At 36.8% G+C, this 144179-nt stretch overlaps 6 protein-coding genes and 3 long non-coding RNA genes across 10 annotated transcripts; 6 read left to right on the top strand and 3 right to left on the bottom strand.

Annotated features, from left to right (window-relative positions):
- Positions 1 to 11689: 11689 nt before the first annotated feature.
- On the top strand, positions 11690 to 12673 carry LOC121247370. The gene has a single exon (XM_041145733.1). It carries the CDS (start codon positions 11690 to 11692, stop codon positions 12671 to 12673), a length of 984 nt encoding a protein of 327 aa, XP_041001667.1.
- Positions 12674 to 19658: 6985 nt separating this feature from the next.
- LOC121246831 (FCS-Like Zinc finger 15-like) lies at positions 19659 to 20586 on the top strand. 2 transcript variants are annotated; one of them, XM_041145126.1, is made up of 2 exons: positions 19659 to 20038; positions 20193 to 20586. In XM_041145126.1, exons 1-2 carry the CDS (start codon positions 19809 to 19811, stop codon positions 20383 to 20385), a joined length of 423 nt encoding a protein of 140 aa, XP_041001060.1. In that variant the 5' UTR covers positions 19659 to 19808; the 3' UTR covers positions 20386 to 20586. The 2 variants fall into 2 exon arrangements, with proteins under 2 accessions (XP_041001060.1, XP_041001059.1); XM_041145125.1 differs by having other exon boundaries at positions 19659 to 20044; positions 20193 to 20585.
- A 2617-nt stretch (positions 20587 to 23203) lies between these two features.
- Positions 23204 to 26161, bottom strand: LOC121246832 (dynein light chain 1, cytoplasmic-like). Its single transcript, XM_041145127.1, has 3 exons — positions 25850 to 26161; positions 25625 to 25730; positions 23204 to 23666 (listed from the first exon to the last, which is right to left on the bottom strand). The coding sequence occupies exons 1-3, from the start codon at positions 26024 to 26026 to the stop codon at positions 23584 to 23586; spliced, it is 366 nt and encodes a 121-aa protein (XP_041001061.1). The 5' UTR covers positions 26027 to 26161; the 3' UTR covers positions 23204 to 23583.
- A 2193-nt stretch (positions 26162 to 28354) lies between these two features.
- LOC121246830 (Fanconi anemia group I protein) lies at positions 28355 to 34601 on the bottom strand. Its single transcript, XM_041145124.1, is given in 14 exon segments — positions 28355 to 28919; positions 29029 to 29219; positions 29319 to 29820; positions 29947 to 30875; positions 31040 to 31121; positions 31201 to 31389; positions 31512 to 31628; positions 31727 to 31972; positions 32206 to 32365; positions 32445 to 32509; positions 32580 to 32771; positions 32881 to 32962; positions 33530 to 34328; positions 34331 to 34601. Coding segments are annotated over 14 exon segments (4152 nt in total). The 5' UTR covers positions 34563 to 34601; the 3' UTR covers positions 28355 to 28553.
- Positions 34602 to 34688: 87 nt separating this feature from the next.
- On the top strand, positions 34689 to 42467 carry LOC121246833. Its single transcript, XR_005937170.1, has 6 exons — positions 34689 to 34831; positions 34939 to 35005; positions 36005 to 36188; positions 36769 to 37094; positions 38314 to 38355; positions 42413 to 42467. It is a non-coding gene; the product is annotated as an uncharacterized LOC121246833 (long non-coding RNA).
- Positions 42468 to 52731: 10264 nt separating this feature from the next.
- Positions 52732 to 53924, bottom strand: LOC121245820. The gene is made up of 3 exons (XR_005937007.1): positions 53763 to 53924; positions 53590 to 53662; positions 52732 to 52774 (listed from the first exon to the last, which is right to left on the bottom strand). It is a non-coding gene; the product is annotated as an uncharacterized LOC121245820 (long non-coding RNA).
- Positions 53925 to 58040: 4116 nt separating this feature from the next.
- Positions 58041 to 79169, top strand: LOC121245805 (glyoxysomal fatty acid beta-oxidation multifunctional protein MFP-a-like). The gene is made up of 19 exons (XM_041143676.1): positions 58041 to 58056; positions 66216 to 66302; positions 67720 to 67791; positions 67925 to 67990; positions 68121 to 68180; positions 68333 to 68400; positions 68601 to 68682; positions 69117 to 69172; positions 69620 to 69911; positions 70006 to 70103; positions 76228 to 76402; positions 76495 to 76616; positions 76714 to 76877; positions 76955 to 77209; positions 77325 to 77446; positions 77580 to 77701; positions 77920 to 78068; positions 78150 to 78288; positions 78785 to 79169. The coding sequence occupies exons 1-19, from the start codon at positions 58041 to 58043 to the stop codon at positions 78821 to 78823; spliced, it is 2184 nt and encodes a 727-aa protein (XP_040999610.1). The 3' UTR covers positions 78824 to 79169.
- Positions 79170 to 92980: 13811 nt separating this feature from the next.
- LOC121244578 lies at positions 92981 to 95704 on the top strand. Its single transcript, XR_005936458.1, has 3 exons — positions 92981 to 93119; positions 94663 to 95100; positions 95693 to 95704. It is a non-coding gene; the product is annotated as an uncharacterized LOC121244578 (long non-coding RNA).
- A 9040-nt stretch (positions 95705 to 104744) lies between these two features.
- LOC121247509 (glyoxysomal fatty acid beta-oxidation multifunctional protein MFP-a-like) lies at positions 104745 to 113309 on the top strand. The gene is made up of 18 exons (XM_041145849.1): positions 104745 to 104975; positions 106849 to 106920; positions 107002 to 107067; positions 107148 to 107207; positions 107314 to 107381; positions 107629 to 107710; positions 108913 to 108968; positions 109075 to 109377; positions 109463 to 109549; positions 110354 to 110528; positions 110769 to 110890; positions 110989 to 111152; positions 111233 to 111487; positions 111623 to 111744; positions 111865 to 111986; positions 112126 to 112274; positions 112356 to 112494; positions 113079 to 113309. The coding sequence occupies exons 1-18, from the start codon at positions 104873 to 104875 to the stop codon at positions 113112 to 113114; spliced, it is 2181 nt and encodes a 726-aa protein (XP_041001783.1). The 5' UTR covers positions 104745 to 104872; the 3' UTR covers positions 113115 to 113309.
- The last annotated feature ends 30870 nt before the right edge of the window (positions 113310 to 144179 follow it).

The raw sequence follows: 144179 nt of genomic DNA on the forward strand, positions 1-144179 counted from the left end.
TGTACTCACCTGGACTCACTGGATGGAAGAAAGAAAAGAAAACGTAACGTTGTTTCGTCTTTCCAGCTGCTTTCTGCATGCACTACTATTTAACCTTCCTTCTGATCACCCTCATCACATCGTCATCATCTACGGCCTGTACCTATCTTTCTTTTTCATCTCTTCCACCTTCAACTTTCCATTTTTCGAAAGAAATTAAAAAGAAAAAACTACTAATTGCCTCGTCTACCCCAAACAATACACACTTGCGGCCACCTTTGTTAATTAATTATTAAAGTATCCGTCTCTTCTTGGACCTACGTACATGGTATTCTTGTACTGGTGTGCGTGGCTTTTTCCAGTATATTAATTATACAAAGGGTTTAAGCTGGTTAAAACAAAAAACAAAAGCAAGTTAAATACGATCGAGGTATCACTCGATCGTTTAAATATGAGCTATTTTTCAGTTTTTTATTTTCAAATTTTATCAGTTTAAATCGATCACTAATTACTAATATAACGCATTATAATTAATTTTATATATTAATGATTTAAAACATATTACATTAACAAGTCATGTAAATAAAATCATAAGAATTTAAGATAAAAACAACGTCATAATTCGTTAACGAGTTTTAACGTTGTAATTATAATTATCACAATCCAAAAGATTTTTAACGTAGAAAGAATTTTTTGAAAAGCTTTAAGAAGGCTCATGATATTTCTCTCAAGACAAGTACTACTTATATTAAATTACTGTATCCATTTTTCTTTATAATTTTGGAATTAATTGTAAAATTAATACTTGAGTTTTCAATTTTCACTATATAAATACTTAACCAATTAATAATATCTCAATCAATTTTTTGTAAAAAGTTTTAACCAAAGCAATGCCTAATATATATATATATATAGTGAGACTGAAATATAGTACTAGGACTGCTCTGATCAAATAATTAAGATAGAGATCAGAATCCCAAATTATGCATTTTGAGATAAAAAAAATAATAATAATAATTGATGCGTCACATATATATAGACTAATTAATTGACTTTTTATTTAAATAATCTATATATATATATATATATAATCACTTAGAATAACGTTTAATACAGTACTACTTTCGAATAATGATCCATAATAGTATGCTTAATATTTTGATTTCAAATTGTACTTATTAATGGACCGGCAGTCTTGGGTTTCATGTATGTGTAACGTTATATATCTTCCATATGATCTTCAAATTTATAATATGGTTTGATTTTCACATGACCAACAAGCTGATCACAATCATGCGGTACTTGTATATACACTACAACATATACTGTTTTTTGCGGCGCACGTAAGTTGCCGCCAGAACTCAAAAAACTGTGGCTATTGCGCTAAAGCCAAGGTTTTTTCCTCACAGGTCGCACACCAGAAATTAGGCGTGACACTAGATGGGTTTTTCGCCGCAATGGCACCGTCGAATAATTGACCTCGATTACTGTCGATTTACACGCCGTGAAAGATGCCCTCGGTTGCTGCCGCAGATATGGACCTCGAAATCGTGATCTTCGCTGCAAAATCATCAATGGCTACGACGATTTATTGTTCATCGCAAAACCCCACTTCCTATCGGCGTGTTGTGATCCGCCGGTGAAGTTAGCTGCAGTTTTTGCGTTGCTGGTAAAACTTAGAGGTATGTGATGCAATAACCCATTTATAGCATTTAAAGAAATCGTAGCAACGAAATCTCTTTTTTAAGGGTATTGATTGGGTTTTCCCCCTTTTTGACAATTCAATTTTGCGGCATTTTTTTCCCCTTCGCAGCTAATTTCGCCCTCATTCATCAAATTTGAGAAACCAATTTAATAGAGTTAAAGCTGGATGGAATCTTATAAATCAATTTGGCATGCACCATAAAGATGCAAGGTTTGTCACTTTGTTGAACTAATTGGTCCCTATTTCTCACTTTTTAATCTATGATCCATTAAATGTAAAATATTATTGAACAATTAAATCATGGTTTTGTATGACTGCATCCGGTTTTGCACATGATCATACAGTTTTCACACACAAATCAATTAACGTCATGTATATCTATATACAATACTCACATATACCATATATATATATATATATATATATATCTATATATATTATGATTCCACACAATGCCAAATTTTGTGGGTGTAATATTAATGATGAAAAATATCCTGATGCAATTGAAGACTTTACACACTATATATAAATTGAAAGCAGTATTTGTCATTGAAGGCTGCCAGATATGGCTCTTTCAAATATGAGTTTATAACTTAGTTTAACAATCCCACAAATTTAGTAAATACTTGGATTTCCAAAATGCCAACAGTCCTACGTTCTGAGCTACATGTACATGTACGTACTTGCACAGAGAAAATCTTGTCCATTTTAATGGGAGTTTTTTGGGGTCTTGGCTAGCACAACCAAATCAGTACTGCCCTTAGATTCTGAATTGACCTGTTGCAATACACAAGAATGGCATAAAATCAAACCATAGCATGCATGATCATGATGGGCATAAGGACCAACATAGAATATAATCAAAATAAGTTATGAAAGTCAAATTTCATTGCATCCTACATCATGAAGTACAAAAAATGGCCTAACAATTACAGAAATAATTACATTTCTCCTTCACCCTAAAAAAGGCTACAAAAATATTTTTGTAGGAACTTTAAAAAACTACATGGCTCATTTTTCCTGTTTTAGCTGGTGGGATTTATTTGTGGTTTATATTCAAATTCTTAGACCAATTGATTTACTGCATGTGTTAATATAAAAGCTAAAAGTTTTGTACCATGGTAATCCATATTGTGTATCTAATTTGACTCCTCATGTTTTTGTACCTTACTGTTCATTGGGCAACTAACAACATCTCCAGTACCACCTCCCATGGAATTCCACTTCAGTTCCATATATGGAACTGAATTGGAATTATGTTCCTAGCAGATATAGCAATAACACTGTAATTATTTGTATACATCTGTATTTTGAATTGGAACAGAAATATATCTATATCCCAACACTTTACAATAACTCTAAGGATATAGCAGCCGTAAACTTGGAATTATTTCAACTATATTGTCGTAAAATTAGCCATTACAGATATTCCATACGTTTTGCTCTACAACTCTATATTCTAATTTGATAAAACCCTTGTTAGCAAATCATATCATTTAAGCAAAACAACCAACTGTGCACTTAAACTCAAATTATCGCTGCCCAATTTAGCTACAACACATAGACACAAATATTCCTTATATAAACTGATATGAGTAATATTTAATAGCATGTCATTTCATGGTAAACCCAAAATCTAAATTCATTCAAGATATGTCTCACTTCTTTAATAGATTGAAGTAGGTAAACCCAAAAATGTTTGATGATAGGGTATATATATCAACCATCAATCTCTGACCATACTTTGTTTTAGATGCAAGACTTATTTCCAAAGTACTTAAGCCCAAATACTTGATGATTCTATTGCAACTAATGTCCAATTGTTTTACTAACTCATATATTTCAAACAACGTATTAATTTCCACAAAGAATTAATGCTTTTATTAATCCAAGGCATTAGCTAGAAATTCTCTAGGCAACTCTCAATAAGCTAGCTACCTGGTTTAACTTCTTCAAGTACTATCTATATCATCTATATACTATAGGTATCTCAGTTTGTATAACTTGTTATCCTCCTACTACTGCATATATCTATCTATCGAAAAATGCCAGGCATACAAATCAATTTCAGATTCATGTCTCTGTTGTTGAAGAGATCAAGAGTGCTCCAAAAATATCAAGCACTTTTTACTAACTCATATAATGCAAACAAAGCATTAAATTTTGCTGTCATTTCTACTACTATTTCAATCATCAATATAATTTCAGTATCCCTCCCTTCATCACCTTATAAAATATGGCCCATTATGAGATGAACTTTGTAAAAGTAGTAAACAATTGCACTCTAGTTAATATATCAGAATTTATGTAAGAGTAAGAAACCCATTTACCTTCAGGCCCTTCAACCTCTCCAGCAAGAACAGAATTCCCACATATAATTGACCAAAAGTATTACTAGTAAATCACTCCCCGTGACTAATATATCAAAAGTGTAGCAAAAGTTTTGAAGCCAAAAAATAAAAGTAGTCACTACTGGCATGTTGCTGGCTATGGAATTCTGGTTTCAGTCTCTCTTTGAGACTCTAATTCTGTCTCCACTTCTGAAATTTGAATGTTTACACGTCCCTCAAACTCCTGCATATGGTCCCTCATATGCATGAAACCACCATCAATCTCTTCAAGCCGATTTTGGTAATATTCTGCATTTTTTCTATTTTGTGCATTTTCGTTGGCAAGACGTTCATACTCCTCATCTGATACTCTAAGTAGTTTAGCAGATTCAGCCATAACAAAGTGTCCCAGCCCTCTAGAATACCCTGACCTATGTCCCAAAACCTCCCTGAATATGGTTGTTGCTGCTTCATCTGTGCGACCCTCTGGCTCTTTGGCATTCATCCTTTCAACCATCTGATTCTGTGGCATGAGCAACTTTCCCTATTACGATCATATTGAGTAGTAACTCATCTTTTACCTAATTTGGGTAATCTCTACTAACATATTTTAAGAGAAATCCTAAAATGGGATCTACAAATGTATATGAATGTCACCAATGGAGATATAAACAACAGCTTTTTTTAACTTTAATATATAAATTTTTTTTTTTCTTGAATTTATAAGTAGAACTTTAATAAGCCTTTCTAATGCAATCTCATTGTTTTTTTTTCTTTTATAAGTAAAATGCAATCTCATTGCTTATCACTAGACATTTGCAAAAAACCAACTACAACAACATGGGTCTTAAAAAACAACCATTTTTGACATTCTAACAACATTCTTGCATTGGTTTTACTTCTTAATCTTTGGATCAGGAAAACAAAATAGAAATGTTGTTTCTAAAGTTTATCTTATGTACTATTTCCATCATTAATTGCATAATTATATTTATTCGACCAACTTTTGATTGTGACAGTCAAAGGCTGAGATCCCTTATGTCCTTCAAGAGCTAGCCCTTAATTTTAAGTTGTCTTGACAAAACTGATAGCAGTAATGGTATCACAAAAGCCCAACAAGCCTTTTGTCCAAGGAAGGATATGCCTTCTCCTTTTCCCATTTATATGTAAATCTATCATTTATTGTTCAAAACAAAGAGTCAGCAGGGCGTGAGAGATTTGAGAATTTCCAAATCTCTAGATATAATTCTCAAAGTTTCTCCTAACTTTGCTCTTCAATATCACTTAAACACAACATTCAACATTTTCAAACCACCCTTTATATAATTGTTCACATCTTCGTTACCTACTCATTATTCAAACATAAATTATCAATGCAAATATTACAAACTTCAAAAGATGCTAATTCTAATTTGAAGCTTATTTTGGGCATAAACCCAACCATTGTGTTAACTAATAAATGACCATGGTTGGAGAATATTCTTTTGCCATACACTAAACATTTCCTATTTATGTAAGTGCTAGATAATAATATATAAACAATGGAAACTCACATAATTATCTTCTGTAGTTGGTGTGATAAATCTTCCCCTTTTATTCGACCAATGTACATCTTTGTAGAAATCAATAAGATTATTGTCCTTCTACATGAACATTGCCAAACCATTCACATTACCCATCTAGTTGCATTGAAGAATAATATATATAACTTAAGTTTGACAACATCTTATGTTATGAAAACAATGTCAATACCTTCCTTTACATTAGTACAACAAACGACGTCCTTCTGCTTGTGTGGTTGATCCTTTGTTTATGCCTATTTTCTTTGTTTTGGGTGGACAATTTCTGCAATATAACATAAAAATATAAATTCTAAATACCCTGAACAATTGCAAACAGCAGACTGGTTTAACTTAATGACTTTAGTTGTACAATGAATCTGAGCAGAAAATTGTGAACCTTACCTCAAATTCATCACTGTCCCACCGATTGCATAGCCATTCCCAAATAGGTTTCTCTACCAATGTGCCTCCATTAACCAGTGTCTCCTCATGTGTTGCATAATTCATGTATTTACGGTGTAGCATGTAATGAAACGCATTATAAACATGAAGAGTTGACTTGTGACTGTCCGACGATGATTTTTCTTCATCCAGTCCAACTCGAAGTCAGCCTATTAATGGAATTTTGTTAAAAACCCATGACATCCATCTGGTCTGTTATTTGCCACAATTGTTAATAACTCATATACTATATATGAGTTATATGGTCCTATAGTCCGTTATAAACCCATTCTACCATATAAATATGAAGCAGCTTCTGTGTTTAAGGATTGCTTCTAAGCCATAAAAATGCATATTTATAATTGCTAACTCTATCTTAAAACCACATGGTCCTTTATAGCCTCCCCATGAAATATCCAATGTGTATAACTTGGATCAATACCAATCTTAAATAGATGATCTTCGACTTCATTGATTGACAAGAAAATGTTATTATGGCATCTCCGACGTGGACACCTGAAGGTAGTTCTTCCAGGTGCATGGGATTTTGCCATTGTGAGGAGTTTAGCAATCCCTTCATTGTATTCACGTGACGTGAACCTGTTAGGCACATGCATCCAACTCCTGTCCATTTCAACCTCAATCGATAATACGATATTTCAACCTTAAGGAAGACAATTATATAATTAAGGTATATGGTAACAACGATTAATGAACGAAGATCAAAGTAAGGAAACGGTAGTTTTATCTACTGTTGATAGAACTACATTGTAGTTAGGAGATTTGGTTGTCTTGACGAGTAAAGTTTCAGATTCGTTAGTAATGATTTAGTTAGGTACATTCACTAGATGTACATAATGAAAATACGTGGATATATGTCATCCAAGAATGCAATATGCATAGTTCGGCATACAAGGAAGTAAACGTTGAAAATGTCATTCACTATTTAGAAAATATTCATAGAAAGTAGAAAAGACTATAACTGTGCACTAACTAGAGAATCGTACCCCAAGTTTATATATTGTTACAATAGGGAAAAAGAGTATAAAAACCGCTCAAAAATAAAACATAGTATAATTATTGCACCCTTTATATAACCTATACGTATGACGACTCTATGGGCAATAAACAGATGCACATAGTGCACCCAAATGGCAAACTTAATGTGTTGAGGCAAAATTGGTTAAAATTGTCGAATAAGGCCAATATTGATAATTGATCGTACGGTCAACTAAATGTACATTATACTTTCTTGTTTTACTTGAATATGAGATCCAATAAGCATGGTTATATTAGATAGCAGTCTATACGAGTCTTACATGCCAGAAAGTAATACTTTGTGGCATGTCACATTCATGTCACTTTACAATAATAAGAAGCATAGAATCTGAAAATTCCAAAAAACAAATGTTATAATACACTTTACTGGAGGAGTATATAAAGATGAGTAATTGTTTTGAATTAATTTTGCACATTCCAAGTCTTGAAATACATAGTTGGATTTGGGATTTGGGTGCTTTTCAAAAGGTTGGGAATGCAATATGCACAGTTGGCCATACCACATTACAAGCAGAGGTTGGTTAACCCATCAACCTCTGTTTCAATGTGAATCAACTTCCTTTTACAACAACTCAACAAATTTTTTATTCAAAATAAGTTGCGGGTATTGTTCACAGTTTCAAGAACAACAACGCAATATCAGCCCCCTGTTTATTAATTTAAGCGGAAAAATAAGAAATTAAAAATATATTGAGAATAAGTGATTGTTAGTTCAAAACAATCACAGTTGAAATGTTTTGAAGATGGCATGTTGAATGCAAAAATTGTACACCTGCCCCAAGATAGCTTGAATCCTTTACATGTAAACTCAAGTTTACTCCTTAATCAAGTATGTGGTTGGAAACTCAAGAACATGCAAGCTGGATTTTCATGAGAGAGCAGATCTCTCCAAGATGGATTTAGATGCCTTTAATGAAAATTCATCCATACTTCACATTAATAAGATGAAGTCATTGCAAGAGTATAAATTTCTACTAACAATTAGTATGCTTTTAACAAAAATTATGCTTTCACGTGGTCTAAAGTATCTCAAATAATCAGTCAATATGTGGAGAACTAAAGGAGCTTAAAAATATATATGTTACAAAACACTCAATGTATAAACCAGGCAATTAGCTGGACAGATTGCTTGGAATCAATTGATACCAAACATCTAGTATCAATTGATACTAGATGTTTCTAAATTAAGGCCTGATATATAGCTACTTATAAAGACTGTTTTGCTGTGAAATCAGTTGAAAAAAAATGAAATTGGATAGTTCAATCGCCTGGGTACATATTGAACAGCAACTCAACTTTCACAAAGTGGGTCTATACGCTTATATATATATATATATTTATATATATATACCATTTCAAGACTATGGAAAAGATAGTAGTATATATAGATCAAGGAGAGAGCTTACCGCATGAGGAGGTGGCGCACTGCGAAGGGTTGGTACGGCTACACGGTGGGGCAGCTTAATGACAGAGGGAGAGAGAGAGAGGGGGGTCGGAGTGAGAGTTACAGAGAGATAGAAGGAGAGAGAGACAGATCAGATGGTCAGATGGAGGAGAGATAGAATAACTCCGTTATCGGCAATGATGCAACAGCGCGACAATAGAATCACGGTGAGAGGAGCGGCAGCAAGAATCGAACAACGAAATGTTCGGAGCGAGAGAGTGATGAGTTAGCCAAATAGAAATTGGGAAAAAAATTATACGGGGAAAGAGGCTCTGTAATATATATGTCTTATAATGGCAGAATTAGTCGCTATTTTAACATAAATCCCATGAACTCTACGGGTTTCAACACTTATTGCAGCAAAACCATATCGCCACAATTAGTATGATCCCACGATAAAATTATTGCCGCAATTGCATCATGTCACCGATAAAACTTGTTGTGACGACTATATAGTGCTGCAATTGGAAATAATTGTGGCATGTACACAAACAGACGTATCTAATGCCACTTGTTTAGCCGCATACTTTTTCCTGCTAATTGTACTCACCACAAAAAATATATACACGACAAGTTAAAATGCTGCCGACAAGTGACTTTCACTATGCCACTTGTTGCAATGACTCACTATCGCTGCAATTGGGATTAATACTGGCGTGCACGCAAGCGTAGTATTTGAGTCATTTTATTTGGCATTTTCTTTTTGCGGCGAAAGTTACTCGCCGAAAAAACTATAAATCCTCTGCGAATGGATTGGTCGCCGAGGAACATGGATTTGTCAGGTGTAAAAATGGGTTCTTGCGACCAAGATTGATCGCCGAAAGTGCATAGCACCGCAAAAGCAAGTATATGTTGTAGTGATAATATAACCACCATGAAGTGGATATCCCATGAATTAAATAAAAATAAATAAATAAAATATGGAATATTGGGGGTACTAGATCACTTTAATTATAATGGACCCCCTGACGAACTAGCTAGCTAGATACATGGGGAAGATGCAGATAAGATACATCAATGATCAGGAAATGTTTGTAAAACATGAAAGTGATCAAAGCATCCCCTACATATATACATATATATCATCATATATATTAATCCGATCTATATATATATATATATAAAAGAGAATAATCACTAGTAGAAGATTGTTCTTTGATCTATAATATTATTAAACATTTTGTTAGAACTCCTCTAATATCACTAATATAATTAGTGATTATTTGAATAATTTAAGATGCCGTCAGATGTCTGATTACCGCTGGTACCGCTACAACAAATATATTTAGAGACGACAGTTATAAGTTTTACTGGAAAGAAAAGTTTATTGATGGTGCTGGAACCATAGTAGAACAACTTTCTACTAGTGTTGGAACTAAATATATATGTATATATATTTAGTTTCTAGTAGGTGCTTTCTTGTGGTCAAAGAACTTATCATCATGAAAGTAAATGCATCATGTACAGATGTTAATATATATAGTTATATACACGGGTTAGGCCCAGTCACGATACCAATTAAGTGCAAAAATAAAACCTATATATATATATATATAATATGTGAGCCTCCAATGAAGAATATAGCCATGCATGTGTTACTCTGCATATGGTTAACATCTCAGATTAGGTTAGGTGTAACGTTAAGATTACACGCAGTAAGGATCATAACAGCAAAAGGTAGGTATAAGGTACCGTAAATGTGTAGTGTATCAGACTGGTAAACCTATTTTTAGTGTAAAACAGATCTATGCATGAACTACTGCAGTTGTTGTGTTTAAGAAAGGAACATATATGATGCATATCTACTATATATACATACATTATTATAAAAGGCTGTCATCATGCATGTGGGCTTGCCTCTGAATTTCAGTTCCCTGTAAACTCATGACGACAAGTCCTGCATGCATGCATGAAGTGCAGTACATCATGTTGTGTTTTTCAGTTTTACAAGAGATCGAATGTGTTAAGAAACACAAAGACTGTAACGCCCCGACCCCGAGGGTCCGGAGAGTTAACTCATAAAACCTGATAATTAGCTCTAACAAGGCTAGAGTACTTCCAAATTCAAGAATATATCTATTTTTCAAACCTCAGCACTCCATCTTCAGAAACATTAAACTCAGGTCTATCACCTTTTTCTACCTCTTCAAATAATCTCGCCAACTTAGAATCTTCTTTTGGGCGAGTTTGATTCTGTCTATCAAAGCTGGTTGAACTATTAAAGTGGCTATTAATGCTTGCTGATCACCCACAACTACTTCAATAGTGGCTCTCTCCAAGTCCATTAATAAGCGGGGTTGGGTGGTAAGAGTTGCGATTACCGGTCCCACTGGCTTCCTGCTAAGTGCATCAGCTACAACATTAGCTTTGCCTGGGTGATAGTTAATGTTGCAGCTGATGCACTTAGCAGGAAGCCAGTGGGACCGGTAATCGCAACTCTTACCACCCAACCCCGCTTATTAATGGACTTGGAGAGAGCCACTATTGAAGTAGTTATGGGTGATCAGCAAGCATTAATAGCCAGTTTAATAGTTCAACCAGTTTTGATAGACAGAATCAAACTCGCCCAAAAAGAAGATTCTAAGTTGGCGAGATTATTTGAAGAGGTAGAAAAAGGGGATAGACCTGAGTTTAATGTTTCTGAAGATGGAGTGCTGAGGTTTGAAAAATAGATATATTCTTGAATTTGGAAGTACTCTAGCCTTGTTAGAGCTGATTATCAGGTTTTATGAGTTAACTCTCCGGACCCTCGGGGTCGGGGCGTTACAGTTGGTATCAGAGCCAGGTTTGAATTCTGCATACTGTAGACCTTGGAGGTTTAGATATCTGTGGGTTCATAAGATGTGGGAATTTCAAAATAGGAATCGGAGGATTATAAGGATAGTCATGGGGGTATTTAAGTATGAGTTTCAAGGACATTAAGACTGTTCTTGATGGGATTTGAGGTTTAGATTTGGCTGATGATAGTAGTTGAGTTTGGGAACCTTGAGCATTCTAGTGATATATGTGTGTAATAAGTGATGCCAGATTGGCATAGTTATCTGATATATATATATATGTGTATATGTGTTTATATACATATTTTATTTACCCTCTTATATATTTCTATTCATTTGGTATTTTCGTTTTCTTTTATTTTAGAACGTTTCACCGAGTTTAGACTTTCAGGATGGCTGCTCGTCGTAGAGTTCGAACTCTTGAAGATTTGAATGAAGACTACAATGGTGGGGGTTGCACGTTCGAACAATTTAATCTAACACATCCTCCCACCTTTGATGGAAGAGGTAATGCGAACGCTGCGGAAGATTGGATACAAGACATTGAAGAAATATTTGGTGTTTTGGATTGTACCGATCAGCAAAAAGTCAAGTTCGCAGCATTCAAACTATCTGGAGAAGCAAAGAGATGGTGGAATTCTGAGAAAGTTATCAGGGAAGCTGAGGGGATTGGAGTAATTGTTTGGGCTCAATTCAAGCAGAGTTTCTTCGATCGATTTTTCCCTAAGGCAGATAGGGATGCAAGAGCTCGAGAGTTCGCCAATTTGGTGCAAGGGACCATGACTGTGCGCCAATATGCTGCAAGGTTTGCAGAATTATCACGTTTTGCTGCATACTTGATTCCCGATGAGGAGAAAAAGACTAGGAAGTTTGAAGAAGGTTTGAACTACAGGATCTATGAGCGGGTGATGGTCTTACAGATTCAGAATTTTTCAGAATTAGTGCACAAAGCGACACTAGTTGAACAGAATCTTAAGAGGGGTGCTGAATTGCAAGAACAGAGGAAGAGAGCTACTCCACAAGGTTTTCCTAGTTCGGATCAAGGGCAATGGAAAAAGAGAAATGAGGGGAGCAGTTCGAGTCAGAGACAGATGCAGGGAAATCTTACACCTAACCCCTGTAAGTTCTGTAACCGCATACACCGTGGGGAGTGCAGGAAGGAAGTGGGATCATGTTTCAAATGCGGTAAAGATGGGCATTTCATTAGAGAATGTCCATTGCTTGCGGAGAACAACAGAAGGCCAAACCCACCCCAAAACTTCAGGCCGAATAGTCAAGGCAATAATCAGCGGAGGACGGTACCTGCTCGGGTGTTTGCTTTGACACCGGGAGAAGCTGAGGACAAGGAGGATGTCATCACAGGTATAATTCTCTAACCATCTCCTCAAATGTTCGTTGTTGAGAATTAAGGATTATTTATCTTATTATCTCTATGGGTTGTATGACGTAACCAGGAATTATTACCTTATTTCTCAATAAGGCTACTGTTTTATTTGACTCGGGGGCTACCCACTCCTTTATTTCAAGGGATTTTGTTAAATTGTGTCCCATTGATGCTGATGAGATGGACTACAATTTGAGGGTCTCTACCCCAACTGGTGATATAGTGACTTGTAACAAGATTTTACTCAAGTGTCCTATAACGATTAGTGGGAAGGAAATGCCAGCTAACCTGATAGTCTTTCCTATAACTGGGTTTGATGTGATTTTGGGGATGGATTGGTTAGCTTCCAGTTATGCTAGTATTGACTGTTTTAGAAGAGAAGTAGTGTTCAAGTTTCCGGAAGATGAGGAACTTCGATTTATGGGTTCCAAGGTGCGTATCCCTCCATCAGTTATTTCTGCTTTTCAGGTTGATAAGTTAATACGTGACGGGTGTCAGGGGTATTTGGCTTTTGTGGTGGTTGAACCAAAGGAAGAATTGAATCTAGAAGAGATTCCTATTGTGAGGGAATATCCAGAAGTTTTTCCGGAAGATTTGTCTGGATTACCGCCTGATCGGGAGGTAGAATTTGCTATTGAATTAGCCCCAGGCACGGCGCCCCTCTCCAAAGCCCCTTATCGAATGGCGCCATCAGAGTTAGCCGAGCTCAGAGAACAGTTGCAAGACTTGTTAGACAAAGGTTTCATTAGGCCTAGTGTGTCACCTTGGGGAGCTCCAGTCTTGTTTGTGAAGAAGAAGGATGGGACAATGAGGATGTGTATAGACTACAGGGAACTGAATCGGGTGACCATAAAGAATAAATATCCATTGCCCCGCATCGATGATTTATTTGATCAGTTGCAAGGTGCACAGGTGTTCTCTAAAATTGATCTCAGATCGGGTTATCATCAATTAAAAATCAAGGCGGAGGATGTGCCTAAAACAGCTTTCAGGACCAGGTATGGCCACTATGAATTTTTAGTCATGCCTTTTGGTTTAACCAACGCCCCAGCAGTATTTATGGACCTGATGAATCGAGTATTTCATGAGTTTCTGGATAAATTTGTAGTGGTGTTTATTGATGATATATTAATCTACTCCAAGAGCAAAACCGAACATGAAGACCATCTGAGGCATGTTCTAGGGACACTCAGGGATAAGAAATTATTTGCTAAGTTAAAGAAGTGTGAATTTTGGCTTGAGTCTATCGCATTTTTGGGACATGTGGTCTCAAGGGATGGCATTTCTGTAGACCCCGGGAAGATTGAAGCAATAGTTAACTGGACTCAACCAACCAATGTGCACGAAGTTAGGAGTTTCTTGGGTTTGGCTGGTTATTACCGTCGGTTCATAGACAATTTCTCAAAAATAGCGGTTCCCCTTACCGCCCTTACTAGGAAGAACAACAAGTATGTTTGGACTGAAAAATGTGAAGAAAGCTTCCAGGAATTGAAGAAGAGATTGGTGACGGCCCCAGTTCTAACAGTCCCTAGCGAAAGAGGTGGATTTGTGGTTTATAGTGACGCTTCACGTTTGGGTTTGGGGTGTGTTTTGATGCAGCATGGAAAGGTAATAGCTTATGCTTCTCGGCAATTGAAGACCTATGAACAAAACTACCCCACACATGATTTAGAGTTGGCCGCCGTTGTCTTTGCACTTAAAATCTGGAGGCATTATTTATATGGTGAAAGGTGCGAAATCTACACGGATCACAAGAGTTTGAAATACTTCTTCACGCAGAAAGAACTGAATATGAGACAGAGGAGATGGCTCGAACTAGTCAAGGACTATGACTGCAACATTAACTATCACCCAGGCAAAGCTAATGTTGTAGCTGATGCACTTAGCAGGAAGCCAGTGGGACCGGTAATCGCAACTCTTACCACCCAACCCCGCTTATTAATGGACTTGGAGAGAGCCACTATTGAAGTAGTTGTGGGTGATCAGCAAGCATTAATAGCCAGTTTAATAGTTCAACCAACTTTGATAGACAGAATCAAACTTGCCCAAAAAGAAGATTCTAAGTTGGCGAGATTATTTGAAGAGGTAGAAAAAGGGGATAGACTTGAGTTTAATGTTTCTGAAGATGGAGTGCTAAGGTTTGGAAACAGATGTTGTGTGCCGGACAGTGTGGTAATAAAAAGACTTATCCTTGAAGAAGCGCACCGATCCCCTTACACAGTTCACCCGGGTAGTACAAAAATGTATAGAGATTTGAAAGAGTCTTTTTGGTGGGAAGGCATGAAGAGAGAGATTGCTCAATTTGTGGCTCAGTGCTTAACATGCCAGCAGGTGAAAGTAGAACACCAGCGACCAGCAGGGTTATTACAACCACTTCAGATTCCAGAATGGAAATGGGAGCATATCTCTATGGATTTTGTTACAGGCCTTCCACGGGCACCGACCGGACAAGATGCAATTTGGGTGATCATAGACCGTTTGACGAAGACAGCTCATTTTGTACCTATCAAAGTTTCTTATAAGTTGGAGAAACTAGCCGAGCTTTATATACAGGAAATAGTGAGGTTGCATGGGGTACCTGTGTCCATTGTGTCAGATAGGGATCCGCGTTTCACTTCAAATTTTTGGCGAAGCTTACAAGAGGCCATGGGCACTAAGTTAAATTTCAGCACAGCATTTCACCCACAGACAGATGGTCAGTCGGAAAGAACCATTCAAATTTTGGAAGACATGTTGAGAGCTTGTATGCTGGATTTTAAGGGGACTTGGATTCGACACTTGCCTTTGGTCGAGTTTGCTTATAATAACAGCTACCAGGCTAGTATTGAGATGGCACCTTATGAAGCACTTTATGGTAGGAAGTGTAGATCCCCTTTATATTGGGACGAAGTGGGGGAAATTTCTGGGTCAGGAAATCATTCAGAAGACAACAGAGAAGATTGAGACCATCCGAGCTAGAATGAGAGCAGCTCAGAGTCGACAGAAAAGCTATGCAGATAACCGGCGTCGTCAATTAGAATTTGAAGTTGGGGACAAGGTATTCTTGAGGATTGCACCCATGAGGGGAGTTATGAGGTTTGGAAGGAAGGGTAAGTTGAGCCCTAGGTATATCGGACCATTTGAAATTCTTGATCGGATTGGACCAGTGGCTTACAGGGTTGCACTACCACCCGCACTCTCAGGAGTACACAATGTATTTCATGTATCTATGTTAAGGAAGTATGTACCTGACCCCACCCACATTATCGACTACGAGCCTCTTCATTTTCAGGAAGATTTGACTTATACAGAAGAGCCGGTGCAGATTGTAGAAAGGAAAGAACAAGTGTTACGTAATCGGACTATTCCATTGGTTAAAGTGGTATGGAATAATCATGCTATCAGTGAAGCCTCTTGGGAATTAGAAGAGAATATGCAAGCCAAGTACCCACAGTTGTTCGACGATGATCCTAATTGCTTGTAGCAAATTCCGGGGATGGAATTTTTTTAAGGGGGGAGAATGTGATAACCGGGCTTTAGGCCCAGCCCCTTTGCAGCTAAGATGAAGCCCGGCCCACGAGCAGCTTGAGGGGGAAGGACGGCGTCGTTTTGGGGGAGGGATTAATTCCCTTTCTGCCGTGTACTGTTCTTCTTCCTCATTCCGAAAACAGCATTTCGGTTGCCAATCCGTGAATCTCTCCCTTCCCGTGCAACTGCTTCCCACGCCCCACGATTTCTCTTGCTGTTTCCGCGCATGAAGAGCCTTCCTCACCACTTTTGCAAACCACTCAGACTCTCTCTCGCGTGGACTGGTGTTCCTTTCTTGGCATGCACTTTTGGCTCCGTGGGTTTCGATTTTCTGGTTCTTCGAAGGTGAGCCATCGCTCTCTCTCTTCCCTTCCTCTGTTTTATCGGTGCCTCTTAGATAATTTTGTGAATTTTTCTTCCTTTGGGTTTCGGCAATGTGCAGCGTCTTCGTGGGTCTCAAGGTTTTGTGCTGTTGTCGAGTTCGCCCTCTGGAAACTTCTCTCTCAGTAATCATCCCTCCTATTCACTAATCTCACTTCTAAATTTTGTTCTATACTCTGTAATTTCACACACACAGCCCTCTCTCATTATATATTTTTTTGGTTGTGTTTCACGCGCACACACTCAAACTTCTCAAGCCTTCCTTGCGCAGGTCACTTCCTCTTTCACTAGAGATTGCTATAAATTTTCTGGGCGTAGACTACAGTGGGTTGTGTTGGGTTGAAGTGGTTTGAAGTGTTCGTGACTCTGTTGGGTAAGATTTTTTTGCACTACTGCTGTGACTTTTGGCAATCTGTTACGAGTATAAATTTTATATTGTGTTGAAGCTTTATATGTTGGATTGTGGTGGAGTGTGATGGAATTTTTGAAGTTGAGGAGTATGATTTTTGGATGGCATTGTGAGATTGTTTTGGGCTATTAATTGAGACTATTTGGTGGAAATTTATGAGTATTTTGAGCTAGCGGTATTGGATATTTTTTTATACAAGTCTTGAATTGTTGAATGTCTAAAACATTGATGTTGGCACTAAAAATTTTTATTTGAAGGTTGGAAGTGAAGTATGGTTTGGGTTATGTTTTAATCATTGGAGTAGCTGTTATTGGTTTTGGAAATATCTATGGTTGGTTTGGTGTTAAAAAAAAGGTGGCTGTTTTGGGTTTTAAATGCGAATGGTTTGAGGAGAGAGCTGTTCGGGTTTAATTGTCATGATAGTTATTGAGTTAAGAAGGGACTGTTTTGACTTATTACTCAATAAATAGTAGCTTACTAGATTGGTTATTAAATGTTGGGTATATGTTTTGTTTAGGTGGTGTTACTACTAGAGTTCTGACTCAAGGTGTTGATAATACGAAGAAGTCAGGTAAGCGGGGTTTATATACTAGTTTTGCATAAAATAAATAAAAGGAGGTTGACTTTGAGAATAAATGTGTTTATTTTCTTTTGAAAGAGATGATCTGAAAACAACCTCAGATGTTTATTCTGCATATGCATAAATTCTATATAAGAGAAAGTATTTTTCTGTCATGACTAGTGTAGACATGAGCTAGTTTTGTGTACTGTACTTCTGAACTATGTAAAAGAGCGAATAAGGAATTCTAAAAGTTTTGTTATGAACAAATGAGAATACTTTGTTTATGTTTATCTCGAACATGTGAAATGATCTGAAGCTTTTAGTTATTTGTTTTGATATGATGTGCCATTTGAAAATCTTGGCATGGAGTCTGACTTGGTATATGTGTGTAACCGGATTTTCGATGAAATCCGTTCTGTTTCTGTTAAGGCCCAGCCACGGGTATAATGGTGGTTTATAACCCTACCACGGGGGTGAAACATGGTATACGGCCCAGCCACGGGTATAATGGTGGTTTATAACCCTACCACGGGGGTGAAACATGGGAAATGGCCCAGCCACGGGTATAATGGTGGTTTATAACCCTACCACGGGGGTTAAACATGGTATTGTCCCGAAGTGATGCTAAGAGATGATTTAATTATAATATTTCAGTTTGGAAATGCCAACGGATGTTCTTTTTGGAATAAGTTTATTTTTCTGAAAATTTCACTCTAAAGTTTTTGTACAAGTTTTGTTTGTTTTTTTTTTTTTTTTTTTTGCATTCTGAAAGTAAATGTTTTGTTCGGCTTATTAAATGTTATAAATGCTCATGTTTACATGCTAGTATATGCTCTCTGCTTGCTGAGTTGTTGATAACTCACCCCCCTTATCTCCATAATATTTCAGATGACATTGAAGGTTCAGCTGGAGATCAGTATTAGAGTCTATGGAGAAGATTAGCATTGATTTGTTGTTGGGTATCTCATGATATTAGTGTTGGTGTTGGATATTAATTATCTTTCTTAAGTTTACTTCAATGGATTTAGACGATTTGTGGAGACTATGTTAATGTTTTATTATTTCTAATTGTTATTTGAGACATGAAGAAGAGTTGATTTTATTTGGGTTATTGGATTGAATATTGGATAAATGAGTTTATTTGATTTATTTAATTGAAGTTTTACGTTCGATTTGAGGTTTGAAAAATAGATATATTCTTAAATTTGGAAGTACTCTAGCCTTGTTAGAGCTGATTATCAGGTTTTATGAGTTAACTCTCCGGACCCTCGGGGTCGGGGCGTTACAAAGACCAAACCAGAACAATTAAAGAAGCTGTCTTTGCTACTACATTAATGTGTAATCAGCTTATAATATGTATATGTGGTATCTATTGGCTCATATATATCTACTAAAAAATGACAGCAATTTGGTGTGTTTTCAGGACACTTGGATTTACAGGAACTGAAAACCAAATATACAAAACCCAAGAACAGATTTTTTGGCTTTGGGAAGGAGACATGCAAATATTGTTTGCCCCTTTCGCCTTCAAAATCAAAACATGATGAATCGCAGCGCACATGCAACCTATTCAAACAGTCCAAGAAAAAGCTCGCACGACAGCTCTCCTGCGACTGGGCATGATTCTTCTCCCGCCCCCTATATTATAAGAATAATTCTATTTATTATCATCGTACACTATATTTATTTTAATCTTATTTATATTTTTTAAAAATAAATATGTGATGTATGAATGATAAATAGAACAATTCAATTGATTTTATAAAAATAAAATAAAAAATAATAATAATTATAATAGAAAAGATTTAAAAAAATCTCCGATTAAATTGAAATGTAACCACAAACGAAATAACTCCAAAAATTAAAAAAAAAATTATTCATCATTTTTACATCACAAATCATAAATAATTTTTTTATTAAGTATGTAATATATAAACGGCAAGTAGAATAATTTCTTTAATTTAAGAAAAATATAAAAAACATAAAAAAAAAATATGGTCTGTAAAAAATAAAGAAAAATAAGAAAACGAAACGAAAGAGAGACGTGACAGTTAATCAGCAAAAGCAGTCAAATCGTTCGCTACGCTAATTGTCCTTTATTACTGCTCCATTGCTATAGGGGTCCCACTATCGCCCCCCTCTCTCTCTCTCTCTCTCTCTCTCGCTTCTATTTAATTTTCTGGAGTTTCGTCAACCAAATCCTCTCTTTCCACCACCACCGTCGCCGGAACTCTGGGCTCTACAGAGAGAGAGATCAGAGAATGAGATATGGTGGGTCTGAGTGTAGTACTGGAAGCCCAAAATGGTGGTGTTAGCAAGAAAACCACACAGGTTATCAACAAGACCGCCATGTTGCTTATCAACAAGTCCTCATCTCCTTCTGATCTCTCCTCCTCTTCCTGTAAAAACCTCCATTCGCTAATTCCTCCAGGACCCACTTTCCTTGACCAGTGTTTTCTCTGCTACGAAAAGCTCTTGCCTGGAAAAGACATCTACATGTACAAGTAAACCCCCCCCCCCCCTTCCAACCAAATCTGTCTGTCTGTCTGTCTGTCTCTCATGTTCTTCTTTGTGGCTTTCTTGGGTTTATTTGTTTTGTGTTAATGTTTTAATTTTTGTTGTAATATATTTTGGTGTATATGCCTTATGCAGAGGGGACAGGGCATTTTGTAGCGTGGAGTGCAGGTGCAGACAGATTTTTATGGACGAGGAAGAGAGTCTTAGCAAAAACCACTGTTCATTGGCTGCCATGAAACCAACTTCTTCGTCGTCGTCTTCTTCTTCCTCCACGGCTCGTCGTCAACGCAAAGGGGCAAAAAACCGAGCAGGCGGGTTTGCTTACTGACTACTGAGAGAGAGTGAGAGAGTATCATGAAACTGAGAAAATGGATTTTTTTTTTCTTTGGAACTGTGATCCAGTGTTAACCTGATCCGTTGATTTTGTAATGACATTGATATCTTTTCTATTTTTATTTTCTTCTTGTATCAAGCCATAGAAGTCATGTGATTCATTACCCCCAACCCCCAAACACATCTCTGAGGTCATTAATGGTATTTACTATATATGAGCCGGTTTAGTTAGTATTCGTCATCTTTATATTACGCATCATATTTTATTTTTTTATTTTATTTTTTATTCTTGCTAAATTAAAGAAATTTTTCTCATTCATGCACAACATATTTAATAAAGAAAAAAAATCACTTGTGGTGTGTAGAACGGAGATATGAGTAGAATTTCCTATATATAAAGAGAATAAATCTTCTCATCAACTGAACTCTACACCCCACACCTTACATTTGAACTGAGTTCACTAACAAGTGAATTAGTTACTCATTTTCCCCTCCTCGTTGAAGAGAGAGAACTGGATGAGAAAGAACTTAAGAAGAGAGAGCTGGATGAGAGAGCTAGGGTGTTTGATGAGAGAGAGCATGAGGAGAGAGAGGGGGTTTGTTGAGAGAGATTGAGGAGAGAGAGCTAGAAGAGAGAGAAAGTTGGATGAGAGAGCTAGGGATTTGATGAGAGAGAGAGCTTGAGGAGAGAGTGGGGGTTCGATGAGAAAGAGCTTGAGAAGAGAAAAAGGTCAAAGAGAGAGAGCTTGAGGAGAGAGTGGGGGTTCGATGAGAAAGAGCTTGAGGAGAGAGAGGTCGAAGAGAGTGATAGAGTTTGAGGAGAGAGAGATTGAAATTAGAATGATGGGTCTGTGATGAGTCTAACATAAAATTTAAAAAAAAAAAAAAAAAACTGCATCAAGTGCGAGGTGAACCGTAGCTGATAAATAATATATCTCATATAAACATGGTGCTCTTTAGGACGAGAATGTGTGGTTTTTTATTCTTTGTAGAAAAATGAGAATGCAAAGCCATTAATATTGTGTCCTCGGATGCTGGTCTTTATCACAATTTGTGAGGGTGAATGTGTAGCTAAGGTACCTACAAGCAGAACAGTGCTTTAATGGAGGTTGGGAAGATGGTCCGTAATTAAGGAGAAATATGCTATATAAAAAGAATAATTATGCTTATTATCTCTATCCACACCACACTTATTTTATTTTATTTTTTCATTTTTTCTATAACAAGTGTATGGTGTATAGATGATAAGTAGAACAACTCAATTAGTTTAACAAAAATAAAATAAAATAAAAAATAATAATTTTAAAATTTGTAAAGTGTATGGTGTGGGATGATGAATAACATTCCTCGTATAAAAGAGAAATGATAGTTGCAGTCGTGAGTGCACAAACGCCGTGAATCACTTTGAAAAAAGTAAAAAAATATAGAACCCGCATGAAAATAAATTAATTTTTTAATAATAGACTCCATTCTTTTTTCAAAACTACTGCATGACATTTGCGCATTTCACGACTGTGTAGCATTACTCTTAGATTAAAATTAAGGTGCTTATAAAGCAAGTAGAACTCTATTGATATCCCAGAATATTTTCCTAAACGTATAGCATTTTCAAAAAGAACAAAAAACATAAATATCTTATATTAGTGTAGCGGTTACCACCACCTCTTCAACAATGTGTCACGCAAATGCCATTCTTGAAGTTCTGGAATTAAAACATGGTGCTTGATTTGATTGGAACATGTCCATCACCAGGAGTGTTCTCTCCCTCTCTCTCTCTCAAATGGTGTGATTTATAATAGAACTTAGGCATGTTTGAATACAATAAACGTTTCATTTCATCTCTTTATTATAACTTTTTCAAATTTTCATACAAAATATAATAAACAATTCAATTTTTTCAAATCTTAAAATAATAATAATATTAAAAAATAATATTTTAATAATATTTTATTCAACTTTTAACTTTCATTTCATCTCAACTCACTATCCAAACCGCATAATACGGACATGACCCTGAGTTCAGGAAGTTGGTTAGATTTACCTGGCATCAACATGTACAGATTCCCGAACTGGTTAGAGTACAAGATAGGATACCCATCTGCTTAATTTATGCTATGCATTGAGTAGAACTTGCAAATATACAAATTGGAGAGTGCAAACAAAATCTGTTAATTATGGTATGGCTATCCTCTACATGTCCAGGAAAATGGATTCAAAACAAACACACTTGGGGTTTTCTGTTCTCACCCCCACAACTTCACAAGGTGGGCCTGAAATAGACGTTCAAAGCATAGAATATAATTGGGGAACAGAAATTTGAAGTTTTGGACCATAGAATCTATACTCTCCGATGTGGGCATGCAGTACCTTAAAGTTGGAACATGGAACCCTAGAAAGAGTACCATAAGAGGGGGGGGGGGGGGGGGGGGGGGGGGGGGGGGGAGAGAGAGAGAGAGAGAGAGGGGGGAGGTGTACTAAAGGACTAAGGAGGGGTTTGCAATTTGTTTGTCTTTATGCTCTATCACAAGTCCATATTACATTAGTGGAAAAGGACAGAGGCAGTTGTTTGTCTCGCAAGGTGAAAATGCCTTTTCATTTCACTTTTGAGAGGTGGAGAATGCTTTGGTTCTGTCAGTGTGAGAACTCATTCATTGTGCCACCTTGTAAAAGGAGGATACGTTCTTCTTAAGCCACACCAAATCAGATTTACCTAAAACGGAATTAGATTTACTCTCATCTACCCCATTGCCTCATTCAGCTTTTTGGAACCACTTATAATATACACAACATCAATCAAGATCAAGGCGCACTAGGTACAGTTATAAGCTTGAATATCCAGTATATCTAGGAATACAAAAGCCATCAAAATAAGGTTTACATTTCAGGCTAATTAGCAATTCTCTAGACTGGAATATGGCTGAAAAAGCTTTCATCGAGGTATCCTACTGGGTTGGCCTCAATGTTCTTTATATTTTTAGACCTGGGGATACTTTTGCCACAACTATAAGCAGCAAAGATGGAATAAGTCAGGCTATTCATCCAACCTGAATGCATATTAACTTTAAATTGGACAACAACAGTTAGGTTTGCATGCTAGTGTTTTCAATTAAAACAAACAGGTTCTAATTACAGTGTCCTAATCACGGATTTTTCATGATCGTTATCACCATCATCATGAACGTCATGATGACAATCATCCAGACTTGAATAGCAAAACAGCCTTCTGATCCAAATAGAAATAGATGAAGTGGTTTGTTTCATGAGTCACATAGGAACCTGCACAGAGAACAAGCATGTCCACACAACTCAGTTTTAAAAATAAGCAGCGGTAGTTCCAAGTTTATCAAATATCTAAAACAATATCAAAATGGTAACAATAATGTAAGTGTATTTGTATTTAATTTTATACCGGTGAAGCAACAATAAGGGGGTTGCTTTTGGAAGTCCAAAAATGTCACATATAGCATTCACACACCCCCCCCCCCCCCCCCCCCCCCCCCCCCCCCCCAAGACGTATCCCATCAATCAGATCTTTTCAAAAGACAACCATCTATGCTCACATACAGCTGGAAATACTGAAACTAAATTTAGTTGCTCCGATTAAAGAAACAAGATTCGATATTTTTCGCACAGTGGTTTTACAGTGTACATGCAAATGCAAGTTTTAGAACAAGCCATGAAAACTGCATGATACAGAGAATGGCCCAAATGTTTTATTCACTTGGAGCTACTCACTACCAGCACTTGATATATCACTCTTTATCATGCCTAAAGACAATGATAACTTCAAAAATGTGCCATAGTGGTACTAGAAATATAACTTACATAGAGATCTAGGCAGACCGCAGACATGCTACAAGCAGGGTAGCCTATTGCCTGGCAGTGCTATCGCAGACCATATACAGGCTTGGACGGCAAGTTTCTATACTCAACATCATAGGACCATAGAAATAGCATACAGAGACACGTAGGTAGAAAAACTACAAGAAAATCACAGCATGATGGTTGCGTATTGCTGATAGTGTATCACAACCCTTATATGGACTTGGACTGCAAGTTCTTATGATGTTTTCTACCATCTGAAACAAATTCAGCCCCAAGCACACACCAATGTCAAGTAATGCAATAACATTAATTTCCCCCTCATTTATGAAATGGAATTATGATTTATTTTAACCAAAAACTATCATTCAATGCCCCTCCACATTTGGGGCCTTCCAAGCATAATCGCAGTATACGATTTACGTATCATTGGATGGAGAAAAAGAAAATTCGCGGTTTCATGAACTGCAACAAGATCTGAACTTGTTTTCCGTCACACTTAGGATGCTAAAAACATCAATTGCAGGGTCTTGCAACGAGTAGGATTAAGGACCATGAATAAGGTAAATCCAAGATCAAATGCATTTAGAGGTTTTTTTAACTACGGTTTCTCATAAATAAATTATTAAGATTTTGTTTTTTCACACCAAGTCCAATGACTTCAGCTCAGAGTTAGTTACCTATCAACTAGGTTCTGCTTTCAAAATTTCTACTAGAGACACAAAAAGGAAGTAAAGAAAAAAGACCAAAGCATGCCTAGATTCAAACTAAAGAGGGTTAAGGTGAGACCATCTCAACATCCAAACTCCATTGAAACATAAACAATTTTCAATTTCAAATTTTCAAAATTTCCATCTAATAATTACTTAATCATTATAACTTTTCCAAACTTTCAAACAAAAGAAAAAAAAACAATTCTTTTTCAAATCCTAAAACAAAAATAATATTAAAAAATAATATTCTAACAATTTTTAACTTTATAATTTTTTTATTCAAACTTTTTCTCTCATTTTCCAAAATCCCATAAAACATCTTAATTTAAATCATTTTACTACTATTTATGAACTATTTTACTACTATTCACAGATTTTTCATCTTATTTCATCATATCTCACATCCAACGAGGCCTAACCCCCAAATAGGTAAAAAAGATTCCCTTGCATCAAAATCAACCAATATATATATAAAAGTAGCAACCACATTCCCAGCACCCGATCGATAACTTCAGGGTAGATCTATTAGCATAAGTCATATCGAACAAGACAAAGTACCCAATAACCAAAAAGAACTTAAACCACAAATCGATTCGATAAACATACCATCAGATAGAAAATTGAATCTGAACAAAAAACCAGAAGAAAACAAAAAACAAGAGACGGAAAGTGCAAAAATGGAGGAGAAGGGAGGGTTACCAAAGTTACGACCAACGATGCAGTGCCAGGTGGAGCCGTGCCGCTTGTCGAACTCCTTCTTAATGTGCTCCGCAACGTCCTTCTCCACACCGTGCTTCTCAAATGCCTAATGGAACCCAATTCCACATTAAACACGATTTTTTTTTTTTTTTTCAAAAGAGGAAAAGAAAAAGAAAAGAACCTCAAATTTAAATATATAAAATTAAGTAAAAGAGAAGAGCTGACGGCGATGGCGGTGTCGATGGCCTCCTTCTGCACGTCGGGGAGCATGTCGGCGCTCTTGATAATGACGCGTTTATCAGGGGGAGGAGTTGCCGCCACCGAAGAGGGAATCAAGTCGTCTGAGATCGGAGACTTGATCAACAGCCCGCCCGGGATGATCCTCTTGGCGTCTTCGTTCATTTTGCCTCCGGCTTTCCACCCTCTCACTCCTGGCCCCAGTCCACAACAAATTACCTCTCTCTCTCTCTCTCTCTCTCTCTCTCTCTCTCTCACAATAAGTACTCTTTTCGCTCTGGGTATGTATGGTTTTACCGGCTTCCGTATTTAACAACTTTTAATAAGTGTGCCCAGATACTAACGAGTGATTTGGATGTAGAGAGTTTTCGAAATGGTTTATGAATAAGTGAGTAAAAATTGAATTATTTATTATATTTTATATAAAAATTTGAAAAAATTAATTTATTTATTATATTTTATGTAAAAATTTAGAAAAATTATTTTGAAATTTAAAAAAGTTAGATTATTTATTATATTTTATATGAAAATTTAAAAAAATTATAATGATAAGATGAGATAAATTGAGATAGATTTTAAATACAAACAAGATTAAATCTGGATAATAATATAATTTATTGGAATAATTACCGCAAATGTCTGAGTTCCTAAATAACAATAAGTTATGTTTGAATTTAGTTGCCAATAATATTAGATATAAGATTCATGCACTATCATCCAGGCATCGTGTTAACTGTTTATAAAAATAAAATAAAATTCTAAACTATGTTTATAAAATAAAACAAATTTATAAACTACGCATTCATCCTACTTTTATTTCATTATAATAACTTGATATTTTTTATTAATTTTTTAATCTATTTTTTTATAAAATAAAAAATATCAAAAATTAATGAAAAATATCACATTCATAAAAATAAAATAAAAGAAAGATAGGAGTGTGACATGTGAAGCATAAATAAATTACTTTCCTAAGTGAGAAATGCTCTGAATTAACTTAGGATATATAAATTCTGTACATTGCCTTTGAAGAAGTGGAACAAATCTGAGACCCATGTAAAAGCCTACTTTAGGAGTGTAACCTCTCCAGTACGGTCTAGTTTTGGACATATTTTAAAACCGAAAAGGTATACACTGATTTTGAGAATTAAAGAACCAATACCAAATCGATTCATCACAGAAACCTAAACTTCTGACTTTTTCGGTTTCGGTTTGGTTCGGCCTCGTCTTACAGATTTTTTCAGTGTAATTCTAATGATGAAAACCTCACAAAAAATCCTAGAATAGAGAAAGATAGCAAGAGTTGTGCCCAATTATTTACCAAACTAAAAATACATATGATTAAATGTGTAGACATGTATTTATAAAAATAATATATATTATAATTCATTATGCCATAAAATTTATTTATCCTATATATATATATATATCAAAAGTAGGTTTATATTAATAACTTAATATTAATGTTCATGTTTAAGATTAAAATTTTGTGTCATATTAATTTTAATATTTTATGTTCTAAAATTAAAATATATATTTCAAATGTTATAGCTTATATTAAGAATTATAAAATTAATTTTATGTTATTATATTATTAGACATGAATAATGAGATTTTAAAATTTGATACTATATTAACTAGCAATTTAACATATAATATATATAATATAATATAAAAATATATATAATATAAAAAGTCATATAAATATTATTTTATAAATAATATAAAAAGTAAAAAAATTATATATATATATGAACTAGACCGGTTTTGCAAAATTAGAATTGGTACCGAATTGAACTAATTTTACATCGGACTGAACACACCGGTATGGTCTGGTCCACAGGTTTTCCTATTTTTTTTCTTTTTTTGTTTTGTTTTGTTTTATTGATCTTTTTAGTCCTAACCTATTTTGTTATAGCGAACCCCAATTTTTTAAACAAGTATATGAAACTTACACATTCTAAAACTATATCAAAAGCCATTATCATTTAGGGGAGTAGGATGGAGCCCTCCTGAGCCCCTTCCCAAGCATTCCCCATGCGCCTCCATATTTTGAAAAAGCTTTATATTTTAGTTCTTCAATTTTCAAATTTAGTTGGTTTTAAAAAAAAAATCTTAGTTTTTGTTGTGTTTTCTAATTTTTTTTTAGTTTTATTTATTTATTTTTATATATTTTCAATTTTGTTTTCATATTTTTAGTTGAAGCGTCACCTTTGTTATTCGTTTACTCTTGGCGCCTGAGAGCTCTTCTCTAACTTAAACCTAACTTTATAAGTAGAAGATGAGCTACAAGCTTCCATCCTATAATCATGTTGTTGATATAAAACATGTCTGTGGCTGTATAAATAATATATCAAATTGCTAAGGTCTGAGGAAAAAAAGCTCACGGTTTCTTGATAACTGGCATCTAGTTTTCTAACCTTTTAACCAATTGATGTATTAAACTGCACCAAGATAAGCTCTCTCAGATTCCAATTATCGAAACAAATGCACTTCTCATCAAGTATCATTCAAAACCAGGCATATCTCTAGCCTCCTGTCGATTAGAAACACGTAAAACCACCATACACAACCATCCTAAGTTCCCTGTATAAGACATCATCATGTTACCACCTTTTGTTTTTCCTATGCTTCATCATCAGAGTCATGTACCACTCTACCTCTCTTCACCCGTTTGGCGCTGTGAAGAGCTTCAGCCTTCACCATCAGAGCCAGAATCCTCTGCAGCCAAAGGATTACCAGACTCGGGTGATAATGGCTTCTCCGACTCGTTTCCTTCGTCGTCTTCAGAAACCTCACACAATTCATTTACAACCGCATTTGGATCATCATGGTTTGAAGCATCTTCTTCACTGTTCATCTTCTTGGGGTCTAAAATTTTGAAATCCCGAGAAGTGCTACGTTTAGCATGTCTCAGTAGATTGACTTTGCTGACCTTGCTAAGCCGGATGAGATATTTTTCATAATCTTCTATCTGAAAGATGAGGTCCGGGATGCATCTGTTCTCTCTCTTAATTTTTCGGATGATCCCTTTACTACTAGGATTTTCTTGCTGTTTCTGCAAGTATAACGAACAACCAAAACCTCTAAACATCACGAGCAAAATGACTAATGCAGTTGATGCTGGATGGTGCAATTAAAATTTTCCAGAGGATCCAGAGTCATACCTTTTGCACCAGCATCACAAAGTTATATAAAGGAACTGTGAGCTGCTTGCAAGTAAGTTCTACAAGCTTCTGAAATTTTAGGCTGGGAAGAAGCTGTTTGCAACCTTTAGGAGCAATCCGCAGCTTTGACATCTGAGCTAAATGCTTGTAGAACCTTGCAGCCAATTTGAGCAAATGTTCTGCTTGAGTGTCTGCAGATGATAGCAAGAGACAAAAAGTAAATTTCATTCAATTTACCAAAACAACAGATCTTTCCATTTGCTACATTTATCAGTAAATTGCATACATACCGTTGACGGTCATCAAAACAAAAAACGATAGTACTTTCATCACCTCTTCAGCCATTGAATAAATATTTTCCTCAAAGGCCAATCCAGAAGCATGTTCCCCATTTTCATTAGGATGAGTATTTTTCTGAGTGACTAAAGCGAAAGTCCTTAGTCTTTTTGTGGCCCAATCCATATCAACAAGAATTGCTTCAATCAATTGCAGTACACAAGAACTTATTGCAGAACTTGTAGAATGGTTTATGAGGGGGTATGATTCAGACATCTCTATTGGGTCAACCATCTCAGAGCCAGTGACTTTTAACAGCTCCGCAGCCATGTCTTGGGCCAATATTAGATCGTTTGGAGGTGAGCTTAAAGATACAGCAAGCATGACAACAGTTTTTGCAACTTTGGAGTTCCTTATGCCACCACTTTTGCAGACCCGAATAGCCCAAGCTCCATGAATGTTCTTCCACTTGCATGGCAATTTCTTCCCAATCATAAATATCATATCACAGATAACCTGAGAACAATATAATGCTTTAAATGGTTTTTTACTTAGAAAAAGAACTCTCAGCAAGACGGCAAACCAGCAAAAGTTCACTAAAAATGAGTAAGGAGAAAAGAGGAAGGTCATAATGCATTTTACCTCAACTTCACCAAAAAATGAAAGTGCAAGAAGCTCAGAGAAGAATGGCTTCAAGATTTTCGTAATAAACAATTCTTTGCCTCTTACATGTTGATCATCAATTCTAGTAGCCGCTTCACATTCATCATCAGAACCAGGACACTGAAAAGTCGAAACAGAGGCCATATCTTCAAGCATACCAGCCAGGTTTGGGCTACACAAACTAACTATTATCAGTTCCTTCAAGCAGACAAAGGCAAGATGGAGAAGCTCCCTTTGATCCCCAACTTCTTTTTTTCCCTTAGCTTCTTTTTTCTTGTGATCTGTCACAGACTTCGGTAGAGACTTGAGCAAAAAAATCAATTTCAGCAATTGGGGCCCAAGCATCTCAATGTTCCCATAGATCAAAGTCATCAACGGATCTTCTTTTCCCATAACAGGCAAAGACTTTGCATTATGAAGGAAGGCATTCAAGACAAAAGAAATAATCTTAGAGCCGCATTTTGATGAATTCCCTGAGGATGACTGGCTACAATTCTGGTAAGCTCCAATACTGTTAGAACAGTCGGTATTATATAGTTTTAGAGCTGTTTGCAATAGCTGATAGATACTTGAAGTAGACAAATATGGAATTCTTCCTTTAGTCACTTTTGTGTGGCCTGAATCCATAATATTGGGTGTATCATGAGGTGCGCTTGGTAAATTCCCTTTTCTGATGCCATTACTCTGTCTTGGTGTACACGTGTACTTATCCAATGAATGATGAAGGTCAAGTAACCTGATAATCTCCTTTTCAAGATCCACCTTCCTTATCTCTGTTGTTTTCTCCATCTCATTGCCAATGGTATTCAACACCACTTCAATTATTCCTGATAGTATTAAAGCACAACATTTGCTGTTCTCTTCTTCAAGATGTTTAGACCCAGCATTCTCAATTTGGCCAAGAACACCTGATCTGACATTTAAAGAATAGAAACTAGTAAGGAGTCAGGACCCTGGAGATGTCTTTAAAAGATGAGGGAAGGGAACAGATGAAATTCAAGACCCTTGCAAGAAGCTATGTTCTGGAAAAAGACAGGTGTGTGGAAACTACATTCAGAAAAAACGTACAAACCTTCCAAATTCTGATTCGTTAGAAACTTTCGGATCTTCGAGAAAGCACTATAGAATGACTCACCAGACAAATTCCTTCCTACCTGCAGTAGTTTCATGAACACTCAAATGTAATAATCACTTTCATGGATTTTGTCGTTGTTTCAATACTGATTACTATACCTCCTTGTCTTGTGAAAGAGAGAAACCCAAACATGCCCATGCAGATCCAGAAATTCCAGTTTTGCCAGGTGGCTGAAGAAGTAGAATCCAAGAGACACAAGATAGAAGACAATCTAGAGGCTCTTCAATTAAGACTTTGCCACTCTCTGATTTAACACAACTCCTAATTTTAAGTTGAACTTCTGTGTCCTGCCAACATAAAACTTTGATGTGAAGCGTGGAATTCAATACATTCACATATTAAATAAAATGCAAGATGCATGATAAGAACCAATATTTGGGCTTGATAACTAGAGCCAACAAGTACTTACCTCCCCAAAAAAACAAAGGAAGTGAGGCAGCAGAAAATCAAAGATAGAACCTGCACTTGATGGGTCCATCAAGACGAGCTTCACAAGCCCATGATACATGAGTTCTTTGACCTTCGCCTGTATACAGCAATCCAACTATCATAAGAAGCATGGTTCAAATTGAAAAAGAAAGATCAAATCAATATTTAAGAATGGGGATATGGAAAGCATAAAACCTGCTGATAAAGACATCTCTGCAGCAAGCCACTCAGCTCTTGAAAGAGACCTTGCCCCAGGCTGCAAGGCATCTCAGCTTGCTGGCTGCAGCTGGCTTGGCTAGATGAATCTTGGAAAGATAATGGACCATCTCTCTTAGATTGCTTTTCTGCCAGAATAAGATCAATAAGGCCACTAGTTGCAGCGATACGAACTGTATCTTCTCTTCTAAACATAGCCTTACGGATGACCAAAATGGTGTAATCCTGCATCATTAAGCACAGAAGTAGACAAAAATACTCCCGTTTACGAGGATTAAAGATAATTTCTCAATTAAAGGGTCTATATTATCTCTGAGATCAATCTGAGGAATATCATTTTGCTTTTACAAAACTAAAACAATATATCGATGTCTCTATGCTCTGGCAAATTATTTGAGAACTTCCTATCACAAGTGTAATAATGTTATTCTTTAGGTACTAAACATGGAAGACAATACCTGAAGATCACGGCTGAATTTGAAGAGAGGCAATAGAGCAGTAACAAGGAAAGCAGCGACTTTGCCATGCATGAAAGTGAAATAATCTAACAATTCCTTCAGACGGGAAACATGTTCCAACATGGGGTAAGGATAAGTCTGAATAAGATTACCAAGCAGTCTGCACATAAAAATTATGATCATGCCAATGCTTCGCGTGAATCAAAACAAGAGTTCGCATTTGATGTAACTGCAGTTACCTCATGATTGGCATGCTCTGCTCAGGTTTCAACGAGAGAATGCGAAATTTGCATTGCTCAATAATCTGAAACACATTCACCTAATCAACCAACATTTTCATAGAACAAAATAAAAATTATGCTAGTCATACCAACCTCATTTCTTGCCATATCATGGACCTCAAACAGAGTTTCCAGCATCTTAATACCAAGGGCTTCAATGCCCAATAGATCATTAGAATTCCACAGCTCTTTATTGCCCCCCTCTTCCACTGACTCAAGCAACACGAAAGCAAACTTCAAAATGCTAGGCACCATATGCTCTCTTCCGTAGCTGCTCTCATTGACCTAAAACAGCAGAAGAACAAATAATGTATAGTTAAATCATCTTAAATTGTACATAAATGTAAAGTTACAACTCTGCCAAAATAATACATGCGAGAGAAAAGCAAATTACAGCTCTTAACACAGCCTTCTCTACTACTTTGGTATTTTCAAGATACTCATCCTTCAAATCATCTGGCAGCCATTTACAGTCTCTGTACGACAAGGAAGCATTCACAAAAAAGTTACTGAGATGTATTAAGATACACAAATTTACATTTCGTGAACCGGAACTGCTTGATTATATTTCATATCAAAATATTCGCCGCATTAAAAAATTAGCCAATTTGTTTTATTTTAATTGACAGAGAAAAAAAAATTGCTGCACCATGCAGAAATGCCTATCATAAGATGTTGAGATCCAAATTTCGATGCATAAGTGAAATACATAACCACCAAAGTACTAGTTCTTAGATTCCACTCGACACAGTCCCAACGGTGATCTTGCCATATGCTTACGTTCCCAAATAACACCAATTCAACTTCATTCCTAGTGAACAGATAGTTACAACGAAAGCAAAACCTACGACTTATAACAAAAACATATGTATTCTTTAACTGAAGTCATAAACACATTGGAAGGTGTTAGTTTCAGTGGGACACCCAAACATTCATCGAGTACCATGCCCTTACTCGTTACTTCATGGATATGTATGCTTTTACAACCCCAGTTTCAAATTGAGCTAAAATTGTAGAAACACGTTAAAGACGTTCGGCCTTACTTGGTAAACTTGTAATCTCGATAGGCTGTGAGCACCGCAGTCTTTAAAATACACATCGAACTCTCACCGAGCCTTCGAACCCTTGCCACCGACAACAAAACAGAGACCGTAAAATGATTGAAAGCTCGAAAATCCGACCTAACAAGCCCCATCACCTCCTGCCCCAAAGACGGGTCCTGCTTCACCGCAAAATTCAGATGAAGCAACACGGTTCCTTCCACTTGCCTAATTATCGAGCTTGTCTTCGACCCCGTTTTAGACCCGAAAAACATCACAATGCCTTCGATCACCTCCTTCTTGATAAACCCCTTGGACCCCAAGACCAACAATTGGTACACAAGCGAAGGCAAGTCCTGCAAGTTCGCGCACTTCATTCCGACGAACACTTTGTCCAAAAACTCTCTCCCCCTCACCTTATCAATAAACGAAAACTCCCTCACTAGCGAGACCATCTTCAACAACAAGCTCTTGGACCAACTACAATCAAGCATACGATCAAAAATCATGTTAGCGTAATCCCCACCACGCAATTTCTCCTCCTCCGAATTACGAATCAAGTCTACAGACGTCGGAAGGAGATCGAGGATCTGGGCATCGTCAGAGTCGTTGATAAGAGGCAAATACGAGAGAATTGAGTCGATGACAGGAGTGAGGAAGGTGGGTTCGACGTGGTGGAGGAGGGATGTGAAGAATTGGAGGGTTCTGAGGGAATTGGGGTCGTGGGGAATGAAGAGGGAGGTGAAGAGGTGGATGTAGGAGGAGAGGAGAGAGGATAGGAGGGAGGAGAGGGAGGGGGTGTGGGGGAGATGGAGATGAGAGAGAGGAGGGACAGGGTATATTCGGAGACGGCGAGAGAGGGGGAAGGGGAGGAAGAGCGAAAGCGGAGGAAGGAGAGGAGAGTGGGGTGGAAGTCGAGGGAGAGGAGCCAGGAGGGGAGGGGCAAACTATTATGGGCGTGGCGCTGGGCCAAAAGGACTATATCAGCGTCGGTTGGTGGAGTGGTGCCGGTGGTGGTGTCGGCAGCAGTGGACATGGTAGCGATGGTGGTGGTTTGGGCGAGGTTGTTTTTGGGGAGTGGGCGGGGATTTGGGTTTTTATCGGTTTTTGTATTTTGCGCGGGATTTTAATTTTATATATATTTATTATTATTATTTTTATTTTTATTTAACAAAAGCTCCAAATGGGCTCTTACGTTCAGAATTATTTCATAAAACTTCCAGCGTACGTTACCCCGCGTTCTCCCCTCCCCCACTTCGTCTGTCGGTCATCTCCGCCCACCACCACTGTTCGGCTCCATCTCAGGTGAGTCTCTCTTCTTCCCTCTTCCTCCCACCCTGATTCTCTCTCTCACTCTCCCTCTCTCTTTCTCTCTCTACATGGGTTTTGAGCGAAAATGGTTACGTTTACAGTTACAGCTACCGCTGTCGTCGCCGTCTCGACTCCAGCATCGCCATACACAGCCTCGGTGAGCCTCTGGTAAGCCCCAAAACCCTTCATCTCTCTCCACCCTTGCATGTGCCCTAACTTGTCTTGTGCAAAATCCCTAGATTATTGTCCAGCGAGAATTCCTTCCAACATAAAAACTTGCCTGAACTGTACTTAACAAACCAGTTTCTGCCATCTGAAACACGAAGGACCACATCACCCAGCTTCATATTCAAATATCTCTTTGCAAATTCTGATGGTATATTCTGAAAGTAAGAAGAAGAAATCTTAAAAAGGTTAATAAAGTCCTGGTTTAGTACAGAACTGAAAAGATTTGTGGTGTTGTTTAGAAACAAAGCATCTCTGCACAAATTTGTTCTATCTTTTAAAAGTAAATCATCTGCAATTTGAAGGTGGTAGAACTTGTGATGATGAGGTGGGTTTCAAATTGAAAGCTTACCAAACACCGTCCAAATTGCACATATGATGGTTGCATGACAACGATAAAATATGGGTTTGCATGACAACCATCTATGATTAAGTTTACATTAAAAAAAAAAAAAATGCAGCAGAACACATCAAACACACAATTCTTGTCATGCATTTGAAACCCTTAAATTTGGGTTGAGATTTGAGACTTTCTCTTACTTTTACTGTCACTTGATAGAACACTTTGTTTCTTTAGAGGGCAACAAAATAACACACTCTTAATACTTGCTATAAAGGCTACCTACTTAACTACTCTAAAGTTACAAAGTGAACTGAAGCAAATAAAAGAATTTTCCTTTTTGATTTTGTAGTACACAGGAAATAGTTTAGAGTAAGTCTAAGCCAACGTTCGGCGTACTAGTTGTTATGACAGTTCTAAACTTTGAAAGTTTAAGAACCTAATGGCTTTAGAATCCCTTTGCTCTGTGTGCTCAGCATCTTACATCAAAACCAAAATAAACAGTTCTTTATTTGATTAGTTTTATTTGATTACAAAACAGTAGAAAATTCTTTAATCAGATGGATAGAAATGAATATTCTTACAAGGTTCCCATGTCATAGAGAATCTGCAAGAATTATCTTGAAAAAATCTGGAGCTTTCACCACAACTCCTGGACTTTGATCGTCTCTCTGGCCTTGAGAAGCCATAGTTAAACCTGAAGATTTCCAAAGTAAGGATCAGAATAAGTGTAAAAACAGCTTATATTAACAGTGCCTGCATGCTGGGTGGTTGTGCTCAATAAAGGTTGAAAAACATTTCCTTAGTGTTTCCTTTTTCTGTTATGAATTTAGCCATTCATTCTCACCAGATTCTGATGTGACACCTGAATGTAGAAAGTGACCCCCATCAGCAGCGTTTTAATAAATACGTATATCTATAGGATAATGATATTCCACCCATGGCTTTACAACCTCTTCACCACACATGGTTTTTTTAAACAAAATCACCGAATGAGAGCTCAATCTTTCCCTTTTTCTTTTGTATTTGATTTACCATCAGCATGTGAAATTAAGGGCTCGTTTGGGGGATGGGATGAAACACAAACAAACTCAAACCATCTCGTACAGTAAAACCAACTCAAACCCCAAACATGTATTTCTATCTATTTTATCTCATCTCATCTCAGTATATCTCTCTTTGTCTCAACCTGTTCATTGATGGAACAATACCACCTCACTGACAAAACCCAGAGGAAAGTTAAAGGGCACAATACCAGCCTTGACAAACCCAGAGGAAAGTTAAAGGGATGAAGCGTATGAAAAACCACATGTGACCTACTTATAAAAAAAAAACCACATTTGACCCTCCACATTTCATGGTGCAGTCTCTGTACAGAGCAACCCACGTGGTGCTTGGGAGGCCCGCCGACCCTGCAAACAAGATATACCCTGCATTGCCCAGGAGATTCATCTGGCCTCTGCCATCTCCACTGTAATTTTGGCATTGCTTGGAGATTTTGGCAATCTCTTGAACAGACCTTGGTTTGGCACGTTGTAGAGCAAACACCGTTACAAATACAACATGCCCAAACAGAAGAAAGCCACAACTACCAACAATTGCAAGCATCGTAGCTCCGTCCCCAAATTTCAGTGTAAATGTCGTCCCCACCATACCTCAGCCACCACAGGTCCAAAGAGGCGCTCGTACCAGGTAAGCCCTTCTGCCCTCCCATTTCAAGCGATGATTATAACACTCAATATTATAAAGTTTGGTGTGGTATATGCGTGTTGGCTGCCCATGAAGGATTCCAGATTTTGGTAATTGGTGATATGAAGCAGTCTGTGTGCATTTGTGTCTGTGTTTGAATGGGGAATCTGTCTGTGCCCTTGTGTGTCTAAAATATGCTCAAAGTTGAATAATTGATTTATGTATTTGTATTATGCTGCTCTTAGGAATTGTTCAGTTCTTTCTATTTTTCGGTTATGATATGCTTTTATGGTTTGAGACGCGCTTGTTTGGTTCTGCCCTTATTTTTGGTGCACTGTATAGGGTGAAGTTCACCGGTTGCTATATTATGCATTTAGCTAGTTATTGAATTTCTGTATTATGAATAACCAAATAATACAGAAATTATTATCATGTTTACTTGCTGTACTACAAAGGACCACATGTTTCCAGAAATTGCCATTGTTTAGTGCACCACTTCTTTCTTTCTCTTCTTCTTAAAAGTTCATTGTTTAGTGCACTTATGAATTTTGACTCTTTAGTTTAAAGATATCCATGGGTTGTATGCGGTTGCTGGGAAATTGTAGGATCAGACATCAGAATGAAATTTGGAAATATTGGTATGTGGGGCTTGAGAAAACAAAGGCTAGACTCAAGTGATCTTTAAAAGAGATTCTTTTTTTCCCCTAAGTTCCCATTTCCTTTATTTCCCTGGTTTTCTTTGCAACCAAACAAAAGGGTATAGCTTTCTTGGTGTTAATCCGTGTTTCTGCATCTATCATTTAAATTGATTCAGTTTGGTAAATGGTAAGCTATATGTGACAGCAAAACTAGATGTGTTCTGTTATTTGCTGCTTATATTACTGAACACATTTTTGGTTATAAATAAGAGAAAAAACTAGATGTGTTCTTTAGTAATTCTACAAAACTTCAGGAGTTTTGGGCCTTCTGGAAATGATCTCTGTGCGTGTTACTTTGCTTCTTTATGTACTTGTACAGTCAAATGATCTGTTTGGTGGCCTGGACGGTCAAAACATTTGCTTCTTTATGTACTTGTACAAAAGGGATTTGTATTACAGTTGTGTTACATTGGCCTGAATGGAGAAGTTCGGATTAAACTTGGGAAGCATTATTCTTATTTGCATCAGTTTTTGTTCTACCTCATTTGCTTCCTATTATTGATTTGCCTTACCTTATGTTGTAGCGTTACCACTTACGGTCATCCTCTTGTGTTCCCCATCGGCAGGTATGACCTCTTTGTATATCTATTAAATTTATATTTGCTAGTTCTATTGTCATTTTTGAATTTGCTAGCTGATATCTTGATGTCCATGCTGTCAATGCCTATTGGTACTATGATGTTTGCAATGCTTGTATATCTTATAGTTGTTGTTTTCAAAATATATGCTTTTATTGGTTTCAATGTGTTGCATTCCCTTGCTATGTCCTATGGCACCTGTCCAAGACCATTTGATTATGGATGTTTTTCTGCAACTTTTATACATCTACTCTTCTGTGTAAATTTTATTCGTAAGTGCCTTATGTGGATGTTACGAGAAAACCCTCTACTCAGCTGTGCCAATATTGTTTTTTACTTGTCAAAATCGAAAACCCATTTTTTGTAAGAAAGAAAAAGAGTGCGAATGGACATAAAAACCCATAAGTTCTAGTTATATACTACTTACAATCTTTAGCCTCGTTTGCTTTCAGAAATAAAACACAAAACTTTAAAAACTTTTTTCAAGCCTTGTACGGTCAGACACTCTCTGAAAACAAACACCCATTTTGAATCTAAAGTTTTTGATCTCAGTCCATCTCTCATTATTTCATCACTGTTCACTGACTTAACTCTACACAAAAAGAAGCATAGCGTCCGACCCTCTCCTCTCTCTCTCTCGTGTTGCCCTTTCGGTAGCAAAGCTTGCCCCATCTCTGCCAAAGCAGCGTGCAATCAGCCTCCTCATCCGTACGAATCTCCATTACTCCCCTGCAGAAGAAGAAGACTACTTAGCAACCAATGGTCTTCTCCCCCATCCAAGAGAACAGTTGCGTCATGTGGGTTTTTGCACGGCTAAACCATTGTCCGGCCTCTGCAAGAACAGTGTTCTCACATCGGTGCTTGAAAGATTTCCCCAATCTCCAGCCCTCACTGTGTTTAAGACCAAATTTTAAATCCTTAGAACATGCCCAAATCTAGGAAAAGCACCCCGACCGCCACAAAAGGCATTTGCAACCGTCGACCCTCTCTCTACAACTGGTGCCATAAACGGCATTCAACACATTCGACGGGCACCACTGGTCCAAGACCTAGGTCGTACCAGGTAACCCTTGCTACTCTCCATTATGTTGCTGATTATCATAATTTTTGGCTGGCCTTTGTTGTTGGTATATGCGTGTTGGTGGGTTTGGTGTTTTTATTAGGAGTGGACCTGGAATAGTTTTGATTGATTTTAGAATGGTTGTGTTTTGAATGGGTTTTTGAAATATACCAATTTTTTTCCTGTCACAGCTATTTTTTCTTTCTAGTGCTCTAGAGAAGTGTTCTTGCAATCACATAGTGCTGTTTTTTTTTTTTTTTTGATAAGTAAGAAGTAAGTTTCATTGACATGAATGAAAAATAGGCATAGCCCATGTACACAGGGAGTATACAAAAGAAAATGCCTAAATACATTCTAAAAGCACTACATTAAAGATAAAAAAAAAAAAAATCATGCACATTGTTTCCATTAAGGACAATGGCTGAAAACCATAGAAGTAAAGCATGTAGAAAAAAATTCTGAAGCTCCGCCATTGTTCTTTCTCTATCTTCAAAAGCACCTAGTGTTCCTATCCATCCAAATACACCACATAATGCACAAAGGTATCATCTTCCATACTGCTGCCACCTGAGGACAGCCTTGGATATCCTTCCAGCAAGCAAGCAGATCAGCCACCTTTGACGGCATAACCCAAGCAACATCCACTCTACTAAGGCCACATTTGGGTAACAAAGATATCTCAACACTTTCCAAGAATTTTCGTACGGATGGAAGTAGTCGAACTGCCAAACACAATGAAGTATCTTTTATAGAAACTTTTGTCAAACTCCATGTGCAACTCAGCACTGTTTGCGTGAAAGGAAGTGACCATAATTTCTCCCACCAACCCTCTCTCTCTCCCTTCCTCTCGGCAAGCCTCCCCTGAAACCTTTGCCTTCTTCCTTTTCTCTTTCTTTCTATCGCCCATCACAGTCCAAGCAATGACCGAATCCCCCCAGGATGAAAGCTGAACCCTCCAGCTTTTGTACCTCTGTGCCTGCTGAACCCCTCTCTCTATCTCCCTTTCTTTCGGCAAGCCTCCCCACGAAATCAGTGCCTTCCCCCTTTTTCTCTTTCTTCCTTTCCCCCCATCACAGTCCAAGGAGTCAAGAGTCCAGTGTGCAATCGATGGAGTCCATCGACGGTGAAAGCTAAACCCCTATGTCCAGCGATCATACCTCTCTCTGTTGAAGCCCTATCTCTATCTCTCTGCATTTATATGAAGAAACCGTCTCTCCCTCTCTCTTGATGTTGGCACTATGTCCCCGTCAGCCCCTCCTGAGGGTCGCGTCCTATCTCTGCCAAAATTGTCAGCTACGAGAGATTCTTCTACCACTAGACGAGCACAGCCCTACTGTGAACCTGTGAGCTAGGTTTTTCCCAAATTTGTTTATAAGGCAGCCATGGCCAAAGGCACAATACGCAGCTGCTCTTCTTTCATTACCCATTGATTGCAAGAACCCTTAAGAGTATTGAGCAGATCCTTCATCACGGGGCCAAGAACACGCTCCTTCAAGGTAACATTAATCAACAAGTCAGATTTTACCTTCTATGCTGTTAATTTGGTAGCAAACTACCTATTACTGATATTTACAGAATAGGAGTGGGAACTGCTTGCATGTATGTGTAGAGCGTATATTGTTAAACAACACTTCAGAAATACTTGCATATATTTTTATAACTGTTGGAAGGCTAAACATTAAGGGTGCGTTTGGAAGATAAAAGCAGCTTAGCTCAGTTTAAATTTGAACTTCATCTGCCATCCAAACGCACTTTGAGCTGAGTTTTCAAATGTAAAAAGCATTCAACTCATTTCACCACTGTAGATAGATGTAAGACATCAACTTTACAGGATTCCTGACATTACTCTGCGCATGCCTTTACTTTTATTCCTTTCCGTTATAACTCCTTGCTCTCTCTCCCCCCTCCCTCTCCCTCTCTCTTTCCCGTCCATCTTCTTCCCCAACCCGTCTTCTAGAACATCCCAAAATTGAAGTTCCATTCAAAACCCTCTCGGTAGCTAACGTAGAAAACTTCACCGCGCGCTGAAGGATTTTTTTTCCAATCGCAATTGGCAGCTTCAAATTTTGAGGCAATCGAACCCCACAGTCATCCCCCATAGTCGACGGGTTGGAGAAGGAGATGTGTTCTGTTTCAACGGAAAAGGTTCCCACTGTCAACTCCTCCAACTTCTGCAGCCCTCGTGCTCCAACAGGGACTAAAGTTTGAAGGGTTTGTCCTTCCTGTCTAAACCTTTGCAGCCCTCTGGCTTACATCCTTTTAGCGTGCTAAATAAACAACACGTATCTGAGTATTGTTGTTCCTTTCTACAAACTGATCTTTGCGTCTACACTGAAGTTTCTTCCCAATCTCTCAACTCATAGGTGCTACTGTAAACCGTGCGAGCATCTCCTCTGTGCTCCTATTCGTTTCTTTGCATATCCAATTTCCTATATAATTCCCATGCCGAGATCACCCAAACCACCACAATTTTACTACGGAAGCAAAGCTCCTCCACAGTCAAGCTTCACAACCGAAGGCTTACCTTTAAGAGATCAGCAATCATTGCTTCGAGGACGTGCTCGTACCGAGTAAGCAACGATCTCAATTTTTTGTCTATTGTTTGACATACATGCATTGATGAAGAATTTACTCAAACATGTGGAGTGCAATTTTAATTCACTTATGCATAGATTAGATATGCTATGTGAGATCTCTCCTGAAAAGTAGTTGTTGTCCAAATACAAAGATTCTAGGGCTGTTAGATTCGAATTGACAGGAAATAATTGGCCACTCAAATGATTTTTGGACAATCTAAGGTACTCTAAGGAGGAGCAGCCCATTGTCAAATTCTCTGGAATTGTTCCAGAAAAATTATTTAAGTGGAAAGTAGAACTAACCATTTCATTTTTTCAATGTTTACTCAAAATTGAGTTAAAAACCTGCAGCTGCAGATTATTATTTTTTGGCAAATGATGCTAAACATTTGACATGTATGACCTGCAGCCATACTTTCTACGCTCATCCTGCAGCTCCTCATACAAGGTATTAAAACATTATCAATACAAATTCATTCTAAATTTATCTTACTCGTATATAGGCCTCGATTCCTTATTCCTTGTATGATATATTACATGCATTTGACTTATAATTTTATAAAGAACATTGATATGCATTTAATATAGTGAAATTTAAATGTTTTGGACTTGATGGATGTACCATGTCTATGATGCATAGCAATACGTAATAATATGGATTTAAGTGCATTGTCTATTGTTTGCATTGTCTATTTTTTGTATTGTCATTACTGGCCATTAGCAGCATAGCATGGATGACGTAGAGGTTCTACGTGATCGTGAGCTGTGGGTTGGTGGGTTGGAGGAGATGCTGGTTGACATGTTGTACCAAGAAACGTTGGAGGGGTCCAGAATTACAAACCGTGACACAATCCGACTTGCCACGCGCCTCAATCAACTTGGTATTAAGCCAGTTGATTCATCACAAGTGAAGGGGAAAATTGCCCGTCTCAAGGAGAAACAACGCGAGTTTACAGATTTAATGGACCAAATGGGCATGGGTTGGAACCCCATCACAAAAACTGTTATTGGTACGGAAGAACATTGGGCAAACGCGATCCGGGTAACCTTTTTCTTCTTTTGGTTTAACCTTCTTGTATTTTAAATTTATTGCATTATCTAATCAATTTATGGCCAATTATATGATTAAATGCTTTTATCAATTTATGTGTACAAGCTAATTATTTTTACCATTTCTTAGGTCCGATCCCAGTGGAAAAAGTACAAAACCAACGGTTGTGCCAACTACAATGTCCTCTGCACAATTTTTGGTCAGGCCATCGCAACAGAAGTATTGCATTATGCCCCAATGCAAGAACCCTCCTCTAGAGAGGAGCAGCAGTTGCTGGAGGATGAATTGAGGGCCCGAGGTCCCATGTTGGGTAGTGGCACTGGATTAGACTTGACTATTGATTTGGATGACATTTCAATGACTCCCTCGACGCAAGGAGGGGCCCCGCAGCCGAGGAATCCTCGTAGGCAACGTAGGGACGCAACCGGACCATCTTACTCACCAGAGATTAGTGCTGCCATGCAGACACATCCCGCCACTTCTCAACAACGGGCAAATTTGGATGCAAAGATGTTTGAAATATGCAGTTCCAAGTGCAGTAGAGTCGAGGGTTCGAAGAGTGGGTTTGATGCAGGCTATAGCAGTGTTGCAGAGTGTATGAAGTTTTTGCAGGACATCACCCCTCCCCTACCTATGGACGTTCATCTTCGTGCAGTAAAAGCGTTTATGGATCCTCATGTACTAATTGTCTTCCAGAACATGAACCCAGCGCTGAGATTAGAGTGAGTCTGGTCACTACACTGACCACATTAACTCACGCTCTTCATGTTTATAGACCATATATATAATGTCTTATCACACCCATTGCACTAAAAGCAGATGCCTTCGGATAAAGTTTGAAAGCATAAATCCAGGGCATTGTCAAGCAAATGGAGTACTTAAAGAGTCCACAGGGCCATGCAAGAGTAGATTATTAGAGCCATTTTGTCGTGAAACATTAATTAAGGAGATCTGTTGTTGGCTTCTGCATGCGATTGCTAGCCTCGTCCCACAATGTTCATCATCACTTTTTTGATCAAGGTAGAGACATCCATCATGATCCACGCAGGAACTACATTCCCAGTCATAGCTTTCTTAGTAGGCGGGGTCTTTGCAATGCCTTTTGGGTTTTAAACATTCATCAATGAATGTGGAAACACGTACAGGAGGAGACATCACTATATTAATTTGCATCCTGACTCAGAGATTCATGTCTTCTTTGTTTAGTGCTTGATCAACTTTGCAAACGTAATTCCTTCATGCTTAGAGCACATCATTGTACTCTCAGTTTGTCCAAGTTTTTCCTTGAATTTTGGGGGACACAAGAAGATAGCATCCAGACAGACTGAGACCACCTACGTAGGTGGAGGTAGTTAAGTTGCCTTGCTGGGTTTAAAAAAAACATAAATAGTAGTTGGATCAAGGTTTGTCTACCTGGTTGGCCTATCCCAACCCTCATGACATTGCATTATTTTAGAACTGTGGATTGGTACTTAACCAACCCATTTTGCGAAAAAAATTTAAAAAAGCAAAAACTCCCACTGTTCTTTCTTATCTATTTAACTAGTTTTCATTAAGGAGATTTGTATGTTATGCTTGATGTTACTTTCACTTTTCCCGGTAGTGTAAGCTAGGTCCAGTTATTATCATTGCTTATGTTATGTTAAGATTGGTTAATATTATGTGAGATTATAGCTGTAGACTCAGTGCTGCATGCTGAAACCAATGGTTATGGTGATCTGCTAAATATTAGGACTATAAAGTGTTCAAATATTAGACATCAACTATGGGATTAGGAGGGATGGTATATTAAACTCTGATCACTTTTTGAGATTCATTTCTTTAACGTTGTTGATGGGGAATCAACCAGCTAAGGTTTGTGTTTGGCTATGGAGATAACCTGTTTTTTATTTTATTTTTCTTTTTTTGCGTTTTGTTTTCGGGGGTGGGTTCCTTTTTGGATAAGAACAGTTGAGTGCAAGCACCAGACCATATATAATCAGGGTTGACTTTATATCATGGATTCCAAGCTTCCAATGTAAATCAGATTTTCTAATTATTGGGCTGTGGTTTCATCAGCAGAAAAGTTGAGAAATTAAATAAAACTTCCCCCAATGAAAAGAGGACAAATTATCTCCCTTAGGTTCGAACAAAAGGCCACAAAGTGCCAAGAAGCTTGTTGGGTCCGAAACATATACTTGGAACAATCGATTCTAGCCATAGGAAATTGGTTGACCAAGTATGGTTGCTGTCTTCAATCTTCACAGACCAAGAGAATCAATTGACATTGAAAGCTTTATTGCTGCTTTTATTTACTCAGTTTCAATTTTTATCCCCAACTTTTTTACTAATCAAACTAATTGCTGATTTTTTTTTTTCTTCTATTTATATTACAACGTTGTTGGTTGAGATCTTCCACTCATGCGTCGAGGGAGGTATGACTGTTACTCCACCATACTATTTTGCTATTTTTTTTTTTTTTATCACATTCACTACATTATTATATTAGAATATGACTGCTTATGCCTTTCTTTTTAATCAGTTCATGATTACTTGTTAAAGCTAATATGTGAGTTATTATTACACAAGGAGTGGCTAATCTATGACTCTTTAGCAATACTAACCGCTAACCTTTAGTAGCTTTGGGAAATTGGATTTCAGATTCTTATGATGGAGGATCCTGAGGGGAGGAATATCGGCGAACTGTGGACTGATGGGATGGAGGAGATGTTGGTAGATATTCTCTACCAAGAGACCCTTGAGGGGAAATTGGTTTGGTCGAAAATTACCAACCAAGACCACGTCAGACTTCCAGAAAAGATGACTCAAGTTGGGAGGAAGTCAGTTGATCCTAACCAAATTTGGGGGAAAATCACTTGGCTGAGACAGAGGCTACGACTGTTCACTAATTTCCTGAGCCAGACTGGAATGGATTGGAATCAGCAGACGAAGACATAACATGATTATTGTACTAACATAACTGTGTCCTATGGTTAGGTGCGTGGCCAGTGGAGGAAATTCAAGACTCATGGCTGTCCAGACTATGATCTCTTACGCATCATTTTTGGATAGTCTGTTGCCACAGTGGTCCTCCATTATGCATCCACGCAAGAACCCCCCCTTGTCAGACGAGGAAGACAGCCTTAAGGAGGAGGCAAGGGCACGGGGTCCCGTGCTGGGAACTGCTACAGATGCGCCAATTGATATAGATGACCCAGACATGAGAGCGCCAGGTGTGAGATCGGGAAGTTCTTCAGGGATCACTCATTGCAGAGCAAGGGAACCTGTTCAGGGTAGCATTTCTCCAGAATTGAGTAGAGCTCTTGAAGTGATGGCTGCTAACACTGCTGCTAGAACTGAGTTGGAGCAGAAGATGTTTGGCAAATCTAGTAGAAAGCATAGCAAAGTGGAAGGCTCAAGTGGATCAGATGCGTCATTTAGCAAGATGGCTCAATGTATGAAGTTGTTGGAGGAGTTGACCTCGTGGCTGCCTGCAGAACAATATAACAAAGCATCAATGTATTTTCTTCAAGAAAATATGCAGAACATGTTCTTATGCATCACTTGGAGCGTAGACTTGATTGGATCTGGTGGTTGCCGTGACGTCGCGTATGAGGATTGGCTTCGGAGTTGTCTTTCTTTTATTAGTTATGGTTGTTTTATTTTTGCTAGGACTATTGTTTGTTTGTTGTTGTAGACTATTTCAGACAATCAAATTTGAGACGGTTGTTTAATTTTTTATTGACATTTGCATTTGCTGCATCTATGGATCATGTTTTACATTTCATTTCATCAGCAGAAATGATTTGCATAATTTGCTAATGTTTTATTATTTGTGCTAAGGACAATTCAGAGAAGTACTTGGATAATTTGATAACTATCTGTTTTAATATATAAGATTAGTACCAGAAGGATTTTTGAGACAAGTCATGTAGGATATAATTGATAAGCTTTTTTTAATGTTCACTGTTATAACATAGAATATTAGAAATTCTGTTATGTGCTGCGCATGCAAATGGCGGAATGTACTTGTTTTTGAAACCACAGAATGGACGGCAGAAATGGGTTAGATAATGAGTATAATGTGAAGCTAAACAACGGTTTAGATGATAACCCCAAATAGAGGCAAACAATGCTAACGAGGGAGCATTCGGTAGCAACTTCTATCCGACGTGAAAGAAATGACAAGATTAATAGAGACATGATCCCTTAAGGTCTAATAACATAGTCCTGCTTATGGCTACCACAGAACAGGAATCCGCCATGCCAGCGGTTGAGTGAATGCTACAATATAATATCAGGATACACAGACGAGATTATATCATTGCAATTTTCAAGAGTTATGTAATACGTTATGTGCAGATGTCATTCTCAATTCAACAATAGAGGTTTCCGTGGAGGAAGCAATTGCAATTTTTGCATACATCGTCACCCATGTCTTAGCTCAACAGATCACATGCGATCGATTTCAACATTCACTTGAAACCGTTAATCAACATGTGTACAAAGTGATGAAGACACTATGTCGCCTTACTTCTGAAGTAATTGTACATATACAAGGTGGTGGGGTGTCGCCTTATATTCTCAACAATCTATGATATTAGTCATGGTTTGAGATAACAAATTATTCATCTTCCTTAAAAAAAATACAAATTTGATTGACACAATCCCAGAGTGCTCGGTCCCAAAGATGTTATGGTGCAATCGACGGGACTTTTATCGACGTAGTGGTGCCCACGCAGGTAACTAACGCGCATATAACTCAACATTACATGGATGATGAGTATGACTTGTAAGTGCAAGAAATATTACTTGTTGGCCAAAACATAATTTATTTTTAAGGTGGGTATGCCTACTTCTTAAGCAACAAAATAGATATCTTGAAACTTCCCCAAGTCCACCCAAGATTCTAGCCCTACAAATAACTCTCCCATGCTCAATCCATATTATTCTTCCAAGGTGGTTTGTATTTCTGAAACAACCTTAAAATTCTCTTAACAGTTGACTCCCCCCACCCCTATATATATATATACACTCATTCTTTGTTTTTTATGTTCTACATTCTATTGATCATAATTCATAGTTCTCCATAACTGTGTATAAGTGACTTTAGTTGGCATACATTGGAGATCACAGGATGCATCTCCTTTATATAAATAATGATAAAATACCACTACCACTACCATTACCAGCACCAACATCAACCATTACCACTGTGAGTTTAAGGCATAAGAACTTTATCAAATACTTATCAAAAGAAAAGAACTTTATCAACTAGGAATTCAAGCATGAATGTAACTTTAGATCAAAGATAGACCAGATCATAGATTGGTGATATAACATGTTCTCACATAATCCTATTACATATTTTGCTGATGTAATAGCTGTCCATAATAATGGAAATACATTTTAGCAGAAGATGGCTCTATTTTATCATCAAATTTGCGGATAGTATTCAAAACTGTTCCATTTGGGCCTTGTTTTCCTGAAATAGTAAAAGACACAACAATCAAACAAACAATTAGAAGATAGGCATAAGTATAGACATTGATTTTCATTTGTTCTGAAATCATTATGTATAACCTGTGAGGTTTCAGATGGTAACACTTTTACAACTCATGACCATCAAGCTCATAGCTCATCAGATGCCCAACCAATAGATCACTCTACATAACATTATTATATCCAGTCCAACTACATAAATTTATTATTGAATTTGTCGACTTGACCATTCATCTATTTATTCATGTTTGATGTGCACGAAACTTGCTGGTATTATGCTTATATGTATATAGCTAAGGTATTTGGTTGGCTAGCATGTAGATTGCATTTGGTTGGCTTCTTCTATTGCATAAAATATTCTGGATTTGCAATATATATGGCACATCCATTTTATTTGAAAAATGGTCACTTCATGTGTTTTGAAATTTTGAACAACCTCTTATTTTGTTAGCGTTACTGCCTATGCTCCTCAAGCCTATCTCACCGTCGGCAGGTATGGCCTACTTTCCTCGTAGTTTATATTTCATTTACATTGTTGTTTTGCCTATTACTGATGCATATTACTTGTTGGAATTTTCTATATAGTCCATGGATCGTGTACACCTGCCTATCACTAATACGTGAAATTTTGACTTATGTTACACACATTGAATGCATACATCTTTGATTGTCATATATTAGCTTTTGATCATGGACCCCAATTAGGAAATTTCACATATTGATCTTGAGTTATGGGCAAATGGGATAAAAGAAGTTTTCATTAGGATGTACTCTGATGCCCTTACTGGTGCACTAAGGGCTGGGAAGATCACAAGTAGGGACCACGTTTCGTATGTTGAACGCTTTACGGCTCTGGACATAAGGGCGTATGATGCCATCCACGTAAAGAGAAAAATACATTGGCTAAGATGTTGCAATGGCTTTTCATTGACCTAATGAGCCAAAATAGTATGGGATGAAACTCTGATACAAAAACAATTATAGAAAGTAATGAACATTGGGCAAATGCCATTAGGGTAAGGAAGCTATAGCCATTGCTTTTAAAATATTATACCATACTTGCGCTATTGTATCATGTGTTCTAATATTTATTGTTGACCTAACGAATTTTTAATATATAGATATTGAAATATTTGGACTAGGCCAAACCACAAGTGAAGAGGTTTCGAACCTCGGGCTGCCCAAAGTATGCAAAGCTTTGCACGATTTTTGGCGCTTCAGTTGCCACTGATACACTCCACCACGTGTCCATCGAACCACCGCCAACATCAGACGACAAGCAGCGTCTTGATGCAAAGATGTGGCGTCGAGGCCCCGTATTGGGCATGTGAGCTAGTGCAGATTTTCATGTAGATGGCATGACGTAGTCCACCATGGACATGGGGACACCTTCATCGGGACCATCGAGTAGATCGTCCCCGACATTAGTTGAAAGCATAGCAGAGGATAGGGACCCACCATGGACAGTAATGACGGTTGGGATCCGTTCGCTCACTGTGTGACATTGTTACAAGCACTTCAGCATTTACTGTCGGACGGGATTTTTTGCCGTGCATTAGACTGCTTACTAAATCCCACGGTTCAACTAGGATTTCTGGCCATGGATGATGTGCATCGGCAAGCGTGGCCTATGCTAGTTGAGATATATTGCTTATCCATTTGATAGCTATGAATAAATTGCTATGTTGAGATGTTATTTTTCATTTACAACTATGTGTTGAGAGATATTTATTTTATGTTGCTATTTGCTATGTTAATTTGGAACTCACATTATGCGCATTGTTACGTACTAATCATTTGTTGTGTGATTCTAGGAGATCAGTGATGGTGGAGGAATCTCTGGCTATGTTTTACGTGCTTGTGGGCCACGCACATGCCCAACACTTGGGGACAGGTTTCAACATTCATCAACAATTAATAAAAATGTGAGAATGGTGATGAAAGCACTTTGTGAGCTTGGGAGACATTTGATTGTGCTGACACACAGAGACGAAGTGCACCCTATATCTCAAGCAACCACTAAAATTTTCCTTGTTTGGGATAAGAAATTAAATTCAAGCTTATTAAGTCCAAAATAAAATTGGACTTAACTTCATCTAAGATAGTTGTTTATTGACAATTTTATTTCTGACTTGATAGGGATGCATTGGTTCGATAGACGACACCATGATGGAGGCGATCGTACCAGCTGAGGTACGTGAGGCATATCGAAATCAGTTGGGGCAAATTACGCAAAATGTACTGTGAATAATTGATTTGGATATGAAATTTATATTTGTATATATTGGATGGGAAGGATCAGCGCATGACGCTTGTGTCTTCCACCATGTGTGCAACGATTCATCTGCCCATTTTCCATGGCCGCATGAGGGTAAAATCTTATGTTTTTCCCTTTTGCAATATTTACCCAAATGAAGTGATTTGTTTTTCCCTTTATAAATATTTAGTTATGTGCTTTGGATTTAAATGGATCTTTCAGGTCAATATTATCTTGTAGATTCTACTTTCCCATGCACTAAGGGGATTTCTTCTCCTATGTAAAATAACGATTCCACATGAGTGATCGTCACAACCAGCGTCAATTTCGGGGGTATAAAGATTATTTGAATTGCCGTCATTTAACAATTCATAATATCATAGAACACACTTTTGGTGTCTTAAAAGAACGGTTTAAGATTTTGAAGTTAATGCTTGCATATTCTGTTGGGAGGCAAGGACTCATTATTACAGCTTGTTGTGTGCTGTATAACTTCATTAGAATGGTGACTCTTGATGACTGGCTATTTTAGAGCTGCAGCAGAGTGCAACTCCCTGTTATTGAGCGTGAGGTTAGGGATGGGGACATCCTCATCTCATAATGTGGACATGACGACTGAAGGAAGCCAAGTTATGGTTGCAATAAGAGATGAGATTACCATTTCTATGTGAGAAGCTAGGGGTGGCATGTAACGCCCCGTCCCCGAGGGTCCGGAGAGTTTACTCATATCACCTAAAATCAACTCCAATTATGCGTTTAAAATAAACCAGAGTCTCCATAATATATTAAGCTATTTGTTCAACACAAATATCCATGTTCCTACGTAAGGGCACATCAATGGTGTCTCGTCGTTATACATAACTTTTCCACAAAACTAGAAATATTCATTACTCAACATACCAAAGTCACATAAAATATCAATACTACCAAAAAGTCACTCTCCAAAAGTCATTTCACCCTAAGGCACTTAGTCTTCTATGATCCACAAAACTTGCAAATACTCCCTATTCCTGATTCTCAGCTGTAGCATCAAAATTATCTGAAACATATTATGAAGATAGGGGTGAGTTATCAACAACTCAGTAAGCAGAGAACATATACTAGTATGTAAACATGAGCCTTTTCAGAAAGTTCAGTATGCTGAAACAAAGACATTTTATTTTTATATGCAGATCTCATAAAAAAAACATGTTATCAGAAAATCAGAGCGACTTTTCAATCTTTTCATACTCAAAATCAACAATTCATATTTAAGAATCCATTTCATATTCAAGAACACTTTGACATAACATAACTGAACATTTTCATCTTATCATATCATATCATATACCATGTTTAACCCTCGTGGTAGGGTTGTGCTATCCCCGGTGGCCAAACCAGACAGTATCATGTGGTGAACTTCCCCTTTTTCAATCTCGGAGCCCCGAGTGTGCACACAGGAAAGAACACGTAAAAAAAAGACCACTTTGTTTCCAAAGTGGGTGCACTCATATCATATCATGGTGGTACCAACCATATCACGTGAACAGTATCATCATATCAGAACCATATTCAGAATAGATAAGTATGCCAAAATTTTATCATATACATATCATATCAAAACACGTGCGAAACATATTCATATCATTTCTATTTGATCAAAAACAGATCTAAATCATTTCATATCACATGCATAAAAATTTCAATGATATCATATTCGCTCTTTTGCATATTTCAGAAACATGTCAAATATTGCTCATGTCTACACATTTCATGTAAAAAAAAAACATTTATTTTCTCTTTCATACGTATCTCATGAGGGGATGCAAAACATATACTGAGGTTCTTTTTCACTTTTTCTTTTTAAAACAACATGCACATTTTTACAAACCAACCTCAGTTCATTTCTTTTTATGCAAATCTAGCATAGGAACCCCGCTTACCTGGACTTCTTAGCTTTTCGAAAATTTCCTCAACAATGCCGAACAAAAATTAATCGTCACCTATAAGATAATCACGTAAATTTCCATAAGTCTCTAATCAATCTCGTATTTCGATATTCAAGCCTACAACTTTTAAAATAGCCTATTTTTAATTTCTCAAACTCAAAATTCTCATTATTCTCACCATACCAACATCACTTTCTAAACTCATCAATATCCGACTTCGACTAAACATTTAATTCTAACTTATTTATGAAAAAGATCTTACTATAATTTATAATACAAAGTAACATAACTATAATAAATTCATTATAATTAGAAATTCATACTTTTGTTTAAATAATAATAAATCAAAGATATTCTTTTAAAAGGATATGTTAAAATATTCTTTTTAAATGTTACTTATCAGTCTACTTACTAACTATTCCAATAGAATATAAGCCCTAGTAAAAAAAAAATACCCATTTAACAAAATAAATTCATGCGTCTACGCCTAAATAAAACTTACTTTACAACCTACGTAATATGCTCATGATTTCAAATCCGAAGTACATAACATAAACTTAATTAAGTTAACACCCTAACACTAACCTTGGAGGCATACTATACGAGGACAGCAAATAAAAACAAAACAATATTATTTCCTACTATTAAGTTAACATAATTTACGTATACATCCGTATATATGTACATATATATATATATATATATATATTTACACCAGAAAATTGATTACTTCCGCATATATATACACACACATATATATATACATTTACACCAGAAAAATGAATTTACGTATACATCTACCTATATATATATATATATAAGTACACAAAAAAAATTATTATTTCACACAGTGCGGCGGAAGCACTTACGGAGAGGTGGGGGAGCACGACGGCGTGGAGCTGAGGCTGGCTACGGCGGACGAGGGTGGCGCCTGGTCACTAGCTGTGAGGGCAAGAGAAAGAAAAGAGAGAGAGACACACGGTGAGAGGACGAGGGAGAGAACGAAAGGCAAGGACCACCACTAGAAGTGGTGCGAGCTCACCGTGGGATGAGGCAGTGTGCGGCGGACCGGGGTGAAGGAATGTCCTCGCCGGCGGTTTCTGTGGGGGCACGACACGGTGTAGCTCCCGATGGAGCGTGACTGCAGCGGCTTGGATGGTGGCTGAAATGCTCTGTTTTTTATATCTAAAACAGGGGAAACCGAAATCTGCAATGGAGGTTACGGCACGTTGGGCAACAGCTTCGGTGGCTGGGCAGTGGACACGGTGGTGATTTTCAGAGTGGCTGAAGAACATGAAGAGGTAGTAGCGGCACTGAAGTTAGGTCAAGGATGCTCAACACAAATATATATATATATATATATATATATATATATATATATATATACTATAAGAAGTAAGGAAATAAAACCTAGAGGAAAAGTGAGGAACGGACCTGCATGGAAATGGAAATGAGAACGTGAGCTTAAACGACGTAAAGCGTGACCCCGTGCGACAGTTTATGGAGCCGTAAACCACGTGCATGAGTGTTAGTGGCTGGGTCTCACATGGCCAGTGATGGTGTAATTAAAAACTCAACATATTTGTAAAAAAGAAGTTTTTGTTGTGATGGTGTAGTTTGTTATTTTTCCTATACGTATTTCATGCATCCCCATGTTATTAATATTGCTACGATTGGCGCTTTCAATAGCATGATAATTCATGACACTACTTGATTTTGGAATGAAAAATATATAAAATTGCATGTTATAACGTCAATAACGTGTGTAATCAGAAGCAAAGTTATATAGAATATTAATGAGAAATGGCAGATTCTTTATGATTTTAGACTGAATTATTTGTGATTTTAACGAGTTTGTGATTTAATTTTTTTTTTTTACAAATGTTTAAAAGGGTTTGCAAAATATTTATAAAAAATAATAAAAAAAGAAAATTACACATACTTGGTGCATGTAGGTGAAATATGCTTGGGAGATACTTGGATATACGTATGAAATAAAATGAAGCAATAGAAAAGAAATGGTTTGGTTTGAAGCCATACAGGCCAAGCAAATTTCAACATGTGGTTTTCCTGTTGCATGGACATGGGGTTTTCCCATTGAAATGGTTAAGCAACCCTTTTCAATTGCATGGACATTGGATTTTCATTAAAATGTTACCCATTTCAACAAAACAATAATTTATGGGTCTCATTCTATCAAATACTACAAAAAAGTCAAAATAATCTCATCCCATCTCTATAAACAAGCACATATTTTTAAAATTCATCTCATCTCATCTCATCTCAACTCACATATCTTAATACTATTTATTCATATCTCAAAAAATTTCATCTTATCTCATTTCATCTCATCTTATCTACGAAAACAAACGAGGCCTAATGAGTCTAGGATTCATATATTTCTTTTGCAAAATCATGGAAATATTTAAGTTCAAAACTGATCTAATTTATGTTTGGACCAATTGGACAACTCGGTGATAGAAGTACGATACTGGCCTACTCATGATAACATCAAGAGAGTTCAATAACCCCATAAGCATGCTCACATGCATCTTAAATGCTATTGCGGTTAATAATTATTGTTGTTGGGAGTCTAAAAGGTCTGAGGAACCATTGAAGGTGGTCCAAAAGGAGCTCTTTGTGGTTCCCGATGGTTGACCCAGCGATGGGTCTCAGTGTTTTCTCACCGGCGACAGTATAAACTCAGCCACAATAGCCATAGACAAGGTCGATGGGTAGTGGGAAAGGGCTTCCAAGGGCAGCGATGGGGCTTACGATCCGCTGAGCCATTGTATGACATTACTTAGCGAGATTTCTCCAAGATTGGAGGGCCAGTATGGTATCATGCAGTGAAGGAGTTAGTTGATCCTATTATGCAGCGAGTCTTCTTGTCACTGGACGCCAATGGAAATGAACTTTGGGCCCATAATTGTTTATGAGTATCTAGGATAATTACTTTATCATTTATTAATTTCCGTGACTACTACTTTATTTTTTTTTCATGGGGCCATTATGTTGTTGCTACTTGATCATATTATATATGAATTTGATGAGTTTATGTTATTGCTAATTGTGTTATGTTCAACTTTTTCTATGACATAGTTATTTGTATTAATGCAATCTTTATTATTTATATTTTTTATTGACATAGTTATCTTGGATGGTTGATGAGAACAAGAATAAAAATATAGTTATGATTTATGTCTTAAAATATAATGTTGGAATTATACGATACTTAATTTCTAACATTTTTCCACGAACAATATAGTAGAACATGGTAGAGCATGGATGATAAGAATTGGTCAGCGGGAACTTCGTCGATGGATGTGAACCTCTATGCAGAGCTCATCTTTTTTTATGGGGGTACAAGTGATAGTAGTGATGAATTCACACAATATATGGTTTAGATCATGAACTTTCTTGGGAATGTCCATCGCTGACGGGGACTGAATCGTAGACTCCATTACATAATATTGGCTAGCGAGGACATCAATATATTCTGGAAGTTTTGAATGAAAATCTAACAAATTATCAAGAGTTATTCCAAATATAGGTTGAGGCATTCCGCGTATTATGCACCTTGTTACAGAACAATGGTTTTTTGCAGGATACTAGATGAGGGGTGACTAATTAGGGAACAAGTAGGCATATTCAATTTGGTAGTGGCGCTTGGAGAAGAACAATGCATTGTGGCTTAGTGATTTTAACATTCAAGAGAAACCATTAATCAACACGTAAGGAAAGTCACATGGGCATGTGTGTGCTTGGGACACATCTTATTGGCCTAAAACACACTATCGGGGTGAATCCAACAATCGTAGGCAACCCGCAAAATTATCCTTGGTTTGCGGTAAGTACAAGGCCGTACAAAATAAAGTATCAATATTGATTATGCAGTAGTTTCAATTAAATTATTTATTCTAAGTTATGCATTCATAATCAAATAGCTTATTCGTTTGCAGCGATGCATTGGTGCGATTAATGGGACCATGATCGACGTCATTATACCTGCTGAAGTACATGAGACATTTCGTAACCAGCATGGGCAAGTTGCCCAAAACGTCTTATGTGTATGTGACTTAGATATGAAGTTCACATTGCACTACACTGGGTGGGATGGAACAATGCATGATGCTCGTGTATTCATCGATGCATTGAGTCAAGCCCGAAACCAAATTCCATGGCCTGAGGACGGTAAAAATGTAATATTATTTAATTGGTTGTCTCCATTTGTATTTTGTTATATTTTCGAGTACATGGTTGGTAAGTAATTGATTTTTTGGTTGAAATGGATGAACAAATTATTATTATCTAGTCGATTTTGCGTTTCCATGTACTTGAAAATTTATGCCCCTATATTCTAGAGAAATATATCATATGACTGACTGTCAGGGTCAACGGGGATTTAGGGGCTATAAGGATTATTTTAATTATTGGCATTCATCCATTTATAACATAATAGAACACACATTTCGAGTCTTGCCCAGACACTTTATTTGCCACAAAATTAACTAGAGATGCAATGGGAGACTTGGAACGCAAGGGGTATAATCCGCCCTCCATGAGCCCTTTAAGTCGTGCTTGGTTCTTCCTCAGATCCTTGATGAGAAATCCCCACGAATAAAACATGAAACAACAATTATTGTCAGCAGTAAACCGAGAGACCGAAAGTAATTTTTTCTAGAGATTAGGAACAATAAGAGTATTTTTCAAGATAAGATTTGTATCAGGCACATACAAATTTTCAACACCAGAAATAGAGATGTTAGAACCGTTACCCATAACCATATCATTTTCTTGGTATGGTAGAATACCTTGTGTCTCAATTTAAGTGGGAGTCATATGTTGCTTGGCACTTGTGTTTGGGTACCATGCTTTATAAACGGTGTCGTCGGCTTGAACTGCAAGCAATGCCTGGTATTGGTCCGCTTCCTGATTAGAAGCACACCAATTATTTGCTTTATGATCCGGACCACTGCACTGAAAACAAGTGATGCATGAAACTTGTCCACCACTAGTAGAGCCACGACTACTGCTACCATGAGTTTAAGGCTACTGGCCACGTCCATCAGAAGGCCTCTCGTGAGGCTTGCCACTCCCATGAGCACGATAGTGCTGACCATGTCCAGCAAAATGAGACCCACAAGCACGAGATTGTTGAGCACCACGTGGTTTAGAGCCAGAGGTACAAGTGGTATTGAGGGTGTCAATTTTATTTGCAGAGTCACGGGATGAGACGATGCGAAGGTCAAAACCTCTCAATTTGTTAATGACATTTTCAAGAGGTGGAAATGTGTCTCTAGCATTAATGGCAGACACAATGGGATCAAATTTGGGTCCTAAATCTCATAGCAAGCAAATTATAAAATCTTCATCTTCCATTAGCTTCCCAGCACCACATAGAAAAAGGGCCAAAATATTGGCCTTGTGCAGATATTCTTCCATAGAACACGATCTCTTGTATGACGATAATACAAAGTTTCGAGTGCCTCTCATGCATCACGTGCCGTTTCACAATTTATCACTTGAGAAAGAGGACTATCCAGAAGAGAATTGTTCATCCATACGAGAATCACTAATAAAGACGCAACCATATTGCTACTGTCAGGTTTGGATTTCAAACACCATTTTCGTTGGGAATGGTGGTGAAAGGACAAGGCACTTCATTTGTAACATAGCCGAGGAGACCGTGTCCTCAAAGAACAAGAACTAATTGAGCTTTCCAAAGAAGATAGTTGGTAGAAGCTAATTTGATAGAAATGTCGGGCATATTGGTTTTTGTGGAAAATAAATCAAGAGATGATGTTTTGTCCATAGGAGGAATCGAGGAGGTTGAAGAGGAAGCCATTTTGACTGAGACCTTGAGTGGCTCTTAATACCATGTAAATGTGAATAGCCCACACCTCGCATGGCTTGTATATTGACATTTATATAGAATTTACAGAAGGTATGTAAACAACTATTTGAGAAGTTAATAGCTGTTTGAGAAGTATACATGGAAAGTACAGAAATCATACATGGAAAGTATAGCTAGTCTAATGGTTATGTACAACAAGAATCATGGAAAACAGAAAAACATAGCAATTTGTGGAGATTGGAGAGTGATTCATGGAGAGATTGTCCATTCAATATGAGCATTTGAGTCTCGTGCTTCTATCCAAACACACTCGTGGGCCATTCAACTATACTGCTGGCATCCAATCTTAATGAAAAATTAGATCAACATATAGTATTAGAGAAAGACAAATATTTACAAGTATATATTGCAACCTGAAGGGAAAAAAATGTTGTAAAGATTTGCTTATAATATTTTATTTCAAGAAGTGTGTTTAGAATAGATGTTGGATTTATAATCAATACATAACTTGTTCAATATGTATTTGAATAGCATAGAAGAAACATTGAAATCATCACTATTTTAAAAAAAATAGAAACAAAACACAAAACCGATGGGAGGACTAGCTTTTGTCCACTCGCCTCCCTCACTCACGTTGTCGGCCACCATTTTGGGCACCAATAGAAAGGGACAGAGCTTTCACGTTGTCGACCACCATTTCCAGTTTCCTTTCTCCTGCATTATTATTACAAACACAAACCATTGGATCATACTCAACCCCATTGATGGAAACCTCATCACCCATCTCCATCCAAAATACCCCACTCTAAGACCTCTTGGGGGCATCCCCTAAACCCTACAAAATTAGTTTCGCAACCACACTCATGGAAGTCGCCTCGCTCCACTCTCCTTCCTTCAAGGAGGACACCTATTTCATTTCCAACCTCAAGTCCTATAGAAAGAAAGCTTCTTGCAAGCTCAAGGACAAGCTCTTGGCTTCTAAAGCTTCAGACACCTCAATGTGGGGTATTCCGCTGTCAAGGGGTGACTAGAAGGTAGATATGTTTCATTTCGTAGTTCTTTCATCTTTTTTCTTTTTTCTTTTCTTTTTTAAATAACTAGCAACATGGTCGTGGTAAGTTTGAACGGTCAAAAGGGGAGGGCAGACTAGCATTTTCCAAACAATTAAATTAAATTAATGCTGCTAGAAATTTCGATAAATTACTAATTTTTTTTGACAAAATCTCTTTGATCAAGTTGTTAGTGTTAGAAAATGAAAAATCTCTCCTACAAATCTTTAGTGCAATCCAAAGAAAAAAGTTGTGAAAATTTGCTTATAATATTTTGTGTCCAACAAATACGTTATTAAAATAAATGGATGGATTATATATAATGCTTACTTAACTTGTTCAAAACTGAATTGAGTAGTCAACAAGAAACATGGTTATCCTCACTATTTTCTTTATTAAAATTAGAAAGAGCAATGCTAAATACAACTTTATAGTAAGCTTCGCAATTCCTGTTGAGAGAGTGAATAAATTTGGAATCCATAAAAAATCTCATTTTTTAAGATAGGGTTCACTATTTTCTATTAATGTAAGAAAGTTGAGAAAGATGGAAATGACATCCGATTTTCTAGTCAAAGGAAATAACCAAATATAGTGCGAGTACTCATCAACAATTACTAAATAAAAACGGAAGTCATCAGAAGAGGTAATAGGCACAGGGCCCCATACATTTGTATGTATTGTGTGAAGAAATGATGAAACATGAGAGTTGCAAACATGGAAAGGTAATTTGGTTGACTTTTCAAAAATCAAAGTGAAAAGAAATTGCAACAATGGTTGAAGGACCCGAATATTTCGGTGCCCGAGTCGAGCATGACATAGATGCTCAGACACTTTATTTGCCACAAAATTAACTGGAGATGCAATAGGAGACTTGAAACACAAGGGGTATAATCTGTCCTCCACAAGCCCTTTAAGTAGTACTTGGTTCTTCCTCAAATTCTTGATGAGAAATCCCCACAAATAAAATATGAAACAATAATTATTGTCAGTAGTAAACTGAGAGACCGAAAGTAATTTTTTCTGGAGATTAGGAATAATAAAAGTATTTTTCAAGATAAGATTCATATCAGGCACATACGAATTTTCAACACCAGAAATAGAGATGTGAGAACCATTACCGACCATAACCATATAATTTCCTTGGTATGGTAGAGTACCTTGTGTCTTAGTTTGAGTGAAAGTCATATGTTCTTTGGCACCTGTGGCTGGGTACCACGCTTCATCAATGGTGCCATCGACTTGAACTACAAGAAATGCCTCAAGAACAAAACTTGAGAGTTGGTGGAACTACCAAAAGGCTGAAAAGTGGTTGGGTGCAAATGGATTTCAAAAAGTACTCTATCATAATTACTATGGTAGAGTAGTTTTGGTCTGGGTATCTGCCCTCTAATTCGGTGGAGTAACTACTCGCCCTGTATTTGGTGGTGTTTGTCTAGTATTGGTCCATTTCCTCATCAGAAGCACAACAATTATTCGTTTCATGATCCGGACCACTGCTCCGAAAACAAGTGATGTGTGACTTGTCCATCATGAGCAAAGCCACGACTACTGCTACCACGAGTTTAAGGCTGTTGGCCATGTCTAGCAGAAGGCCTGTCATAAGGCTTGCCACTCCCACGGGCACGATAATGCTGACCATGTCCAGGAAAATGAGACCACGTGCACGAGATTGTTGAAGCACCACGTGGTTTAGAACCATAGGTATGAGTGGTATTAAGGGCGACAACAGAATTTGCAGAGCCACGGGATGAGGAGATGCAGACGTCAAAATCTCTCAATTTGTTAATGACATTTTCAAGAGGTGGAAATGTGTCTCTAGCGTTAATGACAACCACAATGAGATCAAATTCGGGTCCTAAACCCCGCAGCAAGCAAATTATAAAATCTTCATCCTCCATTGATTTCTTAGCACCACAAAGAGAAAGGACTAAAGCTTTCGCCTTGTACAGATATTCTTCCATACAAGAGGAGCCTTTGGTGAGTGCCTGCAACTCGCCACGCATCTACTGAACACGATTTCTTGTATGTTGATCATACAGAGTTTTGAGTGCCTCCCATGCATCACCTTTCATTTTACAATTTATTACTTGAGAATGATTAATATCCGAAAGAGAACTGTTGATCCATTCGAGAATCAACTGATCAAGATGCAACCATGTTGCTGCTACTGAGTTTGGATTCCAAGCACCATTTTCTCTGAGAATGGTGGTGGGAGGACAAGGCACTTCGTTTGTACCATAGTCGAGGAGACCGTGTCCTTGAAGAACATGAACTATCTGGGCTTTCCAAAAAAGATAGTTGGTAGAAGCTAATTTGATAGAAATCTCAGGCAGATTGGTTTTTGTAAAAAACAAATCAAGAGAGGACATATTGTCCACAGGAGGAATTGAGGTGGTTGAAAAGGAAGCCATTTTGACTAAAACCTTGAGTGGCTCTTGATACCATGTAAATGTGAATAGCCTGCACCTCACATGACTTGTATATTGGCATTTATATAGAATTTACAGAAGGTATGTACAACTGTGTTGGTAGCTGTTTGAGAAGTATACATGGAAAGTACATACATGAAAAGTATAGCTAGTCTAACAGTTATGTACAACAAGAATCATGAAAAACAGAAAAACATAGCAATTTGTGGAGATTGGATAATGATTCATAGAGAGATTGTCTATTCAATATGAGCATATGAGTCTCGTACTTTCGTCCAAACACTCTCGTGAGCCATTCAACTATATTGTTGGCATCCAATCTTAATGGAAAATTAGATCAACATATAGTATTAGAGAAAGATAAATATTTACAAGTATTTATTGCAACCCAAAGAGAAAAAAATGTAGTAAAGATTTGCTTATAATATTTTATTTCAAGAAGTGCTTTTAGAATAGATGATGGATTTATAATCAATATATAACTTGTTCAATATATATTTGAATAGTATAGAAGTAACATTGTAATCATCACTATTTTCTAAAAAAGTTGAAAACATGAATGGGCATCTTTTGATAAACAATTAGAGAGATGCTACTGTGTCGCTCTATCTTACTGTTCCACGTGTCTACTTATTAAAAAAAGAAACAAAACACAAAACCGACGAGATGACTAGCCTCCGTCTGCTCGCGTCCCTCACTAGTTAATGTTGTCGGCCACCATTTTGGGTGCCAACAGAAAGGGATAGAGCTTTCACGTCGCTGACCACCATTTCCAGTTTCCTTTCCACTGCATTATTATTACAAACACAAACTATTGGATCATACTCAACCCTATTTATGGAAACCTCATCACCCACCTCCATCCAAAATACCTCCAAGACCTCTCAGAGGCATCCCTTAAACCCTTCAAAATTAGTTTTGTAACCATACTCATGGAGGCCGCCACGCTTCACTCTCATTCCTTCAAAGAGGACACCTACTTCATTTCCAATCTCAAGTCTTCTGGAAAGAAAGCTTTTTGCAAGCTCAAGGACAAGCTCTTGGCTTCTGAAGCTTCAGATGCCTCAATGTGGGGTATTCCTCTATTAGGAGGTGACGAGAAGGCATATGAGTTTCATTTCGTATTTCCTTCATCATTTTTCATTTGTTTTTTAAATAACTAGCGACGTGGCAGTGGTAAGTTTGAGTAGTCAAAAGGGGATGGTAGATTAGCATTTTCCAAACAATTAAATTAAATTAATGCTGCTAGAAATTATGATAAATTACTAATTTTGTTTTGACAAAATCTTTTTGATCAAGTTGTTAGTGTTAGAAAATGAAAATTCTCTCCTACAAATCTTTAGTGCAATCCAAAGAAAAAATTTGTAAAAATTTACTTATAATATTTTGCTTCCAACAAATACATTATTAAAATAAATGGACGGATTATATATAATTCTTACTTAACTTGTTCAAAACATAATTAAGTAGTCAACAAGAAACATTGTTATCCTTACTATTTTCTTTATTAAAATTAGAATGAGCAATGCCAAATACAACTTTATAATATACAAGTTTCACAATTCTCTTTGAGAAAAGTCAATAAATTTGAAACTCATAAAAAATTTCACTTTTTAATATAGGGTTCACTGTTTTTTAGAAATAGTGCCCAAACTTTGTATATTCTAAAGTGTATCTAAGATTACTCTATTATAAGAATAATAAAAAAGATGTATGCACAGCTTAAAATAATAAATAATTCAATTAATGATACTATTTCAATAGATTAATTATTTTGTTTTGATAAAATCTTGTTCGTTTTGGCAGTGATAGAAAAGGAACCATTTTTTTAGCTCAATCATGGACTTTCAAACACAATTACCCGACAACAAAGAACATTTAGGTATCGTTTGGATTTGAAGATGAGTTGAGATGAGTTGAGATGGATTGTAAATAGTAGTGAGATGAGTTATGAATAGTAGTAAAATTTATGAGTTAAAGTTGATGAATAATAATAAATAGTAATGAGATGAGTTGAGATGACTTACGAATACAAATCGAGCCCTAGTGTCACCTTTTTCGATTGACTACATGCATTCATGGTGCCCCCAATTAGCCGTAAAGCATGGCATGCGTTTTAAAAATTAATTCCAAAAATTAATATATTTGTCTTTGTTTTTGACTTGCAACATCCCATTCAACAAACAAAACGACACAAATTATTATTTTTTTTCTTATTTTCAGTACCCTACTTTGGACTATTGAGTTTTTTAGGCACAAACGTGGACAACAAAGATAATCTTCACCAGTTTTAATTGCAAGTTGGAGGTGTTGGAAATATTTTAAATAATAAATGATCTACATGTAAATATTTTATAAATTTGAGAATATATAAAATAATAAAAAAAATTAAAAAGAGAGAACTAGAGGCATATTGTGATGAACACTTTCTTTAGAGTATATTTTGCTGCCTCTAAATTTAAATATGCATTAGGTTTTTTGACAGTCTATTCCCACAATACAATAACATCGCTCCCATTAATTTCCTTATCAGTGCACACAAAAGGGAAATTCTCAAACCCGATTTAAAATAGCCAAAGTCTAAAGAAAGATAGAAAGACAAAAAGAAGAAGAAAATTTTTCTCTAATTTTTTTAGAGAATTTGGAGTGAATAAATTTATGGGTGAGGTTCCCTATTTATAGAAAATGAAAAAGTACTTGTGAAAAGTCACAACTGGAGTGAAATGATACTTATAAAAAGTCATAACTTATTTAAAAGAAATGATAGTACTTGTGAAAAGTCATAACATATAAATGAAATGTATACTTGTGAAAAGTCACAATTAAAATAAATGAACACTTCACAACTTCTCAAATATTAGAGAATACATTGAAAATATTTCTAATTCACCAAAAGGCACAACCCTTTGTTTGGTTGGTAAGTAGTTAAGGCTCATATTCCCAAGAGACATGCATTTGTTCAAATTATCATGACATATTTTTATTTAAATCTCACCGATACAGTGAACAATATTAATAATAATTTACATTATTTTATTTATTTAACATTACATATTTTAATATTTTTAAATTTAAAAGACAACAGGCGACATATATATCAGCCAATCCCACTGCTTTCTGAGATCTTTCAGTTTTGTTTTCTTCTGGAAAAACAACTAGAGCATCCCTTTCAACTAAAATACATGAAACCTGTAAGGCTGTCTGCAATGTGGAAAAAAATATATATAAATATTACTCTGAATTAAATATATATATATATATATATAAATATTATTCATTATCTTTTTAATCATGGTTCTCTTGATTTTTTGTTATATTGATAAAAAAATTAAAGATAATATAAATTAATTTTTTAAAATATTTAATTCTACCTGATATTGTGAATAAAACATAAGGAAAATGATTCCCTCTTATTGTCAATGAATTATAAAACACTGACGATGCAACTCAACAAAAGTCATCGATTTTTTCATTTTATTAAGTTAATTATTGAGCAAGTGTTTTTAAATAGTCTTGTGAGTTTTTTTAACTATTTAAAGAAATTTAAAAAATACTTACATATATATATATATATATATTATATTGCACCTCTCAATAAAAAATCCTTGGAAGTTGGAATACTCTCGTGGCCTGTCGGAACCAAACGTGAATGACTGCCATTTTTTATTTGATTAAAAATGGCAGGTAGTTTATATAAGTTACGACCATCTCATGCCTATTATTTATTATTATTTATAAATTTTAACTCACAAATCATCTCAATTCATCTCATTTTATATTTCAATTTAATAAAAAAAATTACTCTTATTGTCGTTTTACGTCAACTTGAAATAATAAAATTTTCTCATCTCATATCTCAATATTGTTCAGCTTATTGTCGTTTTACGTCAGCTTGAAATAATAAAATAAAATAAAAAGTCCTAAGTTGGGCTTCCTGCGTACCCCTAGTACATCGCATTCTCTGAGTGGTCGGTCGGGCATCAAACTCCGTCCTCATCGGATGCTTATAATGTCAACGCGCCGCTCTTAAAACTAAGGATCGAGCACCAGCTAGGAGTAATAGCTTGAGCTCTTTGCCCAGAGAGAGAGAGAAAGAGAGAGAGATTGTGCAGTATTGTATATAGCAGAGACATATATAATGGGTAGCAGTAGTATTGCAGATGGAAGAATAGCAATGGAGGTAGGAGATGATGGGGTGGCTCTCATAACCATTCTCAATCCTCCTGTTAACTCCCTCTCCTTTGATGGTACTACTTTTTTTTCCCACTTTTCAGATCTAGAACTTTGATATATGTTACACACACACACACACACACACATATCTATATATATATTCCATTTTTACAGAATAAGAGATAATTTTCATGTTCGTCTCTTGTCACAATTAGTACATGATTTGCATGCACAGTTTAATTATGGGTCGACTCTTCCTGTCCTGCTTGTTTCAATGGAGTTGGGAGCTGACGGGAGGGCTATGATCACAACAACCATTATCATCATGTATCAACGCCGGCCTTCTACAGGGCTGGCCGCCCGGCCGGAACTAAAAAGTGCTCTAGTTTTGGGGGCGAAGTTATATATATATATATATATATATATAAAAGATAAAAATCTAGTTTTTTAATTTAATTTACTTAATAAAAAACTCTTAAAAAACTAGTTTTTTAAACAAATTTGAAAATCTTGGGGGCCGAAACCGGCCCTAATAATGGTTCTCATGCCCTCTTGCTTATAAACTTTAGATGATGACCACATGCATGCATGTTCTAATATCTTGTAATAAAGAAACTTTTCTCACTTGCGCATTTCATGTCAAGCTAATAGTTCCTGCAGTTTGGTTAAGGGCTTTAATTTATAATGTCAAGCTTTTTTATTTTATTTATTTATTATTATTATTATTATTATTATTATTATTATTATTATTATTATTTTAAATCATCAATCCAAGCATCTAATTTTATTCTTATCAAATTTTCTAGTTTAAAATTTTGACTTTTCATTCAATCATTTACTTAAAGAGTTAAGTGAAAAGTAAAAAAATCATATAATAAAATTACATTCAAACAACTAATTTTCAATTTTATATATTAATTTTTGCAAACTTCAATACAAGTCATATCTGAAAGAAAATTTCTGTGCATCTATTAGCTAATTTTTCAAAATCCAATAAATAATTTATTTCAAAAGTCTTAAAAAATATGCAAACATGCATTCTCAAAATTAATTTCCGTAAATTGTACCTTTTAAAATTTGTTCTTAGGACGTTTTTGTGATCGCAAAAGAAATTGCATGGATTGATATACACACATATACATACATATATATATAGGGATAGTTTTTTTTTTTTTTTTTAGGAATCAATATATATGGGATAGTTAATTTGCGCTTTTTTCTATATTTTTCTCCAGGAGAGACATGATATTGTGTGAACTTTCTCAAAACTCTAGTAATTGGGAACTTCAGTTTCTGGGGTACTCCCTATATATATATATATATATATATATATATACACACACACACACGATTGATATTTTGAAATTTTCCTAGCAATTGCTCGATATTGGAGTTTTTATTAACCTGATCATGAAATGTTGATGTAGCTAGGCGACCTAGCTTGCTCTCGCTGATCTGCCCTCTCTCTCTCTCTCTGTCTCTGTGTGTCAGTGTTTCGCAGCTTAAAAGAAAATTATGAGGAGGCATTAAGAAGAGATGATGTGAATGCAATTGTCATTACAGGTGAGTGTAATATATATATATATATATATATATATATATATATATATAGAGCATATTGGAGTTGATTGAGATATATTGGAGCTAGCGACCCTAATTTCTTACGTATATATATTGTAATATTTGGAGCATGCAGGAGCAAAGGGAAATTTCTGTGGTGGCTTTGATGTTACAGCTATTGAAGGAAGTCAAGGGGGAAACAGTAATATCAATCTATCTATATATATATATATATATAGATGTTTTCCGTTGATCTTTTATTTTGTACATTAATTCTAGGAGTAAAAATGTTTCCCGATTAAATGATGTTAATTTCCGTGGTGTGTTTTCAGTGGAGAAAGAACAAAGGCCTGGCTATATGGCTGTCGAGGTCATCACTGACATTTTCGAAGGTGCCTATATATATATATATATATATATATATATATATATATATATGGAATTTTGAGTGGGACGTACGTCCCCATTAATATCAATCATCAGCTAGCGTTGAATATATATTCGTTTATTTTGAGTTATTGCATAATTAATTAATTTGTTTCAGCTGCGAGAAAGCCTTCAGTTGCTGCCATTGATGGGCTTGCCATAGGTGGAGGATTAGAGACTGCAATGGTATTCGAAGCTTGTTAATTCTGTATAATACCTACCTACGTACTATATATATATATATATATATATATATATATATATATATATATATATATATATATACACACACACACACACATACACACACACGTACGTTGTGTTAATCATGATGTTTGATTATTGTTTTGGTGGATGGATGGATGGATCATGATGATCATATTCAGGCATGCCATGCTAGAATATCAACTCCCACTGCACAATTAGGGTTGCCTGAACTGACGCTTGGACTAATTCCTGGACTTGGGGGTACGTACGAGCTGCTAGTCACGACTATTTTAAATTCTCGATCTATTATTTGTCAAAGAAAAATTATAAATTTATAATTTTATAAAAAATAGAGGATAATTTTCTAATATTAAAATTTATTTTTAATAAAGTATCGTGATTTTATTTGTTATTTAGAAATAAATTATAAATTAAATATAAAAAAAAATGTAGGTATATCGCTAAGAAAAATGATTTATACATAATATTTTTCACAACAATGTATTAAATGAAAGGTAATTTTATAAAACACTTTATAAAAGTAAGATTACTTTAACAAAATACATTTATCTTATAACATTATTGTAAAATATATTGTGAAATAATATTACGTGTATCAATACTCTATCGCTAAATGCCACCATATATTAGTCTGCACCTATGTCTAACATCCTCATGACATCATGAATACTCAGGAACACAGCGACTTCCACGTCTTGTTGGTCTCTCAAAGGCACTTGGGATGATGCTGGTAATATCTATGTTGTGATTGTTTTTCATTTTTTGAGTTAATTACAAAATTAATACCATGTTTTCATATATCGAAATTTAGGTTTTTCATTTTTGTAAAATTAATTGGATTTTCACGTGTCAATAATATTGATTAGCTACACTTTACATTAATATCATGTCATTCAATTTATCAAAAATTGACACGTTACGTATTAATACTATGTGAAAATCTACATATTTTCTAGAACAAAAATACAATTTTTTTTTTTAATTCAAATACCAATTTTATAAAGTCAAAAACATAGATCCTGATTTATAACTTAAAGATTAAATATTAACTCTACAAAATTTCACTAACAATTAAGTAAAAAAATAAATTAAAAATGTGAGAGATTCGACTAACATTTTCCTACCTTTATATAATCTCTCTCCACCCCTCGGGGTTTGTGCATGCTTAATTAAATAGACGTCAAAATTAGTCCAAGGGGACGAAGCTTACAGTTGGGGCCTCGTGGATGCCGTCGTCTCACCTGACGACTTGGTAAGCACTGCACGTCGATGGGCCCTCGACATCTTGGACCGAAGAAGACCATGGGTGGCTTCTCTTTACAAGAAAGACAAAATAGAACCCCTTGGGGAAGCAACGGAAATACTCAAGTCTGCCAGAGCTCGGGCCCAGAAACAGGCTCCCCATCTTCAGCACCCATTGGTTTGCATTGATGTCATGGAAGAGGGTATAGTTTCCGGTCCCGAGCTGGACTATTGAAGGTCGACTTTGTCTCTCTACCATTCTTTTAGTTCGCTTGTAAAAGAAACAGTGATATATATGCAACTTCTTGATGCATGCTGTCTGATTTTGGCAGGAAGCTGAAGCTTTTCAGGAACTTTTGTATTCTGACACTTCCAAGTGTTTGGTCCACATTTTCTTTGCTCAGAGTGGAACGTCAAAGGTTTGAAAATTCATTTGTTTTTATTGCCAGAAGATTTTTTTTTTCCCATTTTGGGGTATATTTATGACTCTTGTTTTACTTGATCATGTATATATACTTCGAACTTTGGTTCTTCTAGAGTTGAAACCTGTTCATGGAAGTTTAGTCGACATACCTACAGTTTACTTCTTATGAAGTATTAGTAGAGGAATTAAGGTAATAACAGATTAAGAAAGTTCGAAGCCATTGTGGGTACTAGAATGTTGGTATAGGCTCGTATTATTTGTAGCATTAGGGTGGGTGGCTTACGGGTGAATATTAATTACATTCCTATGTCTTTGGAAAGTTGGGTTGAGGTCGAAAATCACAAATTTAAGGTTCAGCTTGACATGTTACAGATTGGTAGTTCTTGTCCTTGTAAATCGTAAGTCAGGAGCTTGGATAAATCCCCACATTTATGAAGGTTTCATACCTTTTGCAAAAGACATGACTCATTGGTTGAGTCCTATTTCCTGAGGTTGATTTCCTGAGAATCGTTTCTGTTGGGAATAAGTGTAGCTAGGACTAACACGAAGTATAGTAGCGGAACTAAAAACGAAAGAAATAGATGACAATCTCACAGAAAGAACACCAAGAATTAAGTGGTTCGACTCAAAACGAGCCTACGTCCACTGGTGGGGTCGGTATCGAAGATTTCACTATCAACAGAGATGGAGTACAAATCAATACAACAAAACTTCACAAGGAAGTTATCTCTCAAACTCACTCTAGACTTCTCTCTCAAGAAAACACTAAAAACAACTCAAATGAATTCTGAAGAAGTGAATTATGAGAGGGGGCGCCGTTTGATATTTATAGGAAAAGTGAGAATTCACTTTTGTGAACATTGGCTCGAGCGAACGTCGAGCGAGTGTCGAGCGAACGTAGATATTCTGTACTTCGCTCAAGCTAACAGTTGTGCGAGAGACGAGCGAAGCTCTCTGCCTGAATTCGCTCGAGCTGTGTGTCGAGCGAGGGTCGAGCGAAGCTCTCTGACTTGGATATTGCTCGAGCTGAATGTCGAGCAATACTTGAGCGAAGCTCTCTGTCTGAATTCGCTCGAGCTGAATGTCGAGCGAATATCGAGCGAAGCTCTCTGTCTGAATTCGCTCGAGCTGAATGTCGAGCGAATGTCGAGCGAAGCTCTCTGTCTGACTTCGCTCGAGCTGAGTGAACCTCCGCTCGAGCGAACCTACGACACTTGCACTGTTCAATCAGAATTCAAGCCACCTTATAACAAATCTCCACCTTGGCTTGAACTCTGCCAAAACACCAAAAAACCTCCGACCACAAAACCAATCCCACCACCACCAAATCCCTTACGGGAATAACAAAATGCGAACACCAATCAAGTCCAAACAAAATTTGAACTTGTATACTGCAACTGGCTTAGTCATCATATCTGCTGGATTCTCTGTAGTAGCAATCTTCAGAATCTGTATAGCACCCTCTATAACAATTTCTCTGAGAAAATGGTACCTGACATCAATGTGCTTCGTTCTTTCATGATACATTTGATTTTTGGTCAAATGTATTGCACTCTGACTGTCACAGAATACTGAGATCCTATCTTGTTGTAAACCCAAGTCATTGACCAAGCCTTTCAACCAAATGGCCTCCTTAACAGCCTCTGCTGCTGCCATGTACTCTGCTTCGGTAGTTGATAAAGCAACAGTGGATTGCAGTGTTGCTTTCCAACTAATAGCTGACCCACACAGAGTGAAAACATAACCTGTCAATGATCTTCTTTTATCTAAGTCTCCAGCATAATCTGAATCAACAAAACCAGTAACTTTGGGACTGAGATCGACATCTCTATCAAATATTAACCCAAAGTTCAGGGTTCCCCTCAAATACCTGAGTATCCATTTCACAGCCTGCCAATGAGTCTTACCTGGGTTAGCCATATACCTGCTAACTACGCTCACTGCCTGTGAAATGTCTGGGCGGGTGCAAACCATTGCATACATGATGCTGCCAACTGCATTTGAATAAGGAACACTAGCCATGAACTGTTCCTCTTCATCTGTCTGAGGAGATAGGCAAGCTGAAAGCTTAAAGTGCGTAGCAAGTGGTGTATTTACTGGTTTGGAATCAAACATCCCAAATCTCTGAAGCACTTTCTCAATATACTTTCCCTGGGACAAGTACAACTTTCCAGCTTTCCTATCTCTGAAGATTTCCATTCCCAAAATCTTCTTTGCAGCACCTAAGTCTTTCATTTCAAACTCATTTCTGAGTTGGGTCTTTAACAAACCTATGTCAAATATGCTTCTAGCAGCAATAAGCATATAATCAACATATAATAGCAAATAAATGAAAGACTTATCAGATAATTCCTTATGATAAACACAACTATCATAGTTACTTCTCAAATAACCATGATCAATCATAAAGGAATCAAACCGCTTATACCATTGCCTTGGCGACTGCTTCAAACCATATAAAGACTTCTTCAATCTGCACACATGATCTTCCTTGTTTTCAACAATGAATCCCTCTGGCTGATGCATGTAAATGGTCTCTTCAAGTTCACCATGTAGGAACGCTGTTTTAACATCAAGTTGCTGTAGCTCTAAGTCATACAATGCTACTAAAGCTAGTAGCAATCTGATCGAACTGTGTTTCACCACTGGAGAGAAGACTTCAGTGAAGTCAATGCCTTCTCTCTGACTGAAGCCCTTAGCAACTAAGCGTGCCTTGTACCTTGCATCTGTATCACCCTGGATTCCCTCTTTTCTTTTGAAAACCCATTTGCAGCCAACAGTCTTTACCTTCTTTGGCAACAGAACCAAATCCCATGTTTGGTTTTTGTGAAGAGACTCAATCTCTTCAGTCATAGCTGCGCACCACTGTGCAGATTCTACGCTCTTGACAGCTTCTGAATAACTGGAAGGTTCCTGACCAACAAAATTCTCTGCCGTAGTAAGAGCATACATAACCATATCTGCATGAGCATATCTCTGAGGTGGTCTAATCTGCCTCCTCTGTCTACCAGTCGCTATACTGTAGTCTTGCTCACCTTGTGCGCCGCTACTTGAATCAGAATCATGCTCATCTTCAATCGCATGATCTTGGGCACCGTTGGGCAGCCCTTGTGATGCTTCCACCTGAAACTCCACCTGCTTTCTAACATCCTGTTCTTGTCCTGTAGACTCAGAATTCTCCTTCCTCGGTCTAAGCATGGATTTTTCATCAAAAGTGACATCCCTACTGATTACAAACTTGGGTGATCTAGGATCAGTACACCACAACCTGAATCCCTTCACCCCACTGGCATACCCAATGAATATGCCCTTCTTTGCCCTTGGCTCAAGTTTTCCATCATTAACATGAAAATATGCAGGACAACCAAAAATTTTCAAATTTGAATAATCAGCAGGAGTATCAGACCATACCTCATTCGGAGTCTTCAAACCAATCGCTGTGGCTGGAGAGCGATTGACCAAGTAACAGGCCGTGTTGATTGCTTCAGCCCAGAAATCCTTAGCCAAGCCTGCATTAGAAAGCATGCTGCGAGCTCTCTCCAAGAGGGTCCTGTTCATCCGTTCAGCTACCCCATTTTGCTGTGGAGTATGTCTAACTGTACGATGTCTGGCAATACCCTCATTTTTGCAAAATTCATCAAACTCACCTCCGCAGAACTCCATACCGTTGTCAGTGCGAAGTCGCTTGATTTTCTTGCCCGTCTGATTTTCAATCAAAGCTTTCCACTGTTTGAAGTTGACAAACACATCACTTTTCTGCTTCAAAAAGTAGACCCAAACCTTCCGAGAGAAATCATCAATGAACGTAAGCAAATATTGAGCTCCACCTTTTGACGGGACGGAAGATGGGCCCCAAAGATCAGAATGAATGTAGTCCACAGAACTTTTGGTTCTGTGAACCCCTGTAGAGAACTGAACTTTGCACTGTTTGCCAAACACGCAGTGCTCACAGAAATCCAGTTTCCCTATCTTCTGATCACATAACAAACCCTGCTTACTCAGAATTGACATTCCCTTTTCACTCATATGACCCAACCGCATATGCCACAAACGAGTGACATCTGAATCTGGATCATCAGAAACTGACACTGCAGCTGCACCTGTCACGGTAGAGCCCTGAAGGAAATAAAGACCATTTGTCTTATCTCCTTTCATCACAACCATAGAGCCCTTACTGACTCTGATAGCTCCACCTTCACCAATGTACTTATAGTCCAGAGAATCAAGAGTACCCAAAGAAATAAGATTCTTTTTCAAATCTGGAATATGTCGAATATTAGACAAAGTCCGGACAATTCCATCAAACATCTTGATTCTGACTGAACCAATTCCAGCAATTTTACAACCCATATCATTCCCTAACAAAACAGAACCTCCGTTGACCGATTCATAGTTAGTGAACCAGTCCCTCTTGGGACACATATGGAAAGTGCAAGCTGAGTCCAAAACCCACTTGTCACTAAAGCGACTATTGGAGTCGCTTATTGCTAGAACAAGATCTAGGTCGTTAGACCTATCATCAGCAACACTAACGGCATTAGATGAACTAGTGCTGTCCTCTTTGTTTTTCAATTTTGGACACTCGTTCTTGTAGTGACCAAACTTATGGCAGTAATGACATTTGACGTTTTTCTTACTGAACGTTGTTTGTGAACTGCCCCTGGATTTCCCCTTATTCTTCTCTGAACCCCTGTCATTCGATCTACCCCTGCTTGAGGACCCCTTAACAAACAAACCACTAGCTTGTTCATTAGTGTTCTTCACACTCAATTTATTCCTCAACTCCTTAGAATTCAAAGCAGACTTTACATCTACCAAGGAAATTGTATTTCTACCATACAACATGGAATTCACAAAGTTCTCAAAAGATGTGGGTAATGAACATAAAATAATTAACGCTTGATCTTCTTCTTCAAGCTTAATATCTATGTTCCTCATATCCATAATGAGTTTATTAAACTCATCTAGGTGTTCAGAAATAAGAGTACCTTCCTTCATTTTTAGAGTGTATAGCCGTTGTTTCAAATACAACCGGTTAGTGAGAGATCTCTTCATGTACAGATTCTCAAGTGCAGACCAGAGACCAATTGCTGTTTCCTCATCAGCAACCTCTCTTAAAACTCCATCAGATAGTGACAAAAGAATAGTACTGTGTACCTTTTCTTCTTCTTCTTTCGAAGGAGCCGGAGAATCTTCAGATACTGACGCTTCTAATACTTTTGACAAGCCCTGTTGTCGCAGTAAAGCCTTCATCTTGATGCGCCATAGACTGAAACTGTTCTGACCGTCAAATTTCTCCACTTCGAACTTAGCCATAGCCATCCCTCCAGATCCTGAGCAAAGCTCTGATACCAGTTTGTTGGGAATAAGTGTAGCTAGGACTAACACGAAGTATAGTAGCGGAACTAAAAACGAAAGAAATAGATGACAATCTCACAGAAAGAACACCAAGAATTAAGTGGTTCGACTCAAAACGAGCCTACGTCCACTGGTGGGGTCGGTATCGAAGATTTCACTATCAACAGAGATGGAGTACAAATCAATACAACAAAACTTCACAAGGAAGTTATCTCTCAAACTCACTCTAGACTTCTCTCTCAAGAAAACACTAAAAACAACTCAAATGAATTCTGAAGAAGTGAATTATGAGAGGGGGCGCCGTTTGATATTTATAGGAAAAGTGAGAATTCACTTTTGTGAACATTGGCTCGAGCGAACGTCGAGCGAGTGTCGAGCGAACGTAGATATTCTGTACTTCGCTCAAGCTAACAGTTGTGCGAGAGACGAGCGAAGCTCTCTGCCTGAATTTGCTCGAGCTGTGTGTCGAGCGAGGGTCGAGCGAAGCTCTCTGACTTGGATATTGCTCGAGCTGAATGTCGAGCAATACTTGAGCGAAGCTCTCTGTCTGAATTCGCTCGAGCTGAATGTCGAGCGAATATCGAGCGAAGCTCTCTGTCTGAATTCGCTCGAGCTGAATGTCGAGCGAATGTCGAGCGAAGCTCTCTGTCTGACTTCGCTCGAGCTGAGTGAACCTCCGCTCGAGCGAACCTACGACACTTGCACTGTTCAATCAGAATTCAAGCCACCTTATAACAGTTTCTTATATAACCTTAAAACAGGTACCTGGGGTTACTGACGTGGGTTTAGTGCCAAGGCGAGTGAATAAGATTGCTATCCTAGGTGGAGGACTACTGGGCTCTGGAATAGCAACGACATTAATTCTTGGTGGTTATCAAGTAATCCTGAAAGAAGTAGATGACAAATCTTTGGAGGCTGGGATTGATAGAGTCAGAGGTGAGGCTAGACTTATTTTACTGATAATTTACAACTGTTTTTTGTTTCTCGAAAGTTTGAAATCTTATTTTATGGCATTCCTTTTCATCCAGCCAATTTGCAAAGCCGTGTGCATAAAGGAGAAATGTCTCAAGAGAAGTTTGAGAAAACTGTCTCTCTACTCAAGGGTGTCCTCAACTACGAAAACTTTAAAGATGTGGATATGGTGATAGAGGTAGTTCACAATGCATTAGTTTACCTTTGTCATTGTTGTTGATTCAGAAACCAGGGAAAAAAAGATATTCAGTATTTGCCGTTGATCCTTGGAACAGGCTGTTATCGAGAATGTTTCTCTAAAGCAACAAATTTTTAGTGATCTTGAAAAGTATTGCCCACCACATTGCATACTTGCCAGCAACACTAGCACAATTGACTTGAACCTGATTGGAGATAGGACAATTTCCCAAGATCGTATTGTTGGAGCTCATTTCTTCTGGTAGTACAAGATTTACTGCTATTGTTTTTCATCTGCAATCTGTTGTGCTTAATTGTTTCACTATGCTTCTCATGCAGTCCGGCTCATATCGTGCCACTTTTGGAGATTGTTCATACTAAGCAGACTTCTCCCCAAGTGATTGTTGATTTGCTAGACATAGGGAAAAACATTGGGAAAACTCCAGTGGTGGTTGGAAATTGCACTGGCTTTGCTGTCAACAGGATGTTCTTCCCTTACACACAAGCTTCTATTTTTCTCATCGAGCGTGGTACAGATCTCTATGAGATTGATGGGGCCATTACCAAATTCGGAATGCCTATGGGCCCTTTCAGGTTTTTAATCAATATCTAATATTGTGACCCAGTCATCTTATCTGGTGGTTGTTCTCAACTTGATCTAAATCATCATTCTTTTAACTGGCTCTTACTTCTTATTTTATCCCCGCAGATTGGTTGACCTGGTTGGTTTCGGTGTTGCAATTGCGACTGGCATGCAATTTGTTCAGAATTTTCCTGAGCGAACATATAAATCAATGCTTATCCCCCTTTTGCAGGAGGATAAGAGAGAAGGTATGAATTTGGCATTCAAACTTGAGAGGAAAAGTAGTTGATTATTTTAACACAATGGGTGAAATGAGAAACCTATTCAAATTCAGTATGAATCTTTTCAGTATTTCTTGGTTTACCATGGACTCTGTTTCAGGTGAGACTACGCGCAAAGGGTTCTATTTGTATAATGAGAAATGCAAAGCCAGCCCTGATCCTGAATTGGCAAAATATATTAAGAAGTCGAGGAGCATTAATGGTGTAACTATTGACCCTAAGGTCTTTCTCTCTCTCACACAGAGTACACTCACATGAGCGCACATACTTGCCCATCCACACACATAATTACATAGATGTTTTTGATATATTATCTAAATTTGGCATCTCACCTGTTATACCAAGCTGGGTATTATGAACAATATTATATTGCTAGCTGTAAAATGAACTAGTCTTCTATATAAGTTTTTCTTATTTTTTTTAATTGAACTTGGAAACAGCTAATGAAATTAGCAGAAAAGGACATTGTGGAGATGATATTCTTTCCCGTGGTGAATGAGGCCTGCCGAGTCCTTGCCGAAGGTATTGCAGTCAATGCATCAGACCTTGATGCTGCTGCTGTTATGGGAATGGGTTTCCCTTCCTACAGGTTTGTTTAGTTTCATTGATTTAATGTAAGTTTCTGAACTTCATGCAATTCTTGCTAAACCTGTTGGGGGCAATTGATCAGGGGAGGCATCATGTTCTGGGCCGATTCTCTCGGATCCAAATACATTTATTCAAAATTGGAGGAATGGTCTAAGATTTATGGAGAATTCTTCAAGCCCTGTGCCTATTTGGCTGAAAGAGCAGCCAAGGGGACTCCTCTGGTGAGAAAACAAAAAAAGAATTCTGTCTATCCTCTAATATTGCAATCTATTTGCTATACACACATCCTTGATGCATGACAGGACTAGTTTTCAAAAGGTGAATCCATGCCCACATGTGTGACATGAGGCATAGGATTGCTGAAAAATTTCGGGTGAACCCTGCAGATTTTCTCTGCTGCAAAACTCTTCTGATTTATAAAGCAAGCAGTAATATAGATATAGTTTTATTTATATAGTTAGGGTTCAAATTCATGTTAAACCACCACTTGTCCAAAAAAATTAAGCGGATGGAAAACGATAAATTTAATTATTTAAATTATATCTTAACACTAGGCATAAATTATTGAACGAATCTAGATTATGGTAGACAACTTCGAAAACAAAAACTGATTTGAAGAGTTCAATCACTTGATAATTTAGAATCATCGTAAGCTGATCCTTGCTCACCGGTATTGCCTCCTGGGTCCTAATGGTTCTTGCACTGTTTCCTTTGCAGAGTTCTCCGAAAGAGGAAGCAACACCTCAGTTAATGTGAGATCAGTTTGATCGTTGCATCGCCTGCTTGGTTAAGAATTCCCTTATATCTTCTTCCTCTCGTTGGCATTTTGGCTCAAACATCCATAAACAAGAACTCCCTCATGAGCGAAACCATCTTCACCAACAACTATTCGAGGAATGACAGTACTCAAGCTGTTTGTGTATGTTGTGGATTATGTGTAGTGGGAGAAATATAGGTGGGAAACTGTGATATATAGCAACTGAAAGAATCGTTGGTATTTTGTATATTTGAAGATAGGAAACAAATAAGGGTACGTATGATGTGTTTAGAAAAAATAAATGCGAAACATTGATGCAAAAACAATGGTGTAATCGTGAAATAACAATTATGTGTTAGAATAATTTTTAATATGGGCTTCATTTGATTACCTGTTTTATAAAACAGGTTAGATATATATAGCTCGCAATGGTACTTTGGTTTAACCCATTAAGTTGAGTGATCATTTGGGGTTTATTGCACCTTAGCAATACAAGATTATATCCTATTTAAATTGTGGTAAATTTCGTATGTAGGTCTGGAAGTTTAAGGGTCTTATTCTGGAATTTTTCTAGACTCTATTGGAATTTTGAGTCCTTAATGGGAGGACTCTATAAGTTTTCTATTCATAAGAGGTTAGGTCCCCTCTCCTCTCCTCTCCATACGTCCATTAGCTTGCCTCATTGGAACTTGATATTTTGTGAGGAGCAAAGAGAGGAAGATCTTTCTGCATTCTTTAATCATGACTTCCGTAGGTATATTTTCTATATTTCCTATTCTGTATTCGTCCATTAAGATTCTTCTTTTTAGCATGTTTTCTAGTTTTTGCATTATGTTGTTATTGTTTTCTGCTACGATATCAATGGAGTGCCAGTGAGAGAGGATAGCATAGGTTCTCTCTTCCAAGACAGAAGTTGTGTGAAAGACTATTATGTTGTTAGGGTTTTCTGCTATGATATCAAGAGACTGAGCTATTGGGATCCATTCTCTCATACCTGCATCTAATCTCAAAACACTCTCAAACTATTATTTATCTCTTACAATTTATGTTTATGTCCAACTCTTTAATAAAAGTTATTGGATTGGCGAAAACAAAAAATTAAAAAAAAAAAAAAAACATTCTTAAAAACAAAAGATATAACATAGTAAATAAGACTTATTATATTGTAAATGAAAAATAATTTGAGCAGGTTTTGAGCGTGTAAATCTATTTAAAAGATAATAAATTTCATTATAAAAAAATGATTTTTTCATAACTTTTTAGGACGAAATTATTTTTTTAAAACAAGTATAAGAGAATTGTCGGGGCTAAACTTATATCTAAGGTTGGCAATTCTAAATTACCTAGTAACTCACAACATGGCTAGCATTAAAGGCGTCACCGAAAACCCCGCAACCTTGGACAGTTGAAAATATAACACCTATAAAAAAAGAAAAGAAAAAAGACATCAACTTCGATCCAAGTTCTTCTTACGAGGAAAGTGGTGGAGAGGCTATATTGTCCTATATGTCTTGAGGGAGGGGAATCAGTAGCCCAAGCAGTTGCCCTGCTGCTCAGGACATCTGGGGTTAGTGCTCTAAAAAGCTACAAAAAAATTCCTCACACTGAGAGGATATTCTTGGACTTGGTTGAAGTACTGTGTAGCAATTTTGAGAGATGGTTGTGGTCTCGAGGAGAATATGGTATAGAAGGAACATGGTGGTGTTCCAAAATGAGTTCAAACATCCAAATGTGGTGGTGAAGTAGGCTCTTGAGAATCTGCAAATGATGAAGGCTCTACATGCCCAGAAACCTGAGCAATCTAGCTCAATCAATATGGTGGTTCAAAGTTGGAACCCCCAACTAAGAATTTCTTCAAGATAAATTGGGATGCGGTTATGGACAAGATTAATTGTAAAGTGGGAATAGGCATCGTAGTAAGGGATGAGAATGGGCTGGTTACTGCAGCCATGAGACAGAACAAGTCTATGTTTCCTGATCCATTATTGGCAGAAGCTGTCAAGTTTGGGATGCACCCGGGACTCTCAAAAATCCTTATAGAAGGTGATTTCAGATTGTCCAAGCAATTACAAGGGAAGATGAGTCTTGGTCAGCAGCAGGTTTGCCTGTCAGTTATATCAAGGACTAGTTACAGTTCTTTGGCAATTGGTCTATACACCATGTGAAAAGGGATCTTAACATTGTAGCTCACACTCTAGCACGAAATGCTCTTTTTGTTTCTAATGTGATTGTAGACATGGAGGCTCCTTCATGCATTAATTCGTTGTTATGTGTTCTTGAATTTGAATAATATGATGTTTCATTTTTTTTTTTTTTAAAAAAGGTACTTCTTATGATAGGTAATCCATGTGGTTAGCTATTCTAGAAGGATTGCGAGGCCCTCTAACTCAAAGTCAAATTTATATACAAAAGAGAGCAGCTATATAGCACATAGAATTACAAAAGTGACACTGGCCATTTCAGTGTCACGTCTAAGGGTGGGCAACGGGGCCCTACTGCTACACCCTGTTACCCTGCCCCCGTTCGCCTCTCCGGCCCATGACGAGGCAAGGCCCCCACCTTGTAGGGAGAAATCTCAACTGGGGCAAAGGGTGGGCTAGCCCCAGCGAGGACCTTGGCCCGACCCGCCTCCCCCCCCCCCTCTCCCCCCAACTACTTATATATATTTTATATAAATATATATAGTTATACATATTTATAAATATATGTCATTAGTTTTCCTATATATAAATATAGTAATATGTTTTAAGTATAGTTTTTACTTTGTGCAAGTTACAATGTAGCTTAATGTGGCCTTTAGATAGGAGGCCAATGCAATAATATGCACTAATAAATTTAAAAACTATGTTATTAGTTTTTAAATTATGGTCATATTCACAAATTTAAATTTACAATTTAGGTCTAAAAATATATTTTTGGTCACTTTAGGGCCCACAAATATTTTCTAGTCCCAGTAGGCCATGGGCACTATTGGAGTGGGAGGGGGTGGGGCGAATGAGGGGTTTGCCCCCCGCATCCTGGGGGTGGGATGCGGGAGTGAAAATTATAGTTCATTCTGCATATTTTAATTATGTATGTGTTATGCGTCTCATGTATCTCGCATTGCATAAGATACGTACGCTTTCATAAAATCAAGTATAAAATAAGTTCAAAATAGTTAATCAGATGATTATTCAGATGCATGGTACCAATGCGATTTATGAGTGAATGTGCAAGCCACAGAGCTAAGCGTGGTCCACCATAGTATGCTAGAATACTATTAGCAGCTCCCCTTGCGATTGCAAGATGTGGGGTCGGTGCACAACCTTGCATACATGGTTAAGTCTGTGAGTCAGTATGATAAGTAAGACAAGTTAAATAAACCAAGATAAGTCATACATATTATAAACATATGTATGAATGATCATGATTTTAAGTTCTCAGCATGAAATAATTTATGACAACCTTATGTTAAGTATGTTTACGTTATGATGAGTTTCTTATTGAATTATCGACTCATTTTAGTTGTTTGATGTTTATAAACCGCCCCAGATCAGAATATTTATGAAGGTAGAGCTGCAGGACGGGACTTAGTCCAGGGAGGCGTGATAGCGGCCTAGAAAATGTATAGAGATTTTGAGTTATGATTTTTATGGTATGAACTTTGTGAATTTTTAATAAATACTTCCGCGCACTCTCATTTATAATTTCAGTATTTTAATACAAAACGACTCTAATTATTATAAGGAATTTTTGTACTTGGCGCTTCTTTTAGAAAAAAGAAACAAATATATTTTTAAGTCAGTTTGAATGGTAAAACTCTGATTCCCGTGATTTTCTAAAAGAAATAATGTCTTTCTTTACTGTGGGGTGCAGGGTACTACAACTTGTGTCTATTAAATTAAAGAGAAATGATATTTGCGGTCGTGCACAAGTGTCTTGCATTTCTTTTAAAAAATGAGTAAATATAAGATCCATAAAAAAAAATTTAATGGTGAATCTTATTTTTTTTCAAAAAAAATGCATGATGCTTGCATAATTCATGACTATATTACTCTAAATTAAATTAGATAAGGCTTGTGATTGCATGGAATAGAGTTTTCCTAGAGAGTCATGCTTTGAATGGGATTACATTTATATTGGGAGAGGGCCTGGGGACCGGATGCGGAGTAAAGAGCATATTTACATGCTCCAATAGAACTAGAAAGTGAAAAATAGTAGGGAATCAATTCCCATGTAGCTAATGCCGGTTGATCTCTCTTTCTCCCCTTTCTCTCTCTCTCTCCTGCGAAGCAATCACCTTTGAAATACCTCTCAGTCATGCTCCCTCTATCTCAACGAATTCTCATATGCAATCATGTAGGAGAAAGTGAGTTTCATTAACAAAAATAATGCTATGATTATGATGCCAAACCAATTAGAAGATGGAAACAGCCAGAGAAGGCGCTCCCAACTACCCAGGCCTTGGATGCCCTTTTTGGCTCTGTTTCCAGACTTATATTATTTTCTCTTCTATTCTCTTTCTATTCCTTTCCTATTTAATATACAAGTTATCCTACCTGTCACATACTTACAACAATCATTGCTGTCGGGGCTGATCAACGACGAAATGGGCGACAAGTTTGAGATTGGAGAGAGCTTGAGGAGAAAGAGAGAGCTTCGCAAAGACAAAATCAGCGACGAGTTTGGGATGAGCGGGAGAGCGACTAACGGAAAGGGAGATGAGAGAGGAGAAGAGAAAGAGAGAGAGAATGGGAGCTCAGGGTGAGAAGGGAGAAGAGAACGAGGGCTTCAGGACGGTGTTATCTCCTCTCCTCAACTCACACCTACTGAGAATGAAGTAAATCGCCTACGTGTCAAGTTTTTATTGGAGCGTATAAAACATAAATACACACCATGTCCAGTTTGAATTCATTCTTTTTTATAGGAGCTGCTGCAGGTATACAGGGATCCCACACACTAATGTGACATTATGCCACGTCATTTTTTTTTCGAGAAAGTGAGTATCAGGGAGAGAAAATTTGTATAGAGTTCCCAGCCCTGCGTTACTGCCATGCCATCCCGTCTGTAGAGTTTCCAACCCTACATCCATTTCACAAGTTTTTATTCGAACCCAACATCCCACACGTCTTCTTCAGCAACCCAACTTCGGCCACCGATAACTCCCTCTCTCTCTCTCTCTCTCTCTCTCTCTCTCTGACATTCTTTTCTCCAACTTTTCCGCTTCCATTCTCTGGTTTACCGTTTCTTCATTTTTTTTTCTTTTTTTGTTTGTAGTTATTGCCGACACCGTCCTTAACGTTGCCGAAAGTTACACTCACGTCGGAGCCCTTGTTGGTAGGTATACACAAGATGGAATGGGAACATAAATTTTTGCACATTCCTTTTATACGAAGTTGGGAAATATTGAAAAAAATGACATTTTTACACATTCTTATATTTGTACAGATTCAGTATAGAGTTCTAATTTGTTATGCATCCTTTGTTTTTTATTACCTTTTGTTATCACCTTTACTTGCACCTTCCCAGTCGTGTTATGGCCTTGCATTTTTTTTTGTTATGACCCTGTATTTGTTTTCTAGTCTGAAGTATGTATTTGTGTTCTAGTATGAAGTGCGTTTTATGTTTGAAGTCTGAAGTGTGTTCTAGTATAAAACCATATGTATAATACGAGTTTTAAAAAAATTTTGGTTATATAATTTTGGTTTTGTATAGAATTGTTTTATATAATTATTTTATAGCTATAATCAAGATGGAACTGTGTCGATTGATATTTTCTGAGGAAGAACATGACAGTGATGGTCCTAACACTCCACGAGGTTAGATGTTAATTATTGAATTTTTAATGGCATTGTTTTATGAACTCTTTTAAATATCGATTATTTTATGGCATGCTTAACGGATTTTAAATAAATCATGTTTTGCTTAATGTAGACCAACAAGAGCAAGCTGGATGTCAGTATACCAAGAATGAAAAGGTTGAAGAATCGATGGTTGATGTGATATTTGGGACTCAAGCAGATGTTATCAAATGTTACACAAAGTATGCCAAACATGAGGGATTTAGAGTGTCGAAAAGAACATCAACTACTGGGGATTATGGGGAGGTAAAATACTTCACCGTAGCATGCAGTCGCCATCAGAAGCCAATAAGCAAGTCATCAAAAATTGATTCGCCAAAGCCAGTAGGAGGGACAAATTGCAAGGTTAAGATTAATGTAAAGCAAATAGCCGATGGAAGGTATTAGTTATCCAATGTCGTCTTCGAACACAATCATGCAACTAAGAGATTAACCTCTCTGACTAAGATAGTGATTCTTGTCACATAGCAACCAGCACTTATAAAAACACAAAGGCATCATGATTCATGAACTAGGATTTTTGATACAATCAAGGCATACGGCCTTGGGGAATTTTTGAACTATCGAATATGCCTAAAAAAAAGCTTTGGAGAATAGAAATAATTGAAATAGAAATATAAGTCAAACATGTATTTATATACAATTTAGGGTAGGAATGAAATGCATGCCTATAATAAGAGAAGGGATAGGAGTAGTTTTAGTTCAAAACTGATTCCATAAGGATAAATGGAGAATATATACTCGGCATATACTGTTATAATCTAATCCAAGTAATTCGACAAAATTCATTTTTGTTGGCTCAATGCTAATAAATTGTGTTGAGCATCTAGATTACAGTTCCATTTTCATATATACACAAATCCAATAACAAATGTGGAACCCAATTAGATCTACATAAAAATTTTCATACAACCAGCCAAATCCATTTACAAATGTTGAAATTCGAAACTAAGCAAGCCTAATTTCATATATACCCAAATCAACCAACTTAGCAAGCCTAATTTCAATGTGGAAATTCGAAACCCCTTTATCTGTGTTCTGTGTTAGGGCAACTCAAATGAAACCAAGAGAGAGAGAGAGAGAGAGAGAGAGAGATACCTGGCGTCGGTGGGATGTCGGTGACGATGATGGATGTAGGTGATGGTGATGGCGGTCGGTGACTGCTATGGGTGACGGACTAGTCTTCGTGCAGGTGGAAAGGAAAATGGGAGAAAGAAAGAAAATGGAGGAGAGAGAGAGACAGAGGGATGGGCAGTGGGGGAAGAGAGAGTTCTGTGATAGGGGTTGTCGGTGACGGGCTGTGGGTGACGGGGACAGTTTTTGGGGAAAACATGAAGAAAAGTGAGGAAAAAGGGGGGGGGGGGGGAGAGAAGGGAGAGCGGGGGCTGCAGTTTCTGAAGGAAAAGAAAAGAAAAAAACTAACCTGACAGAATACCACATCAGTGTGTAGGATCTCTTTGTATCACTATCAATTTCCCTCTTTTATTAGATAGATATGTTGTTGCCTTGTATTTCATTTGTCAATTACTCAATACTTATCAATTGTGAACCTCAAACTCAGATTCAATCTAATAGAAGTCTACGTAAGGGGATCCTTTATCCCCTTATCTCTTTGTTCTTTGTAGTGAAGGTTTTTCTTCCATTTTGAAGAAAGTTGAATTGAATAGGTAGATCACGAGTGTGGCAATAAGCAGAAGAGCTTCTATAATTAGTCATCTCTTATTTGCAGATGATAGTATTTTATTCTGGAAAATTTAACAGAAATAAAGAAAATGCAAATGCTTATGGTCAAATGATAAATAAAGGAAAGATAGAAATCACTTTCAGCAGAAACACTGGTCTTGAAGAGTAGAGAAGGATGAAGGAGTTATGGGGTGTATAGGAAGCTACAAGACATGAAAAATATTTAGGTTTACTAGCTTTAATTGGTAAATCGAAGATAAATTCTTTCTAAAGTATCAAAGAAAGAGTTTGGTGTAAATTATTAGGTTGGATGGAAAAGTTATTATCTCAAGCAACCCGTGGAATTTTGATTGAAGTAGTAGTGCAAACGATTCCTAATAATGCTATGAGTTTTTTTAAACTACCAAAACAATTATATAAGGGCTAGAAAGTTTAATGATTAGATTTTGGTGGGGACAAACGAGAGATGAAAGGAAGATACATTGGTCAAGTTGGAAGAGATTATCTAGGTCGAAACACATGGGAGGAATGGGTTTAAGAATTTTGGAAGATTAACTATGATTCCCCTTCTCCTAGAGCTTTTTGAGCAAAATATTTTTCAAATACTGATTTCTTACCATCTTCTTTGGGATTAAAGCCTTTGAATATGCTTAGGGATGTATTTGAAGGTGGGAAATTGGAAAAATATTCGCATTTGGCAAGATAGGTGGTTGCCTTCATTACACAGTGGTAGGTTATATCCTCTTGCAAAATTCTTGAGCCAAACTCTTCAGTTGCAGAATTAATTGACAAGGAAACACATTGCCGAAAAAATGAACTTGTTCGTCATACTTTTATTCCTATATATGGGAGCAGAGCTAATCTTAAAACTCCCTATAAGTGTACAATACAGTCAAGATTAACTTGTTTGGGGTGGTACCAAGGAGGGATATTTCATGGTGAGAAGTGCCTATCTATTGTCTTTACAACTTGCGAAGCAAGGGATTTTGTTGAAAGTTCTAACAGTGGTGAACAACGTGGCTTTTTGGAAAAAGATTTGGAATATGAATCTACCAAACAAAATAAAAAAATTCTACTTGGAGGGCCATCTCAAATTTATTTATGACAAACTGTAATCTATTTTGAAGAGGGATTATTCTTGATAGTATCTATGCTTTTTGTAATGGAGATCCTGAACCTGTAAGTCATGTCATTTGTTTTTAAAATTCAACCTTTTTGGCATAAAAGATTTAACATGGAGGTTGAATGGATGCAAATCAATTTAATTTTGGTTTGATAATCTGGGATATAATGAAGTATGAAGATAGCCCCAAGGGGTTGGCCCAAGTGATGAAAGCCTTGATCTTGAGATATCACTCACTTCAAGGTCCAAAATTCAACACTTCATATGTGTAAACAATCATTTGGGACCATACCTCCTAGTGAAAAACTAGCAATTTAATCAGTTCTATGTAGAAAAACTTTCGAGGGTGTGGTGTACGGGACCAGGGTTTACTTTGCAGGGGTGGGTCCAAAGGGCCCTGCCTTGTAGAGGTTCCTCGACATAAAAAGAAAAAAATATATAATGAAGTATGAATATGTTGAGTTTATCTCATCTTTCTTAACTATTGTATGGGGAATATGGCGATGCACGAAGCTTAGTTTGCATAGAGCTATTGATTGAACTGCTTTGCAGATTATTGATAGTTGTTTAGCATATATGTTCATAGTTATAGAACATTGAAGTCAAATAGATGTTTACCTGCAAAGGAAACAATTCTGAAAGGGCAAGCATCTCCTTATGGTCTTTAGAAGCTGAATTTTGATGGGAGTCAGTACGGATTCACTTAAAGCTGGATTTGGTCCTATCTTATGGGATGCAAGAGGCATTGTTATTATGACTGATCAGTAAAAAAGAAGAGGCTATTGCAGATGTGGACAATGTGAAGGCCACTTAGAGGGTTATAGATGGTGTGCAATATGGGTTTTTCAAATATTATATTAGAAGGTGATTCTTCATGGATTGTAGATTGTCTAAATGGAGATCCTATTCTTTCATCTTCTCAATGCCCTATTCTGGCAGAGATCAAATTCTTACTCAGACTTTTGGTTTCAATGAAGTATCACAAGTTGTTAGAGATGGCAATTGAGCTGCTCATTTACTTGCTATTCATGCCAAATGTATCAATGATAATGTTGTATGGTGGAATTCTCCGCTTGATTTTATTCTACAAAGAACTCTTGTTGATGCTGCTATGTAATTGTTTTACTTAGTAATGAAATTTTTATTAAAAAAAAAAAAATTGGCAAAAGAGAGTTGTTAGATATACAGAGATTATACAAAAGAAAATTCACAAACCGAAATGACATTGTGCCATGTCAGTTTAAGTTAATTGGTTTTTTTTCAATGCCTCCCCCCTTCCCAAACCCTTAGGTCCCCTATCTGTGCTGTCCCGCACCGTTACTACTTCCTGTTAACACTGACGTCGCCCTATCTTCCAGCTATCTTCCTTGCCTATGCATCCTCACCATCGTTGCCCCTCACTGGTAGGTATGCTTCTCTCTCATCTCTCTCTTTGGCAGGGCGGGGACGTCGTTGCTTGTCCCCAACATCGCCGCCTCGTCATGTTGTTATCTCTCATCGGTAGGTATGTACGCATCTTTCTATGTGGCTTAGGTCTAGAGAGTTTGAGTAAGAGAGAGAGGAGGGAGACTCATGCACGAGGATGGAGAAAAATGAAAAAAAAATATTGTCAAATTGTTGGATCCCTTTTATGTCTTAGAGTCTGTTTGGATATTTTAAATATCTCGCTATATATATGAATAATAGTAAAATTGTTTGAGTTAAAATGTTTTGTTGGATTTTAGAAAATGATGAATAAAAAGTTAAATAAGAAATTATAAAGTTAAAAAACTATTTGAAGATTATTGTTGTTTTGAAATTTGTAAAAATAGTATTATTTTTTGTGTTTTGTTTGGGAGTTTATAAAAATTCTAATAATTAGATAAAAATTTAATGATTTAAAATTGAAAGTATTTTTAAATAATATTTTTTTTTTTAAAATATATGAAAACATTTAATAATAGTTACATTGCTAAACAACAATAGACCTTAATTTTCTCTCTCTAGCAGAAAGCTCTCAAGAGAAAGTCCAAAAATCTTACCTTTTTTGTTAGAGCCGAACCCTTCTCCCGTCTGTATAGTTTAAAGAGAACCGTTACAGATACATAGGGATCCCATACACTGATGTGGCATTATACCATGCCAGTTTTTTTTTCCTCCAAAAAGTGATTTACTTGATACTTGAGAAAAGTGAAGGCGCTTTACACGCATTGTAGAGTTCCTTGCGTGCATGCCATCCTGTCTGTAAAGTTCCCTGTGACCATTTCACAAGTTTTCATTCCCGCCCAACCACATCTTCTTCAGCAAACCAAGTTTGTAGGTAACTCTCTCTCTCTCTCTCTCAACCATTCTCTGGTTTTCTGTTTCTTCATTATTTTTTTTTCTTTTTCTGTTTGGTATCGTCGAAGTCTTCCCTAACGTTGCCGAAAGTTATATTTTAGATTGGAGCCCTCGCCGACAAGTATACATGAGATGGAATGGGAACAAAAACTTTTACACGAAGTTGGGAAATATTGGAAAAATGGCATTTTTACACATCAGATTTTTACGCATTTAGTATGTTATGGCCCTGTATCCTTCCCAGTCGTGTTATGGCCTTGCATTTTTACACATTCTCAGATTTTTACACATTCAATATCCTTCCTAGTCGTGTTATGGCCATGCAATTTTTTTTTTTTGTTATGTCCTTATATTTGTTTCCTAGTTTGAAGTATGTATTTGTGTTCTACTCTGAAATGTGTTCTAGTTTGAAGTGCGTTTTATGTCTAAAGTCTAAAGTGTGTTCTAGTATGAAACCATCTGTATTATACGAGTTTTAAAAATAATTTCGGTTATATAATTTTGGTTTTGTATAGAACTGTTTTATATATATATATATTATTATTTTATTTTATAGCTATAATCAAGATGGAACCATGTCGATTGATATTTTTTTAGGAAGAACACAACAGTAACAGTCTTGACACTCCACGAGGTTATATGTTAATTATTGAATTTTTAATGATATTGTTTTATGGACACTTTTAAATATCAATTATTTTATGGCATGCTTAATGGATTTTAAATAAATCATATTTTGCTTAATGTAGACCAACAAGAGCAAGCTTTTCTTCAATATATCGAGAATCAAAAGGTTGTAGAACCGAAGGTTGATATGATATTTGGGACTCAAGCAGATATTATTGAATACTACACAAAGTATGCCAAACAGGAGGGATTTGAAGTGTTGAAAAGAACATCGACTACTGGGGATTATAGGGAGGTAAAATACTTCACCATAGCATGTAATTGCCATCACAAGCCAATAAGCAAGTCATCAAAAATTGATAAGTCAAAGCCGGTATGAGGGACAGATTGCAAGGCTAAAATTAATGTAAAGCAAATAGCCGATAGAAGGTATCAATTATCCAATGTCGTCCTTGAACACAATCATGCAGTGAATCTAGCATTGCAGTAACAACAATTCCACTTGGTGCTTCAATGTGTATATGAATCTGCAAAAGAAATTTTTTCATTGAATTCTTTATTGATGATCAAATTTCTAAAAACTTAGAATGTACCTGAAATTAAAAGTTGAATGAAAATATGCAGGCAAATCTAACATAGATTTCAGTGTATATGAATCCATAATCCTACTTGTTTCTAGAGAAGTTGAGAAAAACAAATAACCTGAAAACTAAAAATAGGGTATATGTCATCAATTAATATATAATAAATATAATAAATTTAATATAGTCAAGAAACACAATGAGGATCCAATTGTTCTTTAATCATGAATTTTTTGATAGACCTTTCAGGCACTTATCCAGATGGAGGGATTTCCATCATTATAGTGTTATACATGATTGTAAATCAAAAGCATGTTTGAAAGAAGCGTATTTTTCATAAAATAGATCATTTCCAGACTTTTCAATAACATAAAAATTTGAATCCTATCAAACACCTAGTCCGGCTAATAACTCTTACTATCAAACAATCAAATAGAGTTTTGTTTCTTCAAATTTTTATCTACCACAAAGAGCAACTAATTTATGTAGCAAGGTTGTCTTTGCATGCTAAGGAACCAACAAAGTAGAATCAAACAGGGGCATTCACGCACCAACCACACAACAAATTCAAACGATCCATAAACATGTTAGTGATGGTGATGGCGGTCAATGATTGGATTGGTCTTCGTGCGGGTGGGAAGGAAAATGGGGGAAGGAAGGGAAAGGGAGGAGAGAGAGACAAAGGGATGGGTAGTAGGGGAAGAGAGAGTTGGGTTGTCGGCGATTGCGACGAGGTTGTGGGCGACGACGACTAGTTGTTGTAGCGGTTTCTTTTGTCTCTGGTTTCTTCTGAAGGAAAATGGAGGAAGGGGGGGGGAGAGGAGGGCATCAGTTTCCTCTAAAGGAAAAGAAAAAAAAAGACTGATGTGGCAAATGCCACATCAATGTGTGGGATCTCTTTGTATCCATATCAGTTTCCTAGTTTAAATATTGTTTTACTGTATTTTTTCTAGTTTTTTTTTTAATTTTTCGATCGTTGAAAAGAGTGACACGTGCGTCTCACGCGTAGCCCAAACTGCGTGTGGATCTGACGCAGTACCAAACTAGGCCGAGTGTGCTTCCACCACGCATGACATTTTTCGGGTCAGCGGTCTCGAATCTTTTAGATTCGACCAACCTCCACTCTCCTAGTGTGGCGCGTGGTCCTCACGCACCACCATAGTTACTAGCGGTTGCCCAATTGCGATTCAATGCTTCTCCTGCATACTATTTTCTTATGTTATCACTCATCCTAACCAAGGATCGTGAGAAAAAGGTAGTGAAAGTTTCTTTCATTCAATCCAGACCAGTGATATGTAGTATAGATCTAGTCACTGTGACTTCCGGTCGTAGTATTATAGTCTATTTGTCGAACTGCATTAAAATTGCATCAAACAGCTTCTCCTTGTGAGAAATGGGTTGGGGGGCAAGTCTTTGGCCCCAGATCCCTATTTTCTTTCTTTTTCCTGAGTTGTACTAGCTGCTTTGGGATAAATGTTAGGACCTCCTATCCTGTTATCCCTTGTATTCCATATCTGTTTTATATATCTATAATATAATTGTTAGAAAAAATATATATATACCTATAATGGCAGGTTTGGGGGTGAGATGAAGGGAGAATTCTGAGATTTTTGTGAATAGTGTGAATATGAATAGAGTTGAAATTTAGTATTCTTTTAAAGAATATTTGTGGATCCTGATGTATTTGGAAGTAAAATTGAGATGATAATTTTCTCTTTTTGAAAGAAGAGAAATTGGTGGGTCTCACTGTCTGTGCATTTATGGCCTGTCCTCAGAGACCTTACCCTTTCCTACTCTCGATTTGTCTCTTTGCCCTCAAAGGAAATCAGTTCCTTTCCCATCTCGTCTGTTTCCCCTCAAACCCCAGTTCCTCATTACTTTGCGCCCTGCGTTTCAATATTTCTCCAACACAATTGAGACTTGCGTTTCAATATTTCTCCAACACAAGTGAGATCTGCGTGTGAAGATTTCTTCAAGAGCCGTGAGACCTGCGTTTCAACACCCGTGAAGTCTGCATTTCAAGACCCTCCCTCTCCAACTGTATCGAAGGACTTGTGCACAGGCTTCATCTGAAGATTCTTGATTTTCATCTTTTCGGCACAACTACGAAGTTGACAACCAGGTAAGTTCCCCTACTTCTTAAAATTCTAAAATGAAATCCAAGCCCTCGAGATTGGGGTTTTCTTCATGGGTTTCACATCTCCATTTTCAGCAATGATTTGGTTCGATTTACAGTGACAATGGTTGGGATCTGAGTTTGTGTTGAAAGATTTTAAGATGCTACTATTGTACATACTTTGTTTCACATCTTCATACTTTGGTAATTTGTACTTTGTCTGTTTCCAAGCGCAACGATCCAAAGGCCAAGAATGCATTCCATTCAGTAATGTGCGCACTTGCAATGTCCTGGTTTGAACATACCACATCCCAGTGATTCATCTCACTCTGTGTTAGGGTTTTGGTTGTTATGGTGGATGATAAATTGGTCTTGAAGGTTATCTCCCACCATTTCCCAGATTTCTTTCTCACATAATTTCTTTGGACCATTTGCCACTTGTTCAAATTCCCTTTTACATGGCATTTCATTGCACTCCATCAATGTTTATTTTCTGATGCTTATTTATTTTAGGGGTTTATTGAATTTTCGCCTGGACTCTTCATTGTGCGAATCTGCTCTTTTCTCAAAACAGAACAGTTAAATTGAGATGAAAAATACTACTGGATTTATGCTAAATTATGTGTGTTGTGTGTTTGGATCTCATCTTATGCTATTGCTTCAACTTTACATAACCACATTTTCATGTACTTCTTCCTGCCCATTATATTTGATCCATTTATGAACTGAATCAGTTGACTTGGCCTTCTATCAATGCATTCTCATATCAGTACTCTCATACCCTTGGGTCAAAACATTTGTTGTTGCAACTAAAACTTGCATTAAGGGGGCAGGGAGGTCTATAAAAATTTCTCTGTTGTCTGTGTTACACCTTAACTATATTGAATAACTTTCCTAAACCATTACTATATTGGAGTTTGTAATTGAGTTTAGTTCCATTACTGTGTTTGTTTCCATTACTAACCATGTTGCCTAAAATTACTCTGCTGCTATCAAAGACCTTAACTATATATATTTTATCCGAAACCATTTCTATATCTCGGTTTCTGTAATTCATTTTAGTTCCATTATTGTGTTTGTTTCAATTACTAACCATGTCAATTAGATGGTATTATAAGTTACACTCTTTCATTTTGTAACCATGTTGTTTGGTTGGGAAAGGGGGCAGGAGGTTTCTTGTAGTAACTAGATTGTAGTATCAATTGATGAAATAAATAAATGAACTGATCTGCCGAAAAACAACTAATATGGGTCAAGGGTGGAACTGCTGCAGTTTTTTTTTTATTCATGTGATATTCTTATAGTTTGGAATGTATATGTTGGTATTATAATCTTTTGAACTCCAGTCACTCAAACCAATGTATATATGTTCCTGTTATATTTTTTGATAATGCATTTTCCTTTATAACATAACCTGAATAAACCCGCTGTGGGCAGTGCACACGCCAGTGCTTCCACAAAACTGTCTGCCTTTATTCTCTTTGAAAGGAATGTGAGAAACTTTACCCTAGCAGTTTGTTGACTTTGTGCTTTTTACTTTCTGTGCAAGAATTATGGCAACTAGTAGCGGTGTGTCCATAAACTGGCCTTATCCTTTGAGGGCAGAAGATGAGGTGGTATTGGGACGAATACCTCAATGATATTGTGGCATTCCCTCCAAACTGCGGACATTGGCCAAGCCCAACAGTTTTGGGAGGCGTTTTTTTAATTGTCGACATTATAAGGGTCAAAATCAGTGTGGATTTTTCCAATGGGTTGATGTTGCAATGTCGCTACCAATTTGTTGTGAGCGGACGTTACAGTTAGCAGAACGAAGAAGTGAAAGGATAGCGGTTGAACGTGCAAGAATAGAAGACTCTAAGTTTCAATCAATGAAGATGAAGTACAAATGTGCCTTGATCACATCTTGGGTTTTATTTATTACCTTATTATGTTAAAATTTATAAACTTAATGATAATGTAAATCAGTTAATGCTACCTTAAATGAGTTACATGAAATGATTTATTTAAGGTAAAATGAACGGTTGTTACCAGAAGACACAATGACATGTTGTTAAGTGCACCTGGGTTGTGAACTGTTGTATTTATTACACTATTCTATGATCTGCTGTTATCTAATATGCTTGACCTTCTTCTATGATCTGTACTTGTGGCCTTTCGGGTGGAACTAATGCCATCTCGGTCTTATGGTCCTTTTACTAATTTTATGTAGAAAAAGACCATAAGACCGTAACTCCAAAGAAAATGGCTGGTCTTCTGCTTGTGCAGGTTGACATAAAAGATCTTATTGAAGGTCACTCTTCCTATTTATGGCTACACAACTAGTCCATGACCAGCTTGAACTGGATACATACTATCCAGTTTAGGTTGACAATTCTTTGCAAACAATAGAGGGTTTTCCCGCTACTTTTGCCCTTGGAGCTAGTATTATGATCGTTTTATCATAACTATTGTTGATGGAAGTGTTACAATTGCAGTATTTGGACGGATTGCCGCATCAAGCATGTTGATGCATGCCACTTTGTGTGGATTATATACATGGTACTAGCTTGGAGACTGGAAATATAGGACCAATATAGTTCCCCATTAAAGTTTATTGAAGAAGTTGGACAAATTGAATGTTTTCTTCATAAATCAAACATAATCAAATACCTCAGTTGTAGTTTCTCTTTGACAATGGACATAATTTCTTTTGAGAGGACAATTTGAGATGCTTATATTTTAATACTGGACTACCTTAGTAGGAAGCAAACCTTTATTATTATATAATATGGTCTAATAATTGAAGATTTGGCTTCATATAAGTAATGCTTTCTGCCTTTAAAATTATATGATAGTGTGTAATACAATTTCTTGAAGAGATTGTTATTTTATTATTTTTAAAATATATATATATATATCTAAGTTATATGATATTGTTAATTTTTTTAAAAAGGTACATATATTATTTATCTTCAATTTATTAAACGCCGAAAAAATTAATTTACAAATCTATTAATTGATGTAGATGTTTGTATAGATATACCAAATTTAAATCAATCCAAAACAAAAAATATGAAACAATATTAATTATTTAAATTATACAAAACCATCAAGTGTTTTGGAATAAACCCTTACACGTTCATTCTCCAAACCTATCTTCCCACATAGGAATCGCAATCCCATCTCTCTGTGATGCTATAGCTCTAGCTGACTCATAGTACATGTCAACCACTTCAGAGGTCTCGCTCGCGTAGTCATTCCCAGCCATATTTTATTCACTAAACTGAAGCGCCAATGCAACCTGAATAAACTCATCATTTAGCGTTACCATTTTAATAAGATTGTGCAGTGTACAACATGCAGTAACGAGCATCCCTTGCCTGGTAGGGCGATACCGAGGCATCGCATTCAATATTTGAAACTGGTTTTTCAATAACGCGAATGTACGTTTAATAATATTGCACAACGATGAATGGCGGAAATTGAAATAATCTTTATAGCCTCGGAATTGACGACCGCTATAACGATCAGATCGATGATACCTCTTTCGTGGATATGGATATATAAACTTCTCAATGCACAGAAATGTGGAATAGACAAGGTAATAATAGCCTATACAATTGGAAAAATACATGACACAACTAACGCGAATTACTTGTATAAAATATTATTTAACTACCAAATTAAAATGAATATGTCATATCAAATAAAAAGTACAAAATTTACCTTGTGGTGGCCATAGAAATTGATTCCGACGTTGACTCAAGGCATCCAGGATTACTCTTGCATCATGTGTTGTTCCCTCCCAGCCAGTATATACATACGTAAACTTCATATTGAAGTCACATAAGCATAGCACATTTTGTGCGATTTGACCACGATGATTTCTATATGCGTTACTCAGTCTAGATGGTGCAGTAGCGTCAATCATGGTGTTGTACATTGCACCAAGACATTTCTACAAAACTATTATCATATAACATACGTGAACTGTATAAATATTTTGCTATCATGAAAAATATAGGAAAGTTCATACCTCAAACCATGGATAATTATGGGGATTTCCCGTAATGTAAGGATGGACCCCATCTGTGTGTGTGCCTAATCACAGTCCTCCCAAGCTGATGTAGCGCCCGCATCACCGTCTTCACATGGCTGTTAATTGTCTAACTTGAATGTTGGAATCAGTCTCCAACGATGCGTTGACCTTGTGCATGGCCAACAAGAAGACAAAACATGCCTAATGATTCCTCAACAGACACTCTCTCCGTAGGGTCCATAATTAATGACCCTTGTAAGAAGTCACAAACATAATGTAAGGCCGGCACTTCCATTCGAAACATTGTTTTGCAAGTTTTGGGGTTCCCATTCAAGACTGCTTGAATATATTGATCCCCCCGTAGGGCAATATTGTGTTCGGGCATTTGAACTTGACCTCCAGACAATTGTGGTGCCATCCACATCATGTAGACGATGTTCACCTCCTGCGTTGTGGCTTCATCTCCACTCGAATGAGATGAACGGATAAGGTTGTCCGTCGTGCTCATCTGAGACCTACTTGAGCGTGTATCCTCTATCTCGCTGTTTGTCTCCATCAATGGGGCTTCTTCCGAATTACTCTAATTGTCCATTATGAATAACGAAATGTTTGTGCTTAAAAAAACATAAAAAATTCACAGATTACTTTTCAATATAGAGATTCATGCTTATTTAAATATGGAGGTGGGAACGTTTTGGAATAAACCCAAATGCATAATCACAATAATTTTATAAATTCACAAATCAGCATAATCACAATATGCACGTAAAATCAAGAAATGCATAAGGTAAATAATATCACAAATTTAGGAAACAAATAAGAAGTACAATGCATGTTAATAGACATGACAAACTCAAATACAAAGCATCCCGAATATAAGTGGTTGTTCATGAAATGAAAAACAGAAACATCTCGGAAATAAGTAGCTGTTCAAATGAAAAAACAACTGAGAATTTTATAAAAGAAACTCATAAAAGCCGAGAGAATGGTTATCTCTAATGTGATAGTCATTCAATCCAAACAAACCGGCGAACCATCCCCATCAAGAACTCATCCCCGTTGTGATCAATCAGTGCAAACTCCAAGCTCACTGACTTCTGCGAGTATCCGAGATCGACACAAACGACCTCTGCAGTTTTGTGCTCAACAATCGGTCAAAGGCCTTGTTAAATTTCTCAGGTGGTAGGGGAGGTTCAACTTCTTCAAGTAGCTTCATGCAATGCATTTGGAGTTCAAACGCCCCAGATGACTCCATGCTAGTGTCCCCTTTATTGCACTTCCTCGACCTGCTGTACTCCATCAATTCCATCGCTGCCTTCTCTCTAGCTTCGGCACTGCGTCTGATAGCATCAAGGGTCTCGCTCATTTGCACTTGAATGGCTGGGTCTTGGATGGACCCTCCCCTTTGTCGTCTATGAGATCCGCTGGCATAGGAGGCGGAGAAGGGTCTGGGTGGCACCTAGGGATCGCCCGAGGGGCCTGCATCGTGATCAGTAACTAGCGGGCCACAATTTTCCATCTCCTCATCAAGGAAGCGCTCATCATCACTGTCTGGGGTCGGATCTGTCGAAGCCCGATGCATTGTACCAGTTACAACTGAACAACCAAATATTGCGCAAAGTTGTTCATACTTTGGGCATCCCATCATCTTGAAATGCTTCCATGATAGTCTTACCTAACGGCAGAATAGAGTGATTAGAATTAGCATCATGGAATGTTGATCTCATCTCTAGTACTAATAGATTTTAAAAAACGACTTAAATAGATTGTAGTACCCGAAAGGCATTCGCCCAATGTTCCTCACTAGCTACTGGTGCATTCCTTTCTGGATCCCACTCCAAACTAGTTTGCTTCATAAGATCGGTAAATTTCCATTGTCTGCGTTTGAGACAAGCAAGTTTGCCTTTAACTTAATCAGAATTAAAATTTTTTGGCCTAATTGCAGACAACTTTTCACCAATCCTGACATGATCACCGTTTGTGATCCTCCCTCCCCTCAATCTATCCATCAGAGTGTCTTCATACAACATCTCTATCAACAAATCCTCGAACCCATCTACCCATAAGCTTCTATCATGGGTCGAATCGATTGTATCATTGTCCATATAGTTCTAATATATGCTCAAATTAAACCAATGATTGCACATGGAGTGAGATTATATACCGGATTGGGTTTGTTCCAATTCACCATTACATGGTGAAGACACAATGACATGATATAAGAAGAAAGTTGGTAAATAATGATAGCAATTGTGAGTAATATGAAATCTAGAATGAAGTAATTAGGTAAAAAGGTTAGATGGAAGAAGGTAAAAAGGTTGAAAACTGGTAAATTTTAAAATCAACTAACTACATTCATACCTTTTGAGATGGTGACCTGGATGTTGAGCGTAAGTAGTAACGCTACAACAAGAAATTGTATAAGTTAGGCCTCGATCAAAGCAAAAAAATGGACAAATTCTACGGCTTCCAAGAGTGTGGATGATATAGAATTTAAGGTGAAACAAAAGAGTTTACTATAGATATAACAAAGGATTGGTTACTTCTAACTTATAGGCTCCTACGGCAAACTTGTAGGTCAGCCAATAAAAAAATGCGCTGAACACAAATTAATGATGGAAGCTGATTTAGACGAAGCACATGTACCTATCTTAACATTGACCATTCTAGAAAGCCGAAAAGATATTTACATATGATTTTTATACATTATAAAGCAAGAAAGGAAACTATCAGCGTCTAGTCTAGTAGACTCTAGCACTCCATAACCATCTTCTCAAGTAACTATGGTCTGTGTAGGTGTCGGGATATAACTTGAATTTTTCACAAGATTATAAGTTTATAAACTCAAATTTAGAAACTGTCTCGTCTTCTATGAAGATATACAAATATTTGATGTTTGTATATATTAAAAATTTGTAATGTAAAATATCCCGAACGTCCATTTGTTGACAATGGTTTATTGAAGAGTTGAATCTAATTTAAGTAATGATTCAGTTTGGGTGAGCCAAGCCCAACACTTTGGGGCACATACCATAAACCTCTTAAGTAGCTAGATGAGATGAGACCCCATTATGCATAGAAATAGAGATAATGTATGACAAAGCTAGTTTTATTAATATATGAGAATTTTGCTTTTGAAAATATTCAGGACTTCTAGATTGTTTTCACTTTGTATGGGAAAAATATCATATAACTCCAAAACTAACTCTGAATAGACAAGCAGATAAGAGTTTTTGTGCTGTATAAAGTGGATGTAGTCTATACCTGGTATTGGTGGGGGTTTTCGAAGGCCTTAAGGCAAGGGAGTAATTGGTGGTTTGAAGTGCAAGTTGGCAACTACAAGTGAGTTGAGGTGGAAGATAGACATTCTGGTTTTTTGTCGGTGCCAACTTCACGTGAGATCTGTTGTTTTTGTGATGAATAATAATCAAGAAGGAATGTTATATTTGTTTGAAGGTCCAGTTTGGCAAGACCAAGTTTGCCTTTTACTTTGCATTACAAATGGATATGGGATGGTCGAGTAATGCATGTCCCAAGGTTTATTCCTAGAACATTTGAATGTAAAAAATCCCTTTTACATTTCAAGGCCTCAAAACATCCTATCTGAAATTCCTCAAACTCAGGTCCTCTCTACCAAGGCCTAATCATTGACAACACAGACCTTAACAATACAAAAACTAGCAATCTGCGTTTCATGAATATAACCTATTGAAATGAAGCCTAATCATGTGAACCCCAGACAAATATGCTAGCATCTGTAAACTACCAATTCCAACGTGTGAAAATTTTTCCGGACATGCACAGATTGACAAAAAAATAACTATATTTTTCTTAGCTTGCAAGAACTTGTCATCCAGTCAAAGGAAACAAACAATATGATGCAAATATACCTAGTAGGAGCGTGTCTTAGGACTCGTGGTGGTTGAGTTATGAACGGGCAGGCATCTATTGCGAGATTTGGGGATGGCGTTGCGAGATTTGCACCAATTCATTGGGATGCCTTCCATTGGAGTGGAACCTGCGACTTTATACACCATTTTAAGTTGTTCCCTCCTAGCTGAAGTGAACAATGACGATAGTGCATTCATACAATTTCAAACCACGCGAGCCCACGGGTCTCTATTGAGGTCACTTCTCTTCGTGGTAAGGATGCAGAACAGGGGCACAGGTTTAGGGCTAGAGATTCGGCTGGATGGGGGTACACATTACACTGTCAATGCACAGGTTAGGGCCAAAGATTCTCCTTGCAGGATAATTTGAGGTTGGAAAGGCTTGGAGCACAGTGGCTTGAGGGGAATGAGAACACAAACGACGTCAATATAGAGGTTGCAGAGATGAAATTCGGAGGTAAGAGGAGCCGATTTTCACAGTTAGGGCAGGAAGGAGAAATCGGTTTGAGGGTTTGACCCGCAACTCGAATCGACGAGATTTTGCTACTGCGTGATACATGAACTCATCAAGTCCAATTTTTACCTTTTTTTGTCATAAAATCCCTACATTGAACTAGCTAAAGCCATAGTTCTTAATTTTGAGCTACAGTAAATTTCTTCTCCTAACCATGTTTGGCGACATGCTATTGAAGGACCAAAGGAGTATTTTATTATTTTTCCTCCCTTTCCCTCCCTCTTCCCTCGTATTTTCTCTTTGGTTTCAAAAGGCCATTGCTCCTGTCCCTCTTCTCTCTTCCTCAATCTTCTTCGATCGATTGTCTCTCCATTCCTGAGTCTAAAAATTCTTGAGTCCCTTTCCTTGCTAGTTCCCATCGGTTGTGCGATTTCCTCTCTCTCTTTCTGCTTGGCTCAAGAACATTCAAAATACCCCCCAAGGTATGAACTTTGTGCGATTGATTTAGGAAATTATATTTTTGTGCGATTGATTTAGAGAATCTGACTCTACAGACCCTAAGAGTCTTTTGTTTCTTTCGTTTCACATTTGGTGTTCTTTTCTTTTCTTTTTCTTCTCCATGCTCCATGCCCAGACTTGGCTTTCATATCTAAGTTTATGAAATTTTCTTATTATGGTTCTTATTTGATTCTTATACAGGTCATACAAGCAAGCCCTATAGGTATGTCTCATTGTTCCCTTGTTCACCTTTTTATCTATTCTATTTTCACTTTTTTTTTTTTTTTTTTTTTTTTTTTTTTTTTTTTTTTTTTTTATGTTTGTTAGGTATAGGAACTCTTTTGGTCTGTCAATTGGGTAGATGCTTGTTCGTGAAATCGTCATAATTGTTTCTTTTGTTTTTGATATATTTTTTTTGCGGATCCTAATCTCCATACTAAAGTTTCTTATTTCTGTTTTTTGGTTTAATATTTAGAAATATTATGAACATTTTTGGTTCTTGAATGAAAGATAGTTAAGCTTAACTCATTGCTTTTCCATGATGCATGAAAAAAAAAAAGAAGCTTTGGTTTGTTTTGCTTGTTACTTGAATCTGCAAATTTTTTTATAAAGGTAGAAATCCCTAGCAATTTTTATTACTCTTTGTAATTTCAGTACCATCAGCAGTTGCATATCGGAATGAATGTGCAACATAAGGGCAGACTTGAACTGCTGCATTGAGCCTATATATAATTAAACAAAGAATTTTTGCAAGTAGAATGGCACCCTTACACTCGTATGGTGTGGAATTAACTCCAGAAGTTCATGTTGTGCCATTTTGCCTTCTGCTATTGGTCCTCTGGGTGCAAATAACCAAGGCCCCCATTGCCATTTTGCCTTTTGCTATTGGTCCCCTATATGTATGTTGAATAGAAAATGGCAACACTTGTTGAAATGAAAGAATATCATCCCATAAGCTATAATACTGCCATGTAGCCTCACTTAAATGAAACCAGTAAGACAATGCGGGAAAGACAGACTAAGCAAAAGTAAGAAAGAAAGTGGAAGATACATGAATTAAACATACAAGAAAGATCATGTACAACAGAAAGCCTGCAAGAACCCAACATATCCAACCAAAAACAGAGATTTTTTTAGGAACTAATGGATTCCATAGAACTTTTTACAAATGAATTTAATAACCCCAGTTTATCTTTGCATACCAGATCAGGAATAAAATGTCTTTGATATTTTTGTGTTCCATTGTGATTTGTGTGTTTAGATTACTTTTTATGTATATTATGCAACTAAACAGAGCATGTGGACTGTGTTGAGGATACTAATGTTGGACTGTAGACTGTGTTGGTGCCATGTGGACTGTGTTGCTCAGTACAACTAATTCATTTTATAGAAGCTGATAGAAAGTCCAGCCTAAATGACAACTTAAGTGATTAGGATGAAATGAGCTGTAATTTACAGAAATCTTATTTATTATGGTCTAAAATAAATATGCACAGAGTCTAAAATAAATATGCACAGAGTCTAAAATAAATCTGCACAAAGTCTTTATGGTCTTATATTATTGCATTTTCTTGAGTAGCAATGGCAGGACTGGGGGCTAGATGCTTTATGGTCTTATATTATTGGCAGGATTGCACAAAGTCTTTATGGTCTTATATTATTGCATTTTCTTTATGGTCTTATAGAAGCTATTACCATCAGTTGTGCATTTGTGGTTTCTGTGATGCTGCTTGTCTGTTAGGTGCATTGGAACAGATCTTGGCTTCTCTTTACATCTTATGGTACTTCCTAAACTAAGGCATTTTCCATCAAGAAAGTAAATGATTGGGATTGTAAGAAGTTAAGAGGATTCAAATTTGCTCATAAATTGATATTTTCAATGTAGCAAGATTATGAATTTGATATTAGTCAACTCAAGAGGTTTAAATGTGGCAGTTTGATAATGACCCCTTCTTCACTTATCTCACTTGCGATTTGTAGACCAGTTTGTTTGGAGTATTCATAAAAGTGGAATGTATCCAGTAAAATCAGCATATCATTTAGCTTGGAGTTGTTAAATCATGGAGGAATGATTGAAAGTTCACATTCACAAAGCACTTTTGAGTTTTGGAGGAAGTTGTGGAATCTGAAACTACCGAATAAAGTGTGTTGGTAGACATTTATGTAAAGAGTACTGTGTTGATATTTATGTTTACCCCAAAAACAACATATTTGTTACTAAATAAATAGGAATTAATTTTTGTTACGTGTTGGTATTAATTTTGTTCCCATGTAGCCTGATAGTAACATGTTGGTATTAATTTTGTTGTTTTAATAAATAGCAACATAGTCAGATAATACCATCTTAAATAAAAATTAAATTATTAATTAATATATAAAATATATTTGTAAAATAAAAAAAATATAATATATTATTAAAATATAAAATATTATCACTTTAACTTTAAGATAACTAGTTTAACGTAGATTCATTTGATCAAAATTTAATGCTATAACCAAAATTGAAAATTCTAGTTAAACTTTAAATTTGTCAATGCTCTAATGGCTAGAAAAAAGTACAAGCAGACTAGTGACAATAGGTACTAGCTGTCTGTATATTGCCATGTCTATGAACAGTTGAATAAAAACCGAGACATAGATAACTTGTTTGTGTTTTTATCCAAATGTGCGTTTGGATATTTGATCTCGTCTCAAACTTGAAACGGGATGAAAATTTTGGTTTCGTCCCAGCCCCAAATCAGCCGGTCCAACGTCACTCTGTCTGCAGTCAACTCGGACGCGCCAACTCCCCGCGTTGAATAAGAAGCCCCAGCAAACCCATCTGAAAGCTACTCGAATTCTTCGCCAAGAGAGTGCGAGACGGAGAAGGGGAGACAGATAGTGAAGCATTGACATAATGGGTAGCGGAGCAAAAGGAAGAACTATAATGGAGGTGGGAGCTGACGGGGTGGCTCTTATAACAATAATCAACCCTCCTGTTAATTCCCTCTCCTTTGATGGTACTTTTTCCTTAGTCGCACTCCCCAGATCCTGTCCATTTATATTCCTACCCCCACTACCGACTTCATTGTAAAACCATATTTTGTGATTTTGTTTTTAGCTTCTTTTTTTTTTTTTTTTTTTTTTTTTTTCTTCCTGGGTTTTTGACTTTTTGTTTTGTCACAAATATGTGCACGGACTATTTAGGGGACTCTTTCTGCTTGTTTTGTTTTTTTTTTTTCTTTCCATAGAGTCTTATTATTCATGGAGACAATTGAACCTGCAGGGATAGTTGGGAGTTTTCAGTTCTGGGGTCCCTTTATTGATATTCACTTGACTTCTGATTGAATTTACCAATTTTTTTGGCAACCGCTACTGGGGTCGTCGTATATGGGTGCCTTACTTATTATTTTGTTTGAAAATGGCATAATAATTGGCAGTGGGAGACTTGGAGGGTCACTGATTGAGAAATGCAGGATTAAATGCGAAATGTCCCAAACTGTCCTCGGGAACCGTACCCGGGGCTGGTGTTTGAACGAGGATTGATGCTTGTAAGGTGTTTTTTGGGAACTTGATTTGTGGGTGGAGGATGATAACTGGATGATATGATATTGCAGCTTGATCAAAAACGTATTCGTATGTGCCGGGTTTTGTTTGTACATAAGGGTGGTTTTTTGGAAGAAAAAGTAATTTACTTATTGCCCACTTAAATTGGTTGTTGATAACTTGATACTGTTACATCAGTTGTAATATGGCATTAGATATTGTCAGGACTAGGTTGTGAATGTAAAACTTTTTAGGATGTTTGGAAACAATTTTCATCTCTTCCTACCTCATCTTTTCCCATCTTATTTCCTTCCCAAATATCATTCAAACATAAACACTTTCAAACTAATCATTACAACTTTTTCAAATTAGTTATTACAACTTTTCCAAAATTTTAAACAAAAAATAATTCAACATTTTCAAATCTCAAAACAAAAATTATATTTTAACAATATTTTAACTTTATAATATTTTTTATTCAACTTTTTTTTCTCTCCTTTCCCAAAACCCAATAAATACTTAACTCAAACCATCTTACTACTATTCACAAACCATCTTACTACTATTCACAAAATTCTTATCTCATCTCATTCCCCAAGGAATCCCCTAAGTTCAGGTGTTTAGGTCTCAACCTCCTACATTTGGTGAATTATGTGGGCAGCAGCATGCCTTAATATTTCTTGGAAATAATACATCAAATATATTCATTCCCCATCACAAGTTTATTAGTGAGTAATTAAATATTTATTGTTCTAAATGTTTGATTCCTAAGGATTTTTTCAAGAGGATTGAGTTGGGAAGGACAAAATCAGATGAATTCCCAACAAAAATTCTTCGACCCCAAGACAACTGTTAATTTCCTTGGAAATATTTTTGGTGGAACAAAGCTCCTACACATCATAGTGATGGATTAGTGCTGTATGTGCAAGGAAAAGTGGTGAATTGCTTCACTGCAATGTGCATTCTACTTTTTTAGAGTTTATGATTCTTGTGTCTCTCCTCTCCCCTAATTGGTTGTACCCCTCTGTGCTTTTGATGAAATTCAACTTATTTATCGACAAAAGAATTGAAGTCACATCAGAGCAATATAATCCAGCCTCCACGTACCCCATTTCCTGTCATTAACTTATTTCCAAAAAAAAGGAATTGAAGCCACATTGGAGCATTATAATGCTGCCTCCATTGCCCCATTTTCTCCCTAGTTTGAGTAGGTGCAGGGTAAGAACTGGACAAACTTTTGTGTTTCAGTAGTATTATTGCTAAAGATAATCTTGCGTTGTCTTCACAATGCTATTGAATTTTTAATTAGCCTGATAAAGCAATGTAATCTCTCTCTCTCTCTATCAGTGTTACGCAACTTAAAAGACAGTTATGAGCAGGCACTAAGAAGGGATGATGTGAAAGCAATCGTCATTACAGGTGAGTATGAGAATATGTAAATTTCTCTTTGTTGAGCATTGGTTTTGATTGAGATATGAATCTAATATCTTATGTGAGCAGGTGAAAAGGGCAAGTTTTCTGGTGGCTTTGATATTGCAGCTTTTGGAGGAACTCAGAGGGGATTAAGTATGTTAGCCCTTTTTTTGTCTCGTATTCCTCTAATTATCTCTTGTTTGTGGAAATGAAGTTTCATTTTGTTTTATCAGGGGAGGGAGAAGAAAAGCCTGGCTATATATCAATAGAGATTATCACTGACACTTTTGAAGGTACACATTTGGATTTTTTTCTCGGTCCTCATACTTTAATAGTTGCTCTTCCAAGACAGTGCTTGATTAATTTTTTTACTATTTGATCACCTACTTTGATTTTCAGCCGCAAGGAAGCCTTCTGTTGCTGCCATTGATGGCCTTGCCTTAGGTGGAGGATTAGAGGTTGCAATGGTATGTATTTCCATTTCTCTTGAACAAGGGACCTTCTCTATTAAACTTTTGAGTGATGCTAGGTACAAGCCTCATACAAGCCCTTTGTAAAAAAGTGGGTCCCACTAATAAAGAATAGCTTTTTTACACTTTTTTAAGCTGGGGTCCACTTTTTATAAGGGCTTGTATGTGGCTTGTCTATTTGGGACTTGTACAAATCATTTCTCTAAACTTTTCCATATCAGATTTTCTTATTTTTCTCTTCCAGGCATGCCATGCTAGAATATCAACACCCACTGCACAATTAGGGTTGCCTGAACTTCAGCTTGGAATAATTCCTGGATTTGGAGGTAAGGCTACATCATCCTTGCTTTTAATGAGAGTACTAGTGGTGGAATCTTTATGTTTTTAATGTGCTGAAGTGGGCTTTTCTGATGAGCATGAGGTTAATATGCATTATGTACTATCTATCTTAAGTACCACGTTAGTTGTTCTATGTTCAAATCTGAACTATGGCATTATTGTTTTCCAATGTCTAATGTTATGCAGTGTGGGTATCTCCAAAACAAGGATACAAGATACATATTTTTTTTTATTATCAAAATCTAGAGAGTTGATTTATTATTTGTATTGCTCTTCCAACATGTGGAAGAGATTTTAGATGGTGTTACTTTTAATGTGCACCTTTGTAGGGTTGTCGAGTTGGCACATAGGCAGTTATCTTAAAGGAAAACGTTCTAGGGCTGTTGAATGTTAGTTAGAGGAAAACATGAGATGGCTTATTCGAAAAAAGAAAAGAAAAGAATGTATGCACAAGAAAACATGAGATGCCTAATTAAGGCATTGCCCTAGTACACAGGAAGTATATACAAGAAAACACCTAATTACAAACTAGGAACTAGAAAATGATGCAAGAAGGTCATGAACACCAGTTCTGTTCAGTACAATAGCAGAAAACCAAACATAAATACATACAAACATAATCATGCAAGAAATATTTATTCAATAATCGTTATAGGTTCCATCGAACTTGGTCATGCTATTTTAAACAATAAGCACGATTTTCTGATTGCTTCTTCTGAAGGCTCTGCCGATTTACATCTGATGGGAAGACCCTTTTAAAGCATCAGTCATAATCATGAACTAGACCTTCTGGATGAAAATAGAATTGACGAATGGTGCTGCCAGTTTGTATGATGTTAGACTTCATTTTGGAGACTAGTTTTTTATATACTCTTTAATTACATAAAAAAATGAAGGGAATATAAACATATAGGGCTCGTTTGTTTTCGGAGATGAGATGAGTTGAGATTAAAGTTAAAAAGTTGAATAAAATATTATTAGAATATATTTTTTAATATTATTTTTGTTTTGGGATTTGAAAAAGTTGAATTGTTTATTTTATTTTGTATTGGAAGTTGGGAAAATTGTAATGATTAGATGAGATGAGATGAGATGTTTTCTGAAAGCAAACGAGGCCATAGAGAAGTCTTTGATGAAATTCTCTGTCATTACTACTCACATTTTGTCACATACTCTTGATATGGCTCAGGAACACAACGGCTTCCACGTCTTGTTGGCCTCTCAAAAGCTCTTGAAATGATGCTGGTATGTTTTAATTAGTATTTTCTTTTTCTTGACACTATTGATTTGATTGATGGCCTCATAAAGTATAGTAATCTCTCTCTCACCCCCTGGGTGCATGCTTGAATAGACGTCTAAGCCAGTCAAAGGGCAGGAAGCCTATACTTTGGGTCTTGTCGATGCCATTGTTTCACCTGATGAGTTGGTAAATACTGCACGCCAGTGGGCCTTGGATATATTGGACCATAGAAGACCATGGGCTGCTAGTCTTTACAAGACTGACAAGATAGAGCCCCTTGGAGAAGCAAGGGAAATATTTAAGTTTGCAAGAGCTCAGGTCCGGAAACAGGCTCCCAATCTCAAACATCCATTGCTTTGCATTGATATCATCGAAGAGGGTATAGTTTCTGGTCCTCGGGCTGGACTTTGGAAGGTCCTGATCTATCTCTATCATTCTTTGACTTCCCTTCAAAAAGCAGTGACATGCAACTGCTTGATGTTTTGTCTGATATTGGCAGGAGGCTGAAGCTAGTCGAGCGCTTCAGCATTCTGACACTTCCAAGAGTTTGATCCATATCTTCTTCGCTCAACGCCGAACATCGAAGGTTTGAAAATGAAGTTTTTATTTCCAGAGCCTGTTTGATCCAAATGTCAAGAAAAGCCTTGCTGATTTACTAACGAGATCTACTTATAGTCAATTTACTTTGGACTTAATTCTTCTATAGTTGAAACTTGTTTGTGGATGTTTACTGAATTTAGGGGATTTTTTCAGACGGACGGCTGGTTATTTTAATTTGTTGGTTTAGATTTTGAATAAAGCTTTCACTACATATCTAGATGAATTAAGTCTATAGCAGTTTGATTTGGTTGGGAGCCATGTTGGGTAGTAGAATGTTATGTATGAGGATATTTCTCCCAATTGCAAAGAGCTCTGCTGTTTATGATTCTGCTTGTGTACTGATAAAAAAAAAAAAAAATGATTCTGCTCTTGTGTGTAGTTTAGCTGCCATTTAGTGGGCAGCCCAACCTGGGTTGTTAAACTGTGTTGCTTGGGTAAATATTAATCACATTTGTGTTTCCAAAGAAACTTGTGCTGAGCATGAGAATAAGTAATTGTAGGTTCAGCTTCAGGTTTTAGAGATTTGTTGAAGATTGGTAGTTCTGACCCTTGTATCTCGTAAATCTTGATCTTGGATAAACCCATTCTTTTATTAATCTAATAGTCTTGTTCAATCATAACTTTTGGTCATTCATTCTTTTCTCTAATGTAATGTCTTATTGATTCTGTCTAATGTCATTGAATATTTCGGTTACACTATGACATTACAAATTTGATTCTGCATACTTTTGACCTACATATCTTCTAGTTTTTGCTTTCCTAAGATCATCTCTTCTCATGCATTAAACAGGTGCCTGGAGTTACTGATATTGGTTTAGTGCCAAGACGAGTAAATAAGGTTGCCATTGTTGGTGGAGGGCTAATGGGCTCTGGCATAGCAACGGCATTGATTCTCCGTAATTATCCAGTCATCCTTAAAGAAGTAAATGATAAGTTCTTGCAGGCTGGGATTGGTAGAGTGAGAGGTGAGGCTAGAATTCCATACGAAGTTTATAGTTTCTAATTAGTTTCTGTGGCTAAAATTTTCAGTTTCACTTTTGTTTCGAAAAGTTTTATAGTTTTCCTGCTTCGTTTACTTCCAGAAAAAAGTATTCCTCTTTAGTTTGTCTGGTTAAATAGCTTCTACTCTGGTAGGCACAAACTTGCATTGGTCTTTGTATTTAAAATGTTAAATTACTTCTTGTAATATATTCCTTTTCATCCAGCCAATTTGCAAAGCCGTGTGAACAAAGGGAAAATGTCTCAAGAGAAGTTTGAGAAAACCATCTCTCTTCTCAAAGGTGTTCTTGACTATGAAAGGTTTAAAGATGTGGACATAGTGATTGAGGTAGTCCACAATGCATTGGTTTGCCTTTGTCATTGTCTTTTTTATTCAGAAACTGAGGAAAAAAGGTGTTGAGTCTTTGTTGTTGATGCATGGAACAGGCTGTTATTGAGAATCTTTCTCTAAAGCAACAAATTTTTGCTGATCTTGAAAAGTATTGCCTACCACATTGCATACTTGCAAGTAACACCTCCACAATTGACTTGAACCTGATTGGAGAAAAGACAAGATCCCAAAATCGGATTGTTGGAGCTCATTTCTTTAGGTAATACCAGATTTACAGCTATTCTTCCTGTCTGAAACTTTGTTTTGCTCAACCATTTAGTTATTATGCTTTTAATGCAGCCCAGCTCATGTCATGCCACTTCTGGAAATTGTTCGTACTGAGCAGACATCTCCCCAAGTGATTGTTGATTTGCTAGATGTTGGTAAAAAGATTAATAAGACTCCAGTGGTGGTTGGGAATTGTGCTGGCTTTGCTGTCAACAGGATGTTCTTCCCTTATCCAGAAGCTGCTGTTTTGCTTGTTGAGCATGGTGCAGATCCCTATCGAATTGATCGGGCAAGTACCAAGTTTGGAATGCCAATGGGACCGTTCAGGTAAAATGAAAGGGAAATTAGTACCAGTCGTCTCGATCCCTTTGTTGCTTCTTGATCTAGTTTCTTGCATTTAACTGGCTTTTATATTTTACCTATCCAAAAAGAGGGCTTTTATATTTAATTCTGTCCATGCAGATTGGCTGACCTGGTTGGTTTTGGTGTTGCAATTGCAAGTGGCATGCAATATGCCGAGCATTTTCCTGAGAGAACTTATAAATCAATGCTTGTTCCACTTATGCAGGAGGATAAGAGAGCAGGTAATTTTATTTATTTTTAATGAGAAGTGAAAGATCAAGTGGTTAACGTGTTCATTTAAATCTATCAAATTCTATATGGAGCTTTAAATATTTCTTTGTTTACCATGCACTCTTTTCCAGGTGAGACTACCCGCAAAGGGTTCTATATATATGACAAGAACCGCAAAGCTAGCCCAGATCCTGAATTATATAAATATATTGAGAAGTCAAGGAGCGTTTCTGGGGTAACCATTGACCCTAAGGTCTCTCTCTCTCTCTCATACCTACACACCCATACACATTTTATTATTACATAAACTAGATTTGGTGACTTACCTGATTTACTATTCTGCGGGCTGTGATGAGATCTAATGCTGCAATAGTAAACCAACTTGTCCACAGGTAGTGAAGTTATCTGACAACGAAATTGTGGAGATGATATTCTTCCCTGTGGTGAATGAGGCCTGTCGAGTACTGGCTGAGGGTATTGCAGTCAAAGCAGCAGACCTTGACATAGCTGCTGTTATGGGCATGGGTTTCCCACCTTACAGGTTTGTAAATCTCATCGATTTTGAATCAGTTGTTCTCAACGCCATAAGTCTTGCTAAACCTGTTGGGGCACATTTGATCAGGGGAGGTATAATGTTCTGGGCTGATTCTCTTGGATCCACTTACATTTATTCAAGATTGGAGGAATGGTCAAAGATGTATGGAGAATTCTTCAAGCCTTGTGCCTATTTGGCTGAAAGAGCTTCCAAGGGTGCTCCTCTGGTGAGAATCTAAGACCCAATTGTCTATCCTCTCAATATTTTTGAAAAAAAAGTTCAAGGTTTACAAGAAGTAGAATAATTTACAAGAAGTGAATCCGTGGCTTTAGGGGCTTAGGATTGCCTATATTTTTCATATGGTTTCCTGCTGTAAATTCCACTATTTTGGAACTCTTCTGTTTCCTACTTAATTTTAAGGTGCGTTTTGATGTTGAGTTGAGTTGAATTGAGTTGATAAAATATTATTCGAATATTATTTTTTAATATTATTATTATTTTGGGATTTGAAAAAATTAAATTGTTTATTATATTTTATGTTGGGATTTGAAAAAGTTGTAATGATGAGTTGAGATGAGTTGAGGTTCCAAACGAAGCCTATAATTTTGGGGTCAAGGAATCGCAAACTAATCCACTTTCATGCTACAAAGCAACATTAGATAATGGAAAGAGTTTATTATGGCCTCATTTGGTACGAAATCAGCTGGTTTGTAGAGTAAATTACTCACTTTATTTTAAAATCATTAATGTAACCGCGTGCATGGCTGCCCCCTTGCTCTCTCTAATGGTTCTTGCACTGTTTCCTTGCAGAGTTCTCCAGTGGAGCAAGCAACATCTCGTTTGTAGGATCGATTTGCTTAGTACTTGCTTGGTAAAGAATTTCCTTATTATCATTATCCTTTTCTGATCTGCCAAATAATGTGTACAAATATTTTTGAGTAATGTTATAATGTTACTCTGCATCTTTGATTTGTTATCTTTAGTCAATCTGACAAATTTGAGGTTGTTTTTTCGATCTCAACCACGTAAAAAAATTACCTATAATATGATGAGTAATGCTACATGCAGTTGTGGAGTGCTTAAGTGTCGTGTAGTCGCTTTGAAAAAGAGTGGAGTCTATTATTAAAAAATTATTAGTTTTTTGTGTCATATTTATTCATTTTTTTAAAGTGATTGCACAATGCTTACGCATTCACGACTACAACTATCATTTCTCTTTACATACTGTCGCTACTTTATCCTTATTTAGAAATATCAAGTTCATGTTTATGCGGATTTAGATATTCATTCACCTCCTACCGTTGCCTTCACAGTGTAGCTCTTGCAATTGTAAATAATCCACATCTTGGTATTCGATTCATATTGAAGGTTAAAAAAGAAAGGAAATATATATATTTTCCTTCATTGATTTTGTCCAATTTTTATGAAAACTACACAATTAGCTTGATATCATAATTTCTTTGGAAAACGAAAATAAACATTAAGAAAAAATAATAAAAAATTAACTAAAATATGACTAGAATATGTTATCAAATATGACTAAAATATGACCACTGCTCCAAGTGTTCTTTCTACAAAGAAGATTTGAGATTTCTAAAATCGCCCGAAGATATCCCATTATGTGTTTAATTAGTTAGACACGCAACAATGGGTATCAAATGTGAAATTACTACTTGTCTCAAAAACTTAAGCTGATAGGAAGAGATATAGTTTATTATATATTTTATATCTTAACACTTCCATTCACTTATGGGTCAGACTTCCCTTCAATGAATAGATCCAACAAGTATAATATTTAATTAAATAGGATAGAATGTAGAGTTAAACTTCGAACTCAGGATTTTTACTCTGATACCGTATGAAATCATTACTTGCTTTTGAAAAAAGTGGTGATTTCACTCAGAATCAATAATCAATGTACTTTTCCTCATCTTGAAGCCACCTTGGTATCCTTGTAATCTAGATAAGAACAAACGCATGAAACTGATTGCAAAGTTGTGTCGAATGGACCTTTTAGCAATGGCAAAAGCTCAAAAAGTTTCTTGGTTAAGGATGAAGAGAATGATGAACTTTTAGAAGTGTTTGTTGCTTACAAGTTGGTCTGTAAATACCCACTTTGTTAAAAGACTCGTTATAGTTAAAAAAAAAAAATGATTAGTTTTTATATACTAATTAATATGGGTGATTTCACATCAGTTATCTGTTAGCATGGGTCAAAAAGTGAGTATATACACGTACATGTAGCAAATAGATGTTTTCCATTTAAAAAGCCTAACATATAACGCATCTACTCAATTTTTTTTATCTTTTAGTTGAGAATCGCATGTGCAATGCACGTTCTTATTCCCCATGAGAAATGTGTCAAATTTAATTGAACAAATAAATGCTAAAAAAAAAAAAAATCATAATATGCATGTCTATAATGGTCTAACAATAACCTATATCAAAGTGAAAACCATAGTCTAGAAAGATGGAGAAATGAAGATAGGACGGGAAAATGAAGATAGGGTGGAAAACTGCAATATATAACACCAGAGCCTTCAAATTTCTAAATTAGAAAAGTTAGGGTTATATTAGAATTAAGACTCATATATTTAGAAAGCAAATTTGGACGAAGGCCTACAACTCGGCTCAAGCCCATTAGGGCTGAGCCCATTAGGACAAGTGAGGGTGAGCAAACCCAAAGCACCATGCACGAGATTAAGCCTTCTAGATTAGTACACAAACCTACTTCAAATCCTAATCCAAACATAACTTCTAATTCAAACACAACTCCTAGTATGATATAAGCATCATTCAAAAACCCTAAACCCGAGTATGTCACAAGCACAAAAACTGAGTATGATATAAGCATGAAACGGAGCGTGACATAGCATTGCACCAAGTTAACATAGTTATAGGCGAGGAATAGGGAAAACCTAGAGATTTAGACAAATTGAGAAGTCCACGCATGAAACATATCAAACATAATGATTAAGGATTTAGAAAGTTACACGATTGCTTAAACCATTATAGGTTCAGTTGGAAGGTTTGGAGAAATGCACGATTAGCTTAAATTTGCATAAGGATCGAGGTAAGTGATTATGATTATGTTCTTCTACTAATCTCTTTATGGTAAACTATATCTTTTCCAAATGTATATATTTAGTAAATGTTTTCAAAAGTATATATGTCTATATTAGCCCTTCATTGATAGCCCCTTTTCACAAACCCTATTAATGATGAAAGAGGCTTTATGATTTTAGAACTGCATGGATAATGTGTAATTGAATACTAAGGAATGTTAATGTAAAGAAAAGAGAGAGAATGTATGATTGCATGTGTTTGATGAGGTTAATGAATGACCAAATGAGGATGATGATGGTACCATGAGGTTGGGACCGATGACAACGTCGGAATGCATCACTGGCGGGCACCTAGTGATGACCCATTCCTAAGGTTCTTCTATTCCACTAGCTACGTCTAGAACTATTGATCGTAAGGGTCACCAATCCTAACACACGAGGGTTAATAGTGTGTAAAAAGCCACAAAAGATGATGTTAAGGTAACGAAAGATTAATGATTGAGGTTAAGGAAATAAATGCTTATGCTTTGAGGATGAGCTAAAAGGATGCTTCTTAATGCTTTAAGATTAATGTTTTATGTATGCTTAAAGGTAAGTGTTTTTACTAAAAGAATGATGACTTTTAAATGAAAACCTTATGTTTATATTTTGTTTTTCGCATGATGTGGTTCTTATTTAGTAATTTAGTTATTTTTAAATGTTTTCCCACCCTTGGTGAGGAAGCTTGATGATGTTGCAGGTGGGGATGCTATTCAGGAGGTTGACATCGACAATGAGGCTTGAGCTTAGGAAGAGAATTTAGATTTTTATCTTACTATTAAATGATTTACGCATAGCACAAGTTAAATTTTATATTTTAAATAAGTGCTATTGACCAAAATGTTTATTTTGAGAGATTTCTTTTATTAAAGTATTTAATGAGACTTTGTTTATGAGATCTTTTATATCTGGCACAAAAATGTATGTTTAAAGGTTATAGCATCTGTTTTCTCTAACTTTAAAAGCGAGGGATGAGGTATTACACAATAGAATAGAAAAAAATGTAATAGGATGAAAAGATAGGATCGACAAATGCAAGAGGACAAAAAGTGAAGATATGATGGAGATAGGACCTAAAAAATGCAACAGGACAAGAAAATAAATATAAGACCAAAAAATTCCATACGACCCAAAATTACAATAAACACAAAATTTCAACAGGATGGAAAAATGCTATAGGACGAAAAAATGAAGATAAGACAAAAAATTGAAGATGGGATAGACATCTGTAATAGGACGGGCAAATGAAGATAAGATGGAAAAATACAATAGGACGGTGGGTGCAAGGACTTTGCCTCCTGAGATACGAGCACTTTCATTTCTACTCGTTGGGTTGGCGAGCACTTTGACACCCAGGATGCTTGCCTGAGGTATGAGCACTTTTCGTCTTGGGGTGCTCATACTTGCTCACCTGGGTTATGAACACTTTGCTTCTCGTGATATTCGACCAGGTGCTAGCCACTTTGCCTTTAGCAATGCTTGCTTTGGTGCGAGCACCTTGCCGTCCAAGGTGCTCACCTTGGGTATGAGCACTTTGCATATTCAGGAGCCAAGCTCTAATGTAATCCTGCTTTGCTTGCCTTGAGATTCGAGCACTATGTAATTGTCCCATGGTACAAACACTGATGAAATTGTTCGATTGAATGTAGGGCTTTGAATATTCGGGAGCCGAGCTCTCATGTGACCCCACTTTGCTTGCCCTGGGGTTCGAGCACTCGATGCTCGTCCCAGGGACTGAAAACTGATGAAACTGCTCGGATCATGTGGTTCTTTCCTTCCTCATGCTCGCCCCAACCATAGGAACGAACATAAGCAAAGCAAAGTGCTCAAAAAGTCGGTGGGCTCAGCGACAAGGTAAATGACTGCATGTAAAATTGGGGCAAGTTCAGATGACAAGACAAAAGACTGATCGTAAAGAAGGGCCTGACAAGAGAGGTATCAATGCTACATAATACAAATAATTAGTACTAGGAGTATTTTAGTATGCAAAACTACAAGAAAAATATGAATTTTGAGACTAAACTGGCTCTTTTATCGTAACTATAGAAATAAATTCTCATTTTTATAACCCACTTTCACAAAAACTAATAAAACAACACATGATTATTTAAACTCTATTAACTTATTCACAACTAAGAAAACAGAGGAAGCTAGAGAGTGGCTTCCAGAAATGGACATCTTTGTGGGCCACAACTCAAACGAGGCCTTTGAAAAAATAAAAAGGAAAGAAAAGAAGTGCATGATGTCGGCAATGAACAAGTCCCTGTAATTGCGAAGTCAAGTGTCCAAACATATTTTCTATCTTTTTGTTATTATTATTATTCTACACACACAATCACCCACTCTCTCCATCTCTCTCAACACTTTTTTATTTTTATTTTTTATTTATCAAAGACGCATTAAAATTAAATTAAAAATATAAAAATAGAGGGGATGGGATACCCCATACAAAAGTGATCTCATTATAGTGATAACAGTGCTACGAGGGAGAGAATAAAATAAAAAAGAAAGGAATAATGAACCATAGGTTTGTTAGCCAATGGAGTAATTCTACGTATAACTGTGAAGTACGTAAACACTGCATAATTACTTCAAAAAAGAGTGAGATTTATTATTAAAAAATTAATTTTTTTTATGAAGATTTTATATTTTATTCACTTTTTTCAAAACGATTATGCGACAGTTACACAATTTATAGTTGTAAGTATCTTTTCTTTTTTTAGTGTAGGCAGTGATGAAGCTACATGTGGCCCCCAAAAATGTTGATTAAATTTCTATTTGTAAGGTAAGAAACTGCCTGCCTCAAATTATTCACGTGAGTAATGAGTATCGGTATAGCATTAAAATCTTAGCAATAAAAAGTATTTATCATAACCTGTGGGCCTCAACTCAAACAGTGGGGTGCTTAAAAGTAAAGTGGGATGTAAGGTTGGCCCAACTTTTACATGCAAGTTTGAAAAAGTTTAAAAACAAGTGCCAGTGTTGCAGCGTGGGCTCCGTACCGATTATATTCACTTGCACCGAGTCCCTTTATAATTTTTGAGCCGCACTGTTTTGTGGAATTCACTGCTTAATATTCTATTCTTTTAAATCTATGTCAATCGGAAACATAAAGAGTATAAAGAAATTATGCTGACAAGTTTTTTAAATTTGAAGGTACAAGGATTGAATTATATAAATTCTAGTTTTTGCATTTTTTTTTTCATATATTATTAGTTGATAAGACTCTTTTTATGATTTTGTTTATATTCACATAATTTTTATAATGGGTGATTACTTTTTAGTTGATATTTCTCATCTATATCAGCCGATGAATGATTATATAATTTTATTTTAAACGTGTTCATGCCTTTACCTTGTTTAGTTGCTCTTATTGCTCTTTTAATTAACCTTGAAAGGGTAAAATGTCTCTGGCCCATAAGGCATCCAAGGCCCAACCCAAAGAAGGGGTTTCATCGAAAAGAAAGTGAGAGAGAAAGACAAGGGGACAAGGATGGGACGGGGGTGGGAAGGGGAGTAAGAAGAAAAGAGGAAGGAAAATGTTAGTGGAGCCCCTCAAACTTATCGCTTGATTATTTTAATTATTTTTATTTTTATTTTTTTACTTAATGATTAAGGATGTTAAAAAAATATTGAAAATAAAATAGAAGAAAAAATAAAAGTTTTAAATACACTAGCGGGCACGCCAGCGGTAACCGCTGGGCGACCCGCTAGCAGTATCCAAAGAGGAAAGTGATCGTAAAAATGAGGGGAAAAGAGAGAGAATGAAGGTCAAGCACGCAAAGGGGGCAGCGAAGTGACATAAAGAACCACTAATAGCGGCTCAATAAAAAGGGATGTTAGATACGATATCCGGGGACTTCGGGGTGACTGAGGGAGATAGTTTCTTCAACTTCCAGACGAAACCTTCAGTTTTATTATTTTTCTCTAGGCAGCAAGGGTTATAGACTCATTTGTACAGTGAACTATGAGAGACTATAAAATACACTATTTATAATATATTTGCCCTCCAAACGACCCGTGGATATAGGCCCTGTGCGGAATTATGTAAATCTGTGTGTCTCATTCTCTATTTATGTTTGCTATATTTATTTCCTATTTACTAAGATGGACATATGTGCAAATGCTGTATCGTCGTTCCAGACCGCAGTTGGAGACTTCAAACAACATCGACCAAGGCTCGAATCGTCACCGTGGACTGTGAATGACTTTTTCTTTCCCTCCAACCTGTTCCTACAAAACAGGGATTAAAAGTTCGCACTGTCTGTGGGATGTGATTGTTCTTTACACCGAAAGCGAGAGAATGATGAATTTTCGATGTACGAAATCATTTCTGAACGAGTAGATCGAATTCCTATCAATAAGTGTTCTGAACTTTCCATTTCTCATTTTTATAAACGCTACTATGGGGAAATCAAGGGGCGAGGACCCATGTCCAGGCATGTAAAGTACATAGCATCCTAATGACATACTATGCACAGTATGTGGGTAGAGCCTAAGTATGCACTGCGCACTTAAAGTGCACAGTCCACGTGAGCACCATCCTGACCGCACATGGCATGCATAGTGCCATGCATAGTACAACACAGGTGCACACTATCGGGCACCCAGGAAGACGCCGCCCATCCATCGTGGGACCGGCAAGGGTGCTGGTGGCCACCACCTAGACTGTCGGCACCTTATGTCTCCATTGGGGTGGTTCCCACCCTCGGGGGCAATGCATGGCTTGCACAGTGCGTGCAGCGGCTGCACGCTGCCGTTCACCCAGGAAGTTATCGCCCACCTATTGTGGACCTAACATAGGTGTTGACGGCCATCGTGTGGACAGTCAGAGGCTTCTATCTCCGTCGAAGTTGTCCTTGATCATGTAGGTGGTGCCCACCACACAAACCGCGTGCTTGGGACATGCATACGGTCGATACCTCCTTGCCCACAAACGGTAGGACCAAGAAAGGTGCTAGTGGCCACCACGTGGAACACCGGCATCCTCTGTCTCTGCCGCAGTAGTCCCCGACCACTGTGGACGTGCACATCGTGGTACCGACCACGGAGGTCGTGTGTGTAATATGCTTCTAGGGACTCACGACGGCCAGCCGTGAGCCCGGAGAACAAACAACGGTCACCACATCAACTCTTCAAATTCATTGGGATTGAGGTGATACGCAGGTCTATTTGGCAACCTCGATCCCAGAATAAAGTCAATATCGTGCTGAATATCCCTCATAGATGGCAGTCTAGGAGGAAGATCTTCCGGCATCAAATCAAAGAATGCCACTAGCAGCTGTTGCGCCTCTGGTAGTCTATTGCACTACTCCCACGAGGCAGCAAAGCGTAAATCACGTCTTTACGCTCAATCTCCTCTAGAAACCTAGACAGAGAAAGTAGGTTAGTACTATTGGCTATTTGGGTAGGAGTGGTTCCTTCCTTGCGAGCTGCCATTATGATCTTCTTTCCTTTGATGCTCAGGAAATACGTATTCCTCTACCCATCATGATAACACTTGACAAGCATCCATAAAGACGACATCACACCAAGTATTATCAAAATATTTTCTGCCAATTGTAAAGGATACTAGGCATCGTCTGTCTACTGTTACCTCATTGCCCTTATTTAACCATGACAATTTATATAGCTTTGGATGACGGTTTGTCTTCAACTGTAACTTCTGAACAAGCTCTTAAGACACCACGTCCTCACAACTTCCACTACCAAATATCATCTTCCAAACTCTATCGGCAACTGTACAGGTAGTGTGAAAAATATTGGTTCTCAACCAATCGTCTCCAAAAGCACCTTTGGGAGCCAGTAGACTCTTGCGAACAAGCAGGGTCTCATGGCCATCCCCATACAACATGTCTCCATCCTTCTCGTCATCATACACAGGTTTCCCAATTTTTCCAACTTCTTCTTCAACCAGGAGATTTTTTCCTTTTTGATTTGTGGATTTTCTACAATTAGTTGCTTAATGTCTTGGTTCGTCACATTTGAAACATCTGATATTAGAATTAAAACTCTAGCCCTACGGTGTCTGAGGGGTAGGACGAGATTCCTGAGGACTAACTACTTGACTTTCTTAATCGCTTTTGATTATCGGCCTCTTGCTCTGTTGTTTCTCCACGATGAGTGCATGCTGATATGATTAAGAAATTGTACACAGAGAGTGAAGACTGAGGACATCCTGCAGAGGCTGTCACACGCCATCCAAAAATCGTTCCACCTTCTGCTCCTCTGTTTTGTACATATCATTCCGGGCTAGCAATTGACATAACTCTTTCATGTAATCTTCAATTGATCTCTTGCCTTACCTCAACATGTGAAGTTGCTGAAAGAAGGTTTGAGTGTAGCTGAAAGGAAGGAAGTGACCTTTCATCTTTTTGTTTATCTTCTCCCAATTAGTAATCTTGGCCTTACCATGCTTCTCTCATAATCATTTCAACCGCTCCTACCAAGTAGATGCTCTACTCTTTAGTTTGATGGCGACCATTTTTATCGTCACACGATCTGTGACTTCCTTATAATTAAAAATTAGCTCAACTTCATGTAACCAATCAATGAAACTTTTAGCTTGTAACATACCAGAAAACTCAGGCAGATCTACTCTGAAATCTAGGTCCCCATAATGCCCCTCCCTACCACTCTGCTCTCAAAATAAAGCACGATTGTGATACGGATTCATGAAACTGGAATCAGAATCGTGATCAACCATCTCATGATCACTGATATTTTGCACTTCTAGACGTTGGGTTAACTCTGCAATCTGTCTCTGCAAATCCTCAATCATCACATCCTGAATGTCCCAAATGAGAAATGAAATATTACAATAAAATGCAAAAAATGTCTAAAATTGGACATTTGAATGGGAAAGCAGCAGATTTTGGGCTCGAAAACAATTCCCACTTAGCATAGCTTTGTGACCACGGTCTGCATACCAAAAAGAGCTTTCCGAATTGGGTCATATGCGTGAATCTGATACCCATAGCCAAAGTTATGGTTAAAATACAGATACGTGCTCAAAATTGCCCCAAAAAAAGGTCATTGTTTCTTGTTGTACTTGCGCTGACCTGTCGTCTCAAGGTAGTTCAACACCATCAATGTGTAATCTACCAGCTCAACATCATTTGATTCTGATCCCTCTGCATCAGTCACCCCGAGTTGGAAAGAACTCACCCTCGAGTTCACAATAGTATCATCGGGATCTACAAAATAATGACTCAAGTGTTCCACGTTGAATACATCAAAGGTCTTTAAATGGTTGGGAAGGGGCAACCTGTATGCATTATCATTGATCTTCTGAAGAACTTCACAAGGTTCAATCTTCCTCTCCTTAAGCTTATTATACTCTCCAACAGGAAAACGATAAGGAGTTTGTACGTCCCAAACAAAATCACCAACATCAAAAAGTACCTAATGACGATGATCGTCTGCTTGAGACTTGTACTTGGCATTACTCTCGTGAATGACCAACTTCACTTGCTCATGGATGCCCTAAAGATACTCCGCTATCTCATCCGCCATGTGACTCAAACGACCAATATAGGAGCGAAGTCAAGCATACCCGACAGATTCTAACAGTAGACAATCTCCAATGGGCTTAGCCATATGGTTATGTTCTTGGGCCTGTTATAGGTGAATTTGCTTGCGATAGAGCCAGATCCCATTGCTTTGGTTTATTCCCTGCCAAACTCCTCAAAAGATTACCCAAACTTCGATTCACTACCTCGGTCTGACCATCTGTCTTGGGGTGGTAGGTATTACTGAAATTCAACTTCGTCCCCAATTTCTCCCATAAACTCCTTCAGAAATGGCTCATGAACTTGATGTCATGATTTGAAGTGATTGACTGTGGAACTTTAAATGAATGATCTCTTTAAAATACAGATGAGTGATCCATGTAGCATCCGTTATTTTCCTGCAAGTGATGAAATGGGCCATCTGGAGAACATGTCAACCATTACCAAGATAAAATCCACGGCTCATTGGGTTTGGGATAAGTCCAACATAAAGTCCATACTGACATCGAACCAAGGGGCTTCAGAAACAAGTAAGAGAGTGTATATGCCTGCATTGGTGAGAACTCCCTTGGACTGCTGGCACACAAAGCATCACTCCACTTAACGAGCCACATCACTGGTCAACTTGGGCCAATAGTAATCAGGTGAGATCAAGGCCAAAGTCTTGTCTCGCACAAGGTGGCCCTCTCCATGAAGTTCACTAATAATCTACTACCTCAGTGAACAATCTGGGATGCACAACTGTAATCCATGAAATAAATAGCCATTAAGTAAAACAAAATCAGTTCATTGGCCATCAGTTACCTCTCGAAATATCTTCTCAAACGAAGGATCTGTTGCATATAAATTAGGGGTATAAATCGGTCCTGTCCAGTTCGAACATCCATAGGGTTGGTCCGGCCCAATTATTTTTTATTTTTTCTTCTTTTTCTTTCAAATAAATTAAGATAAAAAATTTATTTAAATTACTAAATTATAATTAATTGAATTACTAATGTAGATTATATAACTAATTAAAAAAATATTTTATATGGTCAATGATAATGAATTAGATAAAAATTATATCATTAACTTATATAATTATTATATAAAAATAATATATTAATTATTAAAAATATTTTTAAAATAGTTATAGGAGTTCAGTTCGGTCTGGTCTAAAATTTATAGACCCTGGGACTGGACCGAATTTTTTCGGTCCACAATTTATGGGACCGAGATCGACCAATCTGGTTCGGTCCAGACCAAATGGTTCGGTGCATTTTTCGGGTTCGGATTGAACTCCTTACCCCCTAATATAAATCACTAAAAGTGTCAAATCCTGCAACTTTGGTGTTCATGGTGGTGAGGAGTAACATACGATGGCTTAAGACATCTATTGTAAAGCTCCGGCTCTGAAGGTCCGGAGAGTTAACTCTTATTACTTAATATTAACTCCAATATTACAACTATAAAATCTAGAAAAATTACATAAAATATTAATTCATTTGCTCAACCAAAATATCCATGTTCATTTATAGGGACAACAAAGAAATTCTCAATAAAATAAATTAAAACTCCCCAAAGACTCGAAAGTATCCTTAGCTCATCATATCAAAATAATAAAAAATAATAAAAAAATAATCAATTTACTAACAATGACTCTCAAATAAGTACTTGTATCTTTGGGCACTTATCCCACTATGAACATCAAACATTTCTAATACTGCCTACTCTTGCTCTCCAGCATAACTATCAAGATTATCTGAAAAATGTTTGGAAATAAGGAGTGAGTTATCAACAACTCAGTAAGCAGAGAACATATACTAGTATGCAAATATGAGCATTTACAGAGTTTAGAATGGAAAACAAAACACTTTTTATTTTTCAAAATGCAAAGTCAGAACATATTATCAAAAATATCATAGCGAAAGTTCAAAAAATATTCATAATCAAAATCCATTTGGTATAGCATAACTAAACACATCATATTAGAACAAAATTCCATGTTTAACCCCCGTGGTAGGGTTGTGCAAACCTCGACTGCCAACTGAGCAGAAACAGAATGTGAATCTTCCTCTTATTATTATTGGAGCCCCGAGTGTGCACATAAGAAAGACCACGCAGAAAACCACTTTGCTTCCAAAGTGGGTGCACCAGAAACAAAAAAGTTGGTACCAACTCAAACAGAGGCCGCAGTTTTACACCTGTGGTAAGGTCAGAATGGAACAGAAAGAAAAACAGAATGTCATGCTAGAGGTTTTTCAGAAATCACATCATATCATATTGGAGTAGAGGTCTCATTTGGTTGAGGCACGGCTTAGTTTTGGGAGTGAGAAAACATGGGAGAACGGGTTGAGTTTGTGGAGAGGGTGGTGGCTTACGGTGGGGCTTGGGTGGGTTCCAGCTTGTTTGGCTCTCGGTTGTGATGGTGGTTCTGGTTCACAATGGAGGGTAGATGCTCTGAGGAGTTTGGATGGCTGATGTCATGAAAAGAGGGTAGCGGCAGCTTGGGATTTCTTCATGCATGAGGGATGGTTGTGACACGCATATATATAGGGGATTGAATATAAAAACTCTAGAGAGGGAAAGAAGGAAAGACATGCATTGGCAAGCCGTGGAACACGTACGTGATTGAAGCGTGCATGCAGTGGGAACGGAAGTGAAACCGTGTATGTCGTGGAGTCTGGAATTGTTTTCATGGGTTAGGGCTCTTTAAGTTGAAAAAATTTGGCCCACGTCTTGGATCTTGCATGGGATTAATACATGAGCTTTTTCCCCAAGTTCTGGGCCTTGACTCAATCCAAAAACAAAAACACTTGTCCCAAAAATTTTACAGGTGAAAATCCACTCGGTCCATTAAAAGATTTTAAACCTAATTATCAAACCTATTGAAAAATCATATTCCGCCAAAAAAAATCTTAGGCCCGTACTCTCTTCCAGAAATTTTACTCACAATCCCAAATGGGTTGTTCATACTTATAAACTAAAAAATAAAACGGGCTAGGTGCTGGGCTCGGGTGTTATATCTACAACACGGTTCAAGTTTCCAGATTGGTGCCTCAAGGAAAATGCGAACTCCTGTAAATATGCTACCCACTTGGCATGCTGCCTACTTAACTTGTGCTGACCATTGATGTACTTCAAAACCTCATGGTCAGTGATGAGGATGAACTTCTTCTTTACCAGGTAGTGCCACCAATGCTTTAAGGACTAAATGACGGCGTAGAACTCTAGATCACAAGTGGAAAATTTCTTTGGACCTAGACAGCTTCTCACTGAAAAAGGCTATCGGGCATCCCTCTTGGCTCAAAATACCACCAATGCCAACCCCAAATGCATCATAATTAACTTCAAACACCTTTTCAAAATTTGGAAAGTCAAAATTGCTGCTCCTGTCATTTTCTGTTTGACTAGTTAAAAATTGGTCTCTGCCTCTTCAGACCATTAGAATGCACGTCCCTTGAGGCACTTTGTGATAGGGTTAATCAGAGTGTTGAAATTTCTGATGAACTAGCGTTAGAAGAATTTCAATCCATGGAAAAACCTGACATCATGCAAGGTCTTAGGTCTAGGCCACTCCAAAATTGCATCTACCTTTGATTAATCTGCATGAACACCATCAGTAGACACAACAAAGTCAAGGAAAGTGACAGAAGTAGTAAGAACACTTCTTCTTTTCATTGACAAACAAACACTCCTTCCTCAACATCTCAAAAATAGCTCGGAGGTGATCTAAGTGTGATGCCCATGTCAGACTATAAATGAGGATATCGTCAATGCAAACAACAACGAATTTTCCCATAAAAGGTCGTAAAACCTTATGTATGAATCTCATGAATGTGCTGGGTGCATTGGATAGTCCAAAAGGCATGACCATCCACTCATACAAACCATGTTGTGTCTTGAACGCCGTTTTCCACTCATTTTCAGGCGTTAGTCGGATCTGGTGGTATTCGCCTTAAAGGTCAATTTTTTAGAAGACTTTAGAACCGGACAGTTGATCCAACATGTCATCCACGTATGGAATTGGAAATCTGTACTTCACTCTGATTCTGTTGATCACTTTGCTATCTACACACATACGCCAAGAACCATATTTCTTCAGTACCAGAAGGGCATAAACGGCATATGGGCTCATGCTCTCATGGATGTAGCCTCTCTCCAATAACTCTATAACCTGGCGCTACAAGTCTTCAGATTCCTTAGGACTGAGGAAATACGCAAGTCCATTTGACAAGCTCGACCCTGGAACAAAGTCAATATGGTGCTTAATATACCTTATAGGTGGCAATCTTAAAGGAAGATCTTTTGGCATCATATCAGAGAACTTTGCTAGCAATTGTTGCACCTCTGGTGGCCAATTTGGGTCTATGTTTGCTGCATTATTCTCACAAGGCAGCAAAGCGTAAATCACATCTTCACACTCAATCTCCTCTAGAAACGTGGACATAGAAAGTAGGTTAGTACTATTGGCTATTGGGGTATGAGTGGTTCCTTCCTAACGAGGTGCTAATACGATATTCTTCCCTTTGATGCTAAGGAAATACGTATTCTTTTGCCCATCGTGTGTAACACTATGATCATTCTGTCAAAGCCTGTTTAATAACACATGATAAGCATCCATAGAGATGACATCACACCAAGCATTATCAAAATATTTTTCGTCAATCGAAAAGGATACTAGGCATCGTCTGTCTACTATTACCTCGCTACCCTTATTTAGCCATGAAAATTTATACGGCTTTGGATGTCGGTCTGTCTTCAATTGTAACTTTTGCACATCCTCTTCAGACACCACATTCTCACAACTGTCATTGTCAAAAATCATCTTACAAACTTTATTGTCAACTGTACAAGTAGTGTAAAAAATATTGGTTCTCAACTAATCGTCTCTTGAAGCACCCTTGGGAGCCAATAGACTCTTGTGAACAACTAGGGTCTCATGGCCATCACCATACAACACGTCTCCATCCTTCTCATCATCATACAAAGGTTCCCCAATTACTTTAGCTTTTTCTACCACTTCTTTTTTATTCAAGAAATTTTTTCCTTTCAGATTAACGAGTTCTCTAAAATCAGTTGCTCGATGTCCTGGTTTGTCACATTTGAAACACCTGATATTAGAATTTGTAACGACTTAGCCCAATAATTCTAAGGTCGAAATATTGATAATTTTTATTGGGCCTAAATTATATTTAATGTGCCATATTGGATAAGCCCATGAGCTATAAATTATTGAAATTGATTAGGAGTTTTGTTAGACTCAATAACTAAGTTAAATCTCATTTATTATTAACGAGTTAGACTCCTTTTAGAATTTAAAAAACGGCCATTAGAAATTTATTTCAATTTAAAATCATCACTGATTGGAATTCGCTACGTAGTCTCAATCACTACCAATCCTATTGAATGTGCTAAATCATGTTTTTAAATTCAAACTCTCTTCTAAGATGATCACAATTGAGTGTTCAGCAGATTAGTATCACTACATGTATTAACCGAGTCCAACTAAACTCGTCGGCACCCTCTCCTAAATCTCTCTATATCCCTTCCATGTGTTATTTAAAAAAAAAAAAAAATCATAAACCTTCATAAGTGCAGCAGTCAAGCCCATGAAAGGAAATTAGTAGCACTTCTAAAATATCGGATTAGCGTTACAAGGTAAGTAGTTTGATCATAAATTAGGATTAGCATATGTTAGCTAGTTATATATATTATTATTAAAGCCATTTCTTTGGAAGCCAGTGTTTATATACCACGCATGTCATGATATTTGCAAGCACACCATTCATCATGTTTCATTCTGCATATTATAATTGTGTATGTATTATGCATTTCATATATCTAACATTGCATAATATACGTAAGTTTTCATAAGATTAAGTGTAAGATAAGCTCAAAACAGTTAATTCAATGGTCATTCAGATGCTTGGTACTAATGCGATTTATGGGTGGATGTGCAAGCCACGAAACTAAGCGTGGTCCATCATAATATGCTAGAATACTATTAGCGGCTCTCTTTATGGCCGTGAGATGTGGGACTGGTGCACAACCTTGCACATTTTGTTAAGTCTGTGGGCAAGTATGATAAGTAAGATAAATAAGATAAGTCAAATAAGCCAAGATAAATCATGCATGTCATAATATATGTATGAACAATTATGATTTTATGTTCTCAGCATGAAATATTTTATGAAAAACATTATGTTAAGTATGTTTACGTTATGTTAAGTATGAAAAACCTGATATTTTGTTTGGAACCTTCCCACGATGACCACAACCACAACCATCGACCATTGAAACTGATGAGATATCACCACAGGTGATGCCAACTGACTCTAAACATAATTTAGATGAATTTTGGCGGCTAGTTTCAACAGATAATCGAAATAAAGAAGACAAAAGATTCTCCCAAAATATAGAGAAAACAACTTCGTTTTCAATTGAAAATTATCAAAAACTCTAAAATGTCCAATCAAACCCACAAGCCGGGCGTAAATAGTTGTAAATCTGAAAATATCAGGATTTTATAAAAAATAGAAAAATCGTAATAAACACATAAAAAAATAAATACGTAAATAAAGAAGCAATATGCCAAAAATCTGGCCAAAATGGGGCTAAAAATCATTTCTTAATTGAGAAATGAAATATTAACTTAAAAGGCGAAAAATATCTAAAATTGGAGGTTTGAAGGGGAAAACATCTGATTTTTGGCTCGAAAACAATGCTCATAGCTTGGTGATCACGACGTGTGAGCCGATAAGAGCTTTCCAAATTATGGTTATATGCACAAACTCGATACTTATAGTCAAGTTATGATCAAAATACCGATAAGTGCTCAAATTAACTTCCCCAAATCAAGAAAAAAGTCATTGTTTCGGAAACAATGTTTCTTACTCTATTTGCGCTGAGCAGTCATCTCTAGATAGTTCAGCACCATCAACATATAACCTAACAGTTCAACATCATCTGACTCGGATCCTTTGCATCATTTTGGCACCATAAATCAATGGACTTCTTCATCCTTTATCGGATTTCCACATACATAAATATGAAAAGTATCCGAAGCTTTAATATATATTCAAAGATATTTTAGGTTAAAGATAAAAACAAAGAACATGTGCAAATAGAGATCGATCATATGCCAACATGGGTCATCATGTTTTGATTCACTTTAGACATCGGGGTCTGCCATGTGGCCAGCTCTTTCATAATTAATTGGAGTACTGGGCTAGCTGAAGAAGACAACCAAAGTAATATGAGCTACTCAACCATCTTGTCTATTTTTTGAGCAAAAAAATTAAAGAGGTGGTGGCCCGTGACCCTTCCACTTTAATTTTAGGATCGGTTTACTCTGCCGTCTAGTCGGTTCATTTTGATTGCTAGGTTTTTTTATAATTTTTTTATTTATATTTTTTAATATATTTTAATATTTTTAAAAAATTAAAAATATATACGAATACATTTAAAACTACTTTATTAATCACTAAGTATTTTTTTTCCTAGCAGTCAAGTATGCTTGAGAGGTAAAGTAATTTTTTCTTTAATTTTATGGACATGTTAACTCCGCACTGTTAAATGAAATCATTTATTTTACCTCCTTCATAGTTTTCGGGTGCAGACGTACACATCGATTAGTGCTGTTGGCCACTAGACATGATGATCATGACCTTGAAAACTGTCATGAAAATATCAAACGTCAGATGTTATGCATTATCGATCCATTTCACACGTGAAAAATATAATATTAGATTATCTGTTCACACTCCGAGAGAGAGAGAGAGAGAGAGAGATGGCATAATTTGACCATTTTACCGGTGAATTAATTGGGAGATTTATTGTGAATTTGCGTTGTACATATGGAGCCCAACCCACAACCTGGCCAATGAGGACACTGAACAAAGAGTTTTGTTATGTACAAATAAGTTTGCATACTAATCTACGTATTAATATTATTGTCTTTATATTCTAAATTCAAATTAGCATTATTTTTAATAAAATTTATTTTCTGACCAATCATATTGAATGAGTGCACGTATTAATGCGCAAAATTGCTTATAATTAGATTTTTTTCCTGATTAAAAGTTATTGTGAATTCAGTTTTGCTATGTACAAATAAATTTGCATACCAATCTGCGTACTAATGTTGTTATCTTCATATTCTAAATTCAAATTAGCATTGGTTTCAATAAAATTTATTTTCTAACTAATTATATTGAATAGATGCACGTATTAGTGTGCAGAATCGCTTACAATTAAATTTTTTCTTATGAATTTGAGTTGTACATATGGAGCCCAACCCACAACCTAGCCGATGAGGACACTGAACAAAAGGTCTATTTTTCCAACAATAACTACAAACCAACTATTGATCACGTGTCTTAATAATGCGATCAGTTAGATTTATTTTAAAATAAAAATAATTTTATAATAAGACAAATAACATCAAATCATATAAATTTATGAAATTATTTTTATGTAATAGATTTGTAGTTAAAGTATTACCCTAATGAAAATTATACATTACAGTCTCTCTCTAACTTCTGATAGAAAAAGGCTCTCACATCTCTCTACAAAGAACCGATTCTTCACAAGAGGGGCGCTGAGATCTCATCTCCTCCGGCCTCTCTTTCCTCTCTTTCATCCTCCTCTCGGCCTATTTTTATCTGATATAATCTTAGTTACGTTTTCCTTTATTTTCTTTTTAAATTTTTTATCCTAGATCGAAAAATGTCAAATATGTCATGACCTTTAGGGCCCAAGTGGTCCATGTGCCCCACCTGAAGGCATACTTGAGTGGAGAAGTGTGTGAGCTGCATGCGCTAGCCAAAGTTCTATGGTTTTATCGGTTCATTTTGATCATTCATATATTTAATTTTTTTTAATGATTAAAAAATTAACTATAAGTGTATTGATGTATTATTTTTATTTTTTTAAAATATTTAAAAATATTTGAAGATTTTTAAAAATAAAAAAAAAAGAAAAAAAAATGCAATTTATACTGTGTGGCACGCCTGGCGGTCACCGCTAAGCGGCATAGTAGCAAGGTCCTAAACAGTATACGCACTGCAGCTCGACCTCATATTTGCCAGAAGAGCACTGCTAGGTACAGTACCGTGGGAGGCCTGCACGCGAATGCATGGGGAGCTTTCGATCATTTACTCCTTAAATTGTGGTAAAATATCAAAAAGGTCCGTGGCATATTTCCCCTCCAGCGATTATCACTCCCTCCCGCGATAGAAGAAGACCACTAACGTAGTCCAAGTCCAACCCGATGCCAAGCCTTCCATTTCCCCTACCCATGAGCTCTGGTATGAGTCTTCACTCTCTGCATTAAGGAAAACGAGGACGGAACCACCAGCACAAACCACCAACCGTCTCATCCACACATACTCCAACATCTTCCATGGCTTCTCCTTGTGCTTTGGGACTCCCCGCGCATTGGGACTCCTTCCAGACTTCAGAGATCTCCATGCCGGCGGCAACTCCTTTAATTGGGTCCAAAATCAGACTTCAGAGATCTCCATGCGTGCGCTTTGGGGGGCCCGATTAAATCTGCTCCAATTAAAGCTAAACTTAGCAAATAAATTAGCCCTGCAGACCAAGGAAATGGAAAAGAAAAAAAACAAAGATATTGCAAATTCAATCGATAAGAGTAAAATCCAGAAAGGAAAAATCACCCGTTACTCCTTTCAAAATTCAAGATAGATTCCAGCATAATTTGCTCACATGTAAAACTAACAAAAAAAATTGATAGAGAAAATAGAAACAGAGAGTAAACAAAAAATAACTAAAAGAAGACTAAGAAAACTAGAATGAACAATTGTAGTGTAAATATCTCTGTTACGATTCAACCTCCGTTAAGTTTCTGAAATGAAACTCACAACAACCTCTCTAAGGATGAAGATGGAACCCACGGGATGAAGGTTTAGGGCATAAGGAAAAAGATGCGTTTGGTTTGGTTTGATTTTTTTCTTCTCATCTCCAGGAGTCAGACACCAACCGTCCACTACATTCAATAAATGGGGCCTACTTTAAATACGATGTGTTTCATGGCATGCGCAGGGAATCCCGGACTGCAAGAAGAATTGCTCTTGCCAGAAATAGCCTTCATCAGCCCTTCACTGTCGACGCATGTACCTCACTTGCATGCTGGTATATATAGTCCCGTGCGCTACTGGCGATCCTTCCTCTTTAACTCAAGGTATCCTGTCTTGTTCATGCTTTTCTTGAATGAAGACATAGAAATAGTACTAAAAGTGGAAATCTCCAACAAAATCGTTAGAACAATTGTTTGCAGTACTTCAATCCTTAACCACCAGCTCTCAATCCATTCATTGGACAATAGCAAACTGCTTCAAACGATTCCCTCTAAACAAGGACCCAAACCATTGATCTATTATCATTTTTTTCATTATCATTTTCTTATTATTACTGTAAGCAGTGTAACGATTTGTTTGTTTGTGCACTCTACCTGTCCCCCCACTACAACAGAAATGGTCTTTTGGGACGAAAATTTTCGTCCCAAAAGACCCCAATTTCGTGAAAAAAATTCGTCCCAAAGTCGTTCCAATATCACTGTGCCAAAAGGTATTTTGGGACGAAAATCACCATTTCGTCCCAAAAAATTTCTTTTGAGACGAAATTGAAGGAAACCGTTCGAACACGTTCGAACGAAAATTTTTTTTGTCACGGTTTAAATTCGTCCTAGAAAATAGTTCGAACGGAAAAAATTTTAAGTTCAAACAGTAGTGACGTGTTTGAACGATTTCGAAATATGTTCGAACACACATGAATTCGTTCGAACGTTATGAATTGTCTTTGTGTTCGAACGTTAAATGGTCAGGTCGAACGGTATATAAGTTCGAACCGTATAGGCTATGTTCGAACACGACTGAAATTATTTACGTTCGAACGTTGTGTGATCGTTCGAACTCTACGAACATAAATTTCGTTCGAACATTACGTTTACGTTCGAACGCTATTGTCGTTACATAGAGTTTGAACGTTTTACGTTCGTTCGAACGATATCTCTTTAATTTAAATCAGTAATAGAAAACCAAATAGACATTCATACTATTTGAAAAAATACATTAGAAACTGTTTAACACTCACAAAAGTGTTAAAATAAGCGCAAACTAAATAAATAACAGTCGAGACGGGCATTGTTCGTACATAAATAGATAATCCCAAAATCCATCAGTTGCTTGGAGGCCTGTACTGTTGCATAAGCTGCTGCATTTGGAGTTGCATCTGTCTTCTGAACTCTTCTTGTTGTTCTTCATATTGTTTGAGGCGCATCTCCATATCTGCTTGTTTTGCCAATTGAGCCTCTAACTCATGCTGTCTTGCAGTCAATTCTTCGATTCTGAAATTCGCATTCTCTAGCGCTATAGAAGTCATAGATGCATTCCCAGAAGAAGAGGAAGAGGGACCAGACTTTACACAACGACCCAAACCCCTCAAATATCCTGAACGTTGACCCAGGACTTGTGTAAAAATCTCAATATCACTTGTTGAGGAATTTTGATCTGACGCAGATTCAGCATGTAGGGCAATCATTTTATCCTAGCCATATATAAGATAAAGAATTAATATCGTCATAAATATTCTAATATATTTAATTAAAACAGGTTATAAAACTTACATAATTTTCACGGGCATCAGGATGAGTCCACTCTCCATTACGATCAGTGTGCGATGCAGCATATAATTTTGTCAGATCATAATTAGTATCTGAATCTTGCTACAATAAATGTGTTAAGATATAAAGTCATTATGATTCATCCAAATAATTAACTATATCCAATAAAAAAAATAGCAATACCAATTTCTTAGAAAGGCGATGGAAAGATCTTGAGCCTGCATGATGATTAATCTTCAATTTTGATATATTTGTTTTGTTTATAGAACTTCGTTCCTGCAAAGAAATTGAAAATATGATGAAGCGAAATGACAGATAGGACAAGTAAAATAATTAAATTTCATTATACCTGATATGATGGATCCTCAAACATGTCACAAAGTTTTTCCCACTCAGAAGGTCGGACATCCTGGAAAGGATGTTGGCGTGCATCTTCCTTCTTCTCAAACTTATTATAATACTCATGACACCTCGCCTTATATTTGCGGAATGCATTACCCATAAGCTCTTCCACAGTCTTACGCTCCTCTCTCCGACCAAAATTTAATTCGAAATCATCCTTAAAAAAATAGTCACAAACACATTATCATTTATAATATTCTAAATTTAAGTAAAATATAGAAATTTATTCTACTAAATCAATGTTTTAAACATTACCAAACAACGCTTCTTGATAAGCTCTTTAACATCTTGGGGGACTTTCTTCCATGAAGTTGTTGCCAAAGGTGCGTAAGTTCGTGTAAGAGCACCCACATGTGATGCAAGCCAAGCTGCTGGTTGTCCTTCGCCCCCAGTATGTTCGTCAGGAATGTTAACCTTAATCTTACCCACCTTCCGATATTTTTCCAACGTCACCCCTCTAGTGGTGCCTCGACCTTGACGAGATTGTACTGTAGATTCTATAAAATATAACATTGTAATCAATTTCATTTATATCTCTATTATAGGACCTTAATTAATAACTTTTATGAGTATTAGATTTTTACCTTGTTCTGTAAAATCAATCTCTAATGGTGACAATGAAGGAGAGCTAGGAACAGGTGGAGATGGGTTGCGAACTTCCTTCCTCTTTGGCGGCATAATTTCAAACTACTGATACATTCAATAAGTAAAATATTTGTCATCAAGTGTAATGTTAACACATAATTGGTCAATCAGAATCTGTATCAGTTTCATTTGACAATTCGCTCTCATCATCTGTAGATACTTCAGATGATTCAACATTTTCCTCAACTGTCGCATCAACAATTTCAGCCTCAATATCTTCTCTATTTAATGGAATCATCTCATACTGGCTCAAATCCACAAACAAATTTAAGGCGGGTTGACTCTCTTGGTATGCTTCTTGAGTAGAAGAGTCATCTTCTTCTTCATCTTGTCCTTCCACCTGAGGGATAACATCATATATATTTCTTGGAGAATATTTTTGAACTACTCGCCATTGATTTCCTAACTTCGGGTCATCTAAGTAGAATATTTGAGATGCTTGAGAAGCCAAAATAAAAGGATCATCTTCATACCATTTTTTTGATGTATTAACACTCAAAAAATATTCATCATCACGGACTCCAGTACGAGGATTACTTAAATCCCACCAATCACACTTAAATAGATACACCGCAAGCTCTCCCAAATATTTCATTCCAATTATATCGAGAATAACCCCATAGAAATCAATATTTTCTCCATCATGACTTCCTTCGACTAGGACACCACTATTTTGGGTTTTCCTATAACAATCTCGATCCAGTGTGTGATACCTACTTCTCCGAGAAATACATGCAGAAAATCGAGCAGCGAGTCTCGATGGGCCACGCGCCAATGCATACAGTTCATCAGATATATCATTTGGATTATTCGCATGCAATTGTACAACCTACATATTGAGTAAAGCGTATACTATATCATTTGGATTATTCGCATGCAAGAGTATGGCCCCCATCATTTGAGCTTGATGTGTCAGTGTCACCTTCATTCATAAACATTCCCGCACCGATGTCACCTAACATTTCCTCCATATCCTCATCGTAATCATCTCCAACAATCTCTGGTTGTACATCTTCATCGATCTCTTCTTCTTCATGTGGAGCTTCAAATGAAGTTGGATATGGTTCACCGTGTAAGACCCAATCAGTATAACCCTTATCAATATCTTTGACAAACAGATGCTCTCTCACCAAGTCTATCTTATAAGAACGCAAATTCCTGCTTCTCTGCATGGGCATCTGATACGCCCATCACTATCACATGTACCCAATGCAAACTCCAAGAATTTCTTAACACCTTCAGCATATACATTGTAATTCTGACCCAATCGATCGCTAACTCTCATCCAACTCTTATCCATGCCGACTATATTCATTACAAACAATATTGTAATGCATCAGCAAACAACTATGTATCATGTACCAATTAATGAGTATGCCACCTTTCACCGGGTAGTTGGTCCTATCCCGTTCGGTATTATAAGATCATAGTCGCCAACCTATGATCTATTATCTGTCACGTCCAACAAAATTTCGGCAGCATCTCCCCATAGTTCTCCAAATATGCTCGTTTGGTTGTGTGCACTGATGATTAACACGTCGTTACACCATCACCGAAACTGCATATCCAGAGAACAATGGATGAATCTACCAAAATCATAATGTTGGACGACAACAGATATAGTTTTATAGTTTGCGAGAATGATCTTACAATCCCAAATTGTCCACTATGGACAATTCAAGAGTTATCAATCAAGCATTCATTCGGATTGATAATTCTCGAACGGGTCTAAGGTTTATTTTGATGAACAAACAATGCAAAATATGCTAATATATGTCAAACAATAACAACATATTATTTATACAACAATACAACAAAAACTTAATTAGTAGGTATTATTAAATCTTAACTATTTATATTTTAATTTAAAGATTTAGTAGTATTTTAATTTGAATATTAATTTTATTAATTTATATTTAAGTATTTAAGTATTATTAAATCTTAACTATTTATATTTTAATTTAAAGATTTAGTAGTATTTTAATTTGAATATTAAACTTATTAATTTATCTTTAAGTATTTAAGTATTATTAAATCTTAACTATTTCTATTTTAATTTAAAGATTTAGTAGTATTTTAATTTGAATATTAAACTTATTAATTTATCTTTAAGTATTTAAGTATTATTAAATCTTAACTATTTCTATTTTAATTTAAAGATTTAGTAGTATTTTAATTTGAATATTAAACTTATTAATTTATCTTTAAGTATTTAAGTATTATTAAATCTTAACTATTTATATTTTAATTTAAAGATTTAGTAGTATTTTAATTTGAATATTAAACTTATTAATTTATCTTTAAGTATTTAAGTATTATTAAATCTTAACTATTTCTATTTTAATTTAAAGATTTAGTAGTATTTTAATTTGAATATTAAACTTATTAATTTATCTTTAAGTATTTAAGTATTATTAAATCTTAACTATTTCTATTTTAATTTAAAGATTTAGTAGTATTTTAATTTGAATATTAATTTTATTTATTTAGAATTAACAATATTAAATGGTAGTTGGTCCTAATTATTTGTGATTTAGTAGTACATATAATTTATAACCATACCAAACCTAACGTATTCTGTATACGTTATTGATGTAATGTCATTATCCGTTCGAACTATGAGAACCTATGTTCGAACAAAATGAATACGTTCGAACGGTAATCCGAACCCGTTCGAATGTATTCATTCCAGATTCCAATCGCCTTCAACAACGCCGAAAACTCCATTAATCCCAAACTCTAACAAACACAAACAACAATCTCAAAGCATACAACTTTCTAACATTGCAAAATATTAAGTTCAAACCATACATTTTTATTTTAAAAGAAATACCTGAATTTTTGAAGATGAAAAAGAAATAATCCGAGAATAATCCGAGAATAATCACAAACTATCCTACAAGTAATAATCCGAGAATAATGGAGTGAGATGAACAATTTTTTTGAGCTTAAGGGCTAGTTTGAGAAAGAATACCTCTGATATGCGAATGGGTAATCTTCGGGCGACCACACGGAGCGACAGCAGGAGGAGAGAAACAGAATTGTGAGGTTCTGTCGTGTTTTTTAAGAACATTTCATGTTCGAACGGTTATTTACTAACCGTTCGAACGTGAAAATATTAAGCGGGAGAAAATTCCCTCCTAATTTTCACGTTCGAATGTAACAAAAGTATGTTCGAACGTTATTGATTTATTACCGCTCGAAAATTAACAGTTCGAACTTTAATTTCTAACTGTTCAAACGGTATTGTAAATGTTTATTTATATTTTTTTTTCATTACACCTTTTGAATAAAAGAACAACATTAATATATATAGACATATTAGATGATACTATAGTTTAATTGGCGGGATATTTTCCCACCACTGCAATAATCCGTTCGAACTATAACAAATTACGTTCGAACGGTAATTCAGCTGTCTTGTTTTTGGCGGGATGTTTTCCCGCCATTTGCCTTGTCCGTTCGAATGTTTTTTTACGTTCAAATGTTAACATATGTGTTCGAACGGTTTACGAGTACCGTTCGAACACATATCCTTTATGTTTAAATATAACTTTTTTCATCATTAAATGAAAAGTACTATAACATCATATGTATTAGTTATATATACTATCATATATAATGTAATATATACTATCATATATATAGTAATCTATACTAAATATATAGTATATATATATAGTAATATATATTATCATATATGTAGTGACCTATACTATCATATATATTATTAAGATCATATGGATTAGTAATATATACTCACATATATATAGCCTCAAATATACTAAGGTCACATAATAAAGTGTAGAGAAATTTATAAGATGATAGTATATTAGTAAGCTATACTCTATATATATATGTTGTATAATATCATATATAACTTTAGTAGGTAAAGTATAATGGAATATATAATATGACATATATTAGTTAAGTATAAACTCATACCATATAGCACTACATGCTATTATATGGTACTATATACATATTAATATCTCATATATAACACTTTGATAGTAAAGTATTATGATATATTACTATTATACTATAAAAAAATATTTTATAAGTTATTATGCTTTCATTTAAAGTATTCTACTATCATAATATATATTATAATATTACATATATATTACAGTATATATAATCTACTATAATAGTATATATATTATAACAATTTATAGGAATATAAATATAGTATACATTTAATATATTTTTTAATAAACTTACAAAACTTCTGTTCGAACGTGAAATAGTAACGGTCGAACGATTTTATATTAACGTTCGAACTTTAACTATTAACGTTCGAACGGTTATGCACGTATAAGTTATCGCAGGCAGCTCCTTCTCTCACGCCGCCGTCCCCACCGTTTGAAAAAGCGAGAAAACGTTTGAACGCACTACATTCACCGCCGTCTGCCGTCGTGATCAGCACATACGTCAATCACTTTTCCTCCCAAGTAAAGGTATGTATTTTCAAACTCATTTTACTGTTTATTTTATAATTTTATGGTTTTATTTGTTTTTTTTTTAAATTGCATTTTTTCATCAATAATTACCGTAGAACATCATAAATCTATCGTAGGATGTTTAGAAATGAAGAGTACTTTATTTTTAGTCGAAGAAACCACGGAATCGATTAATTTTTGAGTATTTTCATGGCCACTGAGTTGACTCAGCCATGGCCGAGTTAGATCTGTTTTACGTTCGAACGGTATTAACCAGTCCGTTCGAACGGGTAAACCTGTACGTTCGAACTTGATCGACACGTTCGAACATTATTAATTGTCCGTTCGACCATATATTTAGACGTTCGAACGCTAATTATTAAATTCATTCCATTAACATTTTATTAGCTTATTAAATTGTTTTCATCGTTTAATTGATTATATGTTCTATCAATTAATTTATTAAATTGCTATTAGTATATAATTTTGTAAATCTTTTAGTCGTAATTAGATTTTATCACTAATCTTGAATGTATATTTTATTTTTAAAATTTCAGGATCATAATAATGTCTTATCGGGGCAGTAAACGTGGTAGATCAGGAGAACCTTCCATCCAAACAGTTCGAGAGCGGACCGTTTTACTTGAGTGACAGGTAAAACTGTCTGATTTTGTCGCTCTTATATGGGAGGGTCATTCCCTCCCATCAGTATTCAATGATCGTGGTTGGGCACCAATCTTAGATCAACGAGAAGAAGGAATGGAGCTCGTTTCCTTCATTGAGATCGTTACTGAGTTCTATAAAGAGCTCGGTGCTGCTAGCCCAGACGATGGAGGGGCATATAGGATCTGTGTCCGAGGAGCTCCTGTTATATTTTCAGCAGACGGACTCGCTGTATATCTGGGTATTCCTAGGCTTCTTGATGCCTATCCAAACCTGCCGCCTAGAGAGTCTGGTCCTTCAGGTGATGCAGCTATGTCTCAGGACGAGGGACTAGATTACACAGATGAGATCGATACACTTGCTGATCACGAGGTCAGAGACTTGGTTGTTGGTCCAGATGCTCCAGTGTACGATGGCTCCAAGAGTATTAGGCAGGCAGATTTATCTTCTTTCTTCAAGATTATGAATTTGATCATTGCCAATAATATTGACCCACGGCAGCACAAGACGGAGGTCGGCATGGATCGAGCGAGATTTATGATACGGGTTGCTCGTGGCATCCCGATCGATCTCGTTGGTTATATATTTGAGAGAATCCGATCAGAGGCACGGTTCATTACGACAGATATACTTCCGTTTGGGATCCTCATCACTCGATTTTTGCTACATGTCGGGGTTGTGTCCGAACCTGCCGAGCGTTCCCGATTTCCGATGGCACCGATCAACAGCACCACCCTATCACGGAGCACGGGACACTCTAGATTTCGTTTTCGTGGGGCTGTTCCTGACAGGGCTGAGATTCAGAGAGATGCGCAGCCGGGAGATATTGGAGTATCGGCTGGTGAGACATCTACACAGGCTGAGACATCACGCACATATATTCGCGAGGAGATGGCTGACATATTGCGTGCTGAGATCAGCGTACACACATCAACAGTGATTGATGCATGTGGCGCCCCCAATCCCCCTTAAATAAATACACAGGGATCGAGACGCCAGGATGGTGACAACACGGTCACACATCCCAACGAAGTGCCAGTGTGTGTACATGCAACAGTGTACAAATAAAATAACGCAGCGGATAGTCAACTAAGTACCAGAATTTATTTACAATCAAACATCAGTAAAAATTTAAATAGCAGTTATACAGTCATCCATAAAATATAATACAATAGTTTTCAAATAAACAAACGAGTGATCCCAGATCACTCCTCAGGCGGAGCCGTCTCCTCAGGCTCGCCCTCCTCCTCCTCATCTGCATCAAAATCTGCGATACCACAAAATGATCTCGCAGGTAAGTATAACCCAAACAACAACGTAATATAAAATGCATTAAATGCAACTAACATGCATGCACATGAAAACATGCATTTTTCCACAAAACATCATTTTTCCCGAAAATGATAAATTTCCAACACACACCAAAATCTCATTTTGGTCCAAATTATCCGTAAAACATTTTCCCAGAAAATGATTTACCCAAAAACCAACTCGCACTATTTTCCCAGAAAATAGTGCATTAATTCCAAATGCACCATGCATTATTTCCATATGCACCATGGCCTCCCCTATGGACCATCCGCACGTCCTGGCTTCGTAGCGGTGCTCAGTTCCGCGCCCGGCGCGTACATGGCCAAGCACCCACACTACGCAACGAGCGATGCCCAGCGTACGTGGCCAGACATCCTCTAGTCCCCGCTAGCAGAAGGACCATGGAGTCGACACGAGACCATCTCGTCCGATCCCATTGTCGCCCGGCGACAATCCAGGGGACGTTACTCAGTATATTCCGCTCCCGAGTAACCAGAGGAGCTCCACCGAGTTAATGCCCCATCTCGGCTTGGGGTCGTGATACACACGCACCCGAAATCCATTCTCACATGAAAACCCAGTTTTCATAAACACATGAACATGAATGCAATACACGAAAACCCAGTTTTCTTTTACAAACATGATCATGCATGAAATAATGAAATGCACATGTACCAACACATTATCCAAACCAACAATTACCAATCCAATCAAATCCAACCAAACAACTCCAATCACAAATCCATCCGACCCCCGAACTCCTCGGACTCAGTCCGGCATGCCAAAAATACAGTGAAATGGGTTAGTGCAAAAATACATTTAAATTACGAAAGTTCTTTGGAGAAATACTTACAATGCTATAAAGCAATTTCCGAAGGATCACGAAGTTGAAAAAGGCGACGTTTAAGTAACACCACAGTGTAAAATACACTGTGGCCGTGGGTCACAAATACCAACTTTCAAACGGAGGCAAACGAAGACCCAAGATTGATAGGGTAGGGCCTAGGGAGGTCGGTGAAGCTAGTGGTGGTGAAGGTTGGCCGTGGGTGGCGGCGCAATGGGCGGTAGAAGACCAAAATGCCCAAATCGAAAATGTAGATGGTGGAGCTTCACCGGTGGCGGATCGGAGCTGGGGTTGGGTCCAATGGGTTGCCAAGAGGCCGGGGATGAAGTGGTAGGAAGATGGTGGCCAATGGCGGTGCGACGGCGGCGCAACGGCGGAAAGTGTGCCGCGGCTTCGTGGGTTTCGTGGGGGCTAACGGCGGCACGAACGGCGGTGATATTGGTGGGGTGAGGTCGCCGGCGGCTGGGGAGTCTAATGGGCTGGGCGGTGTCGACCACCGCCGGCGGACGGCGGCGCAGCTGGTGGGGGAGAAACGGACGCGGGGAGAGAGAAAAGGAGAGGGAAATCGTGCGCACGGGGGAGAAAGCCAGGGAGAAGAAAAAGAAAAAGAAAAAAAGAAAAGAAGAAAAGAAAAAGAAAAGGAAAAGAAAAAATAGAGGGAAAAGAAATGAGGTCCAATCCTCATAACTTGGGTCACAAAAATGATCCAACGGAAACGATTTCAAAATCACAAGTTAAATAAAATAATTTAAACGTAATGGTAAAGTCAAATTGAAATAATTAAATCTCACAATAATTAAATAAATATTAAAAGCAATTTAAATGCATAACAATAAATAAATATTAAGAAAGCACATAAAAATAATTTTCACCAAATTAAAATCATAGAAATAAACTCATTAAAAATCCAACCAATTTTAAAATAAGAGAATAAATTTTGATTACATGAAAATAATTCCCTCAGTAAAAATACACTAAAATACGGGGTGTTACAATGCAGTGCATACTGCCATGTCTGAGTTGCGTACAGAGATTATGGCTACCGTCTCTGGGTTACGTACAGAGGTTAATGAGTTACGTACAGTAATTAATGCCAATAATGCAACTCAGGTCACAGTTAGTACTCGACTGACACAGGTAGAGACACAATTAGCTGCAGTCGAGGATGTGTGTAGAGACCTCGCATCACAATAGTTTTTATCTTTTATTTATATTTTCTTTTGTTGTAATTATGAACAATATATATGGCATTTTGATAATTTGCTTTATTTGGTTGATTAATATATATGTGGTTGATAATATTTATTTAACTAAAAATCTTATTTAACGTAAAAGAAATTATTAAAATATTTTAAAATTAATTACA

This window comes from Juglans microcarpa x Juglans regia, chromosome 1S (genome assembly GCF_004785595.1).
Source record: "Juglans microcarpa x Juglans regia isolate MS1-56 chromosome 1S, Jm3101_v1.0, whole genome shotgun sequence".
Classification (NCBI taxonomy): domain Eukaryota; kingdom Viridiplantae; phylum Streptophyta; class Magnoliopsida; order Fagales; family Juglandaceae; genus Juglans; species Juglans microcarpa x Juglans regia.

What these genes read in the sequence shown, in the direction of transcription:
- LOC121247370 (XM_041145733.1), top strand. Translation starts at nt 11,690, where the DNA reads ATGGCTGCTCGTCGTAGAGTTCGAACTCTTGAAGATTTGAATGAAGAC.
- LOC121246831 (XM_041145125.1), top strand. Translation starts at nt 19,809, where the DNA reads ATGGTGGGTCTGAGTGTAGTACTGGAAGCCCAAAATGGTGGTGTTAGC. An exon ending in AAAGACATCTACATGTACAA is followed by an intron (nt 20,045 to 20,192) that starts GTAAACCCCCCC and finishes TGCCTTATGCAG; the next exon opens with AGGGGACAGGGCATTTTGTA.
- LOC121246832 (XM_041145127.1), bottom strand. Translation starts at nt 26,026, where the DNA reads ATGAACGAAGACGCCAAGAGGATCATCCCGGGCGGGCTGTTGATCAAG. An exon ending in CCATCGACACCGCCATCGCC is followed by an intron (nt 25,731 to 25,849) that starts GTCAGCTCTTCT and finishes GGGTTCCATTAG; the next exon opens with GCATTTGAGAAGCACGGTGT. An exon ending in CATCGTTGGTCGTAACTTTG is followed by an intron (nt 23,667 to 25,624) that starts GTAACCCTCCCT and finishes TTCTCTGTGCAG; the next exon opens with GTTCCTATGTGACTCATGAA.
- LOC121245805 (XM_041143676.1), top strand. An exon ending in ACTAATTCCTGGACTTGGGG is followed by an intron (nt 68,683 to 69,116) that starts GTACGTACGAGC and finishes ATGAATACTCAG; the next exon opens with GAACACAGCGACTTCCACGT. An exon ending in GTGTAACTATTGACCCTAAG is followed by an intron (nt 77,702 to 77,919) that starts GTCTTTCTCTCT and finishes ACTTGGAAACAG; the next exon opens with CTAATGAAATTAGCAGAAAA.
- LOC121247509 (XM_041145849.1), top strand. Translation starts at nt 104,873, where the DNA reads ATGGGTAGCGGAGCAAAAGGAAGAACTATAATGGAGGTGGGAGCTGAC. An exon ending in CTCAACGCCGAACATCGAAG is followed by an intron (nt 109,550 to 110,353) that starts GTTTGAAAATGA and finishes TGCATTAAACAG; the next exon opens with GTGCCTGGAGTTACTGATAT. An exon ending in ATGTGGACATAGTGATTGAG is followed by an intron (nt 110,891 to 110,988) that starts GTAGTCCACAAT and finishes TGCATGGAACAG; the next exon opens with GCTGTTATTGAGAATCTTTC.